This window comes from Vidua macroura, chromosome 1, assembly GCF_024509145.1.
Source record: "Vidua macroura isolate BioBank_ID:100142 chromosome 1, ASM2450914v1, whole genome shotgun sequence".
Taxonomy (NCBI): Eukaryota; Metazoa; Chordata; class Aves; order Passeriformes; family Viduidae; genus Vidua; species Vidua macroura.
Genome location: NC_071571.1, coordinates 146916706 through 147060884, shown reverse-complemented (window position 1 = coordinate 147060884; position 144179 = coordinate 146916706). Strand labels below are relative to the sequence as shown.

Genomic DNA, 144179 nt, shown 5'->3' with positions numbered 1-144179 from the left:
GTTCCCTGCTCTGCAGATATGCTCTTTTCCGTGGAGAGTGTTTCAGCTCCCTCTTAAAAGGGAGCGTGCATTAAAGTGCTTCTCACCTCAGAGATAATTGAGTGCATGTACAGCATCTATCACAATAAAAGCCAAACCTCAGACAGATACTAGGGCACTATCAAAGACAAAAAAACAATAAATAAGAATTCATAAGGCTTTCAGTCCAATGCTTTCTGCCACCACTCAATCCATTAAAAAAAAAAAAATCAAATGTACAGCACCTAATTCTTCACAGTATACAGGCACCACTGCAATACAAATACAACTTACACCTATTACTACTAAAAATAATTAATAAACCTATCATTTGTAGATTCTTCTCTCTTTTTTTTAAAAGTGCCTCTCTTCTTTGTGTTTTGGAACCTTTCATATTTTTCTACTTGAAAAATTATCAAGTCATTAAAAAGAAAATTGAATTTTTTTATAACAGATATCAAGTAACAGTAAATGTTCACATCCAGGTTATAAAAATGAGGTTTATAATGGCAATACTTATAGATCATTCCTGTTACCACATCAGCAGGGCATCACTACAACATAGTGCTCCACAAAAATGACATATGGAGCAGCACTGAAAATAACAAGAAATTTCTTGGTATGTCTGATTTTTTTTTATTGTTAATTCAATGAGCCACCAGCCCTGGTTTCCTCAGTTTGTGTTTTTCCTCTGATTAGATTGCTTGGGGATTTTTCAGAGCTGCAGAGGTTACGAGAAAATGGGGTTCTTTTATATACACCATTTTAGTTTTGATATTTCCCCTGAATTGTGAGAGAGAAAATACTATTTAAATACCACTTTTATAATACTGATAAAAAAGAGAAAAGAAACTATACCTTTTCTTTCATGTGGTCAGATAATCTTTAGGGAATACATGGGCTTTTTACAACATTTTAGAGTTTCTTTTTACTTCTTCACAGAACAGCAGCAAATTCTTGAAAGGACAGACCACCTGCAACTTGGGCTTCATGGAAAAAGGGATGGAGGTTTTTAGCACTTCACTGGAGTCAAGCCAGGTTCTGTACTTACAGTGGCATTTATTTAAAACAGATTAATGGGTTTGTGCTGACAGAGCTAATGCTCAGGAAGAAAACCACCTGTCAGCAAGCTGGGCACCTCATCCAAACCCGCATGCCAGGTGTTCAAACTCATCAGCTTCTGAATCCTCCAGGACTTTGCTTCTATGAGCATTCCTGGCATGAGCATCCCCACTCCTCCAAGCTTCACCACCCCTTTCTGTACTGCCTGATCCTCTGCAGGCATTCCCAGAAAGTTTGTAAACTTTTTGGCTAAGACACAGATACATTGACTTTTAAAAATAATTTTAAAAAATCATTAGAGTTTAAAATTTCCCAATTTGGAATTTGCAAAAGGGCCCCCTCCCTTAGTTTCTGAATTGCAAAAAGCTTAAGATATCTCATGGAGGTTTTGGATAATTGCCTCAAGGAGTGCAAATTCCTCCCTCTCTGCTCCTGGTGAGCTCCAGTCATTAATAAGATAAAGTGTACAAAGCAGCTTGGCTGCAAGAGGAGAGCACAATGCAATACAATACAGCTCGTCCCCATCCACATGGGAAGGAAAACACAGGTGAAATAACAGTCAGAAAGTTTTTAGATGTGACAAACCTTGGTTGCTTTGCCATGGGTAAGAGTTTTGTACTGGCTGAGCCGATGTTGACTTGCTTTTCAATCCCTGGCACAATCTGAAATCTGCCAGTGTGGTGCATCTGTGGCTGCCCGTGTGTGTCTCAGCACTACTGGAGCAGCCCTGGCACACACACCCCACCACACACACCCAGAGAGCACAGCATGCTGTGACAGGACAAACTGGGATTGGGACAACCCATGCACAGCTTAAGGCCAATCGCAAGATGCCACAAATGACAAGAAAAGGTCACATTCCCTTCTCTTCAGGGCTAAACAAAGCTCATGTTGGGAAGGTGCCTGCTGAGCACGGCCCCAGGTCTACTCACCTGCGGGGCAAGGAGGAAACAAACATCGGAAGGTGCAAATTAAGACAGTTCAGAAAATAGCAATGTTTGTTTTGACAACACCTGACTTCCTGGGCATGAGTTGGTAGGATTTTCTTTGGCTTTAAAACCATAGTTTCAACACTTGCCATGCCCAAAGTGTGACAGCAAATTAATGCAGTTTCAGGGGTGGGGGAGAACAGCTAATCAAAGTAGGAGGGTGGAGGAGCTGAGAGATCTTAAGAAAGAATGTTCTGAGGGAAGAAATTGCTGCCCTCCCTTCTGTATATTGTTGTGACTGCTTTCTTGTTGTTCTCATGGGACATTTTACATGGGCAGATAGTGATAGGACAAGGTGGGTTTTTAATCTAAAAGAGAAGATATTTAGATTAGATGTCAGAAAGTAATTGTTTCCTGTGAGGGTAGTGAGGCACTGGAACAGGTTGCTCTGAGAAACTTCGGATGCCCCATGCCTGCAAGCATTCAAGGCCAGGCTGGTAAGGCTTTTAGCAATCTGGTCTAGTGGAAGGTGTCCCTGACCATGGTGGGGGGCTTGGAACTAGGTGTTTCTTAAGGTCCTTGCCTTAAGAACACAAGCTTTTCTGTGCTTCTACACAAGCTTTTCTGTGCTTCTACAATTCTCATGTTTTTCACTTTCATTGATGAAAGATGTTCAAAAATATAACACAGAAATAGGCAAACCCTGAAAATATAATGTATCTACCACAGAAGGTCTATAATTAATGAGAGAGAGGCTGTGCATTTTCTTCTTACTGACTTTTCCTTAGGATGGGGAAATGGTGTGTGCTGCATCTGTCCTTCAGGTCTTCTCCTGCTTCTCCAGCACTGTCCTGACAAGCAGTTTTGGGATTGCGAGCCTTCCTCAGAGAAACTGCTACTGACCTGGCTGCTCCTGCCTGAGAGTGTAGGACTACAGAGAGAACACTGCTTTTCTGTTCTCTCACCCTGTCTGATCCCCTTGGCCAGAGGACGTGGATCTGGCCAGCTTCCAGAGAGTGAACGTGGTGATAAGGAAAAGCAGAGCTTTGGAAGACAAAGATATACTGTTACACTGGGCACCAGCAAGGAAGGCAATGTCATTACTGTGATGCTGGCATGCGATACTCAAGGGCAACATAGTGTAACCTCAACCATGAAGTCACAATTTTTCCCAACTCTTGGAAATTACTGAATATTCACTCAAAAAAAAAAAAAAAAAAAAAAAAAAAAAAAAAAAAAAGTCATTTGTAATAGTGTAATACTACCAAGTGAAAAAAAAAAAAAAACATCAATTCTTACTTCAAAAACATTATCGATGTGAAATCAATGGAAAGTTTAAGAATATCTTAAGGGATAGGAACACAGAACTGAGAACAAAAAAAGCAGTTTGCTGCCTTCACCCCTGCTCTGGAGGCAAAAGAAAGCAGGGGAATGGGGAGGCTCCTTTCTCAGGAAGAACAGTGCAGGATGGAAACTCATGTCACACCATCTCACAGGTGACTGAAAGGTACTGACGCCCTCCAAAGTTGCCTGCTGACCCCATCCTGGGCTGTCACAGCCTTCCCAGCAACATATCCCCACCTCCTCATTGCTAATTGTTTCCTAACATCCAAGCAAGGTTGCTCTTATCATGCAACAAATGCCTCTTCAGTCTTGGTTTTGGGAACAAACGGTGATTATCCCCTTTGCAGCACTGCTCCCTGTTGGAAGCTTGTTTCCACATCCACATTTTTATGCTGTTTTTATTAAACCAGCAACCCTGCTTTGGTCACCCTTTCTCCATAGGGTCACACTGTACCAATCTCTGAGCTCTGCTGAGCTCTGCCCTGTGCACTGAGATGTCTGTGTGCACATACACAACCCCTACTTCCTAAAGTATGTGTGCCCAAAATGGGACACACACTCCAGGAAAGGTCTTGCCCCTGCTAAACAGAGTGGAATAGTGGCCTTTATCTCTTACATGTGACATACACGAGAACGGCTCAACAGCATCTTATCTGCTGGCTTATATTCAGGCCCTGGTCTAATGCAGCCCTGTATTCTTTTTTTTTTTTTTTTTTTTTTTAATATACTGGGGCATAGACTAATATTGACCATTTTGGATTTTTATTGATTGTGTTTTTCTTTCAAAGGCAAAACATTTTGCACTTGCTTTTATTGAATTTTGCTTTATCAGGTCTAGGCTATTTCTCGAAGTTATCATGATTATTTGAATTCTAACACTCTTCCAAACACTTGCATCTTTTCCCAGAACATTATCTTACGGAAATTGTATCTGAGTAAGCTCTGTATCACCAGGAGACTTGGCAATAAGAACATCCAACCAGTCTGGTGCTGGGGCAGACCTGTCAGCTCCAAATTACCTTGTTGGTGTAAAGTAAGTAATTTGTAATTTCTCCTTAAGCACGACTTTTTCAGGCAGTTACACTCTCCCCCTTACAGTGATTTCTTCTGGTGAAGGACATTCCTCCTTGCCAGACATTTTAGCTCTGCCCTCCTCCGTCCAGTTCCTCATGTCTCATCACAGAAAGTAGCCTTGGGGATCTGACATGTGCTCATGTGGGGTATCACCTGGGTTAAGCAGAGTCCATCTAGACTAGTTCTCTTTGCCTGTCAGAGAGGACATTTCCACAGGGCTGTGGCAAGGTTTTTTATAACAGCCAAGGCAAAACTGCTTTGCCTTTCCCCACTGGGCTAAAGAACTACACTGGATTAATGGGATATGCTTTATTCTTAATAACTCCATGTTGGCAGCTTCTCATAGGGATGGAGCAAATAATTAATTTCTTTACAAGTATCAGAACTGCAGTGTTTGATTTACAGTTGTGGATCCTCCCCTCCCTTTTTTTTTTTTGTAATACATAATTTATTTTAATATAAATTACCAGACCTGTCATGCAGGTTACACCCACACAAACAGATGGAAAAATGCAGGGAAAGTTTTTGGGCACTGGGACTGAATTCTCCCTATCTTACACTCTGAGAAGAGATGTTGTTATTTTAGCCAGTTAGTGTCTTCCCAAAGAATTCCTGCACACCATGCAAGAGCTGGTGCAGTCTGCATGAGCCTATCCTGTTTTGAATGGTAGAAATTTAAAAATATAGCTATAGCCAGCTATGCCTGTCAGCCCAGAGCAAGATAATGGCCCTACTGTTGCTTATTTTGTGGATTTTTCCAATTTTGTTTATTTTTGAAATTTTGTCTCTCTGATCAATGCAGGAAAAAAAAAACAATTTTCAGAATATTTTCAGATATCTGAAATAATTAACCAAGTAAGTAAATTAAGGAATATGATTAATTTTTTACAAAAGAAAAGGACTTTGTATAAACAGCTGATGCTGAAAACTTTTGTCTGTTTAAAATATCCCCATCAGCAGGTGTCTGACACTGTAAAAGAGAGGTCATCACCCTTCAGGACTGCACCTCAGTTGCTGGGCTGAATCATTCTTTCTGCTCTCCATCCAGTTTGTCCTTAGAATCTGAGGTTTTTAAGAAGAAATTTTGGATGGGGTAGAGCTTGCCATAGCCATTAATTCCCAGTCAGTCTCTAGAGCTACATTAAGCATGGTTTCCAATAATATTTCCAATTAATTTTTAGGTAATAGCGGTGCATGGCATTTTGCAAGGAACGCTGAAGGTTGGTGGAGGTCCATTCATCAAAACCTGATGGGAACCGTGGCCTCCATGGTGTACACAGATGTTGTTCTGGTCTAGGGAAACATTGGAGAGAATAGTTAACACAGTTAGACAAAAGATCTATCACAGTAAAATATTTCTAGCCATATGATTAAAAAGAGAAGAGGGTAAAAGCATATCTATTCAGTAGAGAGAGTGGAGTAATAACTAAAGATAATCTAATTACAGTCTGAAGCAAGAAAGAACTTTTTCCCCACAGTTTTCAGTGAGATGGATTAGCCTCTATTGTGGAGGGGACTCAGAAGTGAGCAGAGACTATAATGATCTCCAGCAAAGTCCTTCTGGTAGAACAGCCAAGGTGTGACAAGGGCAAGATGTGATGACAGGTTTGACATGCTGGGATGGCACCAGAGTAGAGCCAAAGCCATAGAGCTGACCCACTTGTGAATGGTCCTCAGGGTGAGCATACCAGACCACAAAAAAAAAATAAAAAAAGAGCTGATGATGAAGGGTTTGTTTTTATTAGAAGACAAATTAGAACATTCAGTTTCTAAAATAGAGAAAATTGGATGTTCTGGATGAGAGACTTCAGCATTAAAGTTTTTGTAAGGAAGTTTACCTCCATATGCCCTCCACTTATGAAAGTCCATGAAAACTTCTCAAGATCTTGCTCCAGCAACCTCAGCAATGGGCCAAGGGGCAACTCCAATGGGAGCTGGCCTCGTCAGCCTGGTGCTTTGGTAGGCTTTGGTTTGGTTTGGCCACACCCAGGGGCAGGCCATGGGGCTGCAGGGTGGAGAGGCCAGGGCTCCCCTTGCTGGACACAGCTGATCCCAGTTGGCTCCAGTGGCCTCACCACAGGGGCATCTGAGTCCCTCGGGCAAGCAGGGGTGTCCAGATGATGCTCTTACTCATCAGGTTCTGTGGTAAGATGTCCTGCAAGGAGCTGGGAGTTGGACTCCAAGATCCTTATGGGTCCTTTTCAACTTGAGATATTCTATGATTCTGTGGCCATAACCCCCATTTCCACCCTAGGGTGGAAGGGTTCCCAGGACAACCCTTCAGGCCTCTTTTCTCTGGCAGAGCAAAGTCTGGGACCATCTGACAGCTGTCTTCAGCTACAGCAAGATGAGAGCTGTAAAGACAGTGCAGACAAAGGCTCTCAGCCCTGGCAGACAGGATAAGAAGAGCAATGGCCACAAAAGGCACCATGGAAACTTCAGGCTGGACAAAATGACATTTTTTTTTCATTTAGAGGGTGATGAAGTCCAAGCATGGGTTTCCACAGAGAGGTTGTGGATTTGCTGTTCCTGGGAATTTTTAAAGGTCAAAGCCATGGCTTATCCCAGCAGGTGCTAGTACAATACCTGCTTTGAGTGAGTGGTTGGACCAGAGACCTTCAGAAGTCTCTTCTGACCAGCACTTCAATGACTGTGATTATAACAGCTGTAAAACAAAAATGTGGTAGACTAGTTTTGAAAAGTAAGAAAAGTAATATAACTCAGGAAGAATATTTGCAGCCACTGCAAAAGAACTCCCATGCTTAGAATAAGGAGTCTGAAGGTTAAATACTCCTGAGGAAAAACAATAAAGATGTGGTATAAAGAAAGTTGGTGAGATCATAAAGATAGATGACCTTGGGGGGTAACACTTCCTTTATTTTCAACATTTATTTTACTTTGTTCTGATTTTTAGGAAAAAAAAAAAGTGTTCTACTGTCTTTTCAAGGGAAGCATAGCAGGCAATGCTCCTTGCAGGAAAATATAGTTGGGCAACAATTGCTGTGTTCCTGCAATTGCTGGAGGGTTGGTGGGAGTGGGATCCCTGACAGAGCTGCATAAGTGCTGTGTGGCAGAACCTCTCCCCCATGTATTACATTCGGTCTTGGACACAGGTGGAGGATCCAAAATTAAGCAGAAGATGAGAGCTGCCATCTCACATTCAGGTATGAATCAGGTCTCTCCTCTCAGGCAAAGCATTTCCACACTATTGGGAATGAGGAGAAGGGGTAATCACAGCCTTCCTGGAAGCAAGTTAACTCCAGCCAGAAGATCTGTGTGCTCCTGCCCTGCTGAGGGAAATGGCCAAGTCTGGAAGTCCACGGCCCCTCAAGTACTCCACTGGGAGGGGCAGAAATGGCCTGTAAGGGACCCTGACTGAGACATGCTATGATCCTGTATGTGTGGAATAACTGGCAAAGCTGAAAATAGGACTTTGAAACCTCTGGAGTGCAGCTGTGGTCACAAGCAAACACTTCTGTCTGTCCAGCCTCTCTGAAAAACTGTGCCCACATCTGACTGAATGAGTTCAGAAAAGGCAGGTTCAGTGTGGACTAGGTGAAAGGAAGGGCTTTTTGAAGGACCATAGAAATGGAGGGCCTATTTTATAATGTTCTGTTTCATAAGAAGCCTTGTTTAGTCTGGCAGAAGAGTGGCTGCAAGGGAACTGCTTTCTAGAACTACAACAAGGAGGGAAGCTCTGGGGAAAACTATTTAAGTGAAAAGCCAATTCTGATAGAGAAACAGGTGGTATAAATTGTCTCAGAAAAAAATTAGTGCAGATTTGTAACCAACTGAACAGGGAGGTCTAATTGCTGCAGTGTGTTGACAGTGAGGGGCATCCAAACTACTTTTGCGACAGAATTTGACAAGTTGAGCATGCTCATGAGGCTGTTTGTGACAGCAGACAGTGGGACTTACTGACTCAGGAGTTGTTCTGCTTCTGGCCCTGCGGGGCTGGTGTGTCAGAGGGAAGAGATGCTGTGACCCCCATGCTGTTCTGCCATCAGGGCAGAATTACACTGTTCTTTAAACTGCTTTGATAAACACAGCTTAAATGTTTTCCTTTGCTTTCACAGATTTCTTGTTAATCTCAACAGTTTGTCCTGCTGGTGTCCTGGGGTGATACCATAGTCCAGCCAAAGGACCAACGCCTTCTTCTACTCTTTATCTTCTGTTTTTTCCAGCATTGTCTGATACTGCCTCTCAAGTAGCATGCTATTCCCTCTTCTCCTTTATCTCCATGTTCTCCAATCCATCTGATTTGTCCTCCTTATTTATTTTCTTCTGCCTTGTGCTATATCTGCTTGATCTTCTGTATCATCCTGGATGTCTGATTTCAATTCCCTACTCTTCCACCGTTGTCACTGCTTGTCTCACACATCTTCCTCAAGAGGGGCTGATATTTGATACTTGTTACTTCCAACTGATAATACATGGAAATCTACACCCCACAGATTCCATGTGGAGTGTGTGCCTAATAGGAGTATCATATGATGCAGAACAGAAATTAAACCAGAGCAGATGTACATTGACATAAACTGTGACTTGAAGGACTACAACTGCTCATTTCTATGAATGGACCATCCACCACTCCAGGAGATTGCAAGGCTTGCTTTGGGGAGCAGAGAAGCACCACAGCTGGGTTAGGGAGGATTTTGCTTGGGAATTTGCCTGCCTTTTTTAGGTGTTAGCCCTCTATCTGAAAAGAAAGTTCTGGATCCTCAATCCTTTGCTACTTAGCTCCTCCTACGTGGCTCCTCCTCTGCTGTGCAGAGACTCTTTAAATTAGATTTCAGCATGTACACGAAGAGAGCAAAACACACTCTGCTCAAGAAAACGTGTCAACTGAATGTCTATCAGAAAAGCATGATGATCCCATTCCCCAACGTGGACACTTAAGGCCTGGTCAGCTGAATGCTCTCTAGGCTCTGCTGGCTGGGTCTCTGTTGGCTCTGCTGGGAATACAGACATCCAGCTCAGAGGGAAATGCCTGCACACAGCCCAGTTACATTTAACCAATTGGAATGCATGTGCCAAGAGTCACTGGAGATGCCCCAGGGCATCTCAAATGCATTTATGGGACTGTCAGAAATTGCACAGGACCTACAGTGGACTTGTGACATTCCGAAGCAGGAGCTGTAGTTGTCTAGGACATCTTTAATGGCACAGAAGTTTTATGTGTGGGCAAGTGAATAAAGCTGTGTCTTAATGTGGAGCTGGATTGTGACTGAAAAGCTAAAATAGAAATTTTCATGTGCATTTAAAGAAACCAAAAAACTGGTTTTGCAAGCTCCAGAACTTCAGTGCAGCACTTGCAACTTGACATCAATTATCCACTAAAACCAACACAGACCTAAATCAAAAGGAATCACTCAAATCTCCAAAGAGGAGCAAAAGCAAAGTCTGAGGGAAAGGCAGGTTAATTGAGTTATATCACAGGATACAGTGGCTGAAGACTTTGATACTGTAAATAAGAAAGTAGTGTTAGAAATGGCCTAAACTAAAATAAAACCAGCCTTGAATGAAAGCAGAGTGTTTGCTGGCTCGGAGATTTGAAATTAACTTGGCTGCTGATTCAATGGATCAAAAATTGCATTGATCTAATGCCTCTGACTTTCCACTTATGTCCAAAAAAATGTAACTTAAGTACAGCTCGACTGGAAGATTGCTGTCTGAACAATGCTTTCTTTCTCTTTTAATGGAAAATTTCAGCTCAATTTTTCCAGCAGTCCAAAACATCCTCTGCTTCCCACATTGTGAGATGACAACAATGCTCAGCTGTCTTTGGCCTGAGTTGTGGCGCCAGGCCAGAAAGTATCTCAAGTTGTGAAAAGTCTTAAATCAACACATTTTACCACTAAAGAGTGAGGAAAAAAAGTTTCTAAACTATATGAAATATTCATGTCTAGCATCTTGTGAGATACCATCTGGTTAGATCAAACCAAAGCAGAGCTGATAGTGACAGAGAAACACACTGGGCAGAAAGTGGGGAGTGTGACTTGAAGATTCATTGTTTCATGCCCTATAAAAGAGCACTACAAAAGCAGTGTCACTTCAGGAACAATTAACTTTTCCAACAAAAATAAAAATCTGTAATGAAAGTACTGATCTTTTGGGCCTGTTATTAGGAAAATAATAATGTACTTCAGATAATATCATGCTTCTCATAATGGCATTGATAATTAAATTGCAATGTAATATTTGCCTAAATATTAAAGTGTCTAAGAAAAAAGCCAAATCCCCAAGTTACCAAACAAGCACTTCTACAGCCAGCAAGAAGAATAAACAAAGAACAAATCCTGCTGCAGACATTATGATCTTCCAGCATTTTATATTTATATTCCCAGAATATATATATGTCCTTTTATCCCTAAAAGCTCTTGTTCATGGGGCATAGCACTTGGGAGACCTTATCTTTTTCCTGCAAGAGCTACCTTTCTGATATATTACCTTGAGACAAATAGTTTGCTCTGTTTCTTCTTCCTCTCCCACTTCCAGTCTCTTCCAAACAGCAACAGGTTTGCTGTGCCTTATACAATGGGGCCTTCACCTGCTACTGCAATGTAAATAGTGGCAATACAGGTGCAATTGTGAGTAGAATATGACTTTGTTTATTCAGTTACAAGGTCACCCTTGGGTGAAAGGATTTCTGCGTAAAACATTGCTGAACCATCAGTCTGTGGCTGCCTCCTGGTTACATAATAACGTTATTTCAAATGTACTGAAAGTGTTTAAAGCTTTCCCAAAATTGCTAAGTTTGTGGTGCAGAGGAACATCAGTGGTAAAACACAGGTGAGAATGAACACAGAGATGCTTACAGTGCTGGGGCTTTCCCCACTCTCTCCCTGTTGCTGGCACTTTACCCCTTCCTTTTCTCAAGGTTAATTAAGTTTCATGCCACTTTGGAGAATAAGGAACTATTGTACCCGGCTCCGTGGAGGGGGAAGACAAAGAAGGTAAAAATTAAATGGCTGCTTTGGAACATAGAGCTGGAATCAGGACCAGGGTGCTCTCCTTTCCCTCTCTGCATACCTTGTGAGAAAACCAAAATGCTACCCCTTTAACAGCAGTGTCACTCACACGGTATGGGCTCTGAACAGCCTTTGAGAAGCAGGGAAGAGAGCATCAAATGTTCCAGCCCACTTAATTTGAAAGCTGCCTATAATAAACCTTTGGGAACATGTAAAACAGACAGGTCAAATTACATAGTTACATAAATATCACTGGATTTCTGGCGTTTAGGAATAAAAGGTTTTCATCTGTTCAGTTTAAAAGTGCCTAAAACATCCATGCACTATGTTAAAATCTAACATTAAGTGCTTTTCTTTTTATACTTTCCAAATGCTTAGCTAGAGACAATTTGGACACAAACTTCTCCTTAATAACATAAATATCTATGCACAAGTAATTTGAGACAGTGCGCCATTGCAAAATATTTTATATTCACTAAAATGACAGTTCTTATCTAGTTCTTATCCACAGAAACCCTTGAAGAAATAATCCATTGCTCTTCAAAAACCCCCTCAATTCCTCACTTCCCCATCCATCTTATTTATAGCTCTGTCTTTGTAAAGCGCTCCAGGATCTACGAATGAGAAGTGCTTAAAAACCTCTGTGAGAGCCTGAGAGCCAGGATTTGAAATCAGCAGCACTTATGGATGCTATGCATATGAAGGGAAGGCCTGAGTGCAACACGCCTCAGCATTCAAAATCAGCCCCACATCAGTGTCCTCGTCAACAACTGTGCTTCAAACCAGCGCTCACTCTACATCTGTATAAATGCACCAAAATGCCTCTTAGCCCTTCTCCCACTTATTTTCGACAGGCGTTTCACTGTGTCTGTGAGCAGGGATCCTCCCTCCCTGTTTTCCCTCATTGCACAATTGGCTTTCCATGGGCCTCTTTGGCAGCTCCAGCCCCTTTGGAAAGCAGAGTTCATTCCTCCCCTCCTCTTTCAGCCTTGCATTGAGGAGGAGGTCTGTGGCAGGGACTCTTTGGCAGCAGAATGTCAATGCCAGAAGTGGCCTTTCTCATGGAAATCAGGTGCGGGAGCCTGGCATTTTCTGTGCAAGAATGAGAGACGTCGGTGGGTTGTTTTTCTTGCCCCCTCCCTTTCTGGAAGATTATATTTGAACCTATGAGCTCTGGCTCTCTCATGCCTTGTGGGTGCCAGATCTTTCCTCAGGACTGATTTCTCCATCTCCTCCCTCACCTACATTGTTGTGCCATCTCCTTTCGTCACATCCAATTAGTCATTATGGGATTATCTTGGCTTTTTTTAAGATTTCATGGATAAAAATGCCAAATAAGTGTATTTGATTTGAATTTACTCATGCTGAGGACTATATTTATGTCCCCCGCAAACACTACTTGACTCCCAGGGAGAAAGGACTTTCCTTCCTGAACTGGGGAGCAACAGGAGATGTGCAGAAAGGAAACATTGAGGTCATACTGATATATCCCTGCTGGCACATTTATTTATGCCCTTCCTAAAAGTTTGCTTTTCAAAGTCTTCCTCCTGATTTGGGGGTTGGTAACATGGACACTGCACTTTTTCAACATTAAAAATATGAAGGTCCAAGTCCTGGTGTCTTGATACACAGTTTATCCTGGCTGACAGGCACATCCAGCCCAGATGGTTGTCTGGTACCTTAGAACAAGGTCACTCCTGGGTGCTCCTGACTGGCCAAACTCATCCCCTTCACAGCCCTGCAAGCTGGCCACAGTCAGGATCATGGCTTCGAGACTGGAATTAAAGGAACCCATGAAAAAGCAAATCCCAGCAGAGCTGGCACCTACCAGAACTGCTGTGCAAAGCCAGCAGATCCACCTATGGCCTCCCAGGACAGGCTGGTGTCACCCTCACTGCCCACCATGCAAGAGTCGCCTTCCACCCAAACAGCCCTGCTCTGAATGGCAGCCAGTTGCAGTGTTTTCACAGAATGTTCTGAGTTGGAAAGGACCCACAAGGATCACTAAGCCCAGCTCTTAAGTGAATGGCCTGTACAGGTATCAAACTCACAATCACAACATTACCAGTCAGTAATAAAACACTAAATCTACTTGGGTTGATAAGAAATAAGCCATGTCACAAATTCAGTGATAGCTAAAAATGTCTCTTTAAAATTACTTCCTTCTTAAAACTCTGCCTTTAAATGAGCAAGACCCAGATCATGCATGAATTCACACCGCAGATCCTGGTCATGCCGTGATAGGATTTAAACTGGTTTTTTAATACTCTGGAAGAAAGGCACTGCGCATTTCAAAGGCAGGAAAACTGCATCCGTGCCTTTTTATCCACCTTCAGGAAAGGTTTGATGAATACATCTCAGCTTGTATTTTTGATAAATATAGGACTGTATTTCTGAATTAATATTCTCATTAAAATCATTTGAAATTTGTCACAGCTCCAAAAATGACAGCAAGTGGCACACATAAAGTATACAGCGTACTCTGCATGTCGGGCAGATGAAAGGCAGTGTAATTGCTAATTGATAGTGTATTTAAATATCATGCCTGCGTGCTTATCTTGACTTAAAGCCTGAAATATGTAACATGATGATAATGCACACACCTTTCATGAAACAAAGTACAAACCCAGAGTCAAATACTGACCTTACACACGTTGCAAGCTGCATGTGCTCACAGCTGACAAGTGTTTGAAGCAAAGCATTTACATATAAAACATTTATGCACACATTGTGCACTGAGGCATTGAAATATGCAGCCTTCCATATGTTACACATATTACATATATGATTTCCATGCCAAGTATTTTGGGAAAAGAAAAAGCAATTACCCATATGTTCTCTAAACAATGGGAACGTGCTGTAAGTTGTGGCACTGGAGAAGCAGCTTGATCCCCGGGGAATACTTAAGTGCCATGGGATGTGGAAGAACACTGGAGATGGAAAGGAGCAGGCAAACTTTGATGGCACAAGCTGGGTTCATGTAAATGTGTGCATAGAAAATGCAGCATTTAAATTCACAGAACAGAACCAGATAGAATCAAAGAGAACATCCTGAGTTGGAAGGGAACACCAAGGACCACTGAGCCCAACTCCTGGCCCTGCACACACAATCCCCAAGAGTCACACCATGTGCCTGAGAGCACGGCCCAAACTCTTCTTGAACTCTGTCAGGCTTGATCCTGTGACGACTTTCCTGGAGAGCCTGTTCCAGTGCCCAACCACCCTCTGGGTGAAGAACCTCTTCCTCATATCCAACCTAAACCTGCACTGACACGACTTCAGGCCATTTCCTTGGGTTCTGTCAGGGGTCGCCTGAGAGAAGAGATTGATGCTGCTCCTTGTGAGGAAGCTGCACAATGCGGTCTCCTCTCAGTATCCTCCAGGCTGAACAGAGAAAATAACCTTGGCCACATCTCATATGGCTTCTCCTCCAGACCCTTCACCACCCTCATGGCTCTTCATTGGATACTTTCTAATGGCTTCATGTCTTTATATTGTGGCACCCAAGACTGCCCCCAGCAGCTGAGGTGAGGCTGCCCCAGTGCAGAGCAGGCACAATCCCCTTGCCTGGCTGGCCACGCTGTCCCTGGTACCCCAGGACATGGGTGTTCCTCCTGGCTGCCAGGACACTCATGCTCAACTTGCCATTGACCAGGACCCCGCATTCCCTCTCTCCCTGCAGAGAGGAGGGAAGCACTGACTCCATGAAGGACTGAGTGCTCACACTCCCACATCTTGCACTCCCCAGGCACACCTGTGCACAGGGACACCAGACTGTTCCCGGCATTCAAACCCTGCAGCCAACAGCAGCTCTGCTCCAGGGTTTGCTTAGAAAAAAAAAAAAAAAAAAAAAAAATTACCACCAAGGGCCTTGTTCTGTAACTGTCTCAGAATCCTCCTTGTGCACTAGGCTGCTGTGGGGGGAAAAAATACACATATACATACACATACACATGTATATATACATACACACAGATATATGCACACACACATATATATACACCGATATTACATATAAATGTCTATAATATCAATGTTATATATTTATTATCGGTTCTGTGCCCTGTGGGTGACTCCGGGGGGCGGGGCTAGGCCGCCCCCGGCGCGCGCTCATTGGCCGCGAGGGGCGCGCGGCCCCGCCCCTCCCGCCGGTGGCGCGTGCGCGCGCGCGCGCCCGCGGTTGGAGGGCGGGGCCAGAGGAGGGCGGGGATTGGTTGCCATGGCGGTGACGTCAGAGGGTGCCGGGGACGGGCGGCGGAGACACGGAAAGGTCAAACGGGAGGCGAGGGCAGCGAGCGCGGCGGGGCCGCGGCGGCGGCAGCGGGGCACGGCCGGGCACGGCCGCTCCGGGAAGCTCCGCGGGACCCGCCGGCCGGGCGGCGCAGCCCCTCGGTCCCCGCCGCCTCCCCGCACAGGTACGGCAGGAGCGGCGCTCCGGGGCCGAGCTTGGGGCGGGGGGCAGGCAGCGAGGAGGGTGTCGGGGCTGGGTCGGTGACCGCCTGTTGGAGGACGCCGGGGTGTGGGTGCCGGCCGGCCGTCCCCGGTGGTGGGGGAGTTGGGAGAGGGCTCCCTGCGCTGTGCGGGGTCGGGCGGGAGCCCCGCGCCCTCCCGGTGTTCCTCCCGTGCCGGGGTTCTTCCCCCGCGGAGCCCCGGGGCTGTGACCCCGGCACTGTGACCCCCGTGACCTGCCAACAGAAGTTGGGTTTTTTGGTTTTTGGTTTTTTTTTTTTTTTGTTTTTTTTTTTTTCTCCCTGTGGGCCTTAGGGAGAGCTGCTCCCCGCCCCGGCCCCCAGCTTTGCATAACTTGTCTCCCAGTTGACTGTCCCTCCCTCCCTGCACTTTGCCCTTGCCCGGTGGTCTGTGGCGTGAGGGAGTAAAACTATTCAAGGACTGCGTTTTGTTTCTCTGGGGAAAGAGCTGGCTCACAAACGAGGCAAGCTATCTAATAATATATATATATATATATGTATATTCCTTTTTTCCTCCACAGCAGCCCAGTGTACAAGCAGGATTCTGTAACAGTACAGAACAAGGCCCTTGGGTGTGATTTTTTTTTTTTTTAGCAAACCCTGGAGCAGAGCTGCTGTTAGCATGTAGAGTTTGAATGCCACAGGCAGTCTGTTGTTTTTTCCTGCTGAAAGAATAATTTAGAGGAGCAGCAATGACTCATTAATAGAAAGTATTAGTTGCAGGAAGGCAAAACCAGGTGAAGTTTCTTACTTTACCACAGACTTACTCTGTGACCTTGGTTCAGTCTTTCTGCACCAGTCAGTCCTCTCATTGCCTGTGAATTGGGAATAGCGGTGCCTTCCAAACACGTTCTGTGGATAAACATACTAATGACTGTGAAATGCTTATCTGCTGTAGTAATAAAGGGTAGATGGTGATGCCATTTCTGTCACAGAAGCAGAAAGGCTCCAGGCAGGATGTGAACTGTAGTTGCCACACTTGGATGGAAATAAGAGCTTGCTTAAAAGACATTTAATAACCTGTGATATTGCATGACTTGCACGGTGGTCATCTTATGTTTCATATTTTGATGTAGTGTGTGCTTTCGAAGAGGTGCTATTTCACACTGCAAATACTTTAAGGATGGCTTTTTTTCTCCACTTCTGTTTGGAACAAAGCTGTGTGGTGTCTTCTTCCACTGCTAAGGAAACCCTGTGAATTTCTAATGTAGCAGATTATCCCTGATAGTTGACATCTCTGAACTACATGGTGGTTTTGAAAGGAAATACTGAAGGGAGTGACAATAAGTTCATTATACCTGTAATAAAAGGCAATGTTACTTTAAGGAACAGTATTTTTCCCCTCACCTTATAGGATGCTCTCTGTGGAAAATCAGAATGCTTCCTGTATTTCATAGGTAAAAACCTAAATACAGGACTTCTGAAGCTGAAGGACTTGACTGTCATGGTTCACACACTGCCTGAAGTGCAGCCACTGCAATAACAAATGGAAGCAGCCAAGCAGAGAGCTGGGAGTTGCTGCTGCAAATCCTGACCTGAGTGAAATAAGTTTTCTCTCTTTGCAGTTTTGCTTAATACTGACTTGTGCAGCTAGATTACTCATCTTTTTTTTTCTTTTTTATATATTGTATAAGGATACACCAGGAAGAAGCAATGTTTGCCTCATACATTGGGGATTTTTTGAAAGTAATTCAATATATAGTGTCTCACTTACCTACTCGATTTAAGATCAAACTTCCATAATCAGATTAACATTAAATAAGAAAGCTTTTGTGTTGAAGAGGAGGTAAGCACAACCCAGTTGGGTTTGGTTTGGGTTTTGTGTTTTTTCTCTTTTTTTAATGAACCTGAAAGCTGCTCTGGTAGAATGGCAATTCATTGTTAATTCTTAATATGTAGGTGCCCTGGAAAAATCAAATACCTGGTCTCATAGCTACCCTTAGGCATCTTTAATTTATGCAAGCAGGGCTAACTGAGTAACTACTGTAAGTCTCATTGACCTTAGTAGGTTTGCAGAGGTCATGTTTTAAAACGGGTAAGTTGTGCTTGAACTATTTTCTCAATAAGTATTAGGAGCAAGTGTTTGTTTACACAATTACATGCTTTTTCCAGTTCTCCATTACATTTTCTGTTTTTCTTTAGATTCTTGCTCATCTTAAGGAAAACTCTAATTAGGAAGAAGCACAGGTTTTTGAAAACAAGTTCCTTTTCAAGATCTGGCTATAGCAGAGCAGACGGCAAGGTTTTACAAACAGCCAGAAAGGCCAGTGTTGGGTTCAGAGAAACTTGGCCAGCACAAGCTGAATGTACATGAGTGACATCAGCATTTTCTGAGCCATTTATGCTGTTCACTTGTGCTGGTTCCCAGCAGTACCTTGTGTCTTATGTAAGCTCACACTGTACATCCTGTCCTGCTGTTCTCATGCATGATAATTCACTGGCGTTATCTTACAGGAGGGGTTGAGAGCTGCTGCTTGTCTCAAATGTCTGCATGCAAGTTTCCTATGAGCCAGGAGCATAACAGTGTCCTAGGAGACATCTGAGGAATAACTTGGAGTGAGACACAGCTTGTCCCCTGCTCCTTTTGGTAATAGAGCTGTAACCACTGTGAAGTCATGTGACAGAGGTTTTACTGGACTGAAGCCTTGATCTGTATCATATGTAGATGGACCACTAATGCAGTTTTGATGGCTGGTAATAAAACAGCCATAAAACCCAAAGGACTTCAGTGTCAACAGAAGCCTCAACAATACTAAGCCTGGAAAATAAAGGCTTTTATTACACTGCACACTTCTTATTACAAGGTCTTTGGGAAGAATTGTGTCTTCAGGTACTGATCCTTCAAACTCGTCCTTGCAGTTAGCATTTAATTGTGTCATGAAAGTATTGCCACTTGATGGGTGAAATGGAAACAAACCCTCCATTATAAGCACGAAACCCAAATATTTCTTCTGTTTTTCTTGCTTGCTAAATCTAGCTGAAACTTGCTGGCATAAAATCCTGCAGTAAAGCAATGTGCATCATCTATTTCTAAGTAAACGGAGCACCTTCTTTGAACAGTGTCTAATGTTTCATACTTCAGCTTCTTTTGTTAGTGCTGTAGCAGTGTGAGGGAGCCAAATTCCTGATTACCTGTCTTGGTGAATGTGGTTGTCCTTGTCTGACTCCATGGCTTGTTTGGAGCAGCTGGAAAGTTTCCTTATGAGCACTGATCTGGCACAGCCGCGTACAAGACTCTGAGATTCATAGCTCTGTAGGGGAACCACCTACAGAGGGAAGAAGGGTTGACCTGAAGAAGTGCACCTGGAAAGGAATGCTGATGTTCCCTGTGGAAGTTAACAGAAATCTTTCCTGTGACTTTCCAGAGTGACTTGCCCCATACTGCACAAAACAGTTTTTTGTTGTAGGGGAGAAACAAGAGGAATGCAAGACTTGACAAGGGGACTGGTTATCTAAAAAGGAACAGGTGCAGTCCTCAGACACTGAAAAGCTGAACAGATTCCTTTAAGTAAGCTGTTCTTGCAAGTTTAAGAACATTTATTGGCAAAACATCTAAGAGAAATTTGAAATTATATTTTGAGAAGGAAATTGAGTTATCAGTATTACTTTTATTGACCAAAGATAGGGATGCATGGACTTTTCCTTGTGCTTTTTTAAATTACGGAGGATATGCAAATCTGTTTTAGAACCATATACAGGAGAATAGGCAGCGATGAAGTTGTATTTTAGAAACTTGTAGCAGCTGTAAGAATAAATATTGTAAAAAAAAAAAAAAAAAAAAAAAAAGAAGAAAAGCCAAACAAACTCCCCCCAAAAACCCCAAGCTTCAAAAGTACTTTCACGTGGCACATTCAGGATTCTGTTAATTATATTTTATTGTGTGACAGATACTTATGTAAATATGGAAGTCCACATACATGTTGTCATGAATGGGTAGCTTTTTTAGTAGATGTGGGCAAATAAAATGTGGTCTGGATGCTTAAATCTGCTAAAATATTTACAAGAAGGCTGGCTCTTGGAAAAAATTTCCCACCGGATGCAGTGGGTGTCAGGTCTAAAGGTCAGCAACAGAGAGAGTAAAGAGAAGGATCTTTTTGCATTTATTTTTCTCCACATTTTTCAAACAAGCCTTGTGTAAAGAAGCAGAGAATCTTTCTTTGTTTCTTCCTAAATTTTTGAGTGCTAACAGGCATTTGCAGGTTTGTTCATACTTCAGCTATTTGTTGTGAACTTTTTTTCTTTAAGAGAGGGGAAAAAAATCCCAAAACCCTCAGTGCAGTTAATACATTCATGAACTCTTAGCACGGAAGTTCCTGGTGTAAATCATAAAAGCCAGATGGAGTTTTAAGTGACTGTCATGTACTACTTGGGGAATGAACATTCCTGATACTAATAACAGAGCCAGATTGGAGCTACGTAATTAATCCCAGTGTCCTTTTCAGTGCATGATAAGATTTGGCTACAATAGCCATGGAGTTAATAGAGACAACTGTCAAGTCCTATGAAGCAGTGCATTGTCTACCTAAAATAAAAATACCTGTGTGCTTACTCTGATATGTATTTTCTGGTGATTAGTGCTCAAATTGCCATTTAAATGGGGAAAAAAATGAGTGTGAGTAGTGGCTGACTTTGGCTTGAATCTGTCTCCTGTCTTAAATATGTATGTAAATATATTTATACATATATTTAATATGTATAATTTGTCTGCATTCATGTTATATATATATAAATGCTTTTAAAGCAAAAAATAAGTATATAGGGCTTTTTTGAATGTCACATGGCAAAACCTTTTCTAAATTTGAGTTGAAGTGTAATGCCCGGGGAGCTCCAGGAAACAATCTTACAATGAAGTTTATTCTCTCTATGTAGCAGTGTCCTGAAGGAAATGTGCAGAGAAGTGCCAAAAAAAAAAAAAAAAAGGCTTATGAGATGGCACAAAGTCTGTGTCAGATACAGACAGGAGGAGGAGTGGGCAGATGGCAGTCAGTACAGAACACGTGAATAATCAGATTGAGAACAAGCTGAATAGACTGTCAGTATGCTGGCTGCATGCTGCTGCATTTTGGGTTTGGTGAACGTGCTGGGGATTTTTTCGTTGTGATCAATGTTCATACTCCAGAGAGGTAAAAATCTTCAAGCTAGAAGTATATATGAGGGTGAAGGCATGCCCACCAGAGTCAGGGGAACTTCTGGGATGAGGGAGAAGTTAGTACTTTCAGAACCATCAGGACTGGAAAACATTAAAAAAATCTGTTCAGTTTGTTATAGACTTCATCTGCAAGTTTATTCAAATCTACCTTTGGCATGCATGACATGGAATAATATTAAAATGATTGAAAATCATAGTGCCTGAATCTGTGGGATGATAGATTTGTTTGTTTTTCTGAAAAGGTCTGGAAGGTAGTAAGACTTATTTGTGATAAATTGTTTACATAACTTACTTTATCTAATTTATTGGAAAACTCTTTGGGTAGCTGTCTGGCCTGAGTGTTCATTGCCTGGCTCAGTAGTCTTTTCCATATTATTGGTTGGATGCCCTGTTGGAGCGTGGAATGGAAAGAGCAGGAGGGATGGCTGCACTGATGAATGATTGATCCTGTAACCTCTCGTGCAATGCTAAGGATTATAGAAAAAAAATAAATCCAGAAATAGAACAAAAAAAGCCCTCCTTCCCTTCTGATTCTTACTTGAAAAAGGTTATAATATCAATTTATTATAATAATAATAAGGTATACATATGGAAGAGAGTGTATTGAGATTCATTTGATCAGTAGTAACTTGGTTCTGTTTGTATTTGTTTCAAAATGTTCCTGCTTTTTTTCTTAGGAAGTTCCATAGGCTAGAAGAGTAGGGAACTGGTCTAACTGGAGAATGCCCTACTTCCCAAAAAAGAGACATTCTCTGAGCTGGCATTTCAATGGAAGGATCACAACACACCTTTCAGTTTAAAATTTATTTTGTACAAATAATTTTGCATGCCTGCAGTTATCCTTTAGTAGTACCAGTTTGCTCCTTGTACACTGTCTTAGCATGCCTCAGTCTGAACAACAGCGGTAAAGAGTCTTAACAGCACAAGAAGGTAGAGCAAATGTGGTCTGTGTTTCTGCAGAAGTGAAGGTTAGAAAGATAAAGGGAAAATGATTAAAATATTCACAAGTGCCCTAGATAAGATTGTTTCGTGTCTGAGGGCATGGTGAATCCTGTGGGAATGAGGAAGCTAAAAGGCTATTTAATTCTGATGTTTCACACTGAATCAACATGTTAGATATCAAAGTGGTATTAGTGAAATTTGTAAGAACACGGGCATTTTATGTAAAGAATACAGAAATAAAGTAAGTTAGTCCAAACCAAATCCTTTGCTGTATCCGAGCTATGCAGAGAATGAACATTGGAGGCTTAACGTGAGTATAATAAATCAAACTGCCAGCTGAGCCTCAGAGGGCTTTATTCATGCACTTCATTGTTCTCTCTACAGATACAGCAGGGTTCAGCCAAATGCAGGGCTGCAGATGTTCAGTGTTTCCCAGTGTTCTGAAGGCTGAGCTGGTGTCTGTGCGTTGTCCAAACTGCTCTGTTCACCGCTCCGAGTGGCCGTGCTCTGCCTTTCATGGGGACTTTCACATGCAGAAATCACAGCGTGAGTTTGCACTTTTGGGTGAGTGGGGGGCTGTGTTGTGTACTGTTGATAACTCCCAGGAAAAGCTCAGATTTGTAGCTTCTGGAAAGTGCTTTTTGGCAACAGAAGATGCCCTGCTGACCCTCTGCAGCTTGGCAGAAAATCTTCCTCAGCACATGAGCTTCCAAAGCACCTTTCTCAGGGTACTTCTTGGGCCTGCTGGCACAGAGCAGATTTTTTAGCCTTCACCAAACATCTCCTTTACCTGTATCCTCAGTACCAGGCAAACAAAATAGGCAGACTTAAGGCAGACTTATTAAATAAGATTGAAATGGGCAACAAAAGGAAAATTGTGTTCTAGTTTAACACATGGTGACACATCTGGTTGTTCTTAACTAGAGTTCTAAAGCAGGTCTCTGCTGTTGGGCCTGACAAGACAGTAATAGTCTCTCATTAGTGTTAGCTTTAAGTATTCAAAGTTGAAATTACTCAGTTTTCCATCACATCTTCCTTTCTTTTACCTCATCCTCACTAGGGCTCTGGCTGGAGGTGGGCAGCTTTGTGTTGAAAGAGTTGCTTTTCCATTCTGTGTGTATTCATTTTGCTGGCAGACTGGTCCATGTTTGATATGCATCAGTACTTTAATGAACATGCTTGCAACACGCTCATGATTAGTGTAGTGTGTTTTGTTAATTCCATGTTTTCTGAGAGTATCTTGAGCATTTTATTAGAGACCTCATGTGATGTATTTTTAGCCCTGCTGATGAACTTTAACTAAATCATCTGATTATATACAGATCATGCTTGTAAATAAATATTTTCTCATCTTCTCTCTAGTCTGCTTCTTTTGGTGTTTTGCTTATCTTTAATTATTGTTCAGTAAACTTACCCTGTAAAACTTTAACTTGAGAACAATCAATATTTCACTCACTTGTAGAAGGATAAGTAAACACATTTTTTCCTATCAAATTAGGTTAAGATAAGAAATACTACAGCTAACTAATTTTTAATATTAGTTTGACAGGTGTATACTTTATCCCAGTACAACAAAGGCAGTGTTCAGGAATGTTTTTCTTGGTGGTGATTCTGTGAGCATAACCCTTGGATCTCTCTGTAGGTCAAGGACAAATTTCACACAGCCTTTTGCAGTGGGATAACTAAGCTGTCTGCTGACAGGATCAGGTACTTTCAGGTCACTGGAACATTGGGAATGTTCTGGTATCAGGGCAGCCAATTTTTCTGCAACCTGCCTCTCATCTGTTCTGAATATATCAAGGGAGTATTTCAAGGAAATGCTAAGGAAGGTGAAGGTGACTTCTTGGGCTTTATGAAGATTGGTGTGCATATCTCTAGCTGAACAGGACTTGAAGTGTTCAGACTTGAGTCAGCTGTGATACAAGACAGATTCTTTAACAAGGAAATCTGTGATATTTTCTTAAACTACTCATCTGTCCATTTTGACTCCCTTTCTTTTTTTGATTACTCTAACTTGAAAAAAGAGTTGTCATATCTGATCCAATGCTTTTAATATTATTAATTACAAAGTAAATGTAGTAGTTGTTATCCTCAGATATAATGTGATTAGGCATGATTGTTTGGTCTTGCATTCTTCATTTGATTTCAGCTTGCATGACTGCTTTGAGTTCAGAAACCTAATTAAAATTTTATGATGAGTTTTTTGCTTTGAATATGGTGACTGAATGACTTGTCTTGATAAACACACTAGTTAGATCAGGGTCTGCTAAGCTGATGTTTCAGTTAAGAGTCAGGTTATGCCAAATATTAACTAGAAGCAGTAAAATCTCATCTAAGTATAATGAATCTGTGTACTTAAACATTCCTTGGTTGTAACAAACTGATGGAAGCTGTGATTCTGTATGTTAATGTGAAGTTGCATATTGCAAGATCAGGGAGAAGTCTGTTTGTTGCTCTTTCTTGCACAACACAAACTTCAGTATGATGTTCTTTCTTGTTGTAATTAATTATACCTGACTTCTTGCTTATATAGAAATTAAGAAACAAGACCTTTATTTGCACAGCTTGAATTGCTGTAATGTGTAATACTACTTTTAAATTTCTCCTGAGAGTATCGGACATCCCAGTAAAACAAAACCTCTGCTGCAATTTTCAAAGCCTGTTAATATTTTTTTTGGGGGCGGGGGGTGGGGAGAAGGGGTAACTTTTTCTTAAGTTGCCTGCTTTAAATGAAGTGACTACTAGTTTTTTGTCAGTTTACTGGTACACTACAAATATATTTCTTAATAGTTTAGACAGTTTATAATCTGCTGGTAGCTTGAACTATGTGGCTGTTTGCTTCAGTCATTTATTCCCCCTCTGTAGAATCAAGTTATTTTAGCTGTCTGGTTAATCTTTGCACAGATGGGACTTGCACATCATTGGAGGCTGAAGCACTGTGGTGTGGTACAGGCTATTGATAACTCTGTGGTGTTTCCTGTCTTTCAAGCTACTGGTTTAAATTGTAAAATATAATTAGTTTGAGGTGTTGTACTTTTAAGTAATATTTTACTAAGTTGGTGTTTGCAAGATTAAATACTAGCTTTTACTTGCGTACAGAGCTTGACAGATTTTGCCAACTGTGATTCTCTGTTTCTTGCGTTTAAGTGGAGCCTAAGGCAGCTGACTATGGCTTTGTGCAAGAGTGGTGAGTTTTGGTGCTTGAGGTTATTGTACACAAATGACTGGAAGCCTGTGTTTGCAGCATTTCTTTAAGTGTGCATTTGTAGGTCCCATTGTACAGGTTAACTTTTAGCAATTTTCACAAAACCTACTTGTTTTAGAAATGCTGCTGCTGATGCTTTTTGCTCTAGCACCAGCTATATTTGAATGCTTCACATTGAAAGAAAGTTACAAACTGCACATGAAATTTATTTTTTTTAATGGAATTAATTGCTCAGAGGAATTTTTTTGATATTTTACAGCATTTTTGTCGAGCTAATATGGTCTTAGCTCTTTCAACAGGTGAAGTAAGTCTTAAGGACTGTTGCATCCTTGCACTTTAAACCTCTTCCAGGGGACATTGTCTGGTTCATGAACTGATTATGGCAGGATTCCTATGAAGAGCCATATGTTTGTTTATTTTTCTATTTTTGTAAATATTTTTCATATGCAGGGGGCAGTTTTAATTTTTTTTGGCTGATTTGTTATGGTTGATGCCTAGCTTTAATGAGCATTATTTCAGACTCTTATATATAAAATAAAATCTTTATTGCAGAAAGTCCAGATTTAAGGACATTTTTGTGTGGGAGCTCTACTCTGGGGCTTGGCTTGCATCACTAATGTTAATTCTGCAGAGCTGTACACTTGACCTAATGAAATAACTGATGCTCATGTGTAAGCAGCATGTGTGTCATTTCCAGTCAGTGAAGGAGGTTAGAACCACATCCTTGGGTGGAGGTTTTCACGGATGTTTTTTGGGAATATTTGTATTCAGCAACGTGTGTAATACCAGCAAAGTCTTCAAGGGAATTTTTGCCTAAGGTGCTTTAAGATACTTCTGACTACTCAGAAAGGCTTTTGTTTATTCTTGTGTTCTTTTGGTTTGCCTTGGCCTCCCCAGGGGCTGGGTGCTTTCAGGACTAACCTGCACTGTATCAAGTACTGGCAAGTGGGGCATTGGGAACAGAAAACAGACTTGGGATTCCATCCAGCATTTAGGAAAAGTGATTGCTGTGGAATTGCTCAGCTGATTTCCATGAAGGTGGAGTCTGCTGACTGTGTTTGGCACAGAAGCCTGTGGGAAGAGCTCCATGTTAATGTGCAGTGTTAACAAAAGAGGCTGAAGGACAGTGTTCAGACTTGCAGTGGGGGTGAACTTCGATGCGGAGAGTGAAAAGCAACCTGATGTTCCTTTGGTGATTTTTTTGTTTTTCAGATGTCAGGTTCCACTTGCAAGTCAGGGAAGTATTAAAGCTGCATCTAAATGGTTGCAAAGTTAATACTACCTTTAAGGAAGTGTGGTTTTGCCAAATTAATTTTTTGTTTACTCTTTTCTGAGATCTGCATCTTGATCACATTACTGTTCCCCACTCAAAATGTTGATACCAAATGTCTTAAGTATTATTGTCTCTGTAGGGAGCCAGGGAAAGGAAGGTTCTGTTGTGGTTAAACAATTCACCTATCTTGGTTTAGCACTGCAATGCCACCAAAACAAGCAGTCCTGGCCCATGCAGTACCTTCCTGTCTGCTCTCCAGTGATTGAAATCATCTGCCTGCTGCAGAAAACTCACCGTTTTTCCTCTATTTTTTCCCAGGATTATTTTGTAGCTAATATAGTGGTTGTCCAAGAAAATTGCATCATGAAATCCAAAAAGTCCTGCAGTGGTAGAGGAAGTAGGAATCCGTCAGCTGGAAGACAGAGAACATGACTACCCTTCTGTCACAGTGCTTTTGCCATGTTCAATTTAAACCATCCTGAAAGTGTACCAGTAGTCGGGCTCCGTGGTGTGAGTATTCTTTTCATGGTTTTGGAACAGTCATTGTGCAACAGCCTCCCTCATTAAGATATTTATAAAGCAATACTAAGTTGCATTAATGATGTCCTTGTTGCGCAGTTGTTTTCTGTTTGAGGTACGACACAAAATTCAGCTGCACGTAGTTGTTATATTCTTGAATTACTCTGTATTTTGCAGAGCTAATAAAAATTGCTTCAAGATTAACTTGAGAACAACTGTGTGTTGTTGTCCCCAGAATGCCTGTCACTGTAGGCTGGGTACTGGCATTCTTTGCTGCTGATCCTGCTGAACACGCAAGTCATGTTTTGGAAGAATCAGAATAGAAGCATGTGCTTCTAGACTTCACCAATGGGTTTGGTTTATGGATATTTAGACCTTAGGCAGGATTAGAGCCTGTTCTGAAGTGAGATACCCTGGGGTACATGTAGTTTAAATATTGTCTTCAGCACAACCTGTGGTTTCGCAGATCTCCTCCCGTTGCAGTACACTACCCACTAATGTGGGCAGAGGGTTGGGGTTTGTGTTTTTTTTAGAGGACTGCTTTAGTTAGTTAACCAAAAGGTATGAAAAGCATCAGTCAACGAAAGGAAGAGAGTTCATTTTAGCTACTAATCTTGATAAAATTGAGTAGCTTTCATTGTTAGTTTGAAACTTGATGACAGTGTGGGAATTTCAGATTTGCTGCACCAGAAGTACCCAAACCCCTGGATTTTAATATCAGGTAATGATGTAGGTTTCCCCTTCACCAAACTATTTAGTTGGTTGCATTGAATTGTTGCTTAAACTGCACTGTTGTGGGAATGAGTTGTAGGAACCAGTCCTTCTACTCCTGAGTTACTTCTAAACTGTTTGTTTACTGTAAATGGCTTAATTTTGATTATTACAGAGGCCCTTCACTTTTAGGGCTGAAAAATAGGTTGGGTCATACTGTCCATCTTCAGTATTTAGTTTATGATGGTTTGAGAAGTTGTATTCAGTACTGGGAGGAAACAAAAATGAGATCTGGGGAAAAAAAATTGGAGTCTGAAAATCAGTAGTCAGTCCTTAAATGTAAGGCATCCCTGTGTACTGCTTCAGAGTAACATTTAAAAAGTTTTCATGTTCAAAATAGTGTATTGTAGGAAACAGTCTGCTGCCTTTTTCAATTTTGAGGGAGTCCTTGCATGCAAGCTAAGTAAAAATATCTTTCATATTGCTTGTTATTTAATACACTGACATAAAATTATAATCTTGAAGGGTTCTTTTTCTGGAAGAACATTGAGTCATCTACAGAAGTGACCATGGGATAGTGTTTGGCAGCATATTCAAATACAGTAGGCTTAGCAACTTCTATATTCTCTGTAATCTATTTTTTAAAATATTTGGCTTCACCTAATAAAAACGGTGTTAACATCAACTGTTTGTGATTTCAGAACTGTTGGACATGCTGGCAGTGGAATCTATTGATAACACCTGGTTATTTATAGGAAAGACTGCACTGATGTAATCTGTGGATCGTTAGTTCTATATCCAATATTGACTTCATTATGTCTGAGAACAATTATATAAACAAGGCTATAATTGCTGGAAGCATATCACAGGAATTAATGAGATTGTGGAGTTGCAGGTGTAATGGTCAGAAAAAGCTTCTGGGAGTCTCTGGTCCAATCAATCATTCAAAGCAGAGATAGAAGTAGCACTGGGTGAGATAAGTCATGGCTTTGACCTCTGAAGCTGTGAAAACCCTCAAGAGCAGCAAACCCATGGCCTCCATGTGAAACCTGTGCCTGCTTTTCACCACCCTCCTAGTGAAAAAGATTGTCATTGTGTCCAACCTGAGTATTCCATGGTGCCTTTTGTGGCCATTGCTCTTCCTTATCCTGTCTGCCAGGGCTGAGGGTGTTTGTCTGCACTATCTTTACCGCTCCCATCTTGGTGTAGCTGTAGACAGCTCTCAGAAGGTCCCATTGTTCTGTGTGCCAGAGAAAACAGGCCCATCTCCCTCTGCCTCTCCCTGTGGACAATGCCCCTGAGGCCCTTGACTACCTGGGTACCCATGTTTGGACCCTCCTTGGTTCCTCAGGCTCCTACTAGAGTGGGGTCCCCACCTGGGCACCAGATGTGTGCACAGTGGCCTTGCCAGTGTCTGGCCAGGCAGGGATCACGCCCTTCCCGCTGGCTCTTGTTCCCTCTGGTGTCTGCCCCAGCACCTGGGCCCTTTCCTACAGGGCTGGTGCTGTGCCATCCCTCCTCAGCCTGTGCTGGGGGGTATGGGGTTCGTCTGGCCTGGGGCACAGCTTTGCTTTCCTGCCCTGGGCCTGATGAGGTTTGGTTTGGCCCCATTCTTGGGCTTATCTGTGTATGTTTGTTTGTGGAAGTACTGCCTTTCCCTGTGTGATCCCTCTCTTCCCTGCTTCCCTCCACTTTCTGATCCCTTGCCAATTTGCTGAGGGTGTGCTCTGCCCAGCTTCCTGGGTGCTGGTGAGTGTTTGCAGCTCTGGGATGGCCCCTGGAGTCCTACCTGGCCGAGTTGCAGCTGGGTGTTCAGCTGCTGGTTGCAGCTGTGTGATCCAGAGATCTGGCCAGTTTTCCAGGCCTGCTTCCCTTCTGTTCATGGAGCTCTAGGCACCTCAGACGCCAGGTGAGTCTGTGGTGGGAGACCTGTCCTGAAAGTTGTCCTGAAGTCAAAGAATGTTCTCTGGGCCATTCAACTTTCATTGGAGCCCCCCCAGGAGTTGGCTCTGCCTTTGATAAATATTTTTTAACTCCTTAAGTTAATTAATTTCATCCACGCTTTTTCCACGTTCCTTCCAGAAGGTGATGGGACTCTATTGTTTTGAATTGTCAGGCACAAGGATGGTGAGACCCTCCTGTGAATGCCATAATGCTTTAGTAGGTGACAACACTCACAGACACATGGTTTGATTCATCGGGTGTCCTGCGCAGGGCCAGGTGTTGGACTCCATGATCCTGATGGGTCCCTTCCAAATCAGGATATTCTATGATTCAATGAATCTTGGTGTAATGCTGCATAGAATATTGAAAAAAACCCAACTAATTTAGTAGTTGGTAAGCAAAATTTTTAACAGTCAGTATGAAAATCAAAAATTATTTCATTATTTAGGAAAAAAAATTCCTACTAGAAGTTACTTCTGTCTTCTTCAAAAAGTTGTATGCCTCGTATTGTATTAGTCCAGTAACTAAATTTCAACTCTTACGTTGTTCCAAGTAGGGAAACATAACTCAAATTTATCTGGAAAATTTACAAACTAGGAAAGTCTATTTTAATTCTTGTTTGTTTTAAATTATTGAAGGAGGTAGCTTGATTCTGGAGGAGATGGTGTTTGAGAGGCTCTGAAAGCAGTAATTTTCCAAGCCTATTTGTCAGATCTGATGTAAGATTGATTCTATAATATGGAGTTAATGTTTTCAAAATGAGCTGCTTGGCCAGAGCACTGTGTCTGGTTCCAATTACCGTCAGTAAATCCTGAAAATTATTTTCTGAGAAGGACTTGGTGAAATCTGCATTTTAAATAGAGATAATCAGTATGAAAGTAGTTGAAAGGAGATTTGTAATATTTCATGCTGCATGGTTTTGGTTTTATTTTTGAGATTGTTGATTCTGAAGTGGATGCCATGTCTGTGCTGTTCTGGCGTGCACTGTTTCCTGTGTGGAAGCAGGATTACGAGTATGCTTAAAAGAATGGATCTCCTGAGTATTATTGCAAAACAAATAATTGACTTTCTTAAAAAAAAACCCAAAAACTTCTGCATAAGAACAAAGATGTTTTGTAAATCCAAGTGCTGTGCAAGTTTGTAACTTGCATGCTTGCTGGGTTGAGCTTATTTTCTTTGAAGTAATTTTAAAAAGTGTATATGCTCTGGGAGCAAGGTTAGGATTGATACCAGTGTATAGATTGCTTCTCAGTCTGATATCCTTCAGGATAACTGCAGTGGAGCACTTGAGCCCTCTTTATGCAGCAGGGAAAATAGGTGGTTGTGACACTGTACTTTCAGCAGGATCTACAGGCTGCAGCAGCAGCCTCCAGACTCTGCTTTCAAAATTCAGTGTGATGATGCCAGGACTTCTCATATTTGCAACTGTACTCATTTGGAAGGATTGGAATACATTCAGAGAGGATTATCCTTAAAATGGGAACATTCCGTGTGGATCTCTTGGTGGCCTGGCCCTTACCAGCTTCTGCAGCAATTTAGTAATTGCTGCAGACTTAGTTGTTGCACCCTACTGTTAGCAGTCTGTCCAAATGTGCCCTTGTTCAGCAAGGTAAGCAAAGGGACTTTGAATGTCTGCTTGCAGTTCTCTGCTTGTTCCCTCACAGTGTTACAGAGAACTATTGTTGGCAGCTGATACACCAGAGAATTATAATTGCAAATGTGAGTGAAAAGCCATTAAGTGAAGGAGTGTGCTAAATGTGTCATTAATTGGAGTCTGTCACACCAGACTCAATTGATATCCACTCAGAAGAACCCCCAAACAACCAACAACCTACTTAACAAATGACATACTTATATAGATTTTTTTGTTTCTGTCTTTTTAGGGAGGTTTTTCCATCCATGCTCGGCCATGTTTGAGTCAGCAGGTGCAGAGGACTTCAGTAGTGAAGATTATTACAAATAATTCAATCTTTACCATTCCTGATATTTAGGTTTTTTTTTTTTCTTAGAGGGCACTGCAATGAACATCTATTAGGTGTATTCTTAATTTCTATTTCTTGTCAAGTTTAAGGATTCTTTTTGTCCTTGTGCTTCTGTCTTCCACTCTCTTAGAGCAATCAGATCACTGGTATGAACTTTTTTGTGTTTTTTCAGATTTGAGGATATTCTGAATGTTATGCTCTAAAGATGCCTTTAAAATGAAAGAGCCCCATTTTACAGGCAGTTTTATCATCTTGGATCAGTGAGATTGCTTACCTTGGAAGAAGAAAAGACACATTATGGACCCATATCAGCAGTTGGAAGACTCTTGAGTATAACATGGAGATATATCAGGTAGAGGGAGCTGTGATTTGTTTTAACAGTTTATTATTAAATATCTACAATAATCTGTCCCACATTGAGCCAATCTAGTTTCCCTGTAGATCTTTACCAGGAATGAGGCAAAAGTTCCTTTCCTTTAAGAGGGACCAAAGGAGGTAAATAGCTGAAACTATGAAATTAGAACTATGGCATGGGTAGCAGTATAATGTCAAACCTACTCAGGTTGTATAATAAAAATTCCTTGCTGACACTGAGAAAGGAATACTTCAATGAAAACTTGAGGGAAAGGATGGAATCTTAATGTGAAATCTGGCCTAATACATTCAGAGTATTCCTATTTCTCCTCTAATTTTGTAGTTCTGGTTGTTAGGTTTCTCTTGTGCATTGGGGTGAGGCTGTCCTGCTGGAAAATGTTAAAATCTAGAAAGTGAAAATAACAGTGCATGTTGCTGTATGTCACATAGCAATATAAACAGCTGGATGACTGTGTACTGAGGAAGAGAAATACAAGTGAGGGGGGTAATACTGTTTCTTCTGTTTTCTGTTCTTGATTGCAGGTTAACCTTCTGGTTGGGATTTTATGAGGATAATTCATTATGATAACTTTTTAGTGTGGTAGATGAGTGTTAAATTTTTTTAGCTAATTTTTAAAGCAAAATGACCTTAAATTAGCCACTTCCTACCTCCGGTGGTGTCTGTGGAGATTACCAGTTACTGCAGAACTTCCCTGAAATAAAGACTTAATTGGCCTGAATGACATATTGGGTATGGTACTCCACCCCATGGAGACCCAGGATGCTGTTCCATAAATAAACATATGGTTTCTTTAGGCTGAGCTGTGTTGGTCAGCCAGAGGAATATGAGACTCTGGTGGGGAAGAAGGGAGTATGTAACTGCTGCCATCATTCTTAGGCAGTGCACACTAAATTTATGACTTTCGAACTTTGTTCAAACTTAAGATGTGGGGTAATCTTGAATCAGGATCTGAACTTTGTGTCTCACACCATTATCCTTTTTCAGTAGTCTGTCCTCCTTAGAACTCCTTTTGTCAGATAAAAATAATTAATTTACCACACAGACTTCTCGTTGTTTGTTTTACTGAAATAATTACATATGGTGTATGCATCCAGCCCTCACTGAAATTCCATCTGATGTGTGCTAGTAACATTCTACTTTCATGCTTTCCCAGACATTTTTAACATACAAAGATACTTTTTCCTCTTTCTTTACAATTGGTAATGTTGGATTCAGTCTTTCATTGTGTTAGAATTCATGTCCCAGTTTAAAAGGTCTTTCTCCCTCTTGTGCTGAATTTATTAGTTGCACTGTGTAAGTATTAGTGATCAAAAGAAGCTGAAAAGGTTTTTCTGAAAATGCACAGGAAATGCAGTGTTAAAACTACTACAGTGTTCACTTCCTACTTCACCGTAATTCCTCATGATGTGTATTGTTAACTTGTAGTGCTACAGTGAACTGTGTGGGTGTTAGAAGTTCACTGCAGTTCACAGTGGAAGCTCTTGATTTCCACTGTGAAGTTCTTCCTACTGTATTTCAATTTGTGTGCAGTTCAACGATCCCTTTAATAGTTAGGTTTTAATGTTTAATTCTCAGTTCTCTTCAGGTTAATATGCATCACTTCAAAAAAAACAAAAACCTTCATGGCAACAGTGAACATCTGTCTGCCTCTGTCATTTCTCATCACTCTGTGCTTGCATCAGGCATCTGAGGCTAAATTGCTTTGACTGACAGATGTACTGACTGACAAGATCTTGGCTCCAAACACAGAAGCATGCACACACAGACAGGCTCCTTGGGCTCCATTCACATTTCAATATTTTTATGTGGCGACTGAGGTCCCAAATACAATGAGTTTCACTGGTGATTGTGGTTGTCGAGTGAGGAAGTTTAAGATGTGGGGGAAGAGAAGGAGGAAGCTCTTTGGCTGTTTGCTTCCTCACCCTCTTCCTTTCTTCTTTCTCCTCCTTCCTGTCTTGCCAGACTTTTTGCTCAAGGTGTTCATGTAAGGTAGAATAGAAGTTCAGTGTGACTGGTAAATTAATGATGTAGGCTTGGGAAAATTGCAGTAAGTCTTGGTGATCTGCATGGCTTTGATTTGGAATGGGTGAATGAACACAAACAGTACTGTAATGGTGTCTCTTCTAAATCCTGACTTTTCCATGAGGGAAATCCCATGAGGGTTTTTTTTCAAGTCATGCATATTGACCAGAAGAGAATTGAGAATTAAACATTAAATCCTAACTCTTAAAGGGATTCTTGAACTGCAGACAAATCTAAATACAGTAGGAAGAACTTCACAATGGAAGTCAACAGCCAGCATTCACAAATTTTCTGGTAGTTAAATAAGGATTTTAATTTTTTTTGTTGTTTTTATTCTGGGGTATTGACAGCTGAAGAACAGTTCCTAGGCGGGTGATCTTATGTTGCTGTTAATAACAAAGAGGTAAATTTCAGGTGTCAGAAGGACTTAATGTATAATTGAAGATCTGCATCATTCCTTGTGTTCTCAGCATGTGGAGTTAGGAGGGGACTGCACACTTCAAATGGTGTCTTTTATTAGTGTTCTCAAGAGAAACAGTTAAAGGCATTAACAGAAGCCAGCAGCCAATGTTCTTCAGCTTGTGATATTAGCAAAAATCCTGGTTATTTTCAGAGCTTTTAGTCTTTACAAAAACAAGAGGGCTATGCCATTAAGGAAAATCGGAGTATGCTCTCTACTTTTTTGTTTTAAAAGAAGAAAGTGGTTGGGAAAATAGCTGACGAGGCTTCTTAATGAATGTATGGTTTCAGTTTTGACTGAACTTTTCTAGAAATTGGTGTCTTTCAAGCATGTAGTTGTACTGTCAACTGTAATGCCTCTGCCTTTTTCAACACTTATGTTTGGAAATGAAAATTGTAATTCCTTTTATACAAATATAATTACTTTGTAAGATGTTATGCAGGTACTTATAGTTGATAGTGAATCCAATAAAGCAGCAAGCAATGTCATTGTCATGTAGATGGCAGTTTTGTGATGATGTATATGGTAAAACAAAACAAGGTTGTGGAGAGTTTGTTCTCTTTGGGCAGGTAACATTGTAGTAACCTTCATTATTCCTTAAGTAGTGTTCAAGAAAGCAGCCAAAGAAATGGCTCATTGCAACTTAATGCTCAGCAGCCTAATTAGTCAAATACCATGTGCCTACCTCTGCATGAAATAGCCTATTTCTTTCCAATGTAAAATAGGAATTTTCAGCTTCGGAACAGCCTGAAGAGGCCTTTGTTGCAAATGACCACTGGCTTTTTAGTTATTTATTCTCAAAAATAATGAAGGTCAGCATGGTATCCATAGTGACTGCATGCCACTTCCTCGTTAATCTTGGCATGCTGCTGTAATAACAAAATTCGCTTACTAGTAACAATTTCTTGTGTTGCAGAGGGAAACCTTTCTTTGAAAGCTGGATATGACTGGGTTTCTGTAACTTGAGAAATCTTGAATATAGTAGTTTTTCTTCAGTTTTAAACTCCTTGTCATAATTTCTGGTTGTATGAGTTGCTGTGGAGAACAAGTAGAGAACAAGCAACCTTGAATTGATGAAGTTTATGTATAAATCTGGCACTGGAAAACTTGTGACTTGAAAAATTATTTTCATTTGAAAGTGATAAGGACTGCTAAATGGGGAATATATCATTCTGCTTGCAGCTCTGTTAGTGGGAGGAAGGCATTCTGCTATAAACTTACAAAATTAAGGCTTCTGAGTAGTATGTGAATATGATCAAGCCAGAATGGTTGAATGCTCCCAATTCCATGGTGTGAAATCAGGGTATTAGGAGAAGGTACAACAACAACCAGCTGAGTGAAATGCTTTTAGTAAAATACTTTGGTGTAATGTACACTATTTCCTCTATGAGTATTATACAATGTAAATACTAAATTTTAATATTATAAAGGTTTTTTTAACTCAGAGAAAAAAATTGTTGCAGAATCGAATGCAAGTGTTGTGGGAGTTTTGATAGGAACTTGAAGATGGGGAGTGAAATGGTTCCATCCTGAGGTTGCTTTCCCTCTCACCCTGTCCCCCTCCTTTAATGCTTACCCAAAGAGAGTAGGTTTGGTTTGGGTTTATTTTAATCATTTGGTTGTAATAGAGCTTTAAACTGATCAGGCAGAATTCTGATCTTGAGAGTAAATATTTTCAGAATTCTGTCTAGTTTCTGTTTCTGGTATTTCTTCATTAAGAACATGGCTTGGTTTTGCTTCTGTCTTTAATTTTGCATAGAGCTGTATTTAAAACCATAAATATTAATGAGAAAATAGCCATTTTCAAATTAATGGGAAAGTTCAAAGTGGAAGTCTGTTTTTGAGAGCTCCTGGAATAAGCCTATAGGGAAGTAAAGTCAATGTATCTTTAAAATAATAATTATTTTATGTATATTTTAAGTGTATAAATGAAATATATATTTATAAATAAATATAAAGTAATATATAAATAAGAATGAACATATTTAAATCTAGAGAAATCCCAACATGTATATTGAAATTGAGAATTTTTCATCTAGTTGCTACATTTAGAAATGTTAATTTAATGTAAGTTGTGTGTGAATCTAAAACTATTTTTGCTACTGAATATAAAAACATGTTTTCTTCAATATTAGCTGCACAGTAATTGGCTGGAATGCTACAGAAGCTAGTCTTAAATCCTTTCTTTTTTTTTTTTTCCTCTCCTAGAGGTGACCAGCTGCCCTGCACCAAGGCCTAGCAGTGATGTATCGTAGTCTGTTGCTGTAAACATCCCCGACTGGAAGCTGTACCAGCTCCAGCTTTCAGTCAGATGTTTGCTGCACCTGGCTATGCTTGGACAACAGCAGAAGGAGAAGCTGTCATGAATGCATTTGTGCATTTATATTTGTCGAGCAGTGTTTCTACAGACAGAGATGAATTGCCTCCCTGTGAATTACTTGGGCTGGTAGGTGTGATCTCCTGAAATCTGATCTGAAATGGAGATCCAAAGCTGGTGCACGCGTTGCTCAAAGCCGAGCTCTTTGCTGCTTTGTGTTATAACTACAGGATTAGGCTTCCTTGGAATGACAAGTGCTGGTGAACTTCTACAGTTACCATGAACTCTTCATTGCTTTATCAGTGGTCTGTTTTAGCAGCTTCTGTTACTCAGGGCTGTGAAGAAAAATTATTATCAATGCTATCCAATAACTAGCAGGCCTCATATCTGCTGCGCCTTGCTTTTTGTTGTTTTCTCCGGAATTCTGTATTCCGAGTCTCCTTGTGAGAAGGTTGTGTTCCTAATTGTTAGCTGGGCATAACCCAAGACCAAAATAAAGGTTAAAAACATATCACCCAGTCTGTTTTTGCTGTTATTCCAATCCACAGTGTATGGCCTCGTCTGTGGTGTGGTTTGTGCTGTGCCCACCTGTCATGATTGGACACTGGCGCAATGCCAGCGTCCCCATGAAAATGCACCTTCCCCAAATAAATGTTGTGAGATGTTATCAGGAACGGAGCAGAGCAGGCCCAAGCTTAATAACAAATGAAAAAAACTTTATTAAACTACTACTCATACAGAAAACACATAAACTAAATCCAGGATGAAGACCTTTTAAACCACCCCTCCTCCTCCCAATTCCAAAAACACCCAGCCATGAAACATCACCCGGGATTCTTGATCAAATTACCACCCTTCAGGTAATCTATACTTAAACTGTCAAGGGAGAGAGAAGTCTCTCTTGCACCACAGACCCCCCAGGAAACACAGCTGCCCCCCTGTGTTTCCCTGTCACACATGGCAACCGCCTGGAAAAAAAAATCTGCCAGTGTGACACTCTCCATTCCATGTCACAGTGCTCCCACCACCATGCATGGACAGACTGCTCATAGGGCTCCTTTAAGGGTGCTTTGCCACGGACCCAAAAATACAACAGTTCAGTTTCTCATCCTGGGACTACAGTCCCCCCCATTTTCCCCTGGGGCCGAGGGGTCCAAAAACAGGACTCATCTTCTTCCCGAAGACAGAGGGTATCACCATTCCCTCTTCAGCTTTCTTCATTTCTCGCCATTCTTGTGCTGTTCGAAGCTGAAACAGGTCTCCCTGGGTCACCACTGCATCCCCCTAAAATGCAGCCTCTATTGCAGGAGATTTTGGTTCAGTCTATGGCTAACAAGAAAAGTCCAGCCAAAAGCTACTTCATCATCTCCTCCCACCTAAATATTTCTTCTTCTAACATCTCAGGTCCCGGACCATCTCTCTTCCACTACAAATCAAGGAGGAGTAATACTTTTAAAAAGCCCTCATTTCCTGGAAAGGGTTAAACGTTCAGACTCTTTGGACGGCTGATATCTCGGTCCGGTGTTCCGCCGCTTCCCACGCTGGGCACCATCCCCCCCCCCTTCTCCTTCTCCTCTGCCGGCAAATTTCCAGGTACCGCCAGGCTCTCTGTCTCTTTCCCTCTTGGGGGGGGGGGGAACAAAGGCATCTCCGCTTCTCTCCACCCTTCCGTCCAGGAGCTGGCTCGGTTCCAGACCTTCAGCCCCTCGGCCTACCTGGACAAGGCCACGTGGCTTCCCCTCCCCCACCCAGCCCGTAGCTGGGCAGGGGAGAGTCTGCACTGCACTCTGACCAGAACCAAAGAGAGAGTTCCCCTGGGAGTTCTTGCTTTTAACCCCCTGTGTTCTCAGAGGCGTGTCCATACTTTCAGTGGTCACTCCAGGTTCCAATATCCAAACCTGACCACTGATTGGTTTGACCCAACTTCCTGGAAAAATTCACTTCCATGTCAAACCACGACACCACCATGGTTTGCTTTTCATGGAAATAACAGCTTTTGAAAATATTCCTTCAGAAGTCTTCACTGGTTCAGTTCCCGAACAACTTAAAAAACAGTCATGTCATCAGGAACAGTATCTGCAGAAAAGCTTCAGCTTTCCACTTCTCTCCAGTGGGATCTGCACATGTTGTTGCCTGGATCTTGCCTGGGATTTCTTTCCTTCTTTGTTTCACTCTAGTCTTCTATTTTTAAAGGGATGGCCAATGAGAGTAACTGCTGCCAATAGAAAAAATATTCTTGCAATAATCTAGCTCTCTGCTCTCTCCCCCAGTGTTATTTTTTTTTATTCCTTAACACTTAAATACTTTGTTGAATTTAAATGTTAGTATACCAAACCTAGGTATTTATTTGTTTAGCTTCACTATAGTAGTTCTGTAAAAGATGATTGTGACCAAAAATACAGATACTTTTAAAAAGTAAAATATTTTCTCCTTAACTTATCAGAATTAAAACTAGGAGGCTTTCTTAGTCCTGGGAAAGCTGGACTAATAAGCATTGGAAGGATGATGATTTTGAAGCTGTCAGTGGATTACCAAAGGTGAACCAAGGACAGCCATTATTCTGTGACAGTCCCATTGCTGTAACCATTTTGTTCCTTACCCTGTGTCCTGTCTGGTGACATAGGAACATGTGTGGTGATAGAAAGCTGTGAACTTATTTATTGATCTAATTCATTGCTAGCACCTCTACAAAGATTTTTAAAGCAATTTGCACACCTAATACAACCTCAGTTAAAACAGCTTTTTAAAAAATAATGGTCTTATTTGGTTTGATAAATACTGGCTGTATATTTATAAAAAGGACTTTGATGCAGAATCTAAGAGCTTGATGCCTTAAAAAAAATGCTGGTAGTTGTTTTCCAAGCTTTCTTTGCTGTAAACATTTAGCATTTCCTAGTTCCAGACAGTATTTGGACTTAGAAGAAAGGAAATTGTTTTTGTTAACAAACTTCTTAGTTCAAAGTAAACGTATTATAATTAATCTGTGTTCATTTTGGTTAGTGCTGTCTTAGCCATTCCACGTGCCACATAAGAGCTGCTTTTTTTTTTTTTAATAAGCCTTGTTCACGTGCAGTTTGTCAGTCCAGTCTTGTGGAATTGAACTTGTGCATACCTTCATATTATACTGGTATCTAATCCATGTACTCAAACACAGCTGTCACATGTCAGCACATGAAAATAATTTGAAGTGGCTTATAACTGCAATAAATAAATAAGTTTTTAAATCCACACTGTATTTTTGTTTGAGGTTTTTTGGTTTTTTGTTTTTTTTTTTTTTTTTTTGTCTTTTTGGGGGTTTTTTGGTGGTTTTTTTTTTTTTTTTTGGTGTGTTTTTGGTTTTTTTTTGCCAAGTGTTTGAATGAAATGAAAGGATCTGCTTTCTCTGGTCATGAAATACCAAGTCCTAACATCTTAACGTGTGTCAAACGTGGCTGTTGTTTGCAGCTGAAGAAGGTGGGTGTTGTAGTGTTGTCCAAATGCATATTTATGCCATGATCCCAGGTGAACTTTGCAGTACTGGGATATCTGGGAAGGGCTGGTGGGGATTTGGCCTGGCAGCTGTGTAGTTTTGGTAGGGATGAGGAGTTGAAGCAACTGTTGCAGAATGAGGCAAGACAGGCTCACAAACACAGCAAGTGAAGTTTGGGAACAGAAGAGGCAGATTTGATTTGACACTGATGCTCAGCAAGCAAATGACCTCATCTTGTTCATGTGAAGCCAGTGATGTGTGACATGGATCAGTTCCTGGTGTTTTGTAGCAGAGGGAAGTACCTGAATAAAAATCAGGCTGGGGATCCAGAGTGACACAGTGGCTACACTGCTTTTGGTGGCTGGCATTAGCTGTACGTGCAGGTGCAAATTACAACTGCCTTTAGTAATAAAAGCTTGTGATGAATACCAAGGTTGACCCTTGCTGAGTAGGTGGAGTGTCTGTGAAGTCCAGTGTTTGGCTTGCCTGTGTTATTCTGAGCACATTTTGTGACCACTTGTGAGCAATACTCCAAAGTCCTTGGTGACTTTGCACTGGCCTGCTCAAGCGCTGTCTTTCCTTGCTTGGAACTCACAGCTGCATTAAGCAGAATTGCTTGAGCTCATGTTTTCCTTCATACAAAGAACAACTGTTAAAATATTTGGAGGGTTTCCCCCCTCCTCTATGCATGAAATAATCTGCATCTGTGATTCCTTTTACCCAGTAAAGCTGCAAACACCTGTTCAGAGAAGAACTTGGAGAAGGCTGAGGCTTGGCCTCTTGACTGATTGGGTTCATCAAAATTTTATCTTCCTGCACTGCTAAGGTCTTGTTTGTTCAAGACTGGACATCGAATTAAACACACCTGCAAAATACAAGTTAAGATACTGAGGCTGAGAAGTGTTTTGCTCTTTGCTATTAAAATTACTTGTATTTCTGAGTAGCTGAAACTGGAGGTGAAAATAAGAATGAAAATAATTGATATAGTAGAAGTGCCTTAAAATGTTCTAGAGGAGAATTTGGAATAATTTTAAGAACATAAAAATAAGATGTACAAATGTTGCAACAAATGCTGTAAAATTTAGCATACTGAGGAAACTGTGGAAATACAAACAAAGGGTTGTTTTTGCATAGAATTTGAGATGGACATTTTTGGGGACTCACAGTTTGTACCACCCCATTTATCTCCCATGCATATTTTAGAGTTGAGTTTCAGTTTTAAAAATTGGAATTTCTAGAAAGTGCCTGTACTGAACATCAAGGGCCTTGGCATGGAAGTACAATAGCATGCTCTTCTGCAGGGGCTGTGAGAGAGAAACATTTTTGCTTTTGGATCTCCACAATATCAGGGACTGTACATGGACGTTACTGTGTTCTGATACTCAGAAGATTAAACATTAAAATGCATGGATTGACTTAATAATGTTAGTGAAGGTTAATAAGAGTTGCATGTGCTGTATGAGTGATGCAAATACACCAAAGTATGTCTGTGCAGATTTATTTTTTGATATCCTGAAAGGCACTCCTGTATTTATATAGTTTAGCTAATTTTTAGTTCCTGTAAACATCCTACACTCAGCTATAATAAGTGGTGGGGCTGGGGGTTGGGTGTTTACTTCAACTGACTTGGAAAGGCAGCTTTCCTCAATGACCAAATGACATTGGCAAGGAGGGAATCCAATTTTTCAGTACCATTTAGTATTGTAGGCACTAATTTCTATGGAAGCAGTATGTATTTCTAGAAATCTCTTCATGCTGAAATTATGATTCTGGCTGTATAAAGGCCTACATGTTTGTTGGGAAACAGTCTTTAACTGATGGGATCCATATCTTTCTAATTGCAAATAAACTGTGACAATATATCTTTGCTTGAAAAGCAACATCTCATACCCGGATGACAGAAATAATCTAAAACCTTATCTTGAATGTTCAGTTCTCTGTTGCAGCAGTGATTTATTGCTTATTATCTACTTGATCATTGTCAAAGGAGGAATAGATTTACAGGGTACTGTAAAATCAATTCCCAAACCAAGAGATCATTAATGTAGTGAAACTACTAAACTTTAACAATTTCTGTTGCCCTTTTATCTTAAAAAATGATAAATATCTTTGATAGGGGAAATCTGCATAGGAGAAAAAAGAAGACAAGCATCTCTTGTTTTCCTAGTAACTCTTCATCTGTCATGTCTCAGAATCACTGATGATTCTGCTGATGGGTGTATTGTTAAATGAAGTATGGCTTCAGCATTTGGGCTTTCTTAGGTACCAAAAGATGTAAAGAAAGAACTTAAATATTTTTATTCAAATGGAAGAATGGGGTACATGGAATTCCTCATCTTCATAAAGGATGAAGAGGCTTCCTGAGGATCACTTTTACAATCTGGTATCCTTGTTAATATTTGAAAGGCTCAGACTCTAAAATCTAATATTTTTTACTTATGAGGCCAAATATATTATAAAAATCAGTAAGAGGATTTGTCCTCATTTAAATTCACACATGAGCCCCATTTTGCTATAATTGAACTTTCAATTGTGCTTCTAATAGTTGTGCTTCTATTTTTGCTTACAAACTGAAGAGGTCTTTTTAATACATAGAAGTTCTTGTGAGCAGGTGTTATGCAATATATGGCACTGGAGGATACTGCATGGAAGAGATAACATCAAATCCTTTATCTGAAGACCACCTGTGTCTGTGTGAACACTGCAGTGCAGTGCACACACTTTGTTTGCTGTGTGTGCACTTCTGCATGTACAAAGCTGTTCTTCTAGATTTTTATTCGGTGCATCTGTTTAACTGGTACAAAACACATATCTCCAGATGGGGTGAACTAGGGAAGAATGAGGGAGGCAAGCTCTCCTCCTCAGGAGAGATGATGTAATTAAAAACATGGAAAGCTTATCTCCAGAAAGAATCTGCATGTCTGTTTATTCTATTCCATTTCCCAGAATCAGGTGCCTTGTGGTGTCCCTGACTCTGCCTGAGAGAACTTTCCTCAAGTTCTGGTGTCTTTGCTTCACCCATCCTGCTGTGGGTTGCCCTGCTTAGGGAATGTCAGGTTTTGACAGCTGTGCTGAAGCAGGAGGAAAGTGCCAAGACTGAAGGATTTCCCTGTTGAGGCTGTAACATCTTGCAGCTTTGCTGTCACTTGTTATGTGGTGGTGAATGCTGACACACACTCTTGCCCCATCCCACTGCGAACTCTGCCCTTGCTCACAGGAAGGAGCACGCTCTGTAACTAGCACAGCTCTCTGGTGTCACAGGGAGCAGTGAAATGCTCTCGCTGTCCTTCCTCAGACTGGATCCATGTCCTTGCTTGGTGTACTGTGTGCAGCATAAGCTCATGGAGCCACGCAATAGTACAGTGACAAAAAATGATAAAAAATATTTTGATGGCAAGAAGGAATCCTCAAATCAACAGTTACTGCCAACCAAAACGTCTGAGATTCATCTTTTCAGCCAGTGCCTCTATGTGGAGTTAATGTCCTTGGTAGCATGGACAATGAATAAACAATCTGAGCAGATCAAATGTGGAGGCATATTTGGTATTTCAGCAGGTTTGTTTTTTTTTTTTTTTTTTAAATGCATTTGAAATGTAGAATTCATATTGCAGAAACTCAAGTATCCAACTAGACACTTACTGTTGTTTAATTAAAGAACAGTTCTGACTGCTTTTGACACAGCGCTTGAAAACTCACTAGGAGTAAAATGTAAATGTAGTAAACCAATGAGCCTGTTGAAGCTTTAATTAATGAAAGTATTTGAATAGTTGGGTTTTTCAAGAGTTAAAGAGTTCTTTGTAGTTCCAGGTTTCTGGATTTTATTTAGCTACTCTTTGGTTACATAAGCAGTAGAGTAGGTTATAATGATACTCCATCAAATGATTCAAATAGTTTGGCTTCTCCTAAGGGAGAAAACACACTCACTGAAGAGTGTCAGGACAAGTATTTGGCGGAGGGAAGAAGGGGTTGTTTGTTTTTGGTGTTTTTAAGTGAGGATTTGATAGGGGAATGAGTACTGTGCCTCTGAGCACCCTTCCATGGGCTTGGCTGCACTTGTGAGTGTTGTGAGTGCTGACTTGTTTTCCGTTTTGTGAAAATCTTCATTTGAGAATCAGACACTGATTTTGGTACTTTTCCTCCTTGTTGAGGTAATGTTTGGCAATTCTGGTTTGTGCTAAACTAAAACTAAACTTCTAGAATATGTGTTCGAGGATTCCAAGCATAAAATAACCCTGCAGAATTTGAAACTGTTTTAAATAGTGTAGTTCACTTTTTTCTACCATTCTGTTGATGTTTTTTAGGTAAACAGTGATAATTCCATAGTGCCAGTGATGGCCTAAACCAAAATGGGATAAATATCTTGGGCAAAGATAGAGTGTGAGTGATTTATAAGATTGTCTGGAAGTTTTTTATAGATATGACATCAATGGTAAGTAACTTAAAAATTACATTTTTCTTGAAAAACACAGAGGCATAGCCAATGTAGATTTTTTCACAGCAATTTGGAAAATACATTTATTCATATGTTTTATTCTTCCTGGATTTGTCTTCTGCTAAAAATACAAGTATTTCAATATATGTTTATTGATATTTACTTTACTTGTCTGTTGTGTTTACTAAGACTCTTCCAAAATTCAGCTCACTTCCTTTTAACCAGCTATGCCAGTTCTGACCAGCTTAATTCATGTTTTATAGAGGCTTTGCGTCTGGGGAGAGTACAAAGTTAAAGCTGCTTAACACTTGAACTTAAAACATGAGGGTCTTCTCTGGCATTGGGTTTTCTCTTTCTGTTAAGGAGCAGCAGACCCCTCCCTTGTCCACCTTTGCAGCCAAGGAAAGCCTGATCCATGGAACAGTACATGGGCCCTGGAAGCAGGACGAAGGAAATGCAGTTTATGTCAGTCAGAATTGTTTGTTGTCTGATAACATCACTGTCTCAGCAGGGAAATCATTTCCTGTAAACAATATGGTTTATCTGAAAAATCTGCTATTTTAATAAAGTGAAAAATTATTTTTCCAAGCTTCACAGAAGCCTTATCTTTGTCTGACAGGAAAAAGGGAAGTGACAGGGATGAAAGATGCTTTGTGAACTAAGCTCTGTTTACTTAAGGCTATGGAAAACATGCTGAAAGCATATACATTAAGTGCATAGCTTAATGTATTTTTTCAATAAACACATTCCCCCACATATTATTAAATTAGTTGAATTTACTAACTACCATCTAGTGGAAAATGAGATCTATTAACCATCTCTTCTTCTGGAGATATTTCACACATTCTAAGGAATTTATAAGATAACAAATCTCTAACCTGGATCACAGTCCAGTGTTGGCAGTTCACAGAAGCTTTTTAACTCTGTGTGATGTCCCACTAGACATGAAGTCTTGTTCATCCTATGAACTGCCTGCCATAGCTACTGTGGGCTGCTTCCTGCCTGTAATGGAGACATAACACACCCAGGATTTCCACTGTCACTACTCTGGTTCTCCAGGCAGAGGCACTTCTTGGATGCATCCCACACCAAGGGGTTGACATTGGTCTGTCTCTGTCAGCTGGAGACACAAACTTTGTACCTTCAGAGATGTGTTAACGAAATCTGGTTTCTGCTATGAAATGAAGAAATACCCGCAACCCCTTCCTGCTTAAATTGGTCTTAGAAAAAAGCTGGTGTTATAGGATAGAGGCAGGAAAGCAAGAAGAAAACTCTTGTCTTATCAAAAGATGGAATCTTTGAGGGGCAAAGGAGAAGGAAGATAATTTCGTAGAGTTCTCAGGTCAGAAGCATTAGTGTGTATGTTAGTTCTTTCTGTTCTGCAGGAATTTCAACAGTGATGTTACATCTCCCACTAGTAAATGTATTTATATCTGCGTTTAGCTCAGGCATCCTCACATTAGAAAACATAGTGAAAACTAAGTTAAGAAGTTGTGAGGAATCTCTTCTATCTATGTTATTTATGCTATGATGCTTCTTGGTCAACTAAATAGATCGGTGTTTCGTAGGTTTTTGAAGCACAAATTTCCCAGGTTTATCCTTTCTGAACTTCTTTGACTTGTTGCTATATAAAGTTTTCTCCTATTTGGAATCAGTGAATTCAGGAAATGGAAAATTTAGCCACTTCACATGCTTAGTAGAGAAAATAAATATTTAAATAATCTTGGATATAAATAATCTTTAATGGTAAGAGTAAAGGCTTTGATATAGTTTTTCTTTTTTTTTTAATACTAGAAAAACCAATTCCATGTTGAACAATCAGAAATAATTTCCATACAGATGCTCATCTTAAAACTGTTTTTTCTATTTATTTAGACTGCTTAAAGTGCAGATTTAAGGTATTGTACCATTAAAACTGTGTGTATATATATATATATATATATACACATATATATACTATATATATATATAGTAGAGTAAGAACAATCAAGATCTAGTGAAGTTTTTCACAGGTCAATGCTAATAAGAATGATTGCTTATTAATGCTTCAACTGATAAGGCAGTAGTTAATATTGTGGGATGCAGAATGAAGGCTGCAATTCCTTCCATCAAAAACATCCTTTTTGATGTAGATGCCATTTTAATTAAACATCCATGTGTGCTGCTGTGTGACAGTGACCATGTGGAGGATTGCAGTGTGCCAGGCTTTGACCATTCACTGGCAGCTCTGGTTCTGGAGCTCTTGCAGACATGGCCTGCATGCATGGGAACCACAAGGGATGTCAAGGTTCTGCTGGTCCTTGGCTGGATGTCCTCCAGTGTGTCCAGATGGGATATTAGGAAATCCTACAATACCAAACTTCCCTGAATTTTTGTTTGAGCTGCAGCATTTCTGCTAGAAAAATAGGTAAGTAAGGTCACACTAAAGTAACAACTTCCAAAGGCTTGATCTTAATGACAGCTCACATCTGTTAATTACGTGTGATGGTTGTTTTTATGGTAAAGTAGTGCTGCTGATGTGGGACCATGTAATCTATCTAAAATTGTTGTGACTGAAAGCCAGATTCTGACTCCATAAAATTCCATAACATCTGAGTGACTTCACTGATTTCTAAGGTGGTTTATTTTCTGACTCTCATTAATATGAATGAGATTATAATCAGGCTTCAGTTATGGTTCAGAATATATCAGAAGATAATAAATATGAGCAAATGTAAACTGTCATAAAGCATGTGAAGTGTCCACAATACATGCATGGGTTTAATCATAAATAAATTTTGCAAAATTGACAGCTGAGTTATAACAGGGATGAGTAATTTCTTAGCAGAGTTTCCTTGTACAAACATAAAACCAGAACTCATATCGTTTTATTGGATGTTTAAGAAGTAGTGCCTGTGTTACAAAAATAACCAAACCCAAACCCTTGTCATGGTGCACTAATGAAAGAAGACTGAGCAGATGGTTTTTAGGGACTGCACTTCACACGTTATGCAACTGTGCTGTTCTTCCAGGGAAAGAGAAGTGAAGCGGAAAGAAGTCTAGCTAAACCTTTAATGCTTAAGCTTCCACTCATTGTTAACACAGAATATGACTGAAGAAAGCTCCAAAAATAGAGTATTCAGGTGTGCAAGCTACAAAATTTATTTGCTTTTACCCTAATTGTTTGAACAATTATCTCATTAGAGCAGCAGAGTTACAAATTAAGCACCCTCAACGTGGTTTTATGAAGGAGGAAGGGAAAAGGAATAATAAATCGTTCTTGAATGAGGAAAAACCTTGTAGCGTGGCCAAGAGAACAATGCCAGACAGAATACAGAGTTGCTTGGGTTTGAGATACTGCCCAATGAAACCTGAAGATGAGAGCTTATACTGGAGAAGTAATAAAAAAAGAAATTCAAACAGCTTATTCCAATTAAGGAGTATAACTGGAGCCTCTGTCAGCCCTAGTAAATGGTATTTAGAGAAGTGAAGTCACCTTCTCTTACACGGACTGCCTGTAGACTATACCATTGAGTAGTTACCACATTTCAGTAGCTGGAGTATTCAAAAGATGAGCAGTATTAGTGATTTTTAGGAAAACTGTAAAACTGTAAATGCTTCTTAAAACATTTTGTGGTGTAATCTCTATACTACTTTCAAAATTCCTCTGTAAGAGAGGAGAAGGAGGGGTTAGTTAAAATGCCCACAAACACTGTGCAGTGCATGTGTTTTCCTCCTTGTAAGGAGCAAAGAATAAATAGGTGGTGACTGGACGTTTTGTCAGTCAAGCAATATTACTCTGAAAAAGTATGTATTTACTCTTTTCCCTGTTAATAGATTTTAATTTTATCAGCACTATTTATAATGTCAAAAGGGGAAGTATTGGGCTGTGATAATTGTGGAAGATGCAAAGACTAATGAGCAAATCAGTGGTATCGATATGGCACAGATCCTTTAGGTTTTTTTTCATAAGTAGGAATGTTCTCCTTTAGAGTCTTGTTTATATGGTCACAGTGATCCCATCCACCTCCTTCTGTAGTCACTGGGGAATCTTGGATGCTTCTAAGGCCCTCTAGAAGCTATAGACAGACAGACTTAGATCATGGCATCACAGAAGGGTTTGGAAATGACCTTAAAGGTAATCTAGTTCATCCATCCATCCATCCATCCATCCATCCATCCATCCATCCATCCATCCGATCTATGTCTCTCCAATTTGCAGACAAGGATGTTGTGTGAGACAGTCTCCAATGCTTTTCCATTTCCATAACTCCAGGTAAATGCTGTCAGTAGGTAGTGGTGATGATTCTCATTTTCCTGGGAGGGAGCTTAAGGTAAGTATTTAATGACATTATAATCTTGCAGAAAATTGATGAAGTTTGAGAATTGTACAGCAATCTGCTGAAGTCAAACATATGATGCAGTGTCTAACCAAATTACCATCACAGAAATCATGGAGGAACTGTCAGATTTGTATCGTTTGGGCATATCATGGTTGTCAAATTCCTCCTGTAGAGTTAATAAATCAAACCCAGCAGGATTGGTGCTGTTTTTCCTCTCTGTTCCACTATCCTATAAATAGCTCCTTGTTCCATGAGAGCAGTGGCAACTTTCCCAGCAGAAATACGATAACAAAGATGTCTATCATCTACACCTCTCTTTGTGCCTTTTTCAGTACCACGTAGTGGCATGGAGAATATTCTATTTGTACTATGAATTTACCTTTTTTATTTGGTGTATGTATATATATTTCCTCTTGTCCTGAATTACAGTAAAGATGATGAGAATGAAATCAGGGTGCTGTTTGGATATTGTGCTGCACTTTTTATACATAATCATAAATATAAATAATTTTCTGTCTTGACAGTGCTAAATTTTGAAAAGCTTAAGGCAAAGTTTGCTTTCTCACATGCATTTCTATCTCAGTCCACCTGCATAGTGTTCATTTTTTACTAGACTGAAGAAACAGCACATAATAGCATTTCTTAACTTTCATTTTTCTAATATAATTTCTTATAGGTCCCTGTGTAAGAAAACAACCCCCAATCCAAAAGTATTTAAAAGAACAAGGAGAACTGCCATTTAAACCTGCACAGTGTTCCAGCCTGTGCTGCTGTCTCCAGCTAGTCTGACACCACCTACCAAAGGAAAAACAGGCTGTACAGTTGTAATAGGATTAAACAGTAAAAACCTGCAAGCAGAAATGTGATTAATACAGGGTATGTCTGAGTCCTGCAGTGACTATATTGCCACACTGAGAAAACCAGAATGTTTATTAGAAGCATTTTCAGTATGTATATATTTTTCTGAAGTTATTTATAACTGTTGCCTTTCTCTCAGGCCTGCAGGAGATAATTTTTAAATTAACTGTGCAGTGTAATCAGTATCAGTAGACTATACAATCCTGAGATGTCAAGAATTATGATAAGCCTCATACTAAGCTCTGGAGAGATTTGTAACTGTGTAGTTTGCACTGCCCCATTTTTATTAGCATTTTCATTATAAAGTTGTTACTGGAAGCATAAAGTTAATGTTCTGTAACAAGAAAACAGCAATTATGCAGTCCTAAACAAGAACTCAACATTAAACATGGCAGATAAAAATAACAAGCAGATACAGTTACTGCAGACAGATAATGTGGAAAAAAATAATGTAGCATTTACAGGAAGGTAATGGTAACTTTTCTTCCTTAAGCATAAAGCTGGTTGCCAAACAACCCCCTATAACTTCTGAGCATTCATCTTTGCATTTTCAAGTAGAACTTCCAAAAGTATAGAGCATAAGCTCAAATTGTTTTCCCTTTGAAATCAATGAGAAAATAAAAATCTGATAAAAATTTATGTGCTAATTAACTTTAAAAAAATGTCTTAAACCTGTGTAGCTTTTGAGAATGCTCTCTTCTGTGTCCTCCCCCAGAATCTATATTAAATGGATACTGTTGATTACGTCCACAGCTGTAAATATAGCTCAAGTTGTCCCTTAGTGGAAAAACAGTTTACAAAATCCAGGAAGGACTGCTTAATTACTTTACAAAGTTTAGTCTTTGCTCTCACTAAACAATGGTCCCTTTTCTTTTAAAAATAATGCAACACATCCATGGGGCCGGATGAGATCCACCCCAGGGCAGTGACAGAATGGAGGAAGAGCTCACCCTGCCACGCTCCATCATTCATCTGCAGTCCTGGCTAACTGGGGAGGACCCAGATGACTTGAGGTTGGCAAATGCAACACCCACCCACATGAAGGGCTGGCAGGAGGATGTGGGGAACTACAGCCTGACTGTGGTGCCAGGGGAAGCCATGGTGCAAATCATTGTGTGTGTCACCACATAAAGAACAATCAGGGGATCAGTCCCAGCCAGCATGGGGTCCTGAAAAGCAGGTCCTGCTTGACCAACCTGACCTTCTATGACCAGGTGACGATGTTGTGGGTGAGGGAAAGACTGCAGATGTTTTCTACCTGGACTTCAGCAAAACCTTTGACACCTCTTCCCACAGCATTCTCCTGGAGAAACTGGCTTCCCATAGCTTGGGCAGGTGCACTCTTTGCTGGCTAAAAACCTGTCTGAATGGCCAAGCCCAGAGTGGTGGTGAATGGTGACACATCCAGTTGGTGGCCAGTCACCAGTGGTGTTTCCCAGGGCTCAGTACTCAGTCCAGCCCTGATTAAGATCTTTCGTGATGACCTGGATGTGGGGATTAAATGTACCTTCATTAAGGTACACCAAAGGACATTAAGGACACCAAGCTGAGAGGGAGTGTTGGTCTGCCGGAGGGTAGGAAGGTTCTGCAGAGGGATCTAGACAGGCTGGATCGACAGACCCAGACTAGTTGTATGAGGTTCAATAAGGTCAAGTGCTGGGGTCCTGCCCTTGTGTCCCAGCAAGGCCCTGCAGTGCCCCAGGCTGGGGACAGAGTGCCAGGAAAGTTGCCCAGTGGGAAAGGCCCTGGGGGTGCTGGCCAACAAGCAGCTGAACATGAGCCGGCGTGTGCCCATGTGGGCAAGAAGGCTGGTGGCCTCCTGACCTTCTGTGCCAGCAATAGTGTGTCCAGCAGGACCAGGGCACTGGCTGTCCCCCTGCACTTGGCACGTGTCCCCCTCACTTGGGCGAGGACACACCTCAAGTGCTGTGTCCAGTTCCGGGTCCCCCACTACAAGGAGACTGAGGTGCAGGAGCGTGCCCAGATAAGAGCAGTGGAGCTGGGGAAGGGTCTGGAGCACGTCTGATGAGGAGCAGCAGAGGGAGCTGGGGGTGCTCAGCCTGGAGAAAGGGATGCTTGGGGGCACTTAATTGCGCTCTACAGCCACCTGAAAGGAGGGTGTATCCAGAGGGGAGTTGGCCTTTTCTCCCAGGTAACAAGTGACAGGAGGTAAAGGCCTCAAGTTGCACCAGGGCAAGTTTAGGTCCAATATTATTGGATATTTACAGAAAGGGCTGTCAGGCATTGGAACTGCTCAGGGAATTGTTTGCAAGCAACTACAGGAAACTCAAATGCAGTAGAGTGTATGAGTATTGTATAAAATATTAATTAAAAATTAAATATTATTAAAAAACCCAGACAGATGTTTTGGGCTTTTTCCATTCTACAGCAAGTGCACACAAAGTTGAAGACTTCTATTTTACACTGTTTCTTAAAATATTTAGCTTCTTATACCTGAGTTCTGCTCTCTTCTTAGAATGCTTTATGTACTCTACTTCATAAAACGCTAAAGGACTTTTGTCTTAAAATATTGGTATTAGAATAAAAATCAGTCAGGTTGGAAATTCAAGCACTGGAAGGTCATTAAGCGTCTAAATCAAGGCTGTTGGCATATGCCTGTTTTTATCTGCCGTTGGTGTTTTTTGTTGCAGATCCTTAGGTCACGATCACATAATTTACTGCTTTCTCTCACTGGACAACTGCCTCATTTAGCCAGTTATTGTATCTTCCCTCTACAGAGCTTTGCCTCATTTTGTTGTGCGTGCTTATGGGACATTTATTGATTTGCTTTTTCAACAGAAATTACTTTACTTTCTGAAATGCCCATGGGGGAAAAAAGGCAAAGTGACACACTGAAGTTTAGTGTAAAGTTTCCCTAACTAGATATCTTCAATGTAAGACATCTAGGATAAGGGGATTTAAAAGTAATTATCACATTTAAGCACAGATGCTAAGATTTTCAACTATAGAAATAAGTAAAGCTTTTCAAAGCACATTGCAAATGCCACAGTGAGGAAGCAGAAAAGGAGGAAGATGCAATTAATGAATGCTGGTTTTATATCATAAATGAACTCAGAGAAAAATCTGTTCCTAGTTTCCCTTCATAAAACCTCATGTTTACCTCTCAACATTTTCCAGCTTCTGTAACAAACCAGGCAGAGTCTTGTGTTACAGATGAGCCCCTGTGCTGTGTAGCCCTCATTCATATCTAGGTCAGGTACGTCAGCAACGCTGAATGAGTCAGAGATTCTGAACAAATGCAGTGTATGAGTGTGGGATGTGAAAGATTCCCAGAAATAGCCTATGCAAATGGAAATGAAAACTGTACAAAGCAGTACTAATTCTAACTTTTGATTGATTTTATCACCTTAATTCTGTGGGACTGCTCTAATGGAACAGTGAAATGCTTTTCCTATTTGTGAATAAATCCATATAACTGGGAAAAGGAGAAGTCAGCATCTGCTGTGCCCTCAATAAGGGCATCCACACTCTGTTCATGGATTCCAGCTCCAGATGCAGGCTGAAGCCCTGTGCAGTACTGAACTTGATCTATATTTGAACTTTGCATTCCCTAGCACTTGGTAGAGATTATTGTTGTTGTTATTATTATTATTATTATACTACAAGAGTTGGTTCAGAAGTCAACTCATACCAGCCAGGCATGGAGGCTCTGAGAAGGAGCTACTCAGTGGGCTGAAGAGAAGGAACTGGGAGCTGTATTTGATAAACACTTGTGTGTGCAGGAGCTTATTTGCAAGTGGCTAGAGAGATGTCAAGGGTGAGAGAGAAAGTGCAGAATGCATCTGGAAAGAGCACTTGAGAAAAACAGGAAAGATATTCCTGTGAATGAAAACTGGCACTGGGATCTGAAAAATAACAAAAGAGGTCAGACAAGAGGATGTGCAGGAGGGACAAGGAAAGCATGGGTGGTGTAGGCCTTGAGTTTTGTCAAAAAGGAAACTGTGACAGAATGAGATGAACAGACCAGGATCAGGCTCCCACTAGAGATGGGATCTGTTCATAGAATCACAGAACATCCTGAGTTGGAAGGGACCATCAAAGGATCCTTGATGTCCAGGTCCTGCACAGGACAGCCCCAGGAATCACTGCTGCGTCAAGAGGGCCTCATGATCGATGCTGGTGATTCCAGTGCCTGGATCTGTGTTGTGTGTGGTAAAGCTGAACTCTGCTGGTGACGAGTTTTGTGGCTTTTGACATGATGCCACTTCAAAACCTTGAGGGTATTTTTAAAGCTGTGAAATTGCTGATTCAGAGCTGCAAAAATTTTGCTTCATGTGACCTGGCCAGGCACCTCAACAGTGATAGCTTTTCTTTCTTTTCTGATATCCAACAGATAGACCACCCCCCAAAACATTTTGACTAGGCCAGGCAGCAAAGCTCAGCAATTCCAACTCTGATTTGTTGTCTTAGGTACAGAACAAGCCTTTATGAATGTAGTCTTTTAAACAGGCTTGTGATTGTGCAAAGCAGAACTGTATGCAATATGTGTATGTAAAAAGTAAACCACGTGGCACGTGGATGCTCAGCCAATGGTTCTATGTGAAGACAAGTGCTTTTCTTGGCAGGACAATCCAAGTAGTGAGGCTCAGTGACTCAAGGACCACAGAATGTTCTTTCAGTGCCAAGGTAAGGATGAATATTATTCATGTCCAAAAAAGAGCACAGTCCTTTCCTTTCATGGGCAGTATGTGCCTGAGCACAACTGTGCTCTCATCTTTATTGCTCCTAGAAGTATGAAATGTTCTCCAGAAGATATGTGCAGTGTGCGGGAAGAGGGGCAGAAATGGGCACAAGGAGTCCAGAAGGTAAAGAGGCAGCAGGCTAAAGACAGGTTCCCAATGTTGCTTCTCATGAGGTCAGAACACCCAGTGATGACTCTGCTACAATATTGCTCTGTTATTTGCACTTGGTCAGAGGAGACAAAAAAAAATTTGCAGAGGAGCAACCACAGCCTCTGGAAAGTTCTGGTCTTTCCCTTCTGCCTTCTACTCAGGTCTCTGACATAAATTCTAAAGAACATGTTTTCGTAAGAGTTATCTCATCTAAGTAATTCTGAGTAAGAGAAACATTGATGGGTAAAGTGATGGGGCAAAGTTCCGTGTAAAGCTGGTAGAAGTTGTGACACCAGCGAGAAGTGACTTTTACACACAAACGACCCTGCTTCCTCACACTTGCCTTTGCATGCCCATAAGCACCAAGGGTGTTTGTTCAGATAGTCCTGCCAGATTTACCTGCGGTGACACAGAGGACAAGGGACACGCAACCTGGTTCCCCATGATCTCAGCTCTTACCTCAGAGGATAGGTTTAATTAGGAAGAAATCCTTCACTGTGAGGGTGGCAAGAATGCAGATTCTTGAGTCAAATCAGACTCAAGATTCACAGGGAAGCTGTGGATGTTCCTGGAAGTGTTCAAGGCCAGGCGGGATGGGGCTCCAAACAACCTGGCTTAGAGGAAAGTCTCCCTGCCCATGGCAAAGCGGTTTGAACGAGAGACCCTTCCACACAGTCCATTCTATGACCACCTCGTATGTGCTAAAGTACCAGGCTCATTAAAGCACATTTTACCCACAGGCGGTGAATTAAAACGCCTTTAGCATCCGGAGGCTGTGTCAGCCTGAGCTGTGCAGCCCCGGCCTTCCGGGGTCCTAGGGCGGGCGGCGGGTGCTCAGAGGGGCACGGGGAGATGACGGCGGGGTGTCGCGGCTGTCCCGTGTGTCTCCCGCCACGGTGTCCCCACGTCCCGAGCCTCCTCCCGCCGCTCCCTCAGCCCGCGGGCGGCGCCTCAGGGGACGCGGCCCCGCGCGGCCGCCACTGCGCAGGCGCCGCCCCGCCCCGCCCCGCCGAGCCGAGCCGCCACTGCCGTGTCGGCCGCGGCAGATTCGCCATAAGGCGCCGCAGGGGGACCCGATTTTCGGTGGTGTTGGTTTTTTTTTTTTCCCCTTTTCCCTCGCTCTGTTTTCGAAGCGGGCCGCGCTCGGCCCCCGGCGCGCTGTCCCGCTGAGCCCCCGCGGCGATGGAGGCGGCGGCTGCAGGTGAGCGGGGCAGGGCCGGGCGGGCGGGGGAGCGCGCAGGGATCCCCGCGCGGCGGACGGGGGGAAGTAGTTCCGGCGTGGCTGTGTTAACGCTCCTTCCGCACGACAAGTAGTTCCCACAGAGGCGCCCGGCCCAGAGTCCATCGCCCCGCGCTGCACGGCGGCCTGGGGGGCTGTGGGGCCGGGGGGGGCCTCCAGTAGCCGCCGGAGGGCTCGGGCAGCCCGAGCCTGGGAGTTCTGCTGTACCCCGGCTGCCCGTCCTGAAGCTGCCGCTTAGCAGCGAGTCGGGAGCAGCTGGAGCTGCTGCTGGTGCCGAGTTGAAGCGTGGAGACCCCAGAGCAACCTTACAGGATGTAAAGGGGGCCTGCAGGAGAACCGGAGAGGGACTCTTCCTCAGGAACTGTAGTGATAGGACAGGAGTAATGGGTGCGAACTGAAAGAGGGGAATTTTAGTCTGCATATTAGGAAGAAATTCTTTACTCTGAGGGTAGTGAGACACTGTAAAGAGTGACAAGGAAAGTTGTGGCTGGCCCAAGCCTGGCAGTGTTCAAAGCCAGGCTGGATAAAGCCTTGAGCAACCTGGTCTAGTGGGAAGTCCTTGGCCATGGCAGGGAGCTTGGGACTGGGTGATCTTTAAGGTGTGTTCCAACCCCTTTCCATGCTCTGATTCCATGATTCTGTGCTCACCTGGGTTTGAAGCACTCGTGAGCTTCTCTGGCAGCCGCTCTAAACAGTGTTAACAGCTCAAGGTCCCCACAGCTCAGCTGCAGAAGGCACATGTTTAAGATGTGTTAAAGATTTTTCCATTGCCCTGTCATCTCAGACCTTCGTGTGCCTTTCATTCGTGTGGCTTTCATTCGAGCAGTGAATAAAGTTACTCAGAGGTGGCAGCCCGAGGAGTGCTGTGTGTGTGCTTTCTGCCTTTCACAATCCCTATGTGCTGTTGCAGTACAAGTTTGTGAAGTGATGTTGCAATAATTTAATGTCTGTTAATTACCCTATATAGTCAAATTTGGTTTCTGGTTGTCATTCCCCAAGTTGACTTCTTAATTTTTAGAATCCTGAGTTATGTCTACCTGTCCTATGAAGTGCTGATGGATAGTTTACAGCTCAAACCACCACTAAGGGGTGATAGACATACTCTAAAACTCAGAAAGTTCAACTGCAACATGAAGAAGAATCTCTTTATGTTGAGGATGGCACTGGAACAGGTTGCCCAGGGAGGTGGTGGAGTCTTCTTTTCTGGAGACATTCAAAACCCACCTGGATGCATTCCTGTGTCACCTGCATTAGGTGATCCAGGGAGGGAGGGTTGGACTAGATGATCTCCAGAGGTGCCTTCCAACCCTATCTATTCTGTGATTCTGTGAAATGGGATTTTATGCCAAGGAGAATTGCACTATCAGGAGGATAATTGAGTAGGAGAATAGCTAACAGGTGCTGTGTTACTTATGGACTATTGTTAAAACATTTCAGGACTGCTTTATGTCCTGGGATCCAACTTTTCAGTGAGAAATAATTCTCTTACTACTAGTGCTACTAATACATATTTATTCAAGCACATTATTATTTGTCTTAATAGAAAGTGTTCTGAGTGTGGTTGAACCCAGAACTCTCCTGAGTGCTCAGTATTTTTTATTTTGCTGCTGCTGAGGTGTATCTGACCTCAGATAGTTTTCCTTATGGCTCCTTCCAAAAATCTGGTTCAGTGTTTCATATGGTGCATCTTGAAGTTGATGACTGATTAAGTAGTTTGTGCTTCTACTTTGAGGGCTTCTAAGTGGTTTTGGTTTCTGGTAGTGCACCTTACACATTTTGATACTATGCATTAGTGTATTTTAGTGGAACCCTAAGCAGTGTTGTGTTTAGCCACATGAGGGAGATCTTAGAACATGAAAATAAAAATGTCTTGCTATAAACGTATCTACTATGGCTTTTTTTTTTTTCCCTTAATGATGGAAAAGCTATTCTGTTTTTATGTTGGATCAAGTGATTACTCTAAATGGAAAATAATTTCCTAGTTATTTGAATATCCTATTAAATCCATGTTATACCCAAGTAATGAATTTCATATATTTTAGCCAACAGAAGTTTGTGGAGACAGTTGTCTTCTTTTAATGAACATTATTTAACTTTTTTTCCAGGAGCATTTGTGAAGATGGTGTCTGTAATGCAGAAAAATACATGTGCTTTTATTTGCCATCTTCAGTTAAACTCCAGTTGTTTCAAATCCAAGTTTCTTTTCACAAATACAGTATCAGACTGGTTAAATACAATGTGTTTGTTTTAGGTGAGAGTGCCAGAGGTGGGCCTGGGTGAAACTCGTGGAGCTCAGCAAGGCCAAGTTCCAGGTCCTGCACCCGGGTATGGGCAAGCCCAAGCACAAACACAGACTGGGCAGGGACGGGACTGGAGCAGCCCTGACGAGGACTTGGGGTGTTGGTGGGTGAGAGGCTGGACATGGCCCAGCAATGTGCTCTGGCAGCCCAGAAACCAAACATGTCCTGGGCTGCATCCAAAGCAGGTGGAGGGAGGGGATTCTGCCCTGGTGAGACCCCACCTGCAGTGCTGTGCCCACCCCTGGGACCCCAGACATGGGAAGGATGCTCTTTAATGCTGGAACAACTGAGCTACGTTGAGCTGAGCACCCATTTCCTGTGCCTAACAGCACACAATGGATGTTTAATTAGAGAAGATTAAGAATGGGGCAAGCATGCAGTGATACTTGTCCAGAATGTGGACTTAGACCTTCTTATAGGTTTTGCTGAGCCCCAGCCAGTCTCTGTCAACTTGGTGCTTCCTGGTCAACTTCTAAGAATTCTGGACACCAAGTGGATGTGTACCCACTTTGGAGTTGTAGCAGCAGGGAGAGATCAGCTGCAAGGCAAGCAGTAATTTCAGAGGGGTCGTGTCCTTCATGACACCTGGTTTTGTAGTTCTTCATTTTACACTTTGCCTTTTCTCTGGTCTTCAGTTACATCTTTCCAAGCAAAAAAAAAAAACAAAAAACAAAAACAAAACAAAAAAAAAACCCACAAAAAAACCAAAAAAAACCAAAAAAAAAACCAAAAAAAAAAAAAAAAACCCAAACAAAATCTGATTTATTTAACTGCTCATGTATGGAACCATGCTGTGTTTGTTATTGATCTTCCTTATTTCTGTACCTTTTATGGATGTTGATTATGATTATTATTATTTCAGTAGAGGAACAATATCCAAAGATGTAAGCCCAGTATGGATCTTTTCTATTTTTCAATAGGTCTTTGTATTATAGGACTGTCTCTTTTATAGGTCTGTCTGTTTTAGCTCTAAGGTTTTGTTTCTGAGTGCAGTTCCTAGCCTTGTTTTGAGGCTGTCTTTAAAGTGTTTGCTATAATTGAGAGATCTTTCACAGAAAACTTCTCCAAACCATTAGAAAATGACAGCAAATTGAAAAATTAATTTTGCTATGGGCTTGCCTTCTTTGAAGGGTCTTTTTCCTATACAGATTGCTTTTTATTGCACAGGCTCTTGGGCAGGCCTGTTACTGTTGAGATGTTTTTAAAATGTTGCTGCATTCTACTTTTTATTTTTTAAGTTGCTAAAATTATCCTTAATGACCTGCCTCACTGTTTTTTTTTTACCTTAAATTGGACACAATTTAAATCTTCCTTTGCTTTCCTCATTAGATGAAACTTCTATGAAAATGTTTTCTTCTATTGAAAGTTCATTTTACTGCTATTTAGCCGTGCTAGATTTTTCCTTCCCGTTTCTAAAACCTTCTTTGATGATTAGCATCAAATATGATGCTTTTAAATAGCCTTCATGCTGCTTTCAAGGATTTAACTTGTCTTGGAACGCTTTAGGTTTTTTTTGTGGTTTGTTTTAGATGCTTTTTATCTTCATATAGTTTGCATTGTTGAAGTGAAGCATAAACATTCAGTTCTTTATCACTCTTTTAAGAGGGCTTTTGAGAGTACTTTAATCATGGTTATAGAGTAACTCTCAAATAATGTCACTTCGAAAAGAGTCTTCTGTTTTACTTCTGATAAAGTTAAGAACTGTTTCTCCTTATGTGGTTTCCCTGTCTGCTTGCTGGGTGAAACAGTCATTAATGGTGTCTAAATGTTTAATCTTGGCATCCTATCCTGACCTGACATTTAACCACTCTGCATAAGGCTAATTAAAGCCTAATAACTAAGAAGTAGTGTTGCTTGTCTTTAACAAAAGCAATTGGCTTTTTACATGCTGCTTTCATATTAACTGCTACCTCACATTTCATTGCTTCTATCTAAACAGAAAAAGTCTTGTTTATTGTTCTTAGACACTTCAGTATCTTACATGCTCAACATTTGTGTATGAAAAGTTCTTTTACAAAACAAATAATTTGATTGGAATAGCTGTGCTCACTTTTCCCACTTTTTATTGTACTTGATATCTGCAGGGAAACAACAGAAAGAGGAAAAAAAACCAAAAAAACAAAACAAAAAGCCCAACAAGACCAAGTCCTACTCTGATGAATAAGATTTTTAATTGCAGAAAGTTCCTGTTAAGAATTTGATGGTGATGAGGCAACAAAGTTTGTTTCAGCTCTGTAGTAAGTTTAGAAAGAAATAAGTTTTTACTCATATTCTGAACTTAATTGCTGCATATTTTAGGAAGGTTGACCAGATGCATAATTATTGATCCTATCAACTTTTTACACAGGCCAACAAATACCCAGTGACTTCATTTTTTAATTTAATTGTGGAGTTTTAATTCCTTTTAACAGCTGCAGAAGTTTAAAGGCACTTACAGCAGTTGTTAACTCTTGCCTGCTTTGAAAGGAAAGGTGAAAAGTTTTGGATGCATTAGAATGATTTAGGGTACATAAATACAGATTTGTGTCCTTGCCCTGTGTGTCTTGTAAAAGTCATTGTAAAAGTTATTAAAAATAAAACAACACCCAATGCTGAGACTTCCTTTTATGCAAAATTAAAGTTTTTGGTTAGTTAAAATTTACTTTGCACTAGGTTTTGTCATACACTGGTTAAAAGTATATATGACAATAATATATTCCTTGATTCCCTTAAGTACTGTTAATTTCAGTGATCTTTCCAAGATAAGTGCTGCTTTCTTGCCCCTTCCCATTCCCCACTAAAACTTTAAAGCCAAGTAGGACAGATACTGGTTTATGCTTTGTGAAGGGGATTGGGAAGCAGGGACTCTGCTTCCTAGTCTGCAGCTTGCTCTTTGTTTTTAGTAATCCATTTGTTAAACTCCCCTTGCCTTAGATATGCTTAGTGTGAAGAAAAAAAACCCGTACTAATTAAGAAATATGCTGAGGGTTTTGGAAGAATTAGGAAAAAAAGGCTTTGCTTAAGTTATAGCTCAATTTTCCACATAGTCAATTAAGAAGAAAATTATTGGTATTATTTATTTCAGTGTATATTTAGCACAGCTTATAGGGGCAAACTGAAGATAATGAATTACCATAAACATGTTTAGTGAACAGAACATCCCAGATTGGTTTTGGCTGAATTTCCTGACATTTGTGTACCTGCATACTTTATTACTGTTCTTTTCTTTCTCTGCATATTTAATTGCCACCTAATTAATTGTTCAGTTGATTTCCTACATAATTAATTATTCACTAATTAGTCATTGATTCTATGCATAGTTAATTAACTTACTCCTTATTTGATTTTTACACTTAATTGACTATAATTCATTGCTTTATTGCTACACTGCCTAATTAGCAACTGCATAATCAATTATTGTTTGCTTATTCCATACTTGCTTAGTCTGGTGATCAGCAGAGTTTATCCTCTGCTCTCTGACCTCCTTTTCCAGTCATTTCTACCTAAAATAATTTCATTACTCTAGTTTCCATCTCACCTCTGAGTAAAGCTCGTGAATCTTCTGTGTGTTCCCCTGCTGCTTCCTGCACCTTCACTGACACTCACTGTGCTCTGCCACCCGGGCCGTTCACTTCTGGGTTTGGGTGGCTTTGCTAATCAAACACTTGTAACACTCACAGAGGCTTCTGGGCGCTCTCCTTGCTCTTCTGCCCCTCCCCAAGTCCTCACTGGGAGGAGTGAGAGATAAAGTGGTGTGTGAGTACTGATTGCAGCCGTGAGGAGACAAGGGACAAAACACTGAGCCTGAACTTCTAGGGTAAACAGCCAGCAGGTCAGGAAGCAGAAACAGTGACAAATAAAATTTCAAAATAGAAGTGTCAGCTAAATCGTGAGATTTCAATTGGTTAAATGTTTAGGTAAATGTTCATAGGTTTTATTTTGCATTTATATTTAAAGAGAAGAGTTGTTTGCTGGGTCAATAACAGGCTTCATGCCCTTTTAAAAAAACCCAAAAAACAGTAATGCTAACTAGAGCAGAATTAGTTCAAAGGAACATTTCAACATACTGCAATCAAAACAGAAATATCTGTGTGCTCAAGACAGCAGAATGCCTGAGAAGGAGCCCAGCTGAGCTGCTAAGAACATGTTGATTGTACCATACTTACACAGCTGCTTGTGTGTCATAAGGGAATATTTCGAGCAACAGGAGCAGCATTGGAGTTGTTTTTTCAGAGATGTTGTGGAAGAGATGAAGGCATAGCCTGCCTGTTAGTTTTGAGCTGCACTTTTGTTATATTTCAAGAGCAAATACCTGTAAAAGTGACACCTCTGCTGCTCTTAACTTTCAGGACACCTTAAATAAAGATTTCTTTTTTTGAGTGGGGCAAACTATATAATTAGTGTGTCATGAAAGAGGTAGAGTAAGTTTCAGTAGGGAAGTGCTTAGGTTTGTTTTAAAAACAGGTCCCAAAATACAGCTTCCCTGTTCTCTTACCCCCAGAGTCATCCCAAAATTCACAAACTATCACTTTATTTCTTACTTACCCAGTGATCTCTGGTTTGACTTGTACCTCAAAAGTGCTGCTTGTTCCAGTTTGGTTTCAGTGGGTTTATGTCCCTAATTTTCCATAGGGAGGTGGAGGGGGAGTAGCAATTGCAACCAGTCTCTGGACCAGAGCTTCATACATGTAGCTGGAGAACAACTGTGCTGTTAAAATTGGTTCCTGGTTGTTTCTTTGTTTCATTGGAACCTGAAGGGAGTAGGGACTCTTCAAAAAAATCTACCATTAAACTAAAAGACTGCAGTTAGAAAACAGAAGTCCTCTGAATTTCTGTCTAAAATCTCTGGCTTTTTTATATCTGGCATTATATGAATCCTTCTTTATTGTTATTTACTTTCTTGACACTTTGCTTTCATATCACACTTCAAGTACCTGTGAATTGAACAAAAACATAAAGCTTTATCTAAAAAGTTGTGTCAAATTGACCAGGGGACATTTTAATGACATTCCTTATTTGCTCCTGCTGCTTTGAAGGTTTTTAGTTTGTTTTTTTGTTTTGTTTGTTTGTTTTTCTTAAATCAACAGGAACCTTTCATGGAACTCAATGAGGATGTCACTTCTTACATATAAATTTATCATGTGTTTGAAAATACATAAAATTATAATGTTGTTTGAGGCTGGAAGGGGAAAAAGGTTTTAAATTGTTATTCCTTTTGTATCATGTTAAAACATTTCTAAGATTTTAGCCGGAAGAAATTTTTTGCCCTATGAGGACCTAGCTGGGAGTTTACCAATTTCTTAAATTAATTCATTTGGAGATGTATTATGAATATGTTAATTTAGTGATATAACATTAATGTTTTCACCTCATTGCTGCCTGTTACGTGTCTTAAGTTACTACGTTGACTGAACCGAAATCCTGGTAACTCATGGTAACATAAATAACTTACATTTGAAAACACTAATTCCTTGTTTTTAAACTTGTTTTTTCAGGGATCAATTCCATCTTCATGTGTAAGCTTTGTAACTTATTTTCACCAAATAAGTCCGAGCTGTTGTCTCATGTCTCTGAGAAACACGCAGAAGAAGGGACCGGTGTGGATGACATCATTATTCCTCTCCAACCTCTAACAGTACCCACAAACACAAGCAAAGATGGAGAAGGTACATTCAGAAATTGAGAGAAGTGTAATTTTCAGTGTTACATATTTTTTTTAATAAAACCTGTGGTGTGATGACTCTGCCTTGTGTATAGAATGGTTTCCATAGTTTGTTTTTTAATAAGCACTGTGCAGCTGTCACCCCAAATATCATTCAGCACAGAATAGATCACATGACAGATACGGATAAACTCAACGTGTTTTAGGGAATGATGACATTGGCTCATTAATTTTCAATCTCAAGTATAGTAAAGTTTGCTTCCTACAGCTTTAATTTGAGCTCTGTTCTGGGAGCAGTGGGAAGATTGTCTAGCAGCAATCAGGACACCATGGGTGAGGGTGTGTCTTGAAGCTTAGGTGTCCTTTTTGAGTTGTCTAACTTGTTTGCTGTGATTCAGGTAATGTTAATAGTTCTATTCCAAAAAGGAAGTGGCACAATTCATAATTTATAACCGTGTTTTGATAGTGATGCTGGTAAATAAAGCAATCAGAGGTTGAATTAGTTACACATAAAAATTTTATTGTGCGATGGAAGAAGTTATATTAATTCCATTCCATTTTAAGCTGATCATAATTTCCATCCTTTGGAATATTAGCAATGGATTCAAAATAATTCAGACTTTTATCTTCTTTTATGCCCTTACTAAGTAATGGATTTATATTGCTAGCAAACCTCTTATTTAAACCAAATACTAGGATTTTTCAATCATTATAATTTCTGGATTTTAAAAGCTATGCGCTTATGAATCAACCACCCTCTAATATCATACATTTAAGAATTTTTTTGTTGTTAACATATGTATGTGATGTTTCTTTGCTTATTTACCAGCAGTAATTCAGTAGTTATATTAACTTCATCAATGTAAGAAGATATTTCTAATAATGGTCATTTAGTATTTCACTAGAGCTGCTGTCTCCTTAGGTGGCTGGTGAGGAAAAAATCTTACCAGAGTATTACTTCACATAAAGCCCAAAAAACCAGTGTATCAGAAGGTGATGAATAAATTTCAAATTGGTTTTCAAAATGTCATTCTAATTTTATTTTCGTAGCACAGAATTAATTCCTTGGGCATGCAAAATGCATTTTCCTGTCTCAAATCTTTGTTTCCTGTTATTCCTCTACTACATATGTTTCTGAGCATAGTGATACTGGTACCTTGTAACATATTCTTATTCATTTTAGTAAAAAGGCTCTTCTGTAAACTTCTCTTTGCATTTTTGTCAGGAGTATCTGCACTTTCTATATTGTATGTGTTCAGCATGCATTGTACATTTATGAGGATAGTTTATAATTACCATTATGATCTGCAGCAACAGAAATTAGACATAATTAGCTTTTAAGAAAACAACTCTGCAAATCTTACATAAAATATAGCATTCTTAAGTTATATATTCATAATTTACCTTTCTAATTATTCTTGGAGAATACTTTATTCGTCTGATGTGCTCATATGGTGCCACCTTTTTCAGGTTATGTAGCCCAACTCTTTGCCATCTGATGTCAGTAAGAATGTCAAGGTAAATTACTTTTCCATAGTTTTCAAGTCATGTTCTAGGCATTCTTCAGCATTTCTCCTTTCCCATCAGGCAGATTGATTGGAGAAGAAGGTTCTGAAGTACCAGTGAATTATTTTCTGTGTTCTGTTAAAAAAAAAATACGGTATTTACAGTTGAGCGTAGGATTTGGAAAAAGTTCTTTTTTCAAAGAATCAATTATTCCCTCCTGCTATGGAATCTGCAGCAAATAAAACTTAAAAAGTTTGTAGTATACAATTATTTGTCAGTGAACCATTCTTTGTAGTAATTCAGTATTGTCACTGAAAGGCAAAGTAATTGGTGAATGACAGTCTTAGAAATTACAACTTTCAGTACTTGGTGACTAATATATGAAGGTATTTTTCTCCTTTGAAAGTGTAAATTCTTTTCCAATTATTGGTAAATACTGTAGCTACCCCCCAATTGGTATAGAAAAGTGAATGCTGAGTTGCTAATGGAGCTCTTTGTTCTGCCTGAGTAATGAATTAATGATTTTATAAGTACTGGGGACAAGTAAAGTGCTAGGCATGTAATATGTGTTTATTATTCTAGTGTTACTTAATTTACAGTGCTCTCTACTGAATTTTGTTTAGTCACACCACTTTCCCATTGTTAAGCCATGATCTATTTAGAGTTGATTTGTCCTAAATATTTTGGCACGATGATGTTAAAATTTTTTTTATGAAGTGGGACAAAGGGTACCAGGGAGATGTTGCTGTTATACATCTATGCACAGGTCACATTTTGTCCAGCACATCTGGAATCACATCATGAATGTGACATCTTTGTTTTGGGAAGTGACAGGTAATTGTAGTCACTCACGCTTCAGTTTAGCCTAGGGCTTTTTATAATTCTTCCCAATGATGTCCATTTCCCTCACAGTGCTTGACAAAACTCAGCTTTCTTTTGCTTCTGCTTAGTCAGATTGGTGAGGATTTGTGGGCATCAATGGCCCTGGCTTCATCTATTCATACTGTTATTACCTGATGGATTGTTGTTTGGTTTGGGCTGTATCTGGATTATGGGATGCATGTCTCTGTCTGTTATGAAACCTCAAAGAAAGTTACAGTCTGAGTATCACAGTTTACTCCGAGGAGTGCAGCTCCTTAAGGTCACTTAGAACCACAGTGTGTGCATCAGCCTCATCCTTGCCTGACCACAACAATGCACACAGACCCTGCATTCACACCTGGGGGACAGGAGGTGCTGCAGGTGCTGTGATACAAACACAGAACTGTAATAAGGCTGAGGATGAGATTTATATGCATGCATTTATGTGACACTGTGTGCAGAAGAATCTGAATATGTTGTGCTGTTGTAACTGATGAAATGTAAGCTTTTTCTACTGACATTTGAGAAGGATTCATGTTGCATAATGTGTCAGCCTGTTAAAATATGGTCGGGAGGTTTAAGTGACATTTGCACAAGCATTTTGTGACTTCTGACAAACTTTTTGTATTAAATAGATTGATTTGGACAAGCTTATGTGAACAATTCCTATGAAGGAACAGTATAAAAATAGACACACAGTTTATTTCATTACTCTCTTTTTGAAGTGTCTTTTTTTATGCCTTTGAGTACATAATTATACAGCATAGCACAGAATGTCTTCACTGGATATTGCTATTGCTCATCCAATAGCAGTCAGCATAAAGATTGGTTTCAGTCAGTCTATAATGAGTGCAAAATCCCCAGAAACAATGAAATTGTTCTTGAGAGAACAGGATCTTAATTCAAAATCTTTTAAATGACCAATTTAAAACTTCTATTTATGACTAAGCATCATTGAAATAAGTGTTAGGGGGGTTTATTATTTATTTAATATACTACTTTATTTTTAGCAGTTAAATAGATTCTATTTTCTAACAAGAAATATTTTATTAACTTGGTTACGTACTGGCAGATTAATGAAAATGTTCTACTATTAAATTACTGGATGCTGTTGATCTTAGGTGGTTTAAGCTGGAATTTGTGTACTGCAGTGTGGAGAGCTCTCTGGAGGCAAGCTGGGTAGAGAGACAGCTGGAATTTGTGGTTATGTGCCTCATTAAAAATTTAATTCTGGCATTTGTTAACTCAAAGTAGCTTGAGATAAGTTCTGTCTTGGAAAAAGGAAACCAAGGAGCAAGGAAAATAAATGACTGATAAGCCCTGAAGTTCTGGTGATGTATCAGCTCTCACATTAGTCCTGCTGTTCCTGTGTTTGTTGCTGCCTGCCTCATGCCACCAAACCTTTTACATGGCTGAGAACTGCTGTAAATTCTCCTACTGCTGGACACATTTACAAACATTTCTAAAATTTGCATATTCTTTGTTTATTTGCCACACCATTAATAGTCACAGTGATAAGAACTGCAATTTTGTAAGCCATAGCAAAAGTTCTATCACCAGACATCTGAAGGAGCAGTTTTCATATTTGCACTTGCATGGAAGATTTTGTTTCAATTTCTGTCTTAATGTGAAAGTGCTGTTCTGTTTTTCATTAAATTTGCACTAAAACAGTCAGGAAGAAGTGTCTCTTTCACCTGATTTTTCTTAATTTCTTTTTGTTGGGTAGTCTGATGATTGCATTGGAAAGAATTAAAAGAATAACATAGAGATATGGTGGTTGCATTAATTCTTCCAAGTGTTGGATTTAACTATTTTGTAGTAGTCTGACCAGCATCCACATGTGTATTCCTCATGTTGGACAGTATCAAGGCCAGACTGTGGCCTTTTGATGGGTTGATGAAAGATAATTGTTGTTGGGTTTGTGTTAATTGTTTGTTAATCAACTTAAATACTGATTGCTGTGATGGATGGATATCAAAATAGCATGAATGGTAACAAAGAGAAATTTTGAGAGCACAGAGATTACCCCTTTCTTTTTGGCTGAAACTGACAAAACTACTTTTCCTAGAGTAGCATGAAATTTCAGGAGACTGGTGGAGAGTTGCAAAAAGTTATGGGAAACAGTTGCTTTTTTTCTATTCATAGTAAGGTTTTTTGGCAGTTTTATTATGTTTATTTAAGCAGACAGGTATTCAGACACTCCTGTAAGAAGACAGAATGCTTTCTTTTTAATCTGATAGTAATTACATGGTTAACTCAAAGCTGTGGTCTCTGAGTGTGAGGTTTTGTTTGCGTGGTATGTTTTAGGGAAATGCTGAATAGGTTACAAATAACATGATGCTACCTTCTGTTCTCCTGCATCATCTTCCTTTAAGATGCCCTAAGTCATTTATTTTTCCATATCCTCTAAATCAACCAATTCAATAACGTCTTTCAGCACCTGTGCTTGAAAAATTTTTGTAATTTGTTGGGTTTTTTTTAATATTCTCTCTTTTTGTGGTTTTTCAGACTTCTACATTGTCAAACTCAATTTATCAGTACAGCAGTGATGAGAGAAATCTTAACCAGGAAATTCAATTTATGTTGTCATGCATTTCTGTGCACTGCATATCATTGATTTCATCAACATTTCATCTACAGAAATATGTAAATGTAAAATTATATGGTATTTATTAGTTTTGGATGATGTTTGATTTTAATTCAGGAAAATTTTTTTGCATGACTTCTGGAATTTATTTGTTACCAACATTTTTTTTAGGCCAGCTTTTGGCTAGAAAGTGCTGACAATCAAGAACCACAGAAAATATTAGGGAGTAATTTTTCACTATATTACAAAGACAGTGAGATTTTGGTTCTTAAACATACATTATTTTTCTCTGATTACAGAGAAATTCTCAAATTTATTTGAAAATTATTTAAATTAAAACGCTTTTGTAGTGTTGAAACACACTAGAGCAATTTTGTAGAATACATGTGCTGATAGAGTGCCTGCAGTGTAATTAAGTAAAACTGTGGCACTTTGACATCTGCTGATCTCAGTAACACAAATGTTACTGCTTTGGAGCTCCCAGAAATGCCGGCAAATACCACTGCTCAAAAAAGGTTTGTGTGATGCTAACCTTTTTTAAGCTTTTGGAATAACTCCCCTCAAACTTCATTTAAGGCACCTATTTTTCAAAGATCAGAGGGCTACTAGCTAATTAGCCGTGGAATTTAATTGTAGTTTACTTTAAGCTTTACTTTAAGCTTTTTTTTAATTTTCTAGAGTTGCTTGTAGCGAAGAGGAAAAGGGGCAGACCAAAAGGGTCCACTAAGAAGTTTTGTGTGGATGAAGATGTGGCAGAAAATAACCCTGTTCTAAGCAAAGAGACTCCAGCTGGGACAGAGGAAGGCCCAGAACCATCTGAAGTCTCACCAGGCAGCCTGGAGTGCAGGAAATGCAATCGGAAATTCTCCAACACACGTCAGCTGACCAAACACATCTGCATTATTGTTCTAAATGAAGGAGAAGAAGAAGGAGATGGAGGTAAGAAAACATCCAGCAAAAATATCTGAAACAGGTTGTGGGGCACCGTGAGACCTGGCTTGGAATCCCCAGTGCTGGCTTTAAATGGAATGGAGTTGTCTGTTCCTTGTAACACAAAAAAGCAAAACTGAACTTAGACGAGGTATTTAAACTTCTTTCAAAGTGGTCAAAATGTTTATTACAGTAATGATGGTCTTACAACTCCCTGAAATGCTTGTTTTTCATTAGCAACTGTTCTGTTTCTCACAAACTGGATTGTAGTTTTTCATTGAGAAGTGGTATAGGCCATGCAGGTGAGTATCACGCATAGGTGAGGAAGGATGAGCCTGTACAGGTGTTTCTATCCCATGTCTTTGGAAACCTGAGTTCTGTTCTCTTCTTTTGATAGAGTTTGCTTTTCTGGATGGCTTCTTTCGCTGTATAAAAAAGAATGTCAAACTCAAACAAAGCTTTATGTGAATGATTGTCTTTGGCATAGGAGAGTCCAGTGTTTAAATTTAGCTTTAAGATTGATTTGTATATATTTGTCCTCTTAAATTTTTAGTATAGAACAGAGCAGAATGGAGTTATTTTCAGTTGTAAGGAACCTACAGTGACAATCTCATCCAACTGCCTGACCAATTCAGAGTTGACCAGCAGTTAAAGCTGCTGCTAAGGGCATTATCCAAATGATTTCTTAAACAGTCATTGGCCTGGGGCATTGAACCCCAATGCATTTAAAAAGACAACAGTGAATATTTGTTCAGAATAGAGTAGTTGAAGGGATGTACACTAATCATCTCCTCTACCTGCCTATTTTACTTTTCCCTAAGGTCAGTGTCACATACATACAAAGCAATTACTTAGTCCAAATTACCTTATGTGAATTTTGTGTTAATGGTAAAATTCAGGTTTTGCTTTTGCTACAGTTGCTCAGCATAATATTGTGGATTCTGCTTGTAGACAAAATTTGCCACTGATTTTTTTCCAGTTTTCTGTTAGTCTTTCCAGTCTGTCATGATTATACACATACTAGTTAGTATGACTATTTTACTTGCATTGATATGTAGAGTTTAACTTCTGTGGAAAAGCTTAATTAAAATAAGCTTAAAGTTTGTTGATAGAGCAGAGAAACCCTTACTTTGATAAAGTACCTGGTTATATTTTACTGTCATCAGTGGTACAATTTTTCAACTACACAAAAGAGCAATTACTCCAGCTGTCTCACCTCTGACATCCTAAGTGTCCATGCCCTCTGCTGTTAGTATGTGCTAGGTCCACTGTTAATATTTGCATTATTTTAGAAATGTCGCCTTTTCTAATGTCCTTTTAAAATAAACTCTTCAGGTCAAAGTATAAACTCAAATTACCTGTTCTTGACCTGTTAGCTCATTTGAGCGCCTAAATCTTATCTTCATTGGTTTCTCTACAAAATACACTGCAAATTTTCCAAACTAAATTGCTCATCCTTTTCCTTCTTCATAAAGAAAATAGCCTCAGTTTTGGGCAGATGAAACATTTTTTGTTTATTCCTTGGTAAAAGCAAAATGGTCAAGCAAAGTCAAACAGTCAAGCAACAAATGACTTGGGGTCACCAAAACAAGGGGTTCCAATTTTTGGAAGCTTTCTATCTTGACTGTGAAGGTATTAGGGGCTGGTTTTATCCTGAAAACATAATTCTTCCTTGGAATACATCTGTGAAATTCAGTCCTCAGCGGTCTACTAATTACTGTCCCATCACAGGAAAATTTTTCACTTCTGCTTTACCATATGAACTGGTTTGAAACAACTTTTCAGTTTCTGAATATGTAAATGATAGTAGCATGTGCATTATTATTTTCCTCTAAGAAAGTGTGAATACAGTCAGTAGCACAAAACTCTGTGGAATGGGCAAGAACAGCATGTTCTCTGCCTAGTGTTTTCTATAATAGTCTCTGTAATATTCCCCATAACCTTTTGCATAATCACAGAATTGCTAAGTTTGGAAAAGACATCCGAGGTCATCGAGTCCAACTGTGAACTCAGCATGACCATGTTCACCACTAATCCGTGTCCCCCAAGCGTCACATCCACAGACCTTGTGAACGCTTCCAGGGACGCTGAGTCCACCGCCTCCTTGCACAGCCTATTCTGATGGTTGATCACCTTTTCAATGAAGAAATTTTCCCAATATCCAATCTAAACCTCCTGTGGTACAACTTGAAGCCATTTCCTCTCATCCTGTCTCTTGTTGCCTGGGAGAATAGGCCAACCCCCACCTGGCTACAGCCTCCTGTCAGGCAGTTGTAGAGAGTGATAACAGTCCCCTGGATCCTCTGCTTCAGGCTGAGCACCCCCAGCTCCCTCAGCTGCTCCTCACCAGACTTGTGCTCCATACCCTTCCCCAGCTCCATTGCCCTTCTCTGGACCTGCTCCAGCCCTTCAATGTCTTCCTTGTAGTGAAGGGCCCAAAACTGAGCACAGGATTTGAGGTGTGACCTCACCAGTACTGAGTACAGGGGGACAGTCCCTGCCCTGGTCCTGCTGGCCACACTAGTTTTAATAATGTATCAAGCTGCCAAGGTGCTATTTGCCTTCTTGCCCACCTGGGCACATGCTGGCTCATGTTCAGCCACTGTTGACCCACAGCTTCAGGTCCTTTTCTGCCAGGCAGTTTTCCAGCCCCTCTGCCCCCAGCCTGGAGCAGTTGTGACCCCAGGGCAGGACCTGGCACTTTGCCCTATGGAACCTCATACAATTGGCCTCAGTCCACTGATCCAGCCTGTCCAGATCCCTCTGCAGAGCCCTCCTGGTTCATACCATGGCATGAGGTGTTTTTTTGCTGTTCTGCTCATTTCTTGATGTTTCCTTTATATTATGGTTGATTTTTCAGACTCCTGCTTACTATTAAACTTATATTTTCAGGGAAATATTTAGAAATACAGACAGATCTTTCTTGTACTCTGAGAGTCAATTTAGAACCCATCATTTTATCTTTTTTTTTTTTTTCTTGAGTCCACTGTTGCCAATTTTCTTAGAGCTGGATGGAAGATTTTGTTGAAGGTCTTTGAATCTTCCAGAAGTATAATACCTGGTTCTGCATGTCAGAGACCGTTCAAAACAGATGGCTAAAATTCACAAGCAACTTTGGCTGCAGGTTCTTCTCTTTTGACATTTTACCTAGTACATACAAGTTGTGGTTTTTTTCTTTTTATCCATGTATTTTCCAACTTGAAATTACTTACCTGTTTTTTTTTAATGTTTCTGATATATTTCTATAGTTTTAAAGTTTATAGCACTTTCTCATGTTTTTAATTTCTTGGAAAGCTTAGCACGCTATGGACATCTGGTTAATAGTCAGATGTTTTCACTTTGCCCTGTGTCTGGCTGCAATGGAGTTAATTTCTTCATAGCAGCTCATATGATGCAGTGTTTTGTATTTTTGACCAAAATAATGGTTTGGCTATTGTTAAAATATGCTAAGCATGAAAATATTGAAAAGAGATATATAGTTATTCTGTGTGATAGTCTCTATTCAAAGAAATCTAATATATATTTTGTGCTGGAGCTCAAATATTCATAGAGGTTTACAATAATAAAATGTTTTGCCGTCTTTTATAGGTTGACAAGAAAAGTGCTGAAATCCCTAACATAACTAAAATAAATAAATCACTAGAAAACTCTAATTGAAACTAGAGTTGAAACTGCAGATGTATTGGTCAGAGGAATAGCTGGTAGATGCAGTGGGCCTCTGCTGTGCCTTGCTTCTGTAACTCAGATTCTCAGTGATCTGCATTGATCTCTGAGATCAGTGACTCATGGATAGTTCTTCTGCTCCTTCCAGAGTAACCAGGCCTTACTGGTCACTGATATCCTCTGTGCATCTCATTTGATCCTTTAAAGCATAATGATTGCCTTCACCTTGCATGCCCATTCACTAAAATAGAATTAAAAAAAAAAAAAAAAAGTCTTTTTTTTCAAATCTGGAGGGTTGACCCTGCCTGGACTCCAGGGTGCCCAGGAAGCAGCTCCTCAGCTAGACTGGGAAGAGAAGATACAACAAAAAGCTTGTGGGGAGAGATCACTCATGAGTTACCATCACAGGAAAAATAGACACAACTTGGGGGAATTAACTTATTACCAATCAAATCAGAGCAGGATAATGAGGATTAAACCCAAAACTCCATCAGAGAAGCCAAACTGTAGTCCTCCTGCTGCCAAAACATGGCCACACAAAGCCAATACAGCACAGGATTAAAAAATGTCCACTGTATTTCCAATTTTCCATGTACATGCTTAGTAAATATATTTTCTTCATAGAGGGCTTATTTGCCTAAGCAAGTTGCTGTTTTATAAGCCACCTATTTCTGTTTCTTTTTGGTTAAACAAAGTTAACAGTTCTGGCTAATGGTTTGGATCTGGCTGGCAAGATACAAGAGAGGACATTTAATGGCTGGGGAATGGCATTTGGGTGGAAGACAGATTACAGCCCCTTCTCTGGAGTGAACCATTCAATCCTCCTGAAGTGGGAGCTTACATATATCTTAAAGATGTCACTTTGGGTCTTAGTTTAAAATGGTTTTGCCATCAGCTGGATTCTAATTTAAATTAATTCTTCCTGCAAGTAGGATGTCATTCTCTGCAGGAGAAGCAATTGCCTGTGTTAGTTTTAAATGGCCAGTTCACTTTCTTTTTTCTCAGCTGCTGTCCTACTGCTCTGAAATACCACTTTTTAGAGGCTAAAAAATAGTAATTTGAATGAAGAGTAGTTTAAAAACATGCCAGTTAAGGCTGTATAGCTATGCCTGTGAAATGTCATACATCCAATTACAAATGCTGAGAGCAGTCCCTTCAATTAATGACTCCAGCGGAGTCCTGGGACAGATGAACGATGCAGTTCGATGGGACTCCAGAAGCCCTGATTAATTCAGAGCTGGCAGTAGCTCTGCTGATGAACAGACCTGACCATTCCTGGATGGTGTTCGAGGCAGCTCAGCGTTGTGTTTCCTGCACAAACACGAGCAGCGTTCGAAACGCCTGTTGGATCCAGGTGCCAGCTGACAAAGTGCTGAGCTGACTGCTTAGCAGGGGAGGTGCAGAGTGAGACAGTTTGCCTAAACAAACCTGTTCAGGAGCAAGCAAAGGCTTTTACTGCCTGGAGGAACTCACCTTACTATTCAAGTGGCATATACTCCATTTTCTCATAAATCATCTTAAACTCATCCAAGGGTGTTCCTTTATAACCCATGGTCGTTATTATACAGGAGAACTCTCCTAGTTGAGATGGACAAAACATTTATTTGACACTCTAATCCATGATCCTAACAATGAAGGAATTTATTCCAGGAAGGCTGCTAAATACTGATTAGATGGCCACATACTATAGAAAGGTTGCTTGAGCCCTGTGGTCAAAGTTGAAGCTCTATTGTGTCCCTTTTAATCCTTTCCTAAAGCACACCTTGCACTTCAGGGTTTTTTTTTTTTTGGAGTAGAGAGAGTTCAGGAACAAAGAGCTGTCATTGAGAGTTAAGGTGTTTGCTCATTTGGTGATTTGATAGGTAGTGTTGGTTTGAAGGATTTTTAAGTCTCAGGTTACACAGAGACCATGAAATAGTTCTCTTTGTAGCAAAAAGTGTTGTCAATGTGTGCACCCCAACTTCTTATCAACAAATTGTTTCTGGAAGATGTTTCTTCTTCTCAGACAGGGGTAGAATGGGGCTACTGCCATCAACAGGCATCAAATTAGTGAATAAATTTTAATGTTTAAGCATCAGAACTAGATCACTGTAGAGAGATGATTTTTTTTAAATCGGGTATCACGAGAGGGTGAGAATGTTCTTACAGATCCTCAGCACTAGTAGCAGATGTATGATCAGGAAATCAGTGGAGTTTTCCCACTGCTGTTTCTCACCAATCTATGTGTGGGCTTTTTTTGTGTTAACTGAGATTGCACAGCACTCTGCAGCTTCCTCGCACCTTTGCTCCTACTGAATGTAGTCCTCCTGTTAGGGGATGGGTGTTTTCAGATCATATTGAGAAAGTTGAGATTCTTTTTTTTGTCATATAGGTAGTTGAGATTGAGTTATTTGAAGTACTTACCAGCTTTGGATTTTGTATGAATTTTTTTTTGTATGGCCATAATTTTTAGAGCTTAGCCTACATGCACAAATATTTTACACATATGAAACAGTTCCATTTTAACAAAGAAATATTTTAATATTGCAATTTTCTATGTTGTTTTTAAGTCCTTTAAAATAGTATTTGTGGTCTGTTTTCAAAGCAGGGAGGCAGTCAGCAGTGTATGACTGTATTATTGTAATACATCTCTTCACCTTGACCCTTGGTTGGACTGAAAGAACTGCCAAATTGATCTGCCTGACAGAGGCAAGTCAGGAAGGAAAAACAATGTGAAACATTTGTTGGCTACTGTGGTCGTAGTTATTCACTAACATGTATTACAAAACAAACTCAAATCTGTGGTTCTCCTTTTTTTAATAGAATTCCAATACTCAAAAGTTAATAGGGTTGCATATTAACATGAAAAGGTAATAAATAGTTTTGTTATTTGTTTTCAGCCACTTCATCATTAAACTGATTAATGGTTAGATAAGAGAGATTAGGAGTAAGGTGCTTGGATTCTATTCATATAACTAGTAGGAATTACATGATCCCTAGTGAAGTGGAGAAAAATCCCGTTCTCCTCATCAGAGCTTTCATTCCAATATATGGTTCTGGATTTCTTTTAGCTAAAGCATGTTTTGTCCATAGGTATATAAAATATTTGGGGCCTTTTTTCTAATGCTTTTCAGTTTTGCTTCCTGCCCACTGAACAAAAGCAGAGTAACTAATTAATTAATGAAGCCAGTGTGTGAAGTACCGTCAGGGAAACAATTCAATAAGCAGATTGTATTCTCAGGAACATGGTGTGGCTCCTGGGGACAGTCCTGAGCAGGGCCAGGAGTTGGACTCCATTATCCTTGTGGATCCCTTCCAACTCAGTTTATTCTGTGATTCTGTTTTTTCTGATTCTTTATGAGAAGACTTTCTTGTGTTGGTAGCCTGGTCCTGCTGATAAATTTGTGATGATTCATTTTATTCTTGCTAATAAACTAACAGAGGTTGTTTAATGAAGAAAATGTGAAAATATGTGTTTATTTCATAGAATCACTAAGGTTGGAAAAGAACTGTAAGACAGAGACTGACTGTTTCCTTACATCCCTGCTCAGCACACCAAAAGAAACTACTGCACAAGCAGGTTCTGTTTGAAGGGGATTTTTTTTTATCTTCAAATATCCCTTTCAAGTATTGCAGAAAAATATCAATGCTAGAACTATGCTCTTTTAGTATAAATGAATAATTTACAACTATATTAAGGAGTTAAATGGGGACATTATGAAACTCTTTATACCTATAAAGCAGCAATATTTTCCAAAAATCAGAGAAGTCCACAGAGAAGAACCTAGTTGAGAAGAGTCGTAGATCAAGGAATTTTTGTAATGAAATTGGAGAAATCATTAGTAGGTGTTGAAAAGCTGGGGGCTCTCCAGGCAGAGGAGCTGGAAGCTGGGCAGAATCATGGCTGGCTGTGTTTGAATTCTGTTTGCTTTTTCGTTGTTCCTTATTCTGGAGATTCTAAATAGTAATTTCAGGCTTCAGTTTAGTATTAAATCACTGCCAGTTGTCAGCATACAGATTTCTGTTTCAGGATGCCTGAGAAAGCTAAACTTCTTCCTGCACACCTTGTTTCCTTCTAGTTCTGTGTCTAGTACAGAAATTGTGGTTTATGCAGGTTATGTGATCAGCCGTACCCATGCTGCTTTAGCTTCTGCTTGTGTCCTTCATTTTTGTAAGGAACAGCCAGGGCACTTTAAACCTTTGTTCCATTAGAGTCAGGCCACAGAGACAGTCTTTGTTTCTATCTCAGCTGAGTATTTACAAAATATTACTGGAATTAACACAGCTGCTTCCATGTTGTGTATCTTTTCACTCCTTCTGCTGTTTGCATGACAGAAACAAGTCTGGACACAATACAGCTTTGCTCTTACTGGTTTTTTATTTATATTTTGTTTTCCTATCTCATCATGGCAGCTACAGCATATTTTGTATTTACATGGAATTGCTTACTCTGGAGATTGAATCAACTGATGTAAATTGAGAAAATAAAAAAAAAAAAAAAGAAAAATTCACTGGGTTTATTTATAATTTTCTTCCATTAGTTTCTTCCTTCCTTCCTGAAACATTTGCATAATGCCTTAATTTGCCAACTTTGTTTTTTCTTGTCTGCATCTTCTACCACGTCATCTAATATAAGGAATTTTATTTGTATAAGCTTAAGAGTTCTCTTTTTTTTTATTGATGCTGCTAATTATTTATCTATAAAGACACAGGGTTTGTTGTTTTTTTTTGTTTTGTTTTGTGTTTTTTTTGGGGTTTTTTTTGTTTTTTTTTTAATTTTATTTTTATTTTTTAGAATTTCAGTAAAGGAATTGCTCATTTGCTTTAAAAAAGAAATCAGCTGATTACTGGCTATTCATTTTTATCTCAGAAGAGTATTTTGTATACAACCGTTGTGAGGCTTTCTAGTTAACAGGTTGAAAATTTCTCCTATTTAAGAGGTTGAAGACATTCTGAACAGTGACAGGGAATGATTTGGATGTGCAGGCCTTCAAAATGAGGAGTTGCATGTTGGGAGTGAGGTTGAACTAAAGAACTATTTTGAACCCTAATTATTCTTGAATCAACACTAAAAAGAAAATTATGTTTCTGGCTGTTGATTTACAATAACTGGAGCAGAAGGTCTAATCCAAAGAGATGGTCAAAAGACTTGCCCTTAAATAAGATGGATAATGAAGCCACTACTAGAAAGAATAATCCTAGGATTGTCAGAACAGTTGAATATTGAAAAGAGAAAAATTAATTGTTCATTAATTGCAAAATCATAAGACCTTCAACGAAATTTGTATCATTTTCACAGAAATCCACAATAACTTGAATGAATTTAGAGACACGTTTCTGAGAGTTCATTTTTAAGATTTTGATTTTTTTTCTCTTTTATTTTCTTTGTTTGTATAAGTATCATACTAGTTTTATTAAATAGAGGGGGAAAAGGTTCCCCTTGAGGGATCATGTGGCACATCTTGTTTTGACAATGTCTTTCTTTCTACTGTAGCATAACTTTTCTCCCCATTTGTTCTTGCAGTGTTAATAACTGTGTCACCTGCATTGCTTTTGTACATAGTTACCTTCTTTTTGATGTTTGCTCTTTAGGTAATGATTCTGACGTTGACCTTGACAGGAAGGAAGATGAGCGAGAAAAAACTCCCAAGAGGCCCAGAGTTCAGAAAACAGAGAAAACAGCATCAACTAAGGAGACTGAGCAGGTTTCAGGAGCTAAAAATCCTATTATAAGTGTGGTTTTGACAGCCCATGAAACTATTCCAGGTAATCAAACTCACCAATTATATAATAATACTTTTTTAAACTATGCTGACACTGTATAAAACATTCATTGGTCTAAGACAAAATTGCTTGGAATATTTAATGTATGAAAAATATTTAGCATTATTTGATTATCTTGATAGAGTCTCCTCATCTGGCAGCTACGTAATTGTAGAACTTCAGTCACATTTCTGCATAGGTACCAGAAATGCTGGACCTGGCTGTAGTTAACCTCAGTTACTGCATTGACATCAGTTATGTTTAGTCTGTGAATAGTTTAAAAGAAGAAAATGCTAAAACACTGACCAGAGAACAGAAAAGTGCATATATATTTGAAAATCAAGTTCTACATAATGATTAGAGGATTCAAACAATTTAGTTAAACCTAGATTTGCATTTGACTGTTTGTATAAACCAATAACGGGTTATAAATCATTAACCATTCTGACCAACTGTCAGAATCCCTATTTTATAGTTTTGTGCATTATTTTCAGCTTTGTAGTTTTGCTGTTCTCCTTTTCAGTATTGATAAAATTTCAGAGTATTTGTTTTGCTTATAACTATCAGAACAACTTCAAGGTCTTCATTTTGTTGTTGTGGGTTGGAAGCTAGCAGGATTCTCTGTGTTGTTAATATCTTTTGATATTGAGATCTGTGATATGCTGGTTCAGGGACTCATAGAGGTCTAGGCAAATTAACACCTTCAGGTGTTAATTTATGGATATAGACAAACCTGCCTTCCTCAGGGCTTTTGGAAAGAGCCATAACTGGAGATTCCCCTCTCCTAGTTCTAAATTTTATGTACTTTGTAAGAGTTTTTATCTTAGACCTTTACATTTCTGGCAAGAACTAGAAGAATTTCCAAGAGGGGGAGGAAAGACATGATGGATAATGCAATCAAAGATCCAACTTGCCTAAAAAGGCAAATGAAATAATAATAAAGATAGATAATGAAGCAAATGTAGGAAGCATGTAATGTAGGAGAGGAATGTAGATCTAGTGGATGCCTTAATTACTACGTAGTAAAATTTTTCTTTGGAAAATCAAAATTTTTTGCTTTCTTGCACATATGCTTTTTGAGGTACTCAAAATAGTAAAAAAACTTTGGAGGTACTTGGGCACAGTACATCAAACATTCAGAAGACTTTAATGAACCAAAAGGATTTATGGTCAAGTATGAAACTGCAGCAGTTTTTGAAGGTCCTCTCATCTATTTGACTGACAGTTAATAATCTTACTTCATTCAAGTTCCCAGCTAAATTATGTGTAATAAAAAAGTCAGTACTCTTCAAAAAGTTATGAATTGTCATCCAACTTTTCAGAATTTGGAAATTCTAGGAGACATGATATAAGTTATTAAAGATTCAAAAGAAAAACATTTCATTTAATGCAATTATGATATAATTGATTTTCCTTCTATTTTTTTTCATTAATTTCCACAATCTAACTATGTCTTAATGGCACTAGCATTTCTTAGACAGTTCCCCTTGCTCAGTAATACTTAAATGTCTGGAGTTTTTAATAAAGATTTTTCACAGACTTTTTCATAGTCATTTTTCTGGAGATTTGTGCAGAAGAGATGAGTTACTGCTGTAGACTGCTGTTGAAGAATATTAATAGATAAAATAGTTCTCCCTTCTCTTCTGCTTTCTTTGTACTAGACCATCTGTAATGTTAAGTTGAAAATAAAGCTTAAAGTTCCTTAAGCACTATCGAAATTCAGTCCTTTCTCTGCAGGCATTAACAATCTGTACCCACCTGGTACCTGGTTTTGAGGGTGCATGGAAATATCCCTTTTTGTGTCCATTACAGTAAAATTCTGTTGGAAGATTTCAGATGACAATTAGAAAAATAGAGAAGGCCTTAAGAATTAGCTGTATTTTATTCCGAGTATCATGGAACTGCTTAAACTGTATTTTCCCCCTCTTAAATAAAAGATTCTTGTAGAAGTATTACATTAACACTTTGCTGTAACTTTGCTAAACACTAACGAGGTCTGGGACAATGCTTTGTATCATTTAGATTATGACTAAATGGATGTTTTCAAAATCCCTTTGAACAAACAGGATCAGTCAGTTTTTAACTTCCCAGAAAGGACATTTGGGCAGCTTTGATTTTCCCCAGTGTTCTTCTTCTGTAATGTTTTCCTGGGAGGCATATGAAAGGTAATAGATTTACAGCTATAGGAATCTGAAAGGTGGCATTAACCAGAGTAAATACAGTTTGAATAAAAGTTGTAGATTTTTTTTTTTTTAGTGCAAGCCTTGAAGTTCCTTGATAGGCTTGAGAGATCAGCCTGGGCAAAGCTCCTGCAGGGCAAGGCCAAGCACAGAGTTCTGCACCTGGACATGGAGTGATAGGATAAGGGAAAATAGCTTCAAACTGAAATAGGGTAGTTTTAGATTAGGTTGTAGGAAGAATTTCTTCACTGTGAGGATGGTGAGGCATGGAAAAGTTTGCTCAGAGAATTTGTGGATGCCCCATCCCTGGAAGTGTTCAAGGCCAGGATGGATGGGGCTTTGAGCAGTCTGGTCTAGTGGAAGACAGGCTGGAATTAGATGACCTTTAAGGTCCCTTCCTACCCAAACTACTCTGTGGTTTTATAACTGGAGGGATGTGGAGACCTTGAAGAGAAGGAGTGCTGAGTTCCTGAGCACACCAAGGCATCAGATCAAACACAGGACAGTTTTTCTTAAGCATCACAATTAGGAGAGGGAATAACTACACAATATGCACTTCTGATAATTGTTTTGAATGGCAGACACTTATTTTGCATAGTCTGTTTTTAAGAACAAGTGAGTAAATTTGTCCAAATATTCAATCTTCTGGGTTTTTAATGTATTTTGTTTCCCATGTTTAAATTCTGTAAATTATCAAGGTGTCAAAAACCAATTTGTTATTCATGCTCATGCTCAGTTAGTTTGATTCAGGAGAGATGTGAACATCTAAATTATTGTTTTATGTAAATTCTGTAATATTTTAAAGCCTCAGCTTGTTACTAGAAGATTCGTTTTAAGTTCCTGTGAAGATGGTCAGTGGTAGATTATTTTTTTGTTTGTTTGTTTTCAATAAATACAAAAATAGCATGAAGTATTCAGTTTCTTGAAAATAATTCATTTTTGTTTTCTAAAGGAGTTGGATTTTTTTCAACTACAAATTCTTAATACAACACTGTGAAGGCTTTTCTCTCCCTGATTTTCACTGTCCATAAAAGTCCACCTGAGTTCTTGTGCTACTGTGTGAGAGGATTCTATCTGTAATCTATGAACACTTACTTCCTTCTTCCATCGAAATTTTTAGGCAGTGGGGAAGAAGTGGAAGAATGTTATTTTGCTTACTATTTTGGGACTGACTTAGTTTAACTGGTAGCAGTCTTTTTAACTGATGTCAATCTTTTTTGTTTAAGATAATTTCTGTTCTGTAGGTCATGGAATGATGGTTGTGGGTTTATGACACATCTGAAAAGATGTAATATCAGACAAAATGAGCCTCCTGGGGAAAGGAGGAGGACTGGGACTACCCCTTTTCAAAGTATCTTGGTCAGTAAGTACAGACTGCTGTCAAAAGCAAGTGCTGTTCTCCAGCCCCAGCTTTCTGTCCTTCAGATCATCGTGCCTGTTGATGCACTTCTGTAGTAAAACACAGCAGAAAATTAATAATATGTTTGCAGAAGGAGAGATAACGGTATAGATTTTAGGTGGATCCCCTCTCTAACCCTATTCAAGAACTCCTTTGCTGGTACTTTTCAGGCATCACCAACATGTAGTTGAATGGAGGGGCAGAGAAAAGATGCTGTCTTTATGCTGACTTAAAGCAAATGTTGAATCAGACAAGATTAGGAAAATGAAACCTCTCCCCTCTGAATGTGAGCAGGCGTTCATGTTGTTGTGGGTTTACAGATTGATTTAGTTCAGCCAATCTAATGTCCAGTTCTGGTGAAATGGGGAGTCTTCATCCTCCCATACAGGGGTCTGTGTTTCTATTTTTGTCTAAATTAAAATGTGTTCAATCTCAGGGTGACCTAACCTACATAAATGTTAAATGGTCCTTTTACTTTTTTTAGCTTTATTTTGAGGATTAGAGATAGCTTTGTATGGAGAGCTTTGGGATTATGGGTACGGTTGGGTTTTGATGATTTGACTTTCAGAACTGTCTTACTGTGGATCACACACATTTGGAGCACATTTCACAGGATATTGTGGAAGGTGGAAAAACTCATTCCTTCAAAAAGAGATTGTAAGAAACAAATATTCACTTCGTATCCATAGCTCATTATTTTAACAGTACGGACCAGAGTTACGGTCTGTACAGTTAAAATCTGTTATGTATACCTACATTATGAAGTTCTTTTTTATACTTCAGCTAAAGTCCTTTTTTAAAACAAAAGAGCTGGTCTAAAGGCAGCATGCAGCATCTCTGTAGGAAAGAAAAATGACACTTATTGTGTAAAGTCTCATGGATTCTCACAGTTGTTGAGCTGGTGTTTGCATTAGATTATCATATTTAATATGTATCAATTAATTTGTCTAAATCCTATTTTGAATGCATTTATATTTTCAGTCTCTGTGACATTATGCAGTAATTGTTCCATAACTGAATTACATGTGGGGTGAAAGTGCATATTCCTTTATTTAAGTCTGCATAGAATGGTTTTTTTTGGGTTGCGAGATAATGATTATTCACATTTTTTTTTCACAGTATTGCTAATTATTGAATTTTTTCTGATATTTCACTTTCAGTTACCTCTTTTCTAAACTGAAGGTCTCCAAATTCTGTATCCCTTTCCCAAACAACATACTTCTGATTTTGTCTTTGTTACTGTTTTCTGGTTCTTCTTTATCCTTTTTTGTGATCCATACTTGAAGCTTTAGGACATTTGCAGAATTTAGTTGAATTAATAAGAATTAGGTTAATGTTTCTTTCCTGGTTTAGTTCTGATCCATTCCTAATAATTCCATTACCTTTTAGACTGTTGAGAAGTATAGGAGAACTCTGTAGTGAAGGACAAGCTGTTTTTCTAAGGGACAGACTGTAAGACACTGGAGGCCATCTCTGAGTTTGAGCCAGAGATGAGGCTCACTGGGTAATGCTTATCTGTAGAAGCTGCTGTCAGAATGCCATGAAGAACTCAAATCTTATTCTTCTGAAGGCAGATTTAATTAGATGATATTGACTGAAAAGAGGAAAGCAAAAGGCATAAATAAAGTGTAGTAAACTAAAGTCGATTCTGCCTTTAAAATAGAGATATGATAGTGCTGGAGGAAGGATTTTTCTGAAAGAAATTATCAGTACAGTAAACTTCTTTTTTTAACCCTGATATTTATATGCTTTGACTTCTTGAAATGATTGCCTAGAGAAGCAGAAAAACCTTTATCTTCCTTATTGGCATTTGATGTTTTTAATGAAAAATAAGACCTTTTATGTGTTTGCTTTGTTCTTAGGCATTTCCCTAACCTGAATACTGAGGGCATTCTTTTGGGATTTGGGACATGTGGGGACTAGGCTGGGTAGAGCCTAGAAACCAATTTTCTCACTTCCTGGGCATATGCTGTAGTCATTAGTTTGTGTTCTAGTGGTGATTGCTGTGGCTGCTGGTCTGTTGGCACCCTCAGGCAACATCCCAAGTGCATGGAGACATCTAATGTTTCTTAATGCTTCCCTGTCTTCTAAGGGTGGGAAGTAGCAACCTCCCACTAGGGGACATGATTGCCTTTTGTGAGCAGGTACTTCATCAGCATGACTGAAAATCTCCCTCTTCAAGTTTTTAAAGACATTTGTCTCTCTGTGAAATGCATAGGTAATTTAGAGGCAGCAACATGAGGATAACCTTGGAGCATTCTGCCCACTCACAGTATGTAAAATACTGGTGAGTTAGTATTTATCTAGTGAGTATATATTCAGTTCACCCAACTTAGATGATTAAATTTTTATAGTGGTAGTATGAAAGTCTATTAAACAGTTTGGCAGTCCTTTTAGGAAATGCTCAAACATCCTGAAACACAGAAGGGCACAGAGGAGAGTTAGTGTGGAGCATTTAATGAGAATCTTTTTCTCACAGTCAAGAAATGGGAGGCCTAGAAGAGGTAATCATGCATATAAAGCAGTTTAAGACCTATTTTCTTTTAGCTGAGTCACTCTAAATATAGAATTTGCTTCTATTTTAAGTATTGAAGTTTCAGAACACTTTTCTGGTGTCTGATGTCTATTCTATTACCTTTGTACTGAACCCACAGACTGAGCCATGCTCCTGTGCTGTAATGACAAAGTCCCATCTCACTGGGTCAGTGCAAACTGGGAGATGCAATCCTGTGGACAACCTGACATTTTTGGGAAAGGGAGGAATAGAAAGAATAGAAGTTGTAATGTTCTAGTAACATTTAGGGTGAAAACTTGGAAGATCAGTTCTGTTGAACCTGCAGAATCTTTAGTACAGAACTGAAAGTATTATTAAAAAAACAGTACTCCAAAAAAGCTGTTTTTAGATGCAGACAGTTTAGTGTGCAATAGAGCAATTACAGTTTAGTTATTCTGTTTAGTTACAAAGTTGCCTAATGTCCAGTCTGATAGGAAAAGCTTCAATAGCTTTAGGTACTCCCATATGGCCTCTTCTCAAAATATCTCAATTTCCCGCTTAAAATCACTCTGAAGGACCCACAGAATCTCTGTTTTTCTCCTTTTTGTCTACAGCACTTCTTTCCTCCACGTCCTCCTAGACTCCTCACTAAGTCTTTCACACCTGTTGTTGGGTAACCCTCACTGTGATTTCAGAGTTTTTATGTTAGTGCTGCCTACATTTTATAAATAATATCTTCAGGAATCTGGGCTAAATGCATTCAGTAGAGCTCCTTCTGCTCCCAGCAGAGATTGAGAAGTGCACATGGAACATAATCAGAATATCCTGAGTTGGAAAGGCTCCACAAAGACTGAGTCCATCTCCTGGCCCAGCAGGACAGGACAGCCCCAAGAATCATACCATGTGCCTGAGAGCATTGTCCAAACACTTTTTGGGCTCTGTCAGGCTTGGAGCTGTGACCACTGCCCTGGGAAGCCTGTTCCATACATATTTGCATTCTGAGGGATGGCAATATGCCCTAAAATATAAGGAGTTTAAGGAAAAGATGTACATAGTTTTAAACATAGACTAAATTGTCTTTTAGACTAAACTTTTCCCCAGCCTTATTTGTGGAACCAATTAAACAGCTTGGCATAATTTTTCAAAGCATGTGGTATGTAGCAGAAACAGAATAATTCAAATTTTATTTAGAAGATTTACAGTCTTTTAAAGGTGGAAATATTTGCATGTTGGATCTCCTTGTAGCAGGCATCAAGCACCATGAATAACACTCTGAGCTCTCAGTCCTGGCAAGTTATTTAAGTAGAACTGTGGTGTAAGTACTGATGGCTTCTGGAAGTGTATCCATCATTAACAACAGAAACAAAACCAGTCAAATGAACCAGTCAGAGTTTATTGTTTAATTTAAGCTTTTATGTTAAAGACAATGCATGTTTCTAGTGTGAGATCTTTAGTGAGCGTTCTTTCCATTCTTCCTTTAGGAGCCAGAAAAATTGTTCCTCTTGAGGCTTCTCCTCATGAAAGTGAACCCAAAACTCCAGACACAACAGTCCAAGACCCATCACAACGAAAAGGATATCAAGAATATGCCATTCAGCAAACCCCATATGAACAGGCAATGAAAACAAGCAGGTAGTTTTGAAGTACTTATATTTGTGTTCATGCAGAATATGAATGAAGTGCTTCCCCATCCATTTTCATGAGACTGGGGTATTTTTCTGAGACCTTTAAATAAAGGAACAGCTGAAAGTTAACTATGAATAAGCTGTATAATTTAAAATGGTTTTGGAGAATATATATTTTTTTAAACTAAGCATTTCTGTCCATTATGAATGTCTAGGGAAATTTCAACACATTATTTTACCAGGGTTCATTACTGTAAATATAACTGCTTGTTTGGTATTTTTTAGGTTGGGTCCAACTCAACTGAAAATTTTTACATGTGAATACTGTAACAAGGTGTTCAAATTTAAACACTCCCTCCAAGCACATCTGAGGATTCATACAAATGAGAAACCTTACAAGTGTTCTTACTGCAATTATGCCAGTGCCATCAAAGCCAACCTGAACGTTCACCTGCGGAAGCACACCGGGGAGAAGTTCAGCTGTGATTATTGTACCTTCACTTGCCTCAGCAAAGGCCATCTCAAAGTCCATATCGAAAGGGTTCATAAGAAGATTAAGCAGCACTGTCGTTTCTGCAAAAAGAAATACTCAGATGTTAAAAATTTGATCAAGCATATGAAGGAAACTCACGACCTTCAAGACAAAAAGGTGAAAGATGTTTTTGATGAGCTTCGCTTGATGACACGAGAGGGCAAAAGACAGCTTCTCTATGACTGCCATATTTGTGAGCGCAAATTCAAAAATGAGCTGGACCGTGACCGTCACATGCTCGTTCATGGTGACGAAAGACCCTTTGCTTGTGAGCTCTGTGGGCATGGAGCCACTAAATATCAAGCCCTTGAGCTTCATGTTCGAAAGCACCCTTTTGTATACGTGTGTTCTGTGTGCCTGAAGAAGTTTGTCAGTTCTGTGAGGCTCCGTGCTCACATCAAAGATGTGCACACAGATCTGCAGGAGGATTTTGTTTTTAATAGTTCTATCAACCAGAGCTTCTGCCTGCTTGAGCCAGGAGGTGACATCCAGCCAGAAGCCCTTGGTGAACAGCAGACACAAACTGCAGCTGAATCGACTGTCACGAGTACTGATGCTGTTAACACCCCACAGCCATCTGCTTCTAAAGGTGAATCAGCAGCTGCAGATGTAAACCATGATGGTCAGCATAATGGTGATGTAAAAATTGATGCAGTGCTTTCCTTAGAATTAGAAAATCCTCTGGTGAAGAATGTAGCAGAGACACTGTGTCAGACAACAGACGTAGCAGTCCCAGACATTCAGCCCTGTGTAGCATCAGATTGCTTCCTGCTGAAAAATGGTACTGCTGGCCCTGAAGAGTTAAAAGGTTCTCCTCCAAATGAAGAGGAAGTTAATCAATGCAGTTCTGTAAACGAGCAGGGTGAAGAAATTAATCTTTTGCTATCTGAAGACAAAAGTTTAATTGTGAGTCAGAGCAACGCAATGGCTGAGAACCTTCCAGTTCTTGAAGAGCAAATCCAGTCTCTTCCTCCTGGTGAATCAGAAACAAGCAATCCGCGCATTCAAAACTCAGCAGAGCCCACGGACCCTTTGGCAGCAGCAGAAGCTGGTGCAGCCACCAGCCCACAGGCAACCTCTTCCAATACAGCTACAGCCAGTGGGGGGAATGGATCCGTCGCCTTCATGCAGATCCTGGACAGCTTGCAGAAGAGGCAAATGAACACTGAGCTGCGGGAGAGGATAAGGAAGGTTTATGGAGACTTGGAATGTGAATACTGTGGTAAGGAGCAGTAGAATTATGTTTGGAGTTTTTTAAATCTTACACAGTGAGCTATCTTTTTCTTGCTCCTCCGGTTTACAGTGTTTGATATATTTATGTGTCTTTGCAGCAGCATTAATTTTGTAGTTCAGTATGGATTCTGGGGTCCAGTGGGATTTATTTTTTGCTGTACAGATAATGTGAAATGAGTCAAATCTCCTCAAACAAACCCACTAGTAGACTATAGCAAAGTGCCTTGCAAGGCTCAATTTTCTGTTGATGTGAAATTTGATACAGTTAGATTATTTATGTCCACATACCTCTCCCCAGCTTTCACTGGGGCCAAGCACAGCAGATTTAGGCATGTGATCAGCATTCGTTAGTCCATGCTTTAATGCTTGAGCTTCATTATCAGCTTAGTACAAAATCCAGTTTTTTTCATATTGTGTAGGAGGATGTATAGTAATATACTTTCTGTACAATAGAAGCATAGATACTGGAGTAATTTTGTGTCTTGTTTTGAACCAGGTTCTTTGAGATGAAAATTTTAATTACATGGTATCAGATCAAGACTATCCTGATTGTAATTGTTTGGGATTTTTCATTTATGCAAGTGGGAATAACACACCGTTCCCACTTATTCTAACTGAAAATATTTGTGTTTATGTAACTGGAAAGGAAGCAATTCGGGATGTATTTTGTCGTTTTCATTCTTGAAAAGGGAAAGGAAATCTGAAATCAGAAAAAACAAGTTTTTGAAACATCATAACATTGTACATTAGATGAATTGCTCTGAACTTTTTGGTGCCATTATGCCAAAAAGGCTTTTAAGAAGTAGTAGCATGAAAGTAACAAAAAATATTTTAGCAGTCTCTTTTAGTATACAGTTGCATTCAGATTCGTTGCATAAAAGAACAGGTGTAAAGGACTTTTTCTTTAGGAAAAAGATTTTTGATATGTATTAAAGTTGCTCTTCTTAGGCTGTTTCAGGATGTGTAACATGATCTTTTTAGGCAAAGGTGGATTTGTAAATATGTTTTCAGTAGTGAAGGGTCTGTAGACAAGTTTTCATCAAAGACAAAAGGGACAGGATTCAAACAGTGTGTTTTGTCCTGAAAGAAAATCGATTATTTTTTTGAATTTTCACTAACAATTGTTTAGGAATTACTTTCTTCATGTCTAATTTAATTTTCAGGCAAGTTGTTTTGGTACCAGGTGCACTATGACATGCATGTCCGTACGCACACTCGAGAACATTTGTATTACTGCTCCCAGTGCAATTATTCTTCCATCACCAAGAACTGCCTTAAGCGTCACGTCATCCAGAAACACAGCAATATTTTGCTGAAATGTCCCACAGAACATTGTGACTACTCCACTCCAGATAAATACAAGCTCCAGGCACACCTTAAAGTTCACACAGATCTGGTAAGTAGTGAACCAAATGTGTGTTTGTCTGAATTCAGTGTCTTCTTCAGTGTTTGTAATTCTGTAGTAATACTTGAAGACATAACTCAGGGTTCTAACCTGTATGTTCTCTGCACACTTCTGGGAATACCTGACTTGGAGTAACTGGATATTTGGACTTTCTCAGAGCTGTTTCCAGGGGAGTATGTCTGTATCCATTTTCTCTCTTTGGTTTTCCTAGTATTTTCAGATCCTTTGAGCGAGTAGAATACAGTTGGTACTATTGTTACATTACTTCATTCTGTGAACCTGAATTCTCTTCCTTCATAAATTGATGACTTGTGTAAAATGAAAATATGTACTTCTTAATTACTACAGACAAAAGATATTTAAGGTGTTAAAAAGGATTTTTTCCCTAGTATCTCCACCTAGTTGCAGTTAAACATTTACCATTTTCTGTTGTGTTGACGGAGAGATCACATTTTAAAGGTTCCTGTCTTGTTCAGAAAACCCTCCAGCTCAGACTGCCATGTGCTAAAACCAGGTCTTGGTAGACTATTGGTCAGTATTTCCAACAGCTGAAGTTACTTTAAAGATAGTTGGAGCAGAACAACACTTCACCTCCTACTCTTAAGCAGTTACTTCTGAAGAACTTTAAAAGCAAACAGAAGAGATGACACAAAAAGGAAAAATTTTCCCCCTTGTGTCCTCCCCTTCTGTAAATAATTGAAATAGAGTCTGAATTTGTTGTGAAAGGTGCAGAAAATTCACATAATAGACTTTCTTTTTGGATGTTTTTGAATTCATGATGTTTACAATGCCCATCTGATAGCAAAAATCTGTGTAATTGATGTCTATGAACACTTAAGAAAAAAGAGTCTACAATTAGCTCTCCTGTATCCTTCCGTAAGTACCTGGTTTTCAAGAGTGATGAATGTCCAACAGCTCCCACCAGGAAGATAATTTTCATAATTCTAAATAGAACTGAGAAAATGGATTTCATAATTTAAAACAATTGTGACAGCAAGATCTTTCTGAAACATGCTTACTGATGCTTACTGTCAAATATATTTATTTAAATGTATTGAAAAGTTAATGTATTAGATTTTGGCAATTCTCATATGGTCTTTGTGCCCACTGCTTGCTATATTTACTCCATGCATATCTCAGTGACAAGGACCACTTCTTCAAAAATATATCTGTGCACAGTTAAATGTGGAAATATACTTTAATTTTAATTTGAAAAATCAATTTTTAATAAATACTAAAATTTAAATTCTCTGGAGATAGAAGATATTGAAATGTCAGTTCAGTTTCTTGTGTGGATGCTCATCCTGCATCACCTCCTTGCTGGCTGCATTTCAGCTGGATCGCTGCATTATTTGTAGAAGATAAATGATGGGTATTGAAAAGCAGCTTTCCTTCATCCTTGTATATATCACTCTATAGCCACCCACTTTAATCTCTATGCGGCACCCAAGTCTTGCACTGAATTTGGGATTGGGTATTCCCTGGCAGATGATGATGGGGAGAGTGAATGTGCTGCCTTTTGCCTTTTGTGTTTGCTACACATTGTTGTTACAGGGAAGATTTTTACTTTTGAAGCCTGGGAATTGAGGTGGGGCTTGATTCAAAACCAAAACTTTGTGTATATTCTCTGATTTTCAGTACTCATCTTTTTCCTCCTAGGGCTTTTATTGTAGATTTTTGATATTTATTGGCATTCACTGAGCTCTTCCAAAGTTCAAACTGTGGCATGACCAATCACTTCAGTGTCACGGGACCTAGGAAAGGGCTGGGCAGTTTCAAATTGCTTTAGTACAATTTATATTATGACTGAGCTCATGGTAACATTAAAGGGCAGGGTGTGGAATTGAACCATGCTGAAGTAGGTACCAGAGTTTGTTTACAAACCCAAGTGGCTTTTGCCATACTCACTGTGCTGAGCAGATAAGCATCACAGAGAGGTTTGTCTCTGAACATATTTTAGGTCTATGTATGTAATTGATACTGCAGTGTTAGCATCTCTATAAAACTGCAGTTCAGACCCAGAACCACCACCCGTTATTGGGTGCCTACATCTGCTTTCATTTACATTTTGGGATGTAAATTATTCTTGTCCTTGGAAGGATGCTTAGAAATTCCATTATGCTGTTGACCTTTCGTGTAATAGCGTAGCTGTTGGTAGGATATGAGATGCTCAAGCTCTGATTGCTTATTTGCCCTTCCTGAGGAGAGTAAATTTTCACATGGACACTGCTCTGGCTGTGTTACCTCTGCCTCTGGAGCAGTGCTGCTGAGCAGTCAAGAATGCAAGGTACTGCAAAGGGAAGCAGTTAACAAAAACATCTCTGATCTAATGGTTGGGCACTCAGTTGGAAAGCAGCTTTTGCTCTTAGTCCTCACTTCCATAATGAATGTCAGCTTGGAATTTGTTTTTACTGATAGTTATTTCACAAAAAAATGCTTAAGTGCTGTATGCAGGTCATTTTGTCATTTTGTGAGCTGAGTTCTGCTTCTTGCCAGACTTCAGACAAGTCTGTCTAAACATCTGCACATTTTTCTGTAGCCTCCTTCACATGTGTGCACAGCTGTCTCCTAGGTACATCACATCTTTTCAGCTGAGTTGCATTTTAATGGGACATCAGTTTAATGCAGGAATCTTTTGGGAAAATTTTTATTTGAACATTGTGACAACTGTGGTGAAGATTTCTGGAGGTCTTCACTCCTCAGAAGTGTAACTTGGGGTTCTAATTCTAAACCCATGGGTGTTAGAAATAAAATTTTTGTTGATCTGAATAGATGTGGGAGCAGGCTTTGGCCCTTTATTCTTCTACAAATTTATGCAATCAAATATTGTCTTGAGTTGTGGGAACTTTTCCTGAAAATGTTCTGTGAGTGCCAATATTTAGTAGAGGGTTTTAATTTTTATTTTTGTGACTGTATACTTGTATATGTACCCCTTGAATTATCTTGAAACACTTGCCTCAGAGGAATAAAATTCTCTTCAGAGCACTATAAATGGATAATGCAGTATAGCTGATGCTTTCTTAGCACAATCTCAATTCATTTATATAAAGAGAAATGCATTGTGATTATTACTTAAGTGGCCTTATTTAATAACAAATAGTATAAACAAGAAAATTTTTGATAGTATTAGACTGATATATTTTCACTAGGTTTAAGAATACTTAATTCTAATTAAAGTACCTAATTAAATTCCTGTTTTATGGAATGTAAACAACACTTTCAGTCAAAAACCTACCTTTACTTAGGAATTATTTTAAGTTTCTTATATTTTCTCAAATTGGCTAATAGGGGTGTTGAACAAATATTAGGCAGTGATAGCCTTTGACATTTAAACAGCCGATTGGACTTTGCAGCTGGTCTCTAACAAAGGTAGATGCAGTTCTCTCTATGCTTTGCTTCTGTTTCTGTCCTTCAAAAAAACCTTCAAAGGCATTTAAAAGGCAGGTATTCCAATAAGGCATAAGAAAAATAACTTTCATTCTTACCAGAGGAAAACTTGCATGCTGAAATGTGATTCAGGTATTACTGCAACCTCAGCCTTCAAAGGGTTCTGTCATCACCCACGGCCAGGGCACCTGAAGAGCTGGAGCTGTGGTGCAGGGGAGCTTCTCTGGGGCTTTGTGTTGTGGTCTGGGGGCTCTGAAACACTTCATTTGCAACAGGGGATTTTTAAAGGCTGTTTTGAGAGTGATGGAATTGCACTGAAGGACTCACACAAGCTCACAGGGCAGCAACAGAAGAACACTTAAGCATTCCAAGCTGACAGCATAATCTCCAGTACTCTGCACTGGCCTGGATACCCAGCAAGGAAAGGTTTGGCTTCAGCTGGGCACTCTCTGGGAGAAACTGGAGCTTGACAGACACACTCTGAAGGGACTCAGTGCTCCTAGGCACGCTCTGTTACACTACAAAAGATAACCCTTTTGAAGATCACTTCTGCAGAACTTGGTGTAGATAACTTTCTAACAGCTTGAAAAAAGCTGTTGGCATTATTTCATTATTGAAGAATTTTCTTACCATCGTCTTGTGGAAAGATGAGTTCTCAGCACCCATCTATTCATGTTGCTCTATAGCTCTTGATGCATTTACTGATTATTTTGGGTTTTTTTCTAAGTTACAGGTTTATAGCCTTGCTTTCCTCGAGAATATTAATAAAAACGTAAAGTTGTCACAGTTAACAGCACTTCAGCTGAAGTAGCATGTGTGTAATGGAATGTTGATTTTTTTTTTTTCTTATTTAACATTTGTCTCAATGTTCTGGTCACACTGAGAAATACTTAATTCAGTGAGTATTAGAGACCAGCAACACACAACTGTTCATTAAAAATATACTTTTTTTCTCTTTATTTATTGTATATTTTGAAATCAGATATATAGCAAATTTGAGGAACAGAATGAGGTCTGTCAACACATTTCAGCTCAAGAGCCCCTAAATCATTTTGTGCTGTTTTTCTTATATGTGCCAAATTATGAATGTGATCCTGCAACTACATCTTTGAGAAGGTGCAAACATTGCTATGTAGTTGTGTTATAATTAATCTACCAATCCTTATTGGAGTAATGTGCTCAGGTAGAAATCCAAAATCCCCAGTAGCAGATTTAGGTTATATCATTTGAGAGACCCTAATTCCACAAATTAACAGCTCTTGTTCAAGGTTTTGTCAGCTTTGTAAGCTCCTTGAATCTCTTCCAAAACTCAGCTAGTATTCTCTGATGTTCCTTTTTTCCCCTTAAGATTCTTAGGGCTTAAAATGATGACAGCCCAAACTCCATCACAGCAAGGTACTGCCCTCAGGGTGGTAATCCTTGTGTAGCTGCCATCCCCTCTCCCTGGTGCAGGTTTTCTCACAGGAGCAAATGACTGTCAGCTCAGGCAGAATTCTCCTTGTGCCACTGCCACATTAATGGCACTGAGAGCTTCATGTCCTACAGTCGTGGGAGTGTTTATTGCTATTTCAGCCCAACTCTTCTAGGGCTGCTGCTGGTTTTAACTTGTAAGGTACTTCAACACAGGGATTTGTTTCTCAGAGGTACATGAGACTGCAAATGCTGCATCATATTCCAAAACCTGTCTGCCATGAAAACCCATCAATTTTTGCTTTCCTTTCAAGAGAGGCATCCATTTACAGCTGTACAACTGTACAGCAACATCTGGACAATAATGATGTCCTTGTACAGTCCTTCTTGACATTCAGAGATGCTCTTTGGTCAAAGGTCAGAAACTGGTAGAGTCCAGGACCCTTAGCCTCCTGTGGTCTCCAGTTTTCTCCTTCATAACACAGGGGTCTGTCTCATTTTGATGAATAATCTTCCTTCCACACTCTTCAGGAAGTTTTTCTGTCCTCCTGGAATAAGTAGTGAAGTGTCTGTTCTGAAGTGGCTTCAGCTCATCTTTTCAGAGATCTCTGGTAGGTGGGCAGCTGCACCTTTCCAACCAAGTAATGTGTTACCTGGGCACCAGCCCAGCTGTCAGGACTAACTAGACTCCCTTCATCTGTGGTTTTCATAATCCACTCATAAATGAATCTACTCAGTGCAGAGGTGACTATGGCCCACACATTTGATTGAGCATCCAGTGCCAGCAGGTACTTCTGGAAAGATCAGTCTCTCCAATTTGTATTGTGACTGTCAAGGTTTAAATTAAAGTGTAATGGAGAAAATTCCTATATTTTTACAGGGAATTAGATGCATTTGTAAAAACATGAAAATTGCAATTAGACTAAAAGTGCATATAGGAAGAAAAGACATCAAAACTCTCCCGTTGAACTTGATTGATAATGTTAAATCTGTTATAACGTCAGTGACACTGAGAAAATCCACAGTAGTCTTTAAATCAAAATAGCAGAATAAGACTATTGGTAATACATAAAATGCTGAATATTTATAAATAGTTAGAAATGTAGACACTGAATAAGTAATGGCATCTGTCATTGTTAACTGTGCTGCTCAATTTCAGGCCATTTTATAAATCCACATAGTGGTGGTTGTCTTTGGAAGGGCAAGATCTGATCCTTAGGTTTCATAATGGTGGACTTGTGAAAAAAAAAGAAGAAAAATCCCTAAATATTACTGCTTACATCAAATACATTTTCTTCTGTTATATGACTTGACCTTTCAACTCCTGATTTTCTACAGAGTCAGTCAGAAGATAATGCTTACATTTACTGTGCATATTTTCATCTGCTGTAACTTGGAGCCCTGTATTCATGCGGATTAATGATGTGCTTAGAGTCTTTTAATATTTCTCCTTCACTTATTTCATTATAAATACATTCATTTTTTCCTTAAAAACCGATCCTTGAATTATAACTTTGTTGAGAACCATGTATTACTGAATAATGACTACAGTGATTATACCAGTAGACTGAAAATGCAATCTTTCTTTCTCACTTAAGGATAAAAAGAGTTATTCCTGTCCTGTGTGTGAGAAGTCATTTTCTGAAGATCGACTTATAAAATCTCACATCAAGACAAATCACCCTGGTAAGAAAAAAATCAAGGAAGATTTATCAGTCTATTGCAATAAATGGATAAGAGTTTAGAATGAGCAGTGTAATGTAATCACATATTCCTAAGAAAGAGAAGAATTTATTTCTAATTCAACTGGTTTAGAGTGAGAATTGTGTTGGTTTTGCAGATGTTAGAATTTAGAGTGAAAAGTGTTACTGTTTGAGCATGGAATATGTCAGATAATTGTGCTAAGAAATCTCTCTTCATCTGGCAAAGGGTGAATTCAAATTAAGCACTGGAAGTTTGGGATCAGGCACATCTCCTGTAGCAGCCCAGGAGACGTAAAATTCCCACTGGACTTATATGAACTGATAGGAATGTGTTCAGGGCTCATGATTTGTCTGTAGGTGCCTGATGGGAATGCAGAGCTGGCCCTGTGCATGCCCAGGTTCTGTGGGCTGGGCTGGACCCCCAGGGCCAGCTGGAGTCTGCAGCAGGGCTCCTGCTAGAACCAGCTGGGATGTGATATGCCCAATATTAATGGAGCTGGCAAGCCTGGCTGGGTCCAGCAAACTGCTCCAAACTCTGTTTACACCTTGCATTCTGGTGCCCTGGTTTATCAGTGCAAGTACAAAATAACATGAATGTGGTCAGTCTATGTGCTGTGCCTGAGTAAACAATCCTTTCTCAGATCTTGGGAACTCGATGCCAAAATGCTGGTGTGGGGAATGTTTTAAACTCACTGATGTGAACTCAGCAGTCACACTGCTGTGTCCCTAATTTCCTGCTTCCCAGGCTCTGCATTACGTTGGATAGAAAGTCCTGCTGCTACTGCAGAGGAGGGAGAGGTGACACTTTCATTAATTCATCTACAGTGCTCCTTATCACCTGACATAATTGGATACAAAGAAGGAAAACACTGGTCATGCTCAGACTGAGTCTAAGGGAAAAAATCCAATTAAAATGATGTAACTTTCCTTGTCTTTCTTGTCAGATATACAGCACAATAGGTAAAGCAGTAGTTTATCTTCCTACTGCCACTAGATAGTGCTAGACCCGTGTTTTAAACAATTTCCCTCACTTTAATTTCGTCCTTAACTCCCACTTCAGCTCTTTAGTTACTAAACCTCTTTATTTGCAGACCACTCCAGAGCAGTGTGGTTGGAGGGCTTGTCGTACGTCAGAGGACATGTCTGATGCAGGAAATTGAGATGAGAAAAGGCTTCTGAACTATACTGTAGTCAGGAGGTATAACACCAGTAAGCATAGAAATTGAATCTCAAGAACTGTGCCTTCAAAGCCTTCGTGCTGCCTCAGGCAGGGAGCATAGAAGACTTCACTACATAATAGGACCTGAGAACTGGCAGGACAATGGTGTTCTGTGCCCTTACACTTGTCATTAGCCTGTACTGGTCCACTGACTGCTGAATGATCAGTGTGTGCTATGTCTGAAGTCCAGAAATACCAGTTAATTCTGGAGGCCTGAAGTACTAAACTCATGGATTTAAATACTCCTGAACAATTCATGTGTTATCTGAATCCCTCTAAAAAAAGTATAGTGTAAATTTTTTTTTATTCAAGTGGGTCTTTTAAACTATTACAATAGAAGTAAGGTTTAAAAAAGTAAGGTTTTAAAATCTGCACTAGTATTTTGTGTTTTCATTTTTCATTCTTGTATCAGGGGTGAATAGATCTTAAAGGCGGAATAGCAGATTTATTAGATGTATCTCTGTGGCACTAAAGAAATACTGCATCTACGATATGCCTATGCAACAGTTATGCAACAACCCTGTTTTAACACATGGAGGAGAATTAATGCACAAATCTTTTTTATTTCTGTGAATTTTCGCCTTGTAATCAGGAAGAAATCCTTTATTTGTATACCACATCTAATTACAAGCCATATAAATGTGAGGGGTCTGATGGTATAAGCTATTAAATACTGTGGTGGCATGAGTGCAGTTTTTTTCAAAAATATAAATTAAAATTAATGAAGATGAAAGGAAAGATGGGTACTGTTTAACAGGAATTGAATTTTAAAGCAACACATCAAAAATTAATTTAAACTGAAACACTTTTCATATTTATCATTAAAATGTCCTAGAACTCCCCCTCTCCTTCCTTTCTTAGTATCATTCAGCATGCCCTGCTCCCTTGTGTCTTCTGTTTCATCACGTAGAAAGTATGAAATCAAAAAGTCATCCTTCCTCTTCTATATTTGCAGAGGAGTTGAATTTTGGTCCCTTGAAGGCAATGAGACAAAAATCTCCATAGACTTTGGCAGAGCAGTATTTCAAACCAAAGAGATAAGAGAGCTTGGCTTTATTGCCCAATGATTTTTGTACTCAGCAGTGAAGGAGGAGTCTTGGGTTCTGGTCCCAGCTCTCAGAATTATCTACCTTTCATCCATTGTCTGATTTAATATATTTCTTAAAAGTTCTGAGGCATGAGAGGTATCAGCTTCCATAGCTCCCCACTGAGCAGACATCCTAGCCTGCAGTCATGAATGAAGGATCTAAGCCATGAAAGGCAGAATAAGGGTTCAGACTTATGGCTGTATTTTTCATTTTTTGGTACCTTAGAACTTATCTCTGCTCAGTTCATGGGTTTTTATAGTTACCTTTTGAGGTTATTTTCCCTGTGCATATGAGTTCATGCATGATTTTTGTGATTGCATTCTGGGACCGATCATCAGGAGACAAGGTGATTTTGGTAAAAATCGAAGTTTAGACAGGAACTTTCAAATTTATAAGATTTGGGGCATAACATGTCACCAGCTTTCATGTCTTAAAGTTTAGGTTGCATGAGTGTTGTACTTTCATTAAGTCAGGAGATAGCATTTCATTCATCTGACATGCATTGAGCAATTTGATTTATTTTTAAAAGCATCCAGCAGCGTTTTCATTATGCGTCTGGACCACTTTAAATTAAACTTCATTATTTTGAACTTTTTCCCTGTGACAACCAAAACATTATCTCATATGAAGGAAATACAGAGAATTGAGTATGTCTAGCTTGAATAAGAAAAGGCCAGGAGAGGAATCTTAATTGCTGTCTTCAGCAATCTAATGAAAAAAAGAAGACAGAGAGAGATTTTTCTTGGAGCTGTACAGTGAAGGGATGTCAGTTGAAAGAAGAAGATTCTGACTAGAGCTAGGAAAACAGTTTTGACTGTAAAGATGGTTAAATACTGCAATGGGCCAAGAGAGGCTGTAGAATCTGCATCCTTGGATATGTTCAGAACAGAACTGGATATGACCCCAAGCAACTTGATGTAACTTTGAAAATGGAACTGTAAAGTTGACTCTGCTTGAGTAGGTGACCTTTGAGGTCCCTTCCAGTCACATTTATTCCATAAGCCTGGTTTTCCCTTTAAAGTGCCTGATTATCAGAATTCTGACCATTGTAGCTGTGGCTGAAGTGAATTGTCTTCAGATCCTTGACATCTGGAAATCTGGGGTGAAATCTTGAATAAAGCTTTTGAAAATATTGAAGAAAAAATTGCTAATTTAGCTTATGGGGAAGGTTCACAGTAATAAAATATTCTTTTGTGCCAGTGGCCTAACCAAGTTTTTTTATATTTAAAATATTATTTTTTTTTTAAACAGGCAGTGAGGACAGTGAGTTCACAGATCAGGAGAGAAAAGACAGAGCATCCTAGAAGGCCTAAAGGAAAAAAAGGTCCTTCTGCTCTTTGCTCAAGTCAGTTTTGAGTGGGAGTAGGGGAAATACAACTTTTTAAAAGTTGGGCTGAATCAGGATCTAGCTCTTCAATATTACTTAAAAAATAAATTCCCTCATGTCCTTCTGGTTCTTACTACCTTTTGCATTTTTCTCAGAGGTTTCAATGACTACTATTTCTGAGATTCTTGGCAGAAGAGTTCAGCTGAAAGGACTTATTGGAAAACGAGCTGTGAAATGTCCCCACTGTGATTTTTATTTTATGAAGAATGGATCAGACCTTCAACGTCATATTTGGGCTCATGAAGGTAAAACTCTGGTTTTAAGCTTTTAGGCATATAATGAGTCTCATATTCCCCTGAAGCTTTGCTGACATAAAAAAAAAAAAACAGATTTCAGTTTATTTCTATACTTGAATGTAAAACTTTAAGCTACATTGGAGGTTAATTAGTTAGTTTAATGGATTCTGGATCACATATGGAACTTCACACTCAGAACATGAATAGACAGTTTAAATGTTTTATAAAAATTTTAAAAATTCTGAAACAATTTTTTTTCCAAAGCACATTCATAAACATCAATAAAGTATTCTATGTGAGTAAGGAGGAGTAAATTAAATATATGCTCAGTATTTTGAAACAAGCAATTTTCTGTTTCTTCTTATGAGTCTCTGTTGCTCCTTTTACATTTGTCCAAAAATCCTTGGTCTGGAAATCTGTTAGTAAACCAATTGAAATCCAGTTCCTTTGATGTATGCATATAAATTCTGTGAGTATTTTAATTAAATTCTGCAGAGCATGGCAGCTAGGTGCCACAGACACAGACAGTAATCAAAATCCCCTAAGATAATGCTCATCATATTTATGACTTTTTTAGGGAGAAATTATTGTAATATGGCAACACATGGGTTAAAAATGCCTTGAATTTAAAATCTTTAGACAGTAAAATCTTGTGTCTATCCAGTCTGTGTATTTTTATAAAAGGTTGAAGACAGCTTACAGGCTCTTTAGTCACGTTAGTAATCTATGGAACAGATTGCCTGTGATTTTAGGTTCTTTAGCCATCCCTCTGCATAAAGGGGATAATGGGATTTGGTGCTCTCAAACTGGTGTCTTGTTCCCAAAGTGTTCCTGTATTGGTAGCTCAGCAGATTTGTTTGAATGCTCTAACTCTGAACTTTCCTGCCTGTGTAGCAAAGCAGGGCTCCTCTCCAGTGGCCTTTCCTCCGTTAGGGAGTTTAGGTAAGGCAGAATGTAAGTTAGAGAAATTCCTTGTTTATTCTATAGACAAAGTTCTTTTATTCTGACTGGAACTGGGAACCCATGTCATCTAACTGTCAGGAGAAAGAGATGAATAGAAATTTCTTTCCAAATCAAAGTGTGCAATCAAGTCTGCTTAAAGCAGTCTGTAATTCTTCATGCTTGGAAATCTAACTTTAAGGTTATGAGCATCAATCTAAAATGTGGAGACCCTCATGAAACTGTTGAACTACTCTGCCAGTTCAGATTTATTCAGCTTTTCTTTGAAGGATTTACTTTGTTCTCATAGACCTTCTGTTAGATGACCCACTCTATATGCTTTGGACATATCTCCCTATATGCTTTGGACAGTTTGAGGGAAGTGAAGTTTTAAGTGCTTTTATCTGCCTGAACCATTAGCAAATCTGACACTAATTAACAATAAAACCCAGCTTGCACATTTAACTTCTGCTTTCATGTTAACTGCCTGATGAAGCAGTCCTCCTTACAACAGGTTTCCTCACTGTTGATTGTAGTAAACAGAGAATGGGAGTTACCTGAAGACTTCTAGAAGGAGACACGTACAACAGCTCAGCATAGACATAGGCAGCCTGGATTTTACTTCTAAATGAAGGGTAGGCATAGCAAGGCACAAATATCAGTATTTTCCTGGCCAAACTCAGTACCTGGCTTCAGTAAGGCAATATTCAATTGTGAAACTCCTCTTTTTCCTAGCAAGTTAAGTGATGCTGTCATGAGCTCAGCATCATTTACACAGAAGCTGTAGATGAAATTTCTTATTTGTAGAGATCCAAATTTTGAAGTGTTTCTCTTTGTCCATGTTGCTCACGTGATCTGAAATTTCTCTCAAGCAAATGTCCAGCCAGGAAAGGCACAGCCTGGTTGTTTCATGGTATATTTTTTCATTTTTAGGTGTGAAACCCTTCAAATGTTCCCTCTGTGAGTACGCCACTCGCAGCAAGAGCAACTTGAAAGCCCATATGAATCGTCACAGCACGGAGAAAACCCACCTTTGTGATATGTGTGGGAAAAAATTCAAATCAAAAGGCACTTTGAAGAGCCATAAGCTCCTTCATACTGCTGATGGTAAGTGCATTAAATCTATTATCTAGTTATTAAATCTATTTTAGGACAATAAATATTGGCTGTACCACAGGCCTTATTAACAAATGCTTTTCAGTTGAACACTTACATGTGATTTATAGACTTTGTTTATTCCCAGGAGACACCATTTGGGAAATAATTCAAAACTTTGCGAAATTAATTTCTATGAAAGACAGCTGTCTCTGAAATATTAGGTTTCTGTGAAATTTGTGTTGGCTTTGTATGCCTTCCTTGTTCTTACAGAGAATCGTTTATCTCAATAGAAATTTGAAATTGCCAATAGTTCTGTGTTTAAGTCTCTTACTGTTTTATTCTGTGAGAATATTATTTAGATCCTGGTGTCTAATCACTCAGTGGCAAACCTGGGCACTTAGTCTCTACAGTCTCACACTCAGCACCTCATTTGCCCTGCAGTTTTATTATTTCTGTGATGATAACTGAAAAAAAGCAAGATGCACATCCAGAAAAGTATCCCATTTTATATCAAAGCTTAGAGCACAACAGGACTTTATTATTCTATGATTATCATACTGAAGTAAATTATTTAGCAGAATAATTTGTACAGACCTTCATTGTGACTTAGTAGTGTGATCTTTGTTACTCATGCAATTATCTGAAACCTCATTCCACTTTTTATTGACCACTTCATTTACATTCTTTTTTTTTCCAAATTACATCTTCAGAGAAAGCACACTATGCTCTGTTCCATTTATAGAATATATTTGAAGTTTCTGTGTCAGAGATGTTTTTTAATGCCTATGTCTGTGTGTTCAAGTGGAAGAAACGATCCCTTTTACATCAATATGCTACAACTTACAGGGAGATTATAGTTACTGTTTTATTACCAAAGTTATTGCAGAAATTATATGTGTTGGTAAATCACTTGTTATTCAAAAAGTACTTTCTAATATTTTGAACTAACTTGATCAGTTACAAGTAGGTCTGGCACACACATCTAAGCTTCATTTGTGAAAATCAAGATTTTACTTAACAAATGGAAACCTCAGCTGATTCCTTGCTAGGAGAAGGAGGCAAGTTGTATTTGAATGAAAAGAAAATTTCAAGCATGATCAGTCTATAAAGAAAAAGATTTCTTTCTATGGTCCCATTAAAAAAAATCACTTCATGGGGTTTCATTTCAAAAACTTTCTGGTTTGTTTTCACCATCTGACACGATCAAATGGTGAAATTCAGTAATGAAAGCTGAATTTGTTTTCACCTGTGTGTTACTTAGATTTCTTAGAGCATGTATATGTGTTTATAAGTCCTTACTGCAATTCATCTGAGGCTGCTTTGAAATTTAGTGTTGTTAAGAATAGCACTATAGTTGAGCAGGATCTAGCCATGTCTGGATTGGGTTTAAAAGCATGAAGTTAGCTTTAAACATTTAAATCCATGTGAGGAACTGTGTTCTTTTATAAGTTACTGCTCGGTCAGGCTGGAACCTTGGCTCTAGAGGCATTGTTATTACCAGGAGCCTTTTTTAGCTGGCTTCAAACTCATCGTCTTCTGGAATAACTCCAGTGACTTCTAGGGGAAGGTGTCCCAGCCCATCACTGGGGTGATGCGGGTTGGAACAAGATGACCATTAAGGTCCCTTCTAACCCAAACCATTCCATGACTCTGTGTTCCTTTTTGGTAAACCTCCATTTTTGACTGGTACAAATAAATCCAAGACTTAGGCTCTTTTGCCTTGCTTTTCACACTTCCAAAACTATTCCAGGAAATTCCCACTGCCTTTGGAAGGTGAGTTTGACCATTGTCTCCAGTGGAAGCAGGATCTCACTGTCTGTGGAGTCTTAAGTAATTTTCCTGACTTAGTCCACCCCAGCAAACTTTTCATGCATTTCAAACTCTTGTGAAAAAGAAGAGGACATTTGTCAGTAGGAATGTGCTTTGTCAGGGGACTTTCACCCTTCTGAGTGACAGCTTCTCTTTGCCCAGTGTCCCTTCCTGTAGTGACAGCACTGCAGCACACATGTAGTGTTCTTCAGTTATTTCACAAATAAGTGAATTTGAAAGCTGTTTCACTGTTTATGAGTTTTGTCTTCCTGACTTATGAATCCAAGGAATTTTTGTTCAAATATCAGAACCCTGCAAGGTCAATTTAAGTCTGGAATATAAAGTAGTTTTGTGTCTGATTTTATTCTTTTCCCAGAAGACAGACTTCTCAAGAGTTACATGATAGAAAGCAGTTCTGTAGTCCAGGGTCATTACTGCTTGTGGTTAGAAGTAAACCAGAAAGCCTGATTTTCATTATTTTATTTAGATACCAGGAGGTGCTTCTTAGCTGTGTTTTACAGAAACTTCTACACTTAGTATAAAATGCTTTTACCTTTTTCATCAGCATCTGGAATCTAAAGAAACCCCATCTCTTTGTGATAATACAGAACATTATTCTACTTCTACTTCACCTTTTGATTCTTTTATTTTTGGAATAGTTTTTAGCATATCCTTAATCCACATGAGCCAAATACTATTTGTCAGCTGTGCAGATTTAATTCAGGAATTAAGTCCTTCTGAATTTAATGCACTTTGTAATTTGGCTGGAGGTAGCAGGACTGATAGAATCTTAGGGGCAAAATAAGGAGAAAGAGAGTGTGAAACCCAGTGAACAAAAGGAAGGAAATTGTGTTCATTTAAATCATAAGGGGAAAAATAGATTAGTGAGAGGGACTCCTTGGAGGGGAAAATGTGTTTGAATCATAACAATTCAGTGCTTGGACAGAAGTAACTAAACCCATGTGAACATGATCAAACATTGGTGTTTTAAGGATTTCCAAGTGTGCTTTACAAATAGCAAAGTAGCTGTGCCTGCAGTTGTAAATAATGGATTTCCTTCTTCCGTTTAGGGTGCACTATAACAATTCTTTTTCTTCTTTCCCAAGTGACTATCCCAGGAGAATCCAGAGTTTTTAATGCTTATAATTTAAAGATTGCACTTGAACCTTTTTTCCTCCCTTATTCTCCTCTTAGCTCTATTTAACCAAAATGTTGTAGAGCAAGTGCCAGATTTCTCTTATTGATCATTCTTAGCATTTTGGAATTTATAAGGAAATAGAATCAGTAGTTTTCTGAAATTAAATAGAAAAATTATTCCATTTCTTATTCCCATTGCAGGAAAGCAATTTAAATGCACAGTATGTGACTATACAGCTGCCCAGAAACCACAGCTCCTACGTCATATGGAACAACATGTCTCTTTCAAGGTAAGAAAACATATAAATCATGCTTAAAGTTTTTAGGAAATACACAGAACTTTAGATGGCAGTATTAAAACTGGCACATTTTCTTGTTTGACGACAATTAACAGCATATAAGCATTTTAATATTTTGGAAATTTTGACTTTATATTCAGACTTTTGAGATCGGGTTATTTTGTTCATGACCAATTTGTAATTAGTAGTTTTACTTGACAAAAATATCTGTATGCTGCAATATGAAACAAATTTATTTATCAAAATTTGATTGTCAGTCCTTGAGTGAGTGAATCTAATGTGTACCTTAAAATGTCCTAGGGAAGTATGAAAGCAAATCCACTAGATCACTGTTCATTGCCCACCTCAATTTTCCCTGAAATTTGCAGTCTCTTGTATACAGATGAGTTAATATACTTGAAGAAAATTGAAGAGAATTAATTTTAAAACACTTACCTTAAAACATTTATCTGAAACATGCATTGGAAAGAGTTTTGAAAATTGTTAATGTTTCTACGAAATATTTAGATTAGAGATACAGTTTATTTTAATAAATGGTAGTACGTTTTTATTTCTAAATTTCACATTGGTTCTCAATGAGATAGGCACTAATGGAATGTATTGTGAAATGTTATATTCAGTAAATAGGAATTATACTGGTTCCTTTTCCAGAAAAGACAGTATTTTTTATTTACAAAAATGTTCATTTTAATGTGAAGCTTTGTCTTAACAGTGAACATATTTCTTATTGAAAACATCGTACTATTTTCATATGTAACATCTTTCATTATCTAAGAGATCATTTTACTTCTGTAAAGAGTACACTGCAGGCATTCTTTACAAGTACCATAAAGCAGCAAGACAAGCAGTCTTTTCAATGATGCTTTAAGTTTTGGAAGACAAAACAAGTCATCTAAAGAGATTATACATTTTGAACAAATAATTTTTCTTTCTTAAGTATGTGATTTTGCTCCAGACTTACATTTTTTAAAATATTTTTTGTACATGAAAATACATAATTTTCTTTTTTTTGATGGCTGAAGTGATGAATGCACTCACAGTGCAGTTCTTGAAATGCAGCAGGTTCTGACCTTGGGATCTGCCTACACATAAGTGTGGCAATTCAGGACATCGTCAAGAGAACTGAACACTGGATTAGATCAATCAGGAGTATTTGTTTAAAGGAGTTTAAAAAATGTTTGCCTCTTTTTAGGACAGTTGTTTTCATGCTTATCAGGCTCAGAGAACTGTCACTACTTTTGTGACCTAATGATCCTTTAATCCATCATATTTCCCAGCTCCATGAATTTGCAGTCCTGCTATCTAGTAGCAGGTAACATGCATGACTTGCCCAAGTGAGTGCTACAAGAGCACAGCAGTCTGGATTATTTTCTTTAAAAAATTACAGTTTCAGCAATAGAAAGAGAGTACCCATCTCTGAAATACTGAGTAGCTGAATGTTACAGTACCCTCTGAAGCATAAGGTTAAGGGAATCTAAACATCACTTTTCTTCCTTATTTTTGCTGTTTGGAGCCTGAAGGAAGATCACGAGCAATGAGCTTAGGATAGTGTTCTAATCAATGTACCCTGACTGCAGACATTTCCCTGCTTTAAATTCATCTCCTGGATGAACATTTCTGTACCAACCATTTTCTGCTGAGGAACTTTAGGTGGGACTGCTCTGCATGAAACATTTTCCATCCTGTTCTGAGGTACTTGACTTTTCCCTGAGGACTTCAGTCAACATCTGCATGCTTTTACAGGACCTAATGGTTGTGTCAGGCTTCCTATAACTGTGACATAACTCAGTCAGAAAGTTATTATCAAAGGTTAACTTTAGGTTCAAATGTTTGTTTTCCTAATTTTTTCTGTCTTTAAGAATTTTTCTCTCTGTCAGTTGAAGAGAGACGTGTTCTTTAAAATTAATTAATTTAGTTGCCAAAATTAGCTCACCAAATGGTCAGAGAAATGCAAATGCCAGGGAGAGGTGAAAGGAAAGGAAAGGAAAGGAAAGGAAAGGAAAGGAAAGGAAAGGAAAGGAAAGGAAAGGAAAGGAAAGGAAAGGAAAGGAAAGGAAAGGAAAGGAAAGGAAAGGAAAGGAAAGGAAAGGAAAGGAAAGGAAAGGAAAGGAAAGGAAAGGAAAGGAAAGGAAAGGAAAGGAAAGGAAAGGAAAAGGAAAGGAAAGGAAAAAGGAAAGGAAAGGAAAAAGGAAAGGAAAGGAAAAAGGAAAGGAAAGGAAAAAGGAAAGGAAAGGAAAAAGGAAAGGAAAGGAAAAAGGAAAGGAAAGGAAAAAGGAAAGGAAAGGAAAGGAAAGGAAAGGAAAGGAAAGGAAAGGAAAGGAAAGGAAAGGAAAGGAAAGGAAAGGAAAGGAAAGGAAAGGAAAGGAAAGGAAAGGAAAAGGAGGAAAATTAGATTGGCTGTACAGTCATGTTGTACTTTCAGTTATTTTAGTTGTCTTGCTGCCCTTTGTCAGACCAAAGCTCACAGCAGCTGAGTCATTTCATAGTAGAGAGTCTCCACATGGTCAGACTTGTTATCATCAATTATGAGGATACACAATTTACTGAATTACAAAAACTGGGTAATAATCTTATAATACTGAGAATATTTGTTGTCTTGCACATAATAGAAAGTAACAAATTTAGGTAGTGTTTAGTTACAACTTCAATTTATTTTGAATTTTCGAGGGTTTCCTGGAAAGATGCCCAAGCCAGAAATGAACATAGTTTCTTGGGATCAAAACATTTCAGCTTAGACCAGTATCCTGAAGAGGTGAGGAAATACAGTCCAACATTTTCCTTTTTGCTCCCAGCCCTTCCGCTGTGCACATTGCCACTATTCCTGCAATATATCTGGTTCCCTGAAGAGGCATTACAACAGGAAGCATCCCAATGAAGAGTATGTCAATGCAGGGTCTGGGGAGCCTGCAGCTGAAGCTCTTATCCAACAAGGTACATCTCCACCAAATAAGATTTTTTGGGTTTTTTTTTTGGTTTTTTTTTTTTTTGGTTTTTTTTTTTTGGTTTTGTTTTTTTTTTGTTTTGTTTTGTTTTTTTTTTGCTGAAGCAAACTTGGTGTGAAGGTAAACATTTGTGCAGTATGTGTTCTTTAGTTTATTGGGTGTTATATGATAAATCATTATTTCTTTTTAGTAATTTTGAAATTACCACCTTTTACCCTTCACTCAGTGTTCTTTGTTCTTGGTTTTTAAGGGTGTGGGAACCAAAGTTTTGTTTGACCTTGACGGTGCTATTTGCTGTTACATACATTTATCATTTACACTTGTTTGTCTCTTTTTGTAAATCAAGTATCACTGCATGTTGAAATGAATGATAAATTTATACCTTTCTGCTGATAAATTTCTGTGACAATTCTGCAAGGTTGAACTCGAGGTAAGGTTCAGCAAACATAAGGAAAGAGACTGAAAAGTAAACGGCAGCAAATTATTCCCCCACTAGAAAAATCTGGGGAGAAAAGAGGGTACAGGTAAAACAGGTTAGGAGTTGTTATGCTTAGAATGTTGTTTATGGGCAAAGGAAGCACACCTTGTCTGTGTAAGCAAGCCAAGAATTTTTTAGTAGTATAACAGAAATCTTAACAGTCTAATTTAGGATTAGTCTGAGTCCCATAAGTAGTTTTGCTGTTACACACTGGGTAGATGAACCAAAGCAAGCAACTAATTATACAGTCAGGTACATTTATGGGTGTAAAGCTCCTTCAGTTCTAGTGCCTGGTGTGAGGAATATTGAGCAAGAAGAGGAGAAAGCCAGATTAAATATTAAATTGTGTGGAAAATATTTTAATTTTTGGTAAAATTAAGTTTCTCTCTTTGTTACTCATAATTTTAGAAAGTTTTTAAGTAGAAACTAACAACAGTTTCATCTTTTGGAATCTTCAGTTTCTGATTTTGTTGAAGAGGAATAGAGACCAAAATGATGCTGTTGTGTGAGATAATGAATTAAATATAATTCTTCTAAGGTTGCATTATTTCTAAATGCTATTTCCAAATAATTAACACATAACATTTATCTATTGAAGGCATTAATCCATGTTAAAATACTGAAATCATGACACAGAAAGATAACTCAATCGTAGACTCTCCCTTTAAACTTGCTCTATAAGGGGAAAATGTGTAAATGCTATTGGAAATACTATTGTAATCTGAGTCTGTGTTGGTTTTATATAATGTTTCTTTGTTTCCTTTTGTCAAAAAAAACCCCAACCAAATAATTTTAAAAGTAAATCTCTATAACAGAGTAGGAATATAATTTTATTATTATTTTCACAGGCACTACAAGTCCATGGGGAGCCTGCAGTTGTTTTAAGGAAGTAATATTTGCTTGGTCAGTACTCAGAGCCTCTATTTTGTAGTCACCCAGATGAAGGAAAGCTCTTCACTATGGGGAGCTTTGTTTAACTTTCCAAATATCTGAGCACTGCAAGGAAATATTTGTCTGTAGCTTCTTTTAGGAATAGATATGAGAGAATGAATTCTCCTAGTATAAATTAGGGATCATACTTGCAATGTTTGGAACAAAGAAAATTAATCTTATACTGATGAGGCTTTCCTTCCCCTTTGGGAGCCAGATAAATGCATTTCTGAAGGTAATTCTTTTCCACTGAAACAAAAGAACTGTAAAATTGTTGAGATTCAAGAGTAGCCTTAAAATGGAGACATTGGAGTGAGATGAGAGAGGAGTCCTTAACTTTTTCCTGTGGCAGATATCCTTTTCCCACCACATTGGAACATTGGACAGGATGAAATTTAATAAGGTCAAATGTCAGCTTCTGCCCCCAGGGTGGCACAATGCCTGGCACTAGTCTAAGTGGGGAGATCAGCCCTGCAGACAGGGATCTGGTTGGCAGCAGCTCTCCAAGAGCCAGCAGTGAGCCCTGGCAGCCCAGAGGGCAAATCCCATCCTGGGGTGCATGAAACACAGCATGAGCAGCAGGAAAAAGTGAGGATTATCCTGCTGTGCTCAGGTGGGAGCCCTGAGTGCAGGGCTGGGACCCACCAGCTGAGGATGTGAAGGTTCATGACGGAATCCAGATGGTAACAAAGATGGTGATGGGGCTGGAAGTCATGTCCTGTGAGGAGCACCTGAGGGCTCTGGGCTTGTCTGGCTTGGAGGAGGCTGAGAAGCAACCTCATTGCTCTCTGACAGCTTCCTGAGGGGGGGGAAGGGGAGAGGGAGGTGCTGAGATCTTCTCCTTGGGATCCAGTGATAGAACACATTGGAATGGTTCAAAACTGTGCCTGGGAGGCTTAGACTGGACATTAGGAAGCATTTCTTTAGTGAGAAGTTGGTGAAACTGGAAGAGGCTTCCCAGAGAGGTGATCAATGCCTGAAGGCTGTCAGTGTTTAAGGGGCATTTGGGCAATGCCCTTAACAACAGCTTTAACTTTTGGTCACCTCTGAATTGGTCAGGCAGTCAGACTGGATGGTCCTTGTAGAAATAGCCTTTTCTGTTCTTTGCATCTCTGGCTTTGCATCCTTCTTTCTCCTCCTCTCCTTACACAGCATTTATATTTCCTGTGCTGACAGTAGTGCTGTGCCTGTTTTCCACATTCACCTGTGGAAATGTCAGGTATTTTAGAGTAATAATGAGGCATCAAATCCGTGTTGGAGCTATGAAGTCAGTGTCTCTTCTCAGGGCTCTGTAATGAAGCCCTGAGCTGTATTAATAGCTGTGATTTTCCCACATGCAGCTTCCTTTGCCAACTCAATTTCCTGTTCTGTGATGCATCAGATGTATCTTGCACCTGGGCTCCAAATAAGACCAGAGATTCCTTATCAGGCTATAGAAACATCAATTTTTCTCAGTGTATTAGTATCTCAGTGGGGGAAGAATTGTTCCTGGTGGGAGACATTTGCATTTGGAAGTGATAAACATGAATCCTATTGAAGTTAATAAAAGTTTTCCTGATTTGGAAATCAGAATGTCTTCTGTATTTGGTTCACACAGCAGAAACAGATTACTGTGGACACATTATGCTGTATGACAAGTAAATCATACTTGTCATATATGACACCTGGGTGTCATACAAGGTAATAGATGTTAGGAAGAAATTCTCTACTGTGAGGTACTGGAACAAATTACCCAGATAAATTGTGGATGCCCCATGCCTAGAAGTGTTCAAGGCCAGGTTGGATGGGGCCCTGAGCAACCTGGTCTAGTGGAAGGTGTCCCTGCCTTTGAGAGGGGGATCGGAACAAGGTGATCTTTAAGGTCCTTTCCAACCCAAATCTTTGGATGATTCTGTAAATTTCTGAGCTGCTTGGGCCAGCCATTGCACCTTTTCCACTGTCTGACAAGCTGCTATTTAGTTTCAATTACTGTATTCATAGATCTGAAATGCAATTTTGGAAAATTATTAATGTATAAAGGAAGACCTTTCAGGCCTGATATTAAACAAATCCTTTGAAATGAAGGGACTGTAGATGAAAAGGAAAAAGAGAGAATACCAGCAAGCAAAAAGGCTTGAAAAGAAATTGAGAGGGGAAAGTAACAAAGATTAATATCTAATAAAAGCTGTCTATATCTATTTGTATTGTATTCTGCTTGTTCTAAGTTACCTCCTGAGCCCAGAGTGAATTGCCTCACACTTTCTCATCTCCTCTGCTCTCAGTTGGTTTTTGACTGCATTGCAGGCATTGCAAATAATTTAATTGGAAATATTTATATGAATGTAGACTGCTGGATTGTACTCAAGATTCCTAGAATGAGCTTATAAATAAATGAATGATTCATAGAAGAGAGACTGTGTTCACTGGAGCAATTGCATTGCCAAGGATAGACAGCAGTATATAATTTCTGGGCTTGTGGTTATAAATTGGAATCACCCAGGATCAGAGAAATGCTTGGGATTTTGCAAGGTCTGTGTGTGTTTCTTTGTTTAAGGAGAAGTCTATGATGTGACATTTATTTTAGTATTATAAAGTAATAAAGGAAAACAAATAGCATAAGAATTTGATATATTCTGCAAAGGGGGCAAGAATCTTATGCATTACCCACTAGTTTTTCTGCAAGGCCCTGTCTATGTGCTCATTTGATGGCTTATTTTTTAGTTTCATTTGCTTTGTGCTTGGCAAGTCCAATACAATTTTTCCCAGATTTGTTTCCTTTCTCTTCACTGATACTCCCTGCCATTCAGAAAAAAATTTTAACGTGTCTGAGAGACAAATTTTTGTTTGTGTTTGTGCAGCTGCTTGTACAGGCCATATGTGAGGATCCACTTGTGGCCTCAGTGTTCGTTTTACAGCAGTCATCACGTGCTTTCTTTATACAAAAATGAGAATTGTCTTGTGGAGATTTTAGGCCAATAAATAAAAAAGAGCACATGTCAATGGAAGAAAGTTGTGGAGCTATGTAAGATCTGCCTGCAGTATTTTGTTACAAACATCAGTTTTGTTATTGAAAGTAGTAAAGGTGTGTAATTTGTTGACTTTCTCTGTATGTTACCCATTATTCTAAAGAATTATCTAGAAATTAATTTCTCTGAGCTTCCATATCAAGTCACTGATATGGAGTTATATATTAACAGCTGAATTCTATGTTTCTATTACTTATTGTTTAATTCAAGTAATAATGACAAAAGTTACAGATTTAATTTAATGGTGTGTTGTTTTAATACTTTTGATATCAAAGTAATGCAGAAAAGTGTTCACTGCTTTACAGCAATGTGTTTTTCCTAATACTACAGATTGGTGTGAAATTAATGTGTCATTTCATTTTCTGTAACTGATAATATTATCTAATCTATTCTAATCTGAATTTTTTGAGTTTCCCTTAGAAAAAGTGCTTCAGTTTTGCTTAGAGATGGAATATTGAGCATCTGCTCTAACAGTGAAGTTTGGTAAAGACTTAGCAAAGAGGAGGGTTAGTATAGTAATAATAAGTGTCAGTGAAATACTCTAGAGACTGAGTTTAGTTACCTTCTGTTTTATCAAAATTAAAATTTTGTTTCTTTTCACCTGGTTACCGTATGGTAAGTTTCCATTAATGTAAAATGGGATGTTTTTTCTAATTGCTTTGTTCATAAAGGACTATGCAAACAGGTCTTGGCTCATATCCAGCTTCTCTGGGTGTTTTTGATGCCTTGGAACATGATGGGTGAAAATCATCTTTTGCCACAATGATTTGGAGTCAGGCATGTGGTAGCACAGTTCCTGCTATTAGATTTGTTACAGTGAGGTCTGGTCACCTAATGCAACAATTTATCACATGTAGGTTATTCATGTTGTCTTTAGTCAATAGAGGGGAAAAAAGAAATACTAATTTGCATTATTACAAGCAGGTGATATCTGACATTTGACCAAATGACTTTCATAAGCAAAAGAAGTAAAAGCTCTTTTATCTCATATAAAAAATTGGATTCTCGTGATTTTATCATGCTTAGTTTTTTTACCTGTAATGCTTCACACTCACACATTAAACATTGTGCTAACTTCTTGCTATGCATCATTTTGTAGACAGAAAACTTTATTTACAGTTTGCATGTTAACATAAAACTCAAGAGCAAAAATATTTGGGTAAAGAGAATATTGCATTGTTAATGCTTCCTAGTTTACTTTGCTAATGTAAAAAAAAAATCGTTTGTTTTGAAACTTAAGAAAACTAGAACAGCTGTATAAAATAGAGAAACTGTAGAACAGAGAAGACACATTTTAAAAATATTACTAAAGTATGCCACTAATGTGTATGTTAAATATTAACATATTTCATGTTGGATAAATAGCTGAAAGAAAATGTGTCACAGTTACACAGCTTGATTGAGATGGGGTCAAATTAAACAGCTTGTTGCTGTGTTGAAAAATAATGTATATGAAAATAACTCAAAGAATTTATTTGTGTTGTCTTGTAGGTGGCATTAAGTGTCCTGTTTGCAGTTTTGTGTACGGTACAAAATGGGAGTTCAACAGACATCTTAAAAATAAGCATGGAATGAAGTTGGTGGAGAATGATGGGGAGACCAAGTGGGAGGTAAAGCAAAATAACAATAGGTTTGACCCTAAGATTTTTTAAAATTCTGGGGAGAAAAGTAAGAATAAAAATAAGAAGTGTGAAAAAATGTGGTTCTGACTTTATATAAGATCAGAAGGTCGTGGGATTTTATCTTTGCTTGAATGCATGCCTTGCTATGTCTGTTAAATTTTAATATATGGTAGGGTTAACAACCTCGTAAATGCTTATTTTTGCATTTTAGGCTTCTAGTCCTCTGTTTGCAGCAGAAAGGGTGAAAGCTTTAGCAAAAAAAGTGTGAAATTGAAAAACTTACTGCTTTTTGTAATATGCTGAATATTCACTCGTGTTAACTGTAAGATGAGCAAAGCTGCAGAAAAAAGCTTATGTCTTGGTCCAGAGAAGTCTAGAATCTAGAAAACTGAATTTTTAAATTGACTATCTGAAAAAACTATAATGTTATGCAGAGTAAGTCTTCTATGATATGTTCTGTGCTTTCAGCTTCAATCCTGGAGATGCAGAATCGATGGGAAAAGCACAGATTTAGACACTTTCATTAAAAAATTATGGTTGGCCAGCAGAGTGTCTTCCACTGCCCGAGCAGGCTGATTTTGAAGTCCAGATTGAGGAAAAAGCCAAGAGCCAACTGCAGCTGGCTGACCCCCACAGTTATAGGCCTCTGCTGCTAAATTTCAGTCTGACCCCCATCGCAAATCTAATGCCTGATTTGGAAGAGCTGACTTACAGGTCTTGTCTAACAGTTATTGAGTATCCACACACAGAAGGATAAGTCTTTGAAAAACACTGGCGTAGGTTCTATTTGGACAGCTGTTCAAAGAAGACAGGACAAGCCTTTTAAAATGTAACCCTTCAAAGTCTTTTATCCATATTCCAAATGATTCTCTGTACACTTTGCCTGTAGCTGCCCAAAGCTGGAAAAATAAGGGGACATCCTGGGTGCAAGAATGACTGTTGCTGAATTGGCAATAGAGTCCCATCAGAGGAGGAATATATATTGACAGCTTGTCTTGAAAAAAACATAGTTTATGGAAAGGATAACTTTTCTGAAATAAAATGTCATTTTTTTCAAGCATCTGAAGTGTTTTAACAGATCCACATTGTAAATTAATTATGCTCAAAAGGTCTTTGCTAAACCCTGGTACAGTACAAGTTTACTGTTAGTTCCAAGATAGCTGTGCAACAAAAATAAGGTCAAGATAACTTTGCATTCTTAAAACAACTTTTGAAGTAGAATCTAGAAGAACACTGTAGAATGATTATCCTGTCTCCCATGTTACACTCTTCTTGAATTCTGTTTCACCCAGTATAGCTCTTGTTACAGTATTTGTTGTCCAAACTCATTCCTTATTTCTGTTAAATTGCTGAAATGAATTTATTCATGCCTTGGCTGGGTTTTGTTTCCAAGTTAACTGCTGAGGTTTCCGAAGAAGCATCTACTCAGTATCTCCATATCACAGAGGCTGGAGAAGATGTTCAAGGCACTCAGGCTGCTGTGGCTGCATTACAGAACCTCAGATACACTTCTGAGAACAGTAAGTTACCTTTTTCCTGGGTTGGAACACAAATACACCTTTTCTTCCAAAATATCCAATTCTTTTGAGTGTAATGGGCAATATGTAATCTTCTTCTCCTGTAATATTCTGTTAAAAATTATGAAATAAGTAGTCCAGAACTTTCTTCTGGGGGGTTATATTTTCTTTAAGTATAAAGGAAAAATTATAATTCATTATGAATTCCTATATCCTGAATTCATTAATACTTATCACTGCCTGTTTTGCACTTTATTATTAGCTGTGTGAAATTTCCTGCCTATATTATTAAATATGCTGTGAAATTAGCTATCTTGGCAGAGTAGATGGTGTGTATCTAATGACAGTTCTCTGGCTATTATTTTTCTCCCTCTCTGGCTTTAGTCAGCAAGACTGCAGGAGTGACATGCTGGAATAGCTCATTTACCACATTCCCAAGACAGCACTAACAATCTCAATTTTGGTGGTGCACAAAACTAAGTGAGCTATTCTGTATCAGGCTGAGAAGGAAAATAGTAAAAGAGTAGTATTAGATAATGTCTGCCAAGTGGGAAATAACAAAAACCAGGAGAAAAGAAAAAATGCCCAGATTTCTTAGAGTGTTAAAACACCAGAGACTAGAGTAGGTGTTCCTATGTTGTTGTTGTTTTTGGAATTTTTTTAATATATATAAATAAATGCCTTGGTTATGGGAAGACAGCATTTTACAATTGCTTGCCATTGTAGTCTTTATAGTTCACAGTGGAGATACATGTCAAAAACTCTCAGTTTTTATGGATTTTCCAAGCATGTTGCAATTAAATTACATTACTGCCAGTTTCTGTATATTACTTTAATGAGTTGAGATTCTGAATAAGTGAAAACTTCTTGAGAACTTTTCTTAAACTTCTGTATATCTAAATTAAAATAAATATTGTCATGGAATGTACTGTACATAGCAGTCTTTATTTTAAGCATGAAGCTATAATTTTTTGAGTAATCTTCTTTTTAGAGCATCCAACTTCAGGTACTCTTCCCGCATATTCCCTCTGTATAAAAACAGTAGTATCTTGTCTAAAGGCAGTTTTATAGTTAAAAAAACCCAAAGCAAGCAAACCTTTTCCAGTACTCAGATACGGTTGTTTCTTACATAAATTACAAAATATAACTACTTTCTATTTGAAGTTAAACTATCTGACTTAGACTACCTATACTATCACAGTGTCAACCTCAGTTTAAAAGAGTTTAACTTAGGAAATTAGATTTATTCTGTTTTCTATCTCTTTTCTGTCTCTGACAGTGATTAAAGCAAATATAAGGAAGCTTTACATGACCCTGACAGTTTCTTTCTTTCTGTCTGACATCTCCCTCATGCTGACAGTGGGCATGTAGGAATGGTGGGCCATTGGTAGGAATTTGTATTCCTGCATAACAAAAAACATTTTTCTGCATTCAGGTCTTTCACGCCTTGTGAGAAGTAAGAGTACAACTATAAATGTTTTGTTTGGGTTTTTTTGTAAACATCCCTTTCCTTTGGCAGGGCTACATGCATCAGAAAATTTTTTTAAAAGGACAGACATGTTCTGATCCAGTGTTCATAAAATGATCAGTATGAGGTTAAGCAATTAACCTTTTCCTTCAGCAGGTTAGTGATAAAACTTCTTCATTTAGGTTGAGGGGTATTGCAGAGGACCAGACAGAGGGTAAACACAGGTTTCTAAAATACCAAATAGCTGTTATGGTTATTGGTATACAGGCAGGTTCTGTGTAAGGTGAATGACTGATAAATACACTTTTGGATTTGTAAAGTCTTGCAGCTTCCTAATTTGCAATTCCTGCTATGTTGTTTCTTTATTCAATGTACTCTTTTAGATGTCTTTCAAATAGGCATAGAAGTGATCAGTGTGGCTGCACTTGCTGATTCATGCACTCCCTGGGCAAATTTATTTTGTGAATACTTCCCTGCCATAGATCTGTTATTAAAATGTCACATTATTGAGCTTTTTGAATTGTACCAGCAGCACTGCGAGTCAGGGCTGTGTTGTTTGATTCATATAGCCTCAGAACTGTCCTACTGTGATGATCTTAAGGCTGCTGTCTTTCTGATAAGGTGAAAGACTGGATCCAACAGCTGTAAACATCCTGCAGCAGATCATTGAGTTGGGTTCGGAGTCCCACGATGCCACCGCAGTGGCTTCTGTCGTTACCATGGCACCTGGCACAGTGACAGTGGTCAAGCAGGTAAGAGCTCTTTTCTTCTCTAAACCAGCCACATTTAATTTTCATATATTTATTGTGAAATGGGTGTTACTTCGCAAGGGACAAATTTTGAATGATCATTCAAGACACATAGAGAACTTTTCCTGATTTTTCACTGGGTGTTTACATGCCCACACATGTACATGTTTATACATATATACACATATATCTTTATACATCTAAAAATGCATATAGTTTTGTATGTTTTATAGTTTTTGAATGAATAAATACACCTGTATCTGTATGTAGATATGTATGTGAAAATACAGCTTTTTTCTAGCAGGTGTTTTCAGGCTTTATAAAATAACATACTTATTTTGTGCAGACACTTAATGCCATTGTCATCTAAAAGATTCAGGTGGTCCTTGGTGCAGCAAGCAAAAGGAAATAAATTTCAATTTGAGGTGTCTGTTGGGTTCAAACATGAAGACTTTTGCTCAGTATTTCCTCCTCACAGGTGTCTGCTAACTTCCATTTTTCATTCTTCTCTCAGTGTTCTTTAAACTCTGCTTGTTCCTTCTCTTTCAGCACAGCTCTTTGCTTATCCCTGTCCCCACTGATTCACTGGGGTCTCTGCACTCAGTGGTTGACAGGTGAGGAAAGGAAAGTACATGTGAAGTTTTAACTTCCCAAAGAGTTTAAGTAACTCCTTTTATTTAAATGAACCAGAACTGATTATTCTGAGTGCTGAAACTAACTTTTGAGTTCAGCATTTTTTGTAGTGTTTTGAACATAGAGTTCATGAGAGCATCACAGAAGTGTGAAGTTCATGGTGTGTGAAGTACTTGGATAATTCCTAAGCTTGCTGCCCAGATGTCACAAAAGGCAGAATTTGAAGCAAGAGCATTTTCAGATATTCCTTTGCAATACTTAACAGGTATTTTGACTAGAAACTATGTAAGAGTTTAGGGCTTTTTTGTAGAATAACATACCCAAATTTGAAAACTAAATTCAGTCATTAAAGAGAAGAGACAGTGTGGTCCAATTACATGCAAGTTTAAAAAACCTTTTATAGTATAGCCATTACCAATGTGCATGCTGTGCTATAGAGGTGACCTGTTTAGGGGTTGAATGCAGTATTAGTAATTGGTGTTTGTCAATATTATTGAAATTAGTTCTTCCCTAAAGAAATTCATCTTTTGAGGCTGTTGTACTAAAGGTATAGGAGAAAGTGGCTGCTGAAATAGAGCTGCCTAGAGAATGTTTTGATATCTGAGTGTTAAACTTTAAATATACAGGTATTAACTCTGATCAATATCTGAGTCATCATAAAATCTATTAACTTCCTTGTTGGACCCTCTGAATTTACTGGTAACTTTTTCTAAGTAAATATTTATATTCCAAATTAATTTTCTTCTTCACTTTTCAATCCATGTTTCTAGCCTTTTGAGTTTGCGGACTGCTAAGCCTTAATCACTTCTTTTTCCCTCTATACATCAGTGACTCTCAGTGATATCAAACTCTTACAAGCACCACTCCTGTATTAAATGAAATATTGAATTCTCAGAGCACAGAATATATTTTCTACTATTCTTTTTATGCCCCCTTTCCCCCTCCCTTTAGAATCTTCTACATTTTAAAAATTTTTCTTTTCATTTTTCTCTTTTCTTTTTTCTTTTATTTTTCTACAGAAATTGGTTTTTTATCATAATCTGGTGTGTTATATAGCCGTAGTTACTTTCCAACTCTTGTCTTCCCACCAGAAAATCGCTCCAGAATTACAGGCACAGCAAATTTTAATCCGAGGGAAAGAAGTCTTTAAATGTTATTAGATTGACTTTAATCCTCCCCCATTAGAAACTGTCAGGCTTTTTCTTCAATACTGAGTTGCTTTCTGTGGGATATTCCTCATTTGTACCTATAACTTGGTTGAGTTTTAATTATCATTGGTTCCTAATTGTTAACTTTGAAGTGACCTTTAGATATGTTCATATTTCACTTTCCTACTGGAAAATGTATTCCACACTTTCTTCTGTGACCTTCAGCTTCTCTTGTGGATTGTGTGAAACAAAGAATTCATTCAGGGTGTCAGCAATCTATCGACATCATCCGTCACTGAATTTCCACTCCTGCTCTTTAATGGCCTCACGGAGACCTTGCTTAGCAGCTTGGATCCATTTTTTCTTTCCTCAACAACATTTATTGTAGTTGTCCTGATTTTTATGCTGTTTGTTTTTTTCTTTTTCTCTAAGGACATACATTACCCATTTCTTATATCAGTTCTTACTTTCAAATCTCATTTTTAGCTAGCCCTCACAAGTTTCCTTCATATTTCTCTATTTGCACCAAGAAATTTCTTCTAATTCTAAACTACTGGAATGTTTCAAAAGGATTTTTTTTTTTGCTGTAAATGTTACACTCTAGTGTTCCTATTTTTGTTTCCTCTTTCCTCCCTGGAAATTTATTTCTCCCACAGCTGTCCTCATCCTTACTTTTAACTCATAAAATTCTCATTTACACTTTATCCTCAAAATCTTGTATAAATCCAGCTGTATCTCTCAGTAATGCTGCTATGCTCATGCTTTAGCACTTCTCTAACGTGTGCTTACATATCTTCAGTGTGCTGTGCCTCTAGAGCTTCCGGTTAATTCAAGAATTTTGCCTCCAGAAAAAACTCTATATTTATCCCTAAGTCCTTTTTATCATCTTAGAAGATACCTGGTGTATTAATTAGGTCTAACTGGTATAATTTTAAAATTGTTTTCTACTAGGTCACAGGACATAAAGGATAACGTGTTTGAGGAGTTCTTCTATTAAATTATTGTTCTGCTTGTGGTCTTACTGCAAGTACACTAAATTATAAATACACATTATAATGGAGGTGAAATCAAGATCAGATTGTCCTTCACAGCTCCTGAATTGCATGTCGAGAACAAAATTTCAGTTGTGAATTAGGAAACTTTATATTTCTTGTTTATATGAATGATTATATTAAAGAAAAGGCTTTTACAACATAACAGTAACCAATTCCAGCTAGAATTGGGATTCAACTTACGATTTTAAACCCCAAAAATGCAAAGTTAGCCCTGCTTAGCTTGGATTATGTTTGGTAAATAGGAATCATTCTTGGCTCTGTTAGTGTCACAGTGTCACATGTATGAGACCTTTCCAAGGTTGTGTCTGGAGCCTGAAATGATCTTATCTTAATTGTGCCTGTGAGTCAGTATACTAATCTGTTATCAAAGTTAAATTTTTTCTAGTTTGGGATAAATCCAGTTGTGTGAGCACTGAAAATATGCAACTGATAAAGAGAGTAATATAAATATCTCATCAAATGCCTGAGGGAAAAAAGTTAGTAATGTGAAGTTTTACCAATGTGATCTGAGACTGGCAAAAATCCCCTTTGAAGGTTTGATCACAGCATGGCGGGAGAAATCCATCCTTGTTCAGTTACTAGGATCTACTGTGGATCTCTCTGTAAAAGAGCTGATGAAGATACATCTTCATGGCAGGACATTTGAGTTGTTCTGCTCTGCTTAAAGACGAAAAAAGTAGCAAGGTGGGAAAAGGGATAGAAGAAAGAGTGCTAAGCTTGAAGAACAACTAGAAAAGAGGCTAATAAATGCTTAGAAAAGCCAGGAAATGCTCTGCATAGTGGATGGTAAATATAGGCAAGAGACTGGGGAGAAAGGAGTTGTGTGGGAACAGCTCATGGGAAGGTGAAGGGACTGGAAGGGTAAAACAGGACACTTCCCTTTCTGTACATTCAACTCTCTGTGCTGTGTCCTATTACAGATGTACTTTTGCCCTTGTGATTAGGGTGGAGATTGATTCATTTGTTTTTTTGTTTATTTTGCTAGAAGAGGATATTCAATCCATTATTTATAGGGTTGGACTATTTTCCTGGCTTACATGCCAAGCATAAGCAGTCAGGCCAGTATCACACAAACCCTTGATTTACAGTCTCTGCAAGCCTGTGTTCAAAGACTTTTTTCACACAAAATCTGTGTGTTAACTAGAATAGAGATAGTGTTTCACTACAAACTGCCTTGATATTTAGCTGTTTCTTTCAGTTAGAGTGTGCATCAAACAAAGGATATTAATTATTCCATAAAAAGTTTCTTCCAAGTTAAACATTTGTTTGATTTAAATACTGAGTTTCTTGTGAGGAAGCATTACCTTCAGAAATTAACAGCCCTGATAGGTTATTTTTTCTAGAGGAGATTCTTTCAGTGTGTAATGCTGTAACTCTCCAAGGAAACAATATTTCAAAGTGCATATTCTTGATTTCACAATATATGAAGAATATCCTTGAAAGCTTAGTTCCTGAATCCCTCACTGCATTGACCAGAACACCAGAAGTGTTTCCTCTTCTTGGTCTGTGTCCATCAGCTCTAGTTTCTCTTCTAGTTGTTGCTCTTCCATTGCCAGTGTTTGTTAGCAGGAATGTTTAATGGCAGCAAGATACTACCTGATTTAATTCATTCATTTTTTATACAGTTTATTTCTTGTATCAGATCTCTTTGACACAAGGAGTAGAAAGCATGTAGAGTTCTCTGTCCAAATATGAGTTCTTATTTTTGCATCAAATTACTGCTACAGAGCAGTAGAATTTTGGATTGCAAACCAAAGGTTTACATTGGTGTGCACTGTTGTAACCAGTTCAATTTGATTGCATGTTATCTGTTTTTCAGGGTTTTTCTCATTTAGATGGCGATGGACAAATTTGCTGGTAATTTGTTTTTTTCTTAGGCCTGTGATACTGCACTGGGTTTGTGTGCTCTAGAACCATCACTTTTAGCTCACTCTGAAGATGGCTGAGAATTTTGTGTTAATCACTAGATATTATTATTATAAGGTGATTATATCAGCCTTTCTGCACAGTTGTTCATCAGAAGTCCACTTCATTTCTCAACTCTGTGGGATGTCTTCCCTATTTTTTCAAGCCAGAGAGCTGATTTCCTCCTCAGGAACATTCTTGGGCCTTGCCTGAAGGTGAATACCTAAATGGTGCCAATTTGTTCTGAATGATGACTCCTATATGATTTCCCATTTCAACCTTTTAGCTACAATGGTTGCCCAAGCCATCATTATTTTATGCTACAGTTAACTCTGATAATCTTTTTTCTGACATTCACAATTTATGTTTTATCCCTTTTGTATCTTTCAGAAAAACACTCAAAGATTACTTTTGCTCCTCTTCTTGTCATCAGCTTCTCTTATCCTGTTTACTTGATGTTCCTTTTTATGCCACATCAAACAAAGTCTTGTTTTCCTTTCCTGAAGTTTTTACCCCTTTTCTATTTAGAGTCCCATTTCTCATTAAAGATTTTGTCTCCTACCTTTGCTCAGTTGATGAAGATTTAGTTGCTTATTACTTTTTTCAAATAAATTTCTAATGCCTTCTTCCATCTTGTGCTTAGTTCTGTGGATTTTTAATGAGGAGCCATTTGTACCTCATTGTCTTCTCAATTACTTGTCAAAAATATGATGGCAGCAATTATCTGTGAATAGGCTGTTGTATATTGACACTAATGCCTGTCACACTGAACTACCACTGTCCCATTTATGTTTTACTCTCTCACTTCCCTTTTTTTATGTCTGCTTACTTTGTCTTGTTTTATACTGAAATGATACTGAAATTATAAGGTCTTTGGGGCATCAACTACTCTTTTCATGTAGCATAGCTGATACAATCCAGGTCCTGATCCAAAGCACTACATGAATATTAACAATAAAGTGCGGTAGTTGGCTGCTGAATTCTCTTTCTTTTCCTTCCACTCAGAAGGATTTACTGATGATTTTACTACTGTAGACCGAAGTGAAAGGTTAAATTTATTTCTGAAAAGGATAGTAACCTATTTTTAACTTAGACATAATGTGTTCTGGAGAATAAGTATATCAGCTATTACAATAACTAAACAGATCTTTATCAGAAGATAATCAGAAAATATAGGATTTCCATGTGTTTCACCCTTTATTTTAGTCCCTTTAATCCTTTTATTCTGTGATCTCTTCAGGCTCCAGTAAAAACCTACCATGGTAAGTCACTTTCTTCAAAGTGACAGCAGTAGGAAGGCAGAGTAAAGATTATACATCAGCTCAAAGCAGATCACAGAAAAGAATTTTATAGCGTAGCACATCTTCAAAAGTAAATACCTATTATTAGCATGGCTGTCACATCAGAGGCTACTGAACATTATGCTTCAGCAGCACACCTTGTATTTCAGTCTGCTTGGATTGGTCCTGATGTGATGATGGCTGCTGGTGGTAATCTAGAAAATTTGCCAGTGTATGGAGTTATGCACATGTTGATTGTCAATTTTGTAGTTGCTTTAGAACACAGAGCAATCTGATGCTTCCTGTAGCAGTAACAGCAATGGAAAGTTTTAAATGGGGCAGATGGGGATTAGGAGTTCTCATCTCTGTAAGGTACAGATAAAATCTCAGTCAAGATCCCTGTCCTGTTAGAGCTCCTAAAACAATGGCAGTGTTGCCATTCTGCCTCAAAAGGACATGAGGTGATCCAGCATTGATCCAGCATTTTGCCAGATGAGTGCCATGTGCAACCACAGTCCTTCTGTTGGGTATATTCAACCAGCCAATTGCAAAAAGTTTTTAAAAATCTGCATCAATAGTACAAAGATTTGTCGCCTTGCTGCTTTTATGCAAAGCAATTCTTTCATACTCAAGCCTCTTATTATTACAAAACCATTATGCACCAGATTGTCTTTGTTTTGTAGCTCATTATAGAGATTCAAATGATCAAATTACAGTGTGTTCTGTGTGTCTTTTTTACACAATATATCTGTATGTAAACCAGAACTGAGAAAGCGTTGAAATTATTCTGATGATACTGAGCAAAGCTTGTAGGCACCAATGTAAGCTGACACATCACATATCCAGGTGGTCTCTGTGATCTAAAATGCTTTCATTTTAATCCTTTCTGCAGATATTTTGTATATTTTCTTACTGATGCTTTATGATATAAATAGGAGCATCTGCAGCCTAGTATAAGGTTTTGAAAATCTGAAAGATCTCTGTGATTAACTTTTCTGCTTCATGGCAAACTGAAAAGCAGCATTCAATGTGAAATCAAGAGGGAGATTCTACTGAGGATTTGGGGACAGGCCCAGCAAAACTGTTTTAAGCACAATGGACCTGGAACTCCTGCTGACTTCAAATAAAATTGAAGATATTACAGTATTTCACAAAATGAGTTCTAGAGCAAGGAAAAGGCTTTAGCATCTTACTGCAAATATTTTTTCTTACTCCTTTTAGGAAAGGGAAGAAGTATGTTTTCCTTAATGGCTTGAATTCATTTATTTCAAATTTAAAAATACTTTATTGTTTTGAGAGAAAGAGATTTCTGTAAGAGTGACACATTTGTAATGAATACTTCCATGTATTTGGATGATCCTTGGATATGTAAATTAAGAACATTTGGAATTTAGAAGTGTTGAGCTTCATAAGAAAACATGGTGGTGAAAGTCCCATTGGCTTTTGTGAGAGACAGATTTAGTTAATAAAGAATATTTATGCAGGTACTGACTTGATTTAATATGCCAGCTGTGTGTGGCTTCAGCTCCTTGCTGTCATTCTTTAATGAAGGATAAGCAGACAGATGCTTTTCAGCTGACTCTCAAACAGAAAAGAGGTCTTGGATGCTGCTCTTCAAAAGATTTCAGAAGCCAATAAAGAGAATTGAGTGTGGTGACTTCGTTCATTCAGATGGCAGCTGTCCCACTGTTTCATCAATTTGAGGGATGTAAATTAACATTTTGTGATTATTCCCTGTGGAACAATCTAATAGGAACCAAACAGAAGCATGTAAACATTGAACTGATTTGAAATGTAAATATCTCAAATAATGTGGTGATTTGTCAAACTAAAAGGATTACAGATAGCTGTCCAAAAAAGATACTGGAAGCTAGAAACACCAGAAATAAAGGCATTAGTTTTCTTTACCCTGCATGACAAGGGTAATAAACCCACATCGATAAAGTCAGGTAGGGAGTTTAAATTAACTTTCTTTATTGGCCATTTTCATTTCAAAAGGATATAAAACTGAATAAGTATTAGATTGCTGCTATTGAATTGAATGAGATTCTGCTTTCATTTCATTTTTGTGTCAACTATGCTTTATTTATTTTCCTCTCTTCATTATTTATGTACATTCACAGAGCTATATTTAAAATTATTTATGGGTTTTGATTTAGAGTGACAACAGTGAGATCCATCTCATACTGTATTGTGCATTCCTGCAGCTCTTAGCAAATGTAGTGTAATTTTTCTGGCCTGAGGCATGTTGTCAGGGGGTTATGTGTAGTGCACAAAAACAAGAGGGATTAGTGTATATTGCATAATTATAGGGCCACATTTTAGACATCCCTATTTCTGTATTTGTTTGAGCATCTCTAACATCAAGGGCTGTAATTGTGAGCTGATTCATAACAAGTTGTGAGATTCTGATTATCTACCATTTCTAACTGCAGCTTCCTATTTGAATTCAATGGTGATTAGACTTCTCATGGCCTGTTGCAATATTCATTAGTAGATCTTGTGTATGTCCTTAACTTCCACAGAGCTGAGTGGAGTGAGTACCCTCAGGAAAGAGGAGAGGACAGTTATGAAAAGGGCGTTTGGTATAAGAATTCACAGATGCTCAGTTGCTTTCAATAGGATCTAGGGTTTCTTTAATAATTAAAAAATAATAAAAGGGTGCATTAGGAGCAGCAAGAGACAAAAGTTTACAGTTCTGTGAGTTTTTTTCATTATTTAGCTCCTTGCTTTTCAAAGAGAGGCTCAAATTTCCATTAGTGAGGGGTGAAAGGTCCTTATAAAAAGAGCAAGTGATTTTTGACAGAGAGGGAAAGGACAAGGAGGATTGTTTATAAACTCAAAAAGGAGAGACTTAGATTAGATGATAGGAAGCAAAGCAATTCTTTACTCAGAGGGTAGTGAGGCACGGGAACAGATTGCCCAGAGAAGTTGTGGATGCCCCATCCCTGGAGCATTCGAGGCCAGGCTGGATAGCCCTAGTGGAGGTGTCCCTGCCCATGGCAGAGGGGTTGGAACTAGATAATCTCCAAGTTCCCTGTCAATCCAAACCATTCTGAGTCTATTGCTCTTTGATTCTATGATGCCTGCATAAATTGTTCTTTCTGAGGCTGGTTGCAAATTTTACTGTGCCAAGAAAACATCCAGCATCATCTACTTGTATAGGGTGTTGAGCTTGAACTTCAGCAGGAGCTGTTTAAGCTATATTTCAAATAAAACATTTAGATATGTTTGATAAAAGAATGTGAAAAGGACTTCATTCCACTCCTGTATTTTTTTATCCCTATAAACTGAATCCTGTGCAATGAAGCCAGATTGAGCATTGGTACATACGACTGTGCTGTTGCATTAAGGTCAGTGGCAATGGCCAGATTCCCTTTAGATGTTAAATCTTTCACCAGATAAAATCCACATTTATTTCATTAGTATATTACAGCCATACTGACTTGGGGCCCTCTGCATAATTTAACACCTGGACATACTCATTATTGTTCAAGAAAATCTTTCTATAGCCTTATTAATTGAGTGAAAGTTCAGAGTGCTGTGAAGTTCTAACGGTCTTGTGAATCTCTGAAATCTTCTTCTGACAGGTATTTTAAACACGAAATAGAAAAGTCAAAAGCAAAGTCACTGTATAACAAAGAGAATGGTTGCTTAAGGAAAAAAATTAAATGAGAAAAGAGCATCAGGAAAACAAACATATAGAGCCTATTTTTCTCCTTGCTTGTCTCTAAGGGACCAAACAGATCCTTGGAATCCCCACTGTAGTTCTTCCCTTCTGTTTCCACTCCCTTCTTAAATAGCATTAGTGATCTTAATTATATTTACTTGAATTTGACTGTGCTACTGCTGTTTACTTTTGATCCAGCTTCTAATGAAAAAAAAAAAAAAAATAAGCCCTTTCTAACTTCTGTAACTCTTAGATTCCATACTTCATAGAATCTACCATGTCTGACCTCTTCTTTGTAAGATCACTTAAGATTTCAGTGCTGCAGGAGCACACTTTGCTCCAGCAACAGAACCATAGATTCCTAGAATGGTTTGGATTGGAAAGGACTGTAAAAATCATCTCATTCCAACCTTCCTGCCATGGGTAGGGACACCTTCCCCTAACAAATGTTTTTGCATATGTCTTGCATACTGAAAAATTGCTGTTCTGTTCTCTCCTTAAAAGTAGATTATTTTATCACTAATAACTTGAGAGAATGCATTTCTTCCATATGACTTCCAGTTTCCTGATTTATTTATACTTCTCTGGAGTACTTTGCATGGGAATTTTATACGGGTCTGCTAGAGGATTAAGATTTGGTTTTGCATTCTAGTATGTACTGCATTTCAGTAATTGACAGGCACTTCTATGAATTTGGAATTCAACACCAGATTGTGTTGCTTTTTAAAATTTTGACAAGAAGCAAAATGTTAAGTAAAAAATCCTTTATTTTCACTTGTCTCTGTCACTTTCCTTTCAATAATGTAAGCATTGCTGCCTCACAAACAGTAGGCCTTAGGAATCTATTTCAGTGATATTTATATTTCACATTTTTCTAATAAAATCCCTTAAGGTTTACAGTGAAATTTGCACTTCTAAGAGCAGCCATTGACTAGAGAGAAAGAAAAAAGTGGATACAGTAGGTGTTTTCTCACATGGTTTTGGATGGGTTCTCAACTCAGTGCTACTAGAGGAATTGACTGAGTTCGGATTTATTTAAATTAAAGCAGTTTTGAATGAGTGACTGTGAGAGATTAAAGCTGTCTCTAAAGAACCAGTGTTCCTGAAATTTTGCAGCTCTCTGTGCCCAGAACTGAGATGCTGTGTTGGTGCTTTCAGTATTCTGCCTTGCTACACACTCATTAATCAAAAGCGCTCGCATTTTCTGCAAAACTGACATTTTCTTCCAAAACTGTGTGATTGCTAATTTGTGTGCTGTATTTCCATTAATCATCACAATACCAGGTACTTCTTGGGAAGGTGAAATTTCTTTAAGCTCTCCACTGTCTCCTCAGGTGAAGGAAGAGGAGCAGTCAGCCAACCACACGCTGATGATCCAGGAGACGCTGCAGCAGGCGTCGGTGGAGCTGTCGGAGCAGCATCACCTGGTGGTGTCCTCAGATGAGGTGGAGGGCATCGAGACAGTCACTGTCTATACCCAGGGAGGGGAGGCTTCAGAATTCATTGTTTATGTTCAGGAAGCTGTGCAGCCTGTGGAGGAGCAAGCTCTGGAAGAATCAGTGCAGGAGCTCTAGAGAACGATGCTCAAAGGAGATGACTTCTTAATTTGCCAAAGCCAGAGGTTTGGGGTTTTTTTGTCCCAACCAAAAGCGAGCAAGCTGATGGATTTTCAGTTGATTTGTGAAGTGATCTAACTGGTTGGACTGTATCAGTAAGTTGGATTGTATCTTAGATGTATTATGTGCAAAACCTTCTCAGACTTCTTTGTTTCTAGAAGATGCTTTTAAGGAAAAAGTATTCTTCCCCTTCTTAGAAGATCTCTCACTTGATTCCTGTAAATTCACAAAAATATTGTCTGTTCAAAACTGTGGTATCCCATGATAAAAACCATCTGTAAAGATAACTAGAGTGTCTGGAAAAGCCCATACATCCCATTTTATACATGCTTCATATGTTCTTGACTTGGCTGGAATCAAAGTTGTTTTTTCTATAATTTAAAAAGGCCTCTTAGCTCTGAGTACCTGCTTAGAAAGTGTCTGCTGAGCTATGGATCTAACCCAAACAAAGGCTGGAGTTTTAATTAGAAACACACCACAGATGGACTGTAGTTTATACCTGTGAGATGATCCTTTGAGTTTGGGAGGTATTTAAAGCCATATGTGATAATTCCGGGTATCAGTGGGATGACTGTTATTTAGCTATTTGAATAATGATAACTGTTTCCATCCCACTGAATAAATATCCATCTGGTATTTATAAGGTGAAACCAAAACTGTCAAATCAAGGAAATATTCTTTTGTTTTTAAGGAAAAAAGATATATTCAAAAGATTTGTAAATGCTATAAGAGATGTATGTTCATATGTTTTAAACAGACATGATTGTAAATATGACTGTGTGAAAAAATTTGTACAAAAAGCTTAAGTAAATATTGACAAGAATCAAGATATTCTTAATTATGCATGTATATAGTTCCAGATTTTCTTTCATGAATCTTGAATTGTTTCTGGTTTAATATTTTTAAATTTGAGCTGTAAAAATTATTAATAAATAAAAAATTGTCATGTTTTCTTCTAATGCTTCAATTTTTTAAGTGCTGGTTTCCCTTTGGTAGCTAATTAAAAAGTGCTGGTGTGCATTGACTTTGATGAGTTATTCCTCCAGTTAGTAGTCTCTTATCAAGAAAGTACCACCATGAAATACAAGCAGACCTTTCTATGTAATTGAACTTATTTATGGGTGTTCTGGGTAAAAAAAAAAATGGAAAAAAGCTTTTGACTAAGTGGATGTAATGTAATGAGTTGATTGTCAGCATCTTCTGAGTCTGCTGGGTTCTCTTGATGCTGGAGAAAATCCGAGCGCAAACCTGTAGTGACAGTTTTTCCCTTAGCTATGGCAATGGGGAGTTTAAATTTGTTAATGGAAAAGAATTGAGAATTGCTTGACTTCAGTGGCAGCTTTGTTTCCTCTGGTTTCATCCTGGGGGTGCACCAGGAGCCCCAACAGGATGTTAAGTTTGTAGAGGGGCGACCTTGTTGCTATTTTGTGTCACTGACCAGAGCTGGTCATAAGTGTCAGGGTTGATTCTCTGTATGTTCAGTGAACTTGGCAAGAATAAGCCATGAAATGTTTAGTAACATTTGTAATATGATAGAAACTGATGCATCAAATGTATCAGTATGATTAATCTGGATAAGAAATTGTTGTTTTGTAATTAATGGTTCAAATTCAGTGTTGATTTACAAGAAATGCTTTCTAGAAGAGAAGAAAGCAGTCTCAAAAACTTACAATTTATTGGAACAACCCATTTGCTGTTAAAACCATTTGGAAGAGCCTCTTGATTACATGTGGTAACAGTGGTGAACTTAGTGTAAAACCTCTCTGAAAAGGGACAGAAAAATATTTTTCTATGCATCACTCAAGAATTCTGAAGTACGTTGTTTCAGATAGACTGAGTAATTCTGTCTGGAAGAGGTGTGGCTGTATTAGAACAATGTTTTGGGGTTTTGTTTGTTTTAGTTTTAGTATATCACAGCCATAAATACTTATGTAATTTAAGTCTTGATATATAATTGGTGAGTTATATCACATTTTCCTATACTAAATCATAAACACTTTAATTTTTTGCTTCCTTTTTTTATTATTTTTTAAAAATGTTTTTCAATTCAGGTATTTTTTTCCCCAGCTGTCTCCTATGACCTAAACAGCATAAATTGTTGTTGTTTTTAAAATGGCATGTTTTCCAACAAGATTACAGAAGTGTCATTGATGCAATTCAGATTTTCAAAATATTTCAATATTTTTAATTCTTCTAAAGTTATAAATTTCTTAGTCTACACAGCATCTTAGCACTGCTGTATAAAATATGAACTACAACCATTCAATATTAAGAAAGGAAAATTATTTCACATTCCAATTTGCTCACAACATGGACATGTGCTTTACAAATTTAAAAAAAAAAACAAGCCAAACCCAAAACACGGGAGACTACCTCTTGCATCTCAAGAATGAGCAGTCCTGTTAGCACAGTTAGCAGAGAAAGGAAGAATGTAGCAAAAAATCATACTGTAAGATATTCAATTGTTCAAATGATTTAAGATCCAAGTGGGCAGAAAATCCGGTGTGTGAGGGAATCTTTTGGAGTTGTATTCAACTTCCATAATCAGAACTTGATATTGGCTTGAATTCTTCACACCTACCTGTGGAGGAGTCTGATCACAGAAGGTTCAGTGAAGTGTCAGTGGAAATGTGGAAATTGACCCAGTGAGGAAGTTTTACCTTTCTGGCCCTTGTAAAAATCTAACTCTTGGGACAAAAGCATACTGAACATTTGAGACTGACCACTCAGGGAGAACTTCTTTCCTAAGTGCCACCTAATCTTTTGTGGAGGTAGAATTATCAACCCATCTTATGCCCTAAAGGACAGCAAGCCTGTCTTGTCTTGACCACACTAGAGTTGTATTTATGTAAGGCCAGTGAGATTCAGTTGAGGACTCTGCTGCTAGTATTGGATAAAAATAAGGTTCATTTTTATTTTGTAATTATTTTTATCTGTTAATAAGGATGACTGCTGTCAGCACTCACAGAGCAGAGCTTTGTGAAACAGATGGTGTACACAAAGTCATAGTTTATGGATGGTTGTATTTGGGTTTGTGTTGATGGTTGGATTTCTTTACACCAGATTACAATTTTTGCTATTTGTAGGTATATTGGAGCTGTATCTGAAAGTTTGAATAGGGAGTGACATGAGCTCATTTGCAGATGGCATCATTAACAAAAGTGTGGCTTGCTTAGGTAATACTAATCCTGTGGTGAGCTGCAGATGTTCTGTTCCCTTTTGTGGTACAATGACAGTGAGGTTACTGAGTGGTGCTGCACGTGGCTTGACAGCTTCTCAATTTGCATTTCCAGCTTTTGCATCATAGCAGACATCATTTCCATCAATAGCAGCACTACTCCATTTGTCTTTTAATCTGGGAAGACTTTCATGTTCACTCAGTAACAGAGATGTATTTTGCTATTAGGACATAAATATGCAGTATCATATCCATTCCTGCTATAGTTCCACCAGGTAATTGATTAAGGTGATCTTTCATGAGTTCCTGTTCTCAATTTGCCTGTATTGTGCTTTAAATGATTAAAAACAGTGCCACACATTTCAAAGGACAGTGCAAAGTACAGATCTCACATATCTGCCAAACAAAATATTCTGTTCAAGACCACTGTGTTCCCCACCCCATCAACCCTCAAAATGGTTGAAGCAGAGAAAGGAAACTGGTATGTTTCTCTCTTGATAAACACTGATGGACAAAAATTCTGTGTCTGTGACTGATACCAGGTCTTGTCCAATTCCATGCTGTGTGCTCTGGGATGATCCTTCTGGAGCAGAGAGGTTGGACCAGGTGACCCAATGTGGTGTTTTCCAACCTGACCCATTCTGAGATTCTATGAAGCGTCTGTGTGTACCCTGATCAGGAATGTTTAAAGATTTCACCAGAGGGGAAGGAGCAGAGCTCAGGGTGAAACAAAACCATGGAATAAAATCATCAAGGAAAAGAAACATTAGGCCAAATAACAGAATTAATTAATCCTGTTGGGAAGATCTATTAGCCTAGGAAGTAATACCTAAAGCTCATCTTGAGTTGTTCTGTTTCTGCACTGAGTAAAATACAGCCAGACTTTGGGAATGAGCCCGGTGGGAAGAGCAGGGCAGCTGAGCTCAAAGGTTTCTCTGACACCTCAGGTTTCTGGGCATTTAATGACAGCAAAAGAGAAAAAAGTAACAAAAGACCTCTTTTATATTCAGAACCACACCTAACAAGAATGCTTGTCAGAGCTCACTCTGAAGGAATTGATGGGATGGGCTTTGATGGGATGTTAAATAAGAGCAAAATCATCACTTACATTTCCTTATTCTTAGGTCACATATTCTTCATAAAAAGTTCAGTGCAACACTTGAAGTGAGTAGTGGCTGCCAGTAAAGCAGGAAAACAAAATAAATGTCTCTGACAACACTATAAATGACCTTTATATTCCCTACAAAAGTATTTTTTACAGGCTGGTTTGCTAAAGGGGGATAAAGAGAGAAATCACAGTCAATATGTTGCACAGAGCTCTTCCTGGTTTTTGAAATGTTGCAAATTTTCCTGAAAGGTGGAAATAACTATCAACCTAGGTAAATATAAAAGGATCAAAAAGTCTTCATTGTCTTGGAATGAAAACAAACAATGGGAATGTATAGAGCAAGCCTTGCTTTGAGTTTTTCTTCAGTTCAAGGAATGTTATCTTCTGGAAAATAAGGGATCATTTTGTGTTGTGTACCCAAATGAAACACACTGCAAGTGTGTTTTACAGGAACTCATAAAGATATATGAGAATGAGACCACAGGAGCTCCGCATTGGTAATATTCTTTATGGGCAAGCAGTGAAATAAGGGACAAAATATCACAGTGGATTACAGAGCCAGTCAATGTTTTCACACTTTGCTCTGGAAATGGTTCCCTTTTTTGATTAGCCATTATAGCATTTATTTTGCTAGTACCATTTGGAGTGAAAATAGTTTCTGGGAGCTGAATTGGCCGAGGGTATTAAAAGTAGAGTACAGAATCTTTTAGGGATGGATAGCTTGTTCAAATATATGTTCAGGTAGTATTAGTCAAATATTCCTTTCATCTAATGGTGACTGAATGAGTGAAAGAGTTCAAATCCAATATATGATAAAAAAGGTCCAAATCAGAAAATCTCTCTGCTTTGTGCATACATCTTACCTCTTGGTCAAAGGCCAATCAGTTTCTCCAGCAGAAACAACCTCCCTTCACTTGCCTCAGAGTTTGTCTAGACAGTGACATTCTATTTAGAGTTTGGGTTTAGCTATTCAGGTTGCATTTTCAAAGCTTAAATTAATTGCATGGGAAGCCTTGTCTGTTTGGAGTGTAGTCCTGCTCACTCAGAGATGTTTTCCATTTCTGTTCAGGTCATTCCCATGCCCTGGGTGTTGACTTGAACTCTTGGGTGGTGCCACAGCACAAAAGTTTTTACTACCAATTGTAGTTCTTACAGTTCTTATGGCATAGCTGTGCTGTTTTGTGAGGTCAGAATATATGATGCTACAAAAATTATTTACTGAAGTGCTAGAGAAATGTTGTCTACTTTTGAACCTAGAAGTGTTCCCCAGGACTGTGTCACCCTCAGGAGCTGCTCTCTCCATCTGCCAATGTTGACTTAATAGCTTTGCCAGCAGAATGGGTCTGTTGGGTTTGCTTGGCCAGGTTTTGGTAGCAGGGGGGTGACAATTTGGCTTCTGTCAGAAGCTGCCAGAAACTTCTCCCCATATCTGACAGAGCCAGTGCCTGCCAGCTCCCAGACAGACCTGCCACTGGCCAAGGCTGAGCCCAGCCGTGATGGTTGTAACTCCTCTGGGGTAACATATTTAATAAGGGGGAAACAATTGTTTTTCTGGGATAATATATTTAATAAAGGGGAAAATATTGTGCAGAAGGAGTTGCAGGCAGAGTAAGAATATGTAAGAGAAACCTCTCTGCAGCCACCAAGGTCAGTGAAGGAGGGGGAGGAGGTGCTGCAGGTGCCAGAGCTGAGATTCCCCTGGTGCAGCCCATGGTGAGGCAGCTGTGCTCCTGCAGCCCAGGGAGATCCATGAGGACTCAGAGATCCACCTGCAGCCCACACCAGAGCAGGGAGATGCCCAAAGCAGGCTGTCATCCCGTGGGAAGCCCATGCCTAGTGGGGTCCTGGCAGGAGCTGTGTGCCTGTGGAGAGAGGAGCCCAGGCTGGAGCAGTCTGTGCAGAGCTGCAGCCCACGGGTGGGACTCGGGCTGGAGAAATCCATGGAGGACTTTCCCATGGGAGGGACCCTGTGCTGGAGCTGAGCTGGAGAAGGAAGCAGCAGCAGAGACAAAACAACGTGTGATGAACTGACCTCAGCCCCCATTCCCATCCCCCTGAGCTCTGAGGGGGAGGAGGTGGAGCCCAGCAAGGAGAGAGACATGAGGGCAAAGGTTTTTGTTTTACTTCTCATTACCCTTAGTAATAAATCCAATTAATTTCCCCAAGTGTGGTCTGTTTTACCTGTGACAGTAAGTGGTGAATGATGTCTCCCTGCCTTTATTTCAACTCAGTGACCCTTTTGTTATATTTTCTCTCCTCTGTCCAGCTAGGAAGGGAAGTGACAGAACACTTTTGGGGGGCATGTGGTGACCACCCAGAGTCAAACCAGAACAAGAGGTCATGTAGGAGCTTCCTAATATACCCCAAAGGAACTGGAGCATTAACTTAATCCCTTACACTTCCCTTGAAGCACACTGGGGAGTTTCACCGGAGCCTTCTGCTCACAGAGCTCTTGGGCAAGCTCAAGGAACCAGCTGGTCATGAGCATTTTGGGGACTTCACTGATACCAACCAATATGGAATTTATGGCTTTGGAAAAGAGCAACAGTGACAAAAACAGTGACAACAACGACAGGATAAAACTCCTTACACTTACATGGCTAATGCTGGGACTATCCTGATTCTATGTTTTAATTTTGTTTTTATTACTTGAGTATATTTATTTAGAATAAATTCTTTTCCCACTTGCCTTAGTAGATTATTTTTTTCTGGCAAAAGGTCTTTGCTAGCATAATACATCTGCATTAGAAATGTGGCCTGCTGTGGTTCTCTCTCTGCTCTCTAGGTATGTTTAAACTGAAAACATGGACAAAGCTGTAGATGGTGTACTTTAGCCACTCTCATGCTTTAATTTTCCTGGGTCAGAATGAAAAAAAAATAACCAAACCAACAAGCTGACAGAAAATTTAAATGTCTATGAAATTTAGCAAAAAATAAAGGGACTGCCACAATGATTGTGTTCCACTTTTGGGGGATTAGTCTAATGATATTTTTAATTTACTTTACCTGAAGCTGCACCAGAACTTCCAGCTTTCCATGTGATGCTCTTAACTACAGAGCCTCTCCATAGTCTCATCTGAAGTGAGGAAAACAAGGGAAGCAAGTAGACCTTAGACTTTTGTCTAAAGTTCCTGTTACTTTTGAGTGAACCTAATACTTCTTTAGTCTTACTCAAAACAGGCACTCAGCATGGAACCTATTCCATTGTATTTTATACTAAGGAGGATGGAGGATGCACTATGAGTAAAGCTTATGAAGGGTTTAAGGTTTTGTGGGGTTTTTCATTGGTTTGGTTTGGTTTTTTGTTGTTTTGGTTTGTTTTGGTTTTGGTTTTTTGGTTGGTTGGTTGGTTTGCTATGGTTTTTTTGATCATCACCTTGAAAACTGTTACAGAAAAAGCCAAGTGTACCAGAAGTTCTGACAAACATTTATAAAAAAATAAATATTTTACTATCTCTCATTCTCGTCTTTTAATTTTACTATTTGTATGTAAAAGAATTCAAAATTTAGTCAGTGGTTCTAGTAGGTGCTGTAAATCTGAACAAAAATCTTTGCCCTGAATGTCTTAATCTCTCTCACCTCCAAGCAGGTGAGATTGATATGAGTTCTTAAAATTTCATGTGGGTAAACAGAGAATTAGAGTAGGGAGCAGCTGTAAATCTGTGGCACAGCCAAGAGAAGCTGGGTAGCTTCGTGTTGTCCTTCCCCTTGAAAAAAAAATAAAAGTTTCAGAAATTCTAGAAACTGTTATTTCCTTGGCAGATGAGTAGAAGCACAAAAGGACAGACATTGTCTGAGTGATGGCAGCATGATTTCAGTTATGCTGTTTTTCAAGCAGTTATGGATTTGGCTGGTATTTTCAGCATAGGATTCTTCATGGGACCAGCTTTGAACTGTAGATACATTGATTTTAGGTACCTTGTCACGTAACTACTGTCCAGCCCCCAATGGGAGACTTTGTAGATGCTTTGGCAGCGTGACATCAGGGCAAGCATAAACACAGCTTTCAAAACCACACACAAAGGATATTCTTGAAAAGTCTGATTTGGTAATGTTGCAAACTAGAAGTCTGTTTGTCATGAATTAACAATATTAATGTGTTTATCAGCAAAATTCTATATTTATCATTTTCTATAGGGAAGCCACTGGGATTTCTTTCCTCCTGGCCACACTTAAAAGCAGAGAAAGTGTTTTGTCTTAGGCTACAAACTGTGGTTTTGACTGTCTTCTCTCTTTCCACACCCTTATTCAACAGCTGTTAGAGTCTGTACTTTATGCTTAGGTTGGTTCACAAAGACTTGAGGACACTGAGTACTGTGAGCCATCAAAAAGTTTCTAGGCTGGATGTCAGGATGTCCCATGTCACAGCTCAACATGAAGCCAGATTGTTGTTTAATTGCATATTTACTAGTTGAGCCCAGATCCATCTGAATTGGACATTCATGCTTTTTCCCTTGTGCTCTACATTCAGAACGCCTTGCCTCTCTCACTCTGCTTTCAGATCCCTTGGTGCTCCTTTATTATGCTGAATGCTTTGGTTGGTCCTTTTTTCTACTGTTCAAGGCAGTTTGCCTTATTCCCCTTCTCAGAAATGTAACAGGATTCTGTGTATTAGAGGATTTTGCTTGTTCTAGATCCTGCCTATAAAACAGAAGGCACTAAGCCTTGGATGCTGTGTGATTTACTGCAAACCCAAACCATTTCACTGAGCCTGACACCACAAGGGTATATGAATTTGTGTTAAAATCACCCTCCCGGTGATTTAGAAGGGTTAGATAAATACCTGATTTAGAAACTAATGACTGAGCCTGTGTGAGCTGGCAATTATGCATGCAGTAATTGAATGTGCTTAGGAGCATGTGTCATGGAAATGGGAACCAATGGGATTATACCACCTCTCAGGAGGTTTTGAGATTGAGAGGAACAGCAAGTACAATTAAAAACAAGATTAGTTGTGCATATGTCGAGATTATAAAGCATCAGCAGACAAACAACAGAACTAATTCTCCTCTTCCAATGGCTGGGAATTCATTGCCACTAAATGAGCATCCAGCTGCACGTGGATGGAGATGGGAGCTGGGTGGGGAGCAATCCTGACATGGGGGTGGCTGGGGAGCTCTTGCAATATCTGGAAGAGGAGATGAAGCTGATGTGAAAACAGATGCACGAGAGTTGCTCAGAACTTGCTGAAGAGCTGCACCACCAATCCACAGCATCTGAAAGTCAAGTCTGATTTGCACAAACCAAAGCATTGCAACAGCTCTTCAGGCAGGTAATGGCCCACAAAGGTCCCAGCCTGCTGTGGTGTGTCTGAGCCAAGAGTCCTTGGGGTTGTGGTGTTGCATGCAGGAGGGGAGCATTGAAAAAGTGAGTCCAGAGAAAGAGGCACATCCAGGAGTTGTAAAACTTGTACAAGTTTAAAACTTTCACCTGTAATATGCAGCTCATCCTAGCAGAAATGCACAGCTACTAATAAAGCATTTCTTCCTAGCTGCAGCTCTCTCTTATATCTGGCTACACAAAACTCATGAGGTTGTCTATGATAGAATTGTCTGCTGAGTGCAAATGGAGTCACAATCCTACTGAGTTATTCCTGCCATCTGTCATTCATGGACCTGTTGGAGCAAGTCTACAGAGATGATCAATGGGCTAGAGCACCTTTTCTATGAAGACAGGCTCAGAGAATTGAGATTGTTCAGCCTGGAAAAGAGAAGGCTCTGTGGAGATTTTATAGCATGTTCAGGTTCCTAAAGATGGTACAAAAAAGCTGGAGAGGGACTTTTTAAAAATTATGGGGTGATAGGACAAGGAAGAATAACCTTGAACTGAAAGGTGAGGGTTTATATTGGATGCTAGGAAAAAAATTCTTCCCTGTGAGTGTGGTAAGGCCCTGGCACAGGCTTCCCAGAGCTGTGGCATCCCCATCCCTGGATGTGTTCAAGGCCAGGTTGGATGGGGGCTCTGAGCAACCTGGATACTGGAAGGTGTCCCTGTCCATGGCAGGAGCATTGGAACTGGATGATATTTAAGGTCACTTCCAAACCCAAACCAATCAGTGATTCTATGAACCTCATTATGTATGGTTGTAAGTAAATTCAATATTGTTTTCCCAAATACTTTAAAAATTTGTAGCGTGAAACTAGAACTTCAGTTTACAGTCCCAAATTAAGTTGTTTGGCATTAAAAAAAAAAAAAAAAAAAAAAAAAAAGCCTAGAAAATTAATTAATCTGTACATTAATATCTTTGTGCATTGGAAGACACCTGGCCACTATTGTGGCAAAGCCTGAGATGTCACTGAAGTTTTGAAAGAAGGATGTTGCCTTAGTGCAGAGTAAATGTCTGGGTTTTGGGCTTTTTTTTCTTATCTGCATATTAATTACTGTCACACAGCTGATGGAGTGGTCTGCAGCTAGATTCATCCCATTTAAATCAGTTTAATCCTTTGCAAGCTTGCAAAAGTAATTATTCTGCATTTCCATCTAACACTGTGTAATACAAACTTCAATCTGTTCAGCTCCTGCTCTAGACCCTTAGTAACCTTTCTGCTCATAAACCAGCAACACTGACTGGAATTAATTTCTTCTCTCATTGGGAACATTCTTGTATTGATCCATTCTTCATAAAAGATGGTAAACTCTTACCTGCTGGACCATTCTTTGAATAATCTCTCTCTCTCTCATTTTTGCTTTTATCAGTGTCTTGGTTTGAAAAGACAGGTTTCTGCTAAGGAAGGCAGTAGCCTCTCTTAAAATGGAAAATGTAATACCCTCCCTCCAAATTATTATAATTTTGAAATTAAGAGGCTCTCAAAAAAGAGATATGGGAGTAGGAATTTTTCTTTATTAGGAAAAATAAAAATGCAGTAATACAAAACAACACTGACAGAGTCAGAATACGACCTGACCCGCTGTGGGTCAGGGTGTGGCAGCAGTCCCATTCTGTGGTGGCTGCAGCCCTCCTGCAGTGACAGCTGTGGTTCTGTTGGAGCAGTGATCCTGTAGAAGGGTGGAGTTTTCCTCTGAAGGTCCAGTGGTGGTGTAGATGGGCCTGGTCTTCCTCTGGAAATCCAGAGGACAAGAAAGCTACTCCCATGGGAATCAACCAGGAAAAGGCTGCTGTGGTGTTCCCACCTCAGATTATATCCAGGTAGGAATTGTTGGCTCCCCACTCTGGGCAAAGCATCTCCCAATGGGATGATGTAATTTTATCAGCCATGCAGGGACACTCAATGGCCCATTAACAGAAGAGATCTCCTGGAGGGAGGATTGGTTGTGGAAGAGATAAAGAAAACTGCCCAATGAACAGAAGATAACTGCCCCACCTCTATCAGATGGCAATAGAGTACACACCCTGGCCACATCTTGCATCTGCAACCTAAGACAATCAGCCTCAGTGTTTGGAGCATGCATCCCATGGCATGGCTTTCCCATTCAGCATGGAGAGCATATTGCCATTAATTCCTGATAGCGTTTCCTGGCGCTGGGAGTCCAGCAGCCCCTCTGCATCTGTTCCCTGTGCTACAATTCTTCCTTGGCAACGAGACATTCTGTGCAGCTTAATTTGTCCTTTGGCTGGATTTGTCTCCTTCATCAGCTTGATTTAATTGACCATCTTGTGAAGTGAGCCTGGGGTGGAGCCATTCTGCTGACGGGAGGGCAGCAGGTTCAGTGGGCTCAGCCCCTTTGTGCTGGGGATGCACCAAACATATTCATGTGGCAGAAATCTCTCTTGGCAGGCTTGAACTCCACTCTGTGTTAGGACTACACAGTCCACACACCGCTGCAGTGAATCACTTCCTTGTGGATTTGGGTTTCAGATTCTCCCATTTATTCCTATTTTTTTATTTTTTTGCAAAATTTGTTTCCATGTCAGAACTCATTGAGCTGAAGCCTGTCTTCTGTGACCGTCATTAACACAGTGATGATAATCACTCTTTCTGAGTGTTGTTATTATTTGTTCTGCTTTTCACAAGTATTAAGAGAAAACAGTGAAGGTATCCCTTGATGTGAAACTTACCCATGTTTGCCTGACCTTCAGATGGACAGAGCTGTGACTGTTTCAGGCAAGTGGCCCACAACTGGAGCTCTGATGACAACATTCTTGTAGCCTTTCTGCTGGGCACAGGTGGCAGTTTGTTTCAGTCATTCTACAGAGCTAAACAAGATGTAGAAAACATGCAGCTCTATAAAAGAGGGAAATTTCAGCCTTCTCAGGTGATTCAGAGATTAGTCCACCTACAGTTTCTAGTAGGTTATTTTTATGTGTATGCTTAATCCTTTTATATAATCCTGCTTAGTCTTTCAAAGACAGATAATTACAGCTTTTTGAACTGATGTGGAATCTCAGACATGTTATGACTGGTGGGGATTCAACAGTGATACAGACAGGTGAGCAAGAAGGAGCTTACTCCAGCTGCTGTATCTAGTTACGTGCATATTTTAAACTAACAGGCACCATTTTATTACACATTATGAAATTACAGAGTGGTGATAGTAATATAATTACCATTATTAAATATTTCTGTAGCTGTACCAATTGAAACCTCAGCTGGAATCTTTCACAGTTATCTGAGAAATTACAGTCCCTGTCCAGCCAGTCTGCAAGCTGAATTCTGAGGTACCTGCATGGTCCAATAAAGCACCTCACCTGTCATGTTTTCTGCCAGAGCTGCTCCTGGTGTTAATGCACTGCAAATAAAGGGCCTGGTGTCTTGGCAACTTGGGAAGGAAAGTGAGGACAGGCCTCTGCTGCCCAACCTTTCACATTCCCCTGGTGTTTTTTGTCTTGTGAAGCAACAACAGCTGAACTTCTCCTGATTTGCATTCTGACAACACCAGGTAATCATAGATCAAGTTGCTGTTGTGGGTTGGGTTCAGGACTTGTTTCAGGAGCAGCTGAGCTGTCTGTACAGTAGGAGAGGGAACAGTTTAATGGAAGGCAGTGTCAGCAGCTGCTGTGGCTGTCCAAACACGCCACCTTTTCACTGGTTACAGCCTTACAGGTGTGAAAATGAAAATTTGGCCCCAAAAGGACAAGGTGAAAGGAAAAAAAAAAAAAAATGATCTCCCAACACAGTAATTGTTGGATTAATTTGTTACTCCCTGAGCTCAAGAAGAGTTTCGTCGATAATTTTGGAGGCAAAACTCAGTGTACTTCCCCACCATGGGACTGGAAGAGAGCATCCTAAGTGAATATGGAAAAAATGTAGCATAAATCAAAATTTCAAGAACTCAAGCAATAGATTTCATTCTGTATAAAGAAAAAAACTCAATTGGCAGCTGCTGCTGATATAAAATGTCAAAGATTACATGTTAATTTACTCTCTAGCTAGGACTTGCTTATTACCTTTCAGTAAGATCTGTGTGCAAGACAAATTGAGCTTTGAGCAATGCATGGAACAGCCGTGAAAGACTTAAATGGAAAAAAAACATCATAAGCAAAGGACACTGAAAGTCTGCTGCTGTTTGTTGTTCTGCCTCATTCTTCCTTTCTAGTTTCTAGTAGTTTCAGCCCTGCTGTGGAGTTTTTTAATTAAAATCTCCTCTAAAAATGGAGGGGAGGGGGTCAAGCAGCCCCAACCTGCTGTCACTGGCTGTATAGATTGGAAAAAGAAATGGTCCCTAGTCACAAACATGAGATGGAGAAGTAAGATAGGAATGGTGGAAAAAACAACAACAACCCCCTGCTTTCTAAACCGTCAGGTCTCTCTGAATCTGATCCAAAATCTAGTGAAAGAAAGGAAATCTTTTTTTTTCATCGGCTTCTGTGGGTTTGGAGAGAGCTCTCTACTCGAGGGAGTGCCAGCTGTTCTTTAATGACTGTAATTGTTAACAGTGCTGCAGCAGGGAAGGATAAAGGAAGCAGCATTCAGTGTCTCCATGGGGAAAAGGATGTTTGGTAGTATTTTGCCTCCTGTGTTTGTAACAGCAGTGTGTAGTGAACCTTTGCCAAGGGTGCTGGGAATGCCCCACTGCAGCCTCCTCTGAGGGCACAGAGGTGGAGACAAAGGACTGCCTTTGGCAGCTCTGCCTACGGCTTAATCCTTGTTTTGCACTTGTCTGCCTCCCTGCATCTGGGAGGATCAAAGAGCTGGAAATTAGGAAACTCTTTAAGGCTCGTGGCC

General features: G+C 39.1%; 1 protein-coding gene and 1 long non-coding RNA gene across 5 annotated transcripts; both read left to right on the top strand.

Moving 5' to 3' along the window:
- Nucleotides 1-15708: 15708 nt before the first annotated feature.
- LOC128814495 (uncharacterized) lies at nucleotides 15709-37278 on the top strand. Of its 3 annotated transcripts, XR_008439393.1 has the most exons (5): nucleotides 15709-15813; nucleotides 18322-18454; nucleotides 26755-26946; nucleotides 31765-31944; nucleotides 36659-37278. It is a non-coding gene; the product is annotated as an uncharacterized LOC128814495 (long non-coding RNA). The 3 variants fall into 3 exon arrangements; XR_008439394.1 differs by lacking the exon at nucleotides 18322-18454; XR_008439395.1 differs by lacking the exons at nucleotides 15709-15813; nucleotides 18322-18454 and adding an exon at nucleotides 21733-22504.
- An 18542-nt stretch (nucleotides 37279-55820) lies between these two features.
- ZFAT (zinc finger and AT-hook domain containing) lies at nucleotides 55821-130730 on the top strand. 2 transcript variants are annotated; one of them, XM_053982039.1, is made up of 17 exons: nucleotides 55821-55902; nucleotides 63716-63886; nucleotides 69515-69775; nucleotides 79001-79174; nucleotides 86726-86876; nucleotides 87155-88623; nucleotides 89798-90030; nucleotides 96435-96522; nucleotides 100329-100478; nucleotides 102342-102515; nucleotides 105654-105742; nucleotides 108544-108682; nucleotides 114598-114716; nucleotides 116122-116248; nucleotides 118335-118465; nucleotides 119012-119076; nucleotides 129488-129522. In XM_053982039.1, the coding sequence occupies exons 1-17, from the start codon at nucleotides 55884-55886 to the stop codon at nucleotides 129489-129491; spliced, it is 3564 nt and encodes a 1187-aa protein (XP_053838014.1). In that variant the 5' UTR covers nucleotides 55821-55883; the 3' UTR covers nucleotides 129492-129522. The 2 variants fall into 2 exon arrangements, with proteins under 2 accessions (XP_053838014.1, XP_053838005.1); XM_053982030.1 differs by lacking the exon at nucleotides 119012-119076 and having other exon boundaries at nucleotides 129488-130730.
- The last annotated feature ends 13449 nt before the right edge of the window (nucleotides 130731-144179 follow it).

Bases quoted from the DNA above. Each gene is read 5' to 3' on its own strand.
- ZFAT (XM_053982030.1), top strand. The intron at 100,479-102,341 runs GTAAAACTCTGG...TTTCATTTTTAG, and splicing joins TCATATTTGGGCTCATGAAG to GTGTGAAACCCTTCAAATGT. The intron at 102,516-105,653 runs GTAAGTGCATTA...TTCCCATTGCAG, and splicing joins GCTCCTTCATACTGCTGATG to GAAAGCAATTTAAATGCACA.